The 144,179-nt window shown below is 38.3% G+C and overlaps 1 protein-coding gene across 1 annotated transcript; it reads right to left on the bottom strand.

Annotated features, from left to right (window-relative positions):
* Positions 1–47,659: 47,659 nt before the first annotated feature.
* MCHR2 (melanin concentrating hormone receptor 2) lies at positions 47,660–119,941 on the bottom strand. The gene is made up of 6 exons (XM_030929340.1): positions 119,869–119,941; positions 83,077–83,284; positions 68,580–68,789; positions 63,779–63,973; positions 55,202–55,321; positions 47,660–48,119 (listed from the first exon to the last, which is right to left on the bottom strand). Exons 2-6 carry the CDS (start codon positions 83,256–83,258, stop codon positions 47,804–47,806), a joined length of 1,023 nt encoding a protein of 340 aa, XP_030785200.1. The 5' UTR covers positions 83,259–83,284; positions 119,869–119,941; the 3' UTR covers positions 47,660–47,803.
* Between the last annotated feature and the right edge of the window lie 24,238 nt (positions 119,942–144,179).

Raw genomic sequence — 144,179 nt, 5'->3', positions numbered from 1 at the left:
TTTTTGATGTGCTGCTGAATCCGGTTTGCCAGTATTTTATTGAGAATTTTTGCATCAATGTTCATCAGGGATATTGGTCTAAAATTCTCTTTTTTTGTTGTGTCTCTGCCAGGCTTTGGTATCAGGATGATGTTGGCCTCATAAAATGAGTTAGGGAGGATTCCCTCTTTTTCTATTGATTGGAATAGTTTCAGAAGGAATGGTACCAGCTGCTCCTTGTACCTCTGGTAGAATTCAGCTGAGAATCCATCTGGTCCTGGACTTTTTTTTGGTGTGTAGGCTATTAATTGTTGCCTCAATTTCAGAGCCTACTATTGGTCTATTCAGGGATTCAACTTCTTCCTGGTTTAGTCTTGGGAGAGTGTAAGTGTCCAGGAAATTATCCATTTCTTCTAGATTTTCTAGTTGATTTGCGTAGAGGTGTTTATAGTATTCTCTGATGGTAGTTTGTATTTCTGTGGGGTTGGTGGTGATATCCCCTTTATCATTTTTTATTGCGTCTATTTGATTCCTCTCTCTTTTCTTCTTTATTAGTCTTGCTAGCAGTCTGTCAATTTTGTTGATCTTTTCAAAAAACCAACTCCTGGATTCATTGATTTTTTGGAGGGATTTTTGTGTCTCTATCTCCTTCAGTTCTGCTCTGATCTTAGTTATTTCTTGCCTTCTGCTAGCTTTTGAATGTGTTTGCTCTTGCCTCTCTAGTTCTTTTAAAACACTGCTTTAAATGTGTCCCAGAGATTCTGGTAATGTTGTATCTTTGTTCTCATTGGTTTCAAAGAACATCTTTATTTCTGCCTTCATTTCATTATGTACCCAGTAGTCATTCAGGAGCAGGTTGTTCAGTTTCCATGTAGTTGAGCAGTTTTGATTGAGTTTCTTAGTCCTGAGTTCTAGTTTGATTGCACTGTGGTCTGAGAGACAGTTTGTTATAATTTCTGTTCTTGTACATTTGCTGAGGAGTGCTTTACTTCCAATTATGTGGTCAATTTTGGAATAAGTGCGATGTGGTGCTGAGAAGAATGTATATTCTGTTGATTTAGGGTGGAGAGTTCTATAGATGTCTATTAGGTCCACTTGGTGCAGAGATGAGTTCAATTCCTGGATATCCTTGTTAACTTTCTGTCTCGTTGATCTGTCTAATGTTGACAGTGGAGTGTTGAAGTCTCCCATTATTATTGTATGGGAGTCTAAGTCCCTTTGTAAGTCTCTAAGGACTTGCTTGATGAATCTGGGTGCTCCTGTATTGGGTGCATATATATTTAGGATAGTTAGCTCTTCCTGTTGAATTGATCCCTTTACCATTATGTAATGGCCTTCTTTGTCTCTTTTGATCTTTGATGGTTTAAAGTCTGTTTTATCAGAGACTAGGATTGCAACCCCTGCTTTTTTTTGTTCTCCATTTGCTTGGTAGATCTTCCTCCATCCCTTTATTTTGAGCCTATGTATGTCTCTGCATGTGAGATGGGTCTCCTGAATACAGCAGACTGATGGGTCTTGACTCTTTATCCAGTTTGCCAGTCTGTGTCTTTTAATTGGAGCATTTAGTCCATTTACATTTAAGGTTAATATTGTTATGTGTGAACTTGATCCTGCCATTATGATATTAACTGGTTATTTTGCTTGTTAGTTGGTGCAGTTTCTTCCTAGCCTCGATGGTCTTTACATTTTGGCATGTTTTTGCAATGGCTGGTACCAGTTGTTCCTTTCCATGTTTAGGGCTTCCTTCAGGGTCTCTTGTAAGGCAGGCCTGGTGGTGAGAAAATCTCTAAGCATTTGCTTATCTGTAAAGGATTTTATTTCTCCTTCACTTATGAAACTTAGTTTGGCTGGATATGAAATTCTGGGTTGAAAATTCTTTTCTTTAAGAACGTTGAATATTGGTCCCCACTGTCTTCTGGCTTGTAGAGTTTCTGCCGAGAGATCTGCTGTTAGTCTGATGGGCTTCCCTTTGTGGGTAACCCGACCTTTCTCTCTGGCTGCCCTTAAGATTTTTTCCTTCATTTCAACTTTGGTGAATCTGGCAATTATGTGTCTTGGAGTTGCTCTTCTCGAGGAGTATCTTTGTGGTGTTCTCTGTATTTCCTCAATTTGAATGTTGGCCTGCCCTACTAGGTTGGGGAAGTTCTCCTGGATGATATCCTGAAGAGTGTTTTCCAAGTTGGTTCCATTTTCCCCCTCACTTTCAGGCACCCCAATCAGACGTAGATTTGGTCTTTTTACATAATCCCATACCTCTTGTAGGCTTTGTTCATTTCTTTTTCTTCTTTTTTCTTTTGGTTTCTCTTCTCGCTTCATTTCATTCATTTGATCCTCAATCGCTGATACTCTTTCTTCCAGTTGATCGAGTCGGTTACTGAAGCTTGTGCATTTGTCACGTATTTCTCGTGTCATGGTTTTCATCTCTGTCATTTCGTTTATGACCTTTTCTGCATTAATTAGCCTAGCTGTCAATTCTTCCACTCTTTTTTCAAGATTTTTAGTTTCTTTGCGCTGGGTACGTAATTCCTCCTTTAGCTCTGAGAAGTTTGATGGACTGAAGCCTTCTTCTCTCATCTCGTCAAAGTCATTCTCTGACCAGCTTCGATCCGTTGCTGGTGATGGGCTGCGCTCCTTTGCAGGGGAAGATGCGCTCTTATTTTTTGAATTTCCAGCTTTTCTGCCCTGCTTTTTCCCCATCTTTGTGGTTTTATCTGTCTCTGTTCTTTGATGATGGTGACGTACTGATGGGGATTTGGTATAGGTGTTCTTCCTGTTTGATAGTTTTCCTTCTGACAGTCAGGACCCTCAGCTATAGGTCTGTTGGAGATTGCTTGAGGTCCACTCCAGACCCTGTTTGCCTGGGTATCAGCAGCAGAGGTTGCAGAAGATAGAATATTGCTGAACAGCGAGTGTACCTGTCTGATTCTTAATTTGGAAGCTTCCTCTCAGGGGTGTACTCCACCCTGTGAGGTGTGGGGTGTCAGACTGCCCCTAGTGGGGGATGTCTCCCAGTTAGGCTACTCAGTGGTCAGTGACCCACTTGAGCAGGCAGTCTGTCCCTTCTCAGATCTCTACCTCCCTGTTGGGAGACCCACTGCTCTCTTCAAAGCTGTCAGACAGAGTTGTTCGCATCTGCTCAGGCCTCTGCTATTTCCCCTGTTGTTTTTTAGCTGAGCCCTGCCCCCAGAGGTGGAGTCTACAGAGACAGGCAGGTTTTCTTGAGCTGCTGTGAGCTCCACCCAGTTCGAGCTTCCCAGCGGCTTTGTTTACCTACTTAAGCCTCAGCAATGGCGGGCGCCCCTCCCCCAGCCTCGCTGCTGCCTTGTGGTTAGATCGCTGCAGACTGCTGTGTTAACAATGAGGGAGGCTCCGTGGGCGTGGGACCCTCCCGGCCAGGTGAGGGATATATTCTTCTGGTGTGCCCGTTGCTTAAAGTGCGGTATTGGGGTGGGAGTTACCCGATTTTCCATGTGTTGTGTGTCTCAGTTCCCCTGGCTAGGAAAAGGGATTCCCTTCCCCCTTGCGCTTCTCAGGTGAGGCGATGCCTCGCCCTGCTTCAGCTCTTGCTGGTCAGGCTGCAGCAGCTGACCAGCACCGATTGTCCAGCACTCCCTAGTGAGATGTCCCCAGTACCTCAGTTGAAAATGCAGAAATCACCGGTCTTCTGTGTTGCTCGCGCTGGGAGTTGGAGACTGGAGCTGTTCCTATTCGGCCATCTTGCTCTGCCCCTCCTACTTTTTGTCTAACGTCATTGGTGGCATGTCAATGTCATAGAAGCCAAAGTTTTACCATGTGTTACTATTAGAGCAGGGTTTATCTTAAAAAAATAGGGAGACTTTTTAGGGATATTGGGTCTTTGACAGGTGCAGAAGTTATCTGGATTAAAAATAGAAATGCTTCTTTTATGAAGACATGGATTGACATCAAATATTCCATAAATGAATCACTTTACCTTTCTAGTTAAAAATTTACAGCAATGAAAGCTCACATTCCTGTTGTACAGCTTAGTACAAAACTAGAAAATACATGCTTTAATGTAACTTTGGAGCATCAACCTCTATTTACTAAATCTTATGCACTTTGATTAAAAAATCTATTTGTAGACAGAACCATCACATAGAAAGAAAATCGAAGCATTCTCTAACTGACCTAGCAACAGTTCAGTAATGATGACTGCCTGGAAAATTCTGTAGAGGACTGTCAACTGAGAACGTTCATCTGTCAGCAGCTGGGGAAAAAGCCCTTCAATCCAAAAGCAGAGTCGGGGCCACTATAGCATGGTGGACGGCAAGATGGAGGGTGGTTGGCCAGTGTGCTTGGGGGTGGGTGGTGGTGGCGGCTGATGATGGAGGGGTGCACTCAGCCACTGAGTCTTCTCAATGCTAACTTAAGGGGAAGAAGAGTAGGTTCGGTTTGGAAGGACATAGATCCAAGCGTACAACCTCAAAATAGCCACCTTCATTTACACTCACCTTCTCATGACTGTTATTATCACATATTTTTCAATGCTGGGCCAGGATGGGGACTGACTTATGTCTACATCATTTGATCTTTCATTTACTTTCTAGTTCTCTCTTTCAGCTGGCTCCTTTGTTGTGGCTTCTTTTTCCTCTTTCCTACAAAGGATTCCCAAGTGGTCTTTTCTCTGGTGATTCTTCTTTTTCTGCATTCCCCACTTTTTTTGGGGAAAGTATGATTTAGCCTGAAGGATCAGGACTGGGAGGGGTGACTGGAACCCAGAAGGAGAGAGGGGTGTGCATGGAGGCCTTCTGCAAGGGCTGTGGCCAGCGTGAGACAATCTCACAGGAAGGGAACCTGGGGACTAAACAGTGATCTCACTGTACCTCCCTGCCTCCAATCACCTGCTGGTAGAACCCAAAGGGAAGTCCAAGGGTACCATGATCCATATTTGTTCAGATCAGACTTCTGGAGTGGATAGCAGAGCGGAAAAGGGTGGAGAGTAGATCTAAAGAGGCAAACAAGGTATTTGGCAAAACTCCCATATCTGTAGTTCTATCCTTAACTTCTTTCCTGGGCTAGAAATCTAAGGTATCCAAAATATCTTCCATGGAAACTAACCCTGTTTACCATCATTTTGTTTCTGTTGATGGAGTCTTAATTTCCACAATTCCTGAGGTTCATAACCCCAAAGCCTGCTTTGAGGTCAACTCGTCACTTCCACTAACAGTGAAGTTGAGGGAACAAGATGTACTACTTTACCTGCTTTTATATCTTCCGCAGCAACAAGTAATGTTTGCAGATAGTGAGCGTCTAAGATATATTTGTGGAATTTTCTTGACTTCACTTGCTCAGGGCTTATTGCTAAGTAGAATAACTTTAACCTTGGAGATGTTTATTTTTCACTTGATTGTTGAAAGGTTGCAAAACTGGGCAGCTGCAGCCAAAGGTAATAGCCTTGAAAAAACATCAGAGGGTAGGACAGACAGTGCCTGCTCAATCAGGATGGAAAGGGGAGAAGTCAGAGGGAGCTTGCCTGATGTACTCACTAAGTGGTTGTTGAGTGAAGGTTTCTGTCGGCCAGTTATACAGGAGGGAGACTATTTGTTCTTTTACAATGATTGCTTATGCATTTGCTTTAGTTTTATTAATTATTTTAAGTATCTTTAACACCAGAGATATCTCACACTAGTTGCCCTAGGGCAGTTAAAAAGCATTTTTTAAATTGATAAAAATTATATACATTTATGCTGTACAACTTGATGTTTTGATATACACTATATACACTGTGGGATAGCTAAACCAAGCTAATTAACGTATGCATTACCTCACTGCTATAGTTTAGATGTTTGACCCCTGCAAATTGCATGTTGAAATGTGATCCCCAGCATTGGAGGTGGGGCCTAATGTGAGGTGTTTGGGTAATGGGGGCAGATCCCTTGTGAATATCTTGGTGCCATCCTTGTAATAATGAGTGAGCTCTCCCTCTATGAGCTCCTGTGAGAGCTGGTTGTTAAATGGGGCCTGGCATCTCCCCACCCTTCCTGTTTTTTGTCTCACCATGTGATCTCTGCAAACACTGGCTCCTTTTCACCTTTCGCTGCGAGTGGCAACCTGAAGCCCTCACCAGAAGCAGAGGCTGACACCATGCTTTCATGTTCAGTCTGCACAACTGTAATTCAAAAACCTTTTCTTTATAAATTACCCAGCCTCAGGTATTCGTTTGTAGCAGCACGAATGGATTAAGACACTCACATACTTATCAATTTTTTTTGTGATTAAGAACACTTAAAATACTTTTAGCAATTTTCAAGTATACAATATATTGTTATTAGCTGTAGTCACAATGGTATATAATAGATCTCTTGAACTTACTTCTCTTTTCAAACTAAAATTTTGTGTCTTGGACTAACATCTCCCTAATCCCCCACCCTCCTGTTGAGCCTCTGGCAACTACTATTTTACTTTCTGTTTCTATGAGTTTGACTTTTTAGGATTCCACATATAAGTGAGATTATGTAGTATTTGTCCTTCTGTGCCTGGCATATTTCACTGAACATAATATCCCTCAGGTTCATCCATGTTGTTACAAATGATAGGAGTTCTTTCTTTTTTAAGGCTAAATAGAATTCCATTATATATTTATATATATATAATATCTATTTTTCTATTTATTTATTTATTTATTGAGACGAGGTCCCACTCTGTCACCCAGGCTGGAGTGCAGTGGCAAGATCTTGGCTCACTGCAACCTCCACCTCCCGGGTTCAAGCGATTCTCTTGCCTCAGCCTCCAGAGTAGCTGGGGGTACAGATGTGCACTGCCATGCCCAGCTAATTTTTGTATTTTTAGTAGAGATGGGGTTTCGCCATGTTAGCCAGGCTGGTGTCAAACTCCTGGCCTCAAGCGATCTGCTTGCTTTGGCCCCCCAAAGATTACAGGCATGAGACACCGTGCTCGGCCTGTGTGATTATTATTAACCTTAAAATTGTTGACACCGAACCTAATGGATTTGGGGAATATATTGGGCTGTGTTATCAAAGCAAAGTTATAACAATCTGTTTCTGAATCAGCGTGAACTTGACAGAAGGGGTAGGTGGGGTAGGGGAACCATCACTATTGTTGATTCTCAACCTTGGCTACACATGATAATCACTCAAGGAGCTTTGAAAAATAGTGACGCCTGGGTCTACTCCTAGGGATGTTGAATTAGCTAGTCCTGAGATAGAACCCGATATTAGTGAATAAATACAGGTCCATTGTGTCTACATCCCTACCCAGGAGACTAGCTGCTGAAGGGACAGAGAAGCCTTTTGTTTAACACTTGGGATTTTTCCTTCCTTCTGTTTTGTCTTAGGACAGTAAAAATGCAACAGTCGATTTCTCTTAAGGCAATTACACAAGAAATTTATGATAATATGCCAAAGTTGAAGTCAAGGTGACTGCTTGGCTTATCATAGATATGATTGTGAACATGATGGCTCACAACTAAATGTGTTATAAAAATGAGTAACATCAGTAGGAAATGGCGTGTGAAGGACTGACTTATAATACAGATGTCCTGGATAAGGTATAGTCACTGCCTTCCATTGTTTATCATCAAGGTGGAAAGTGCGAAATCCAAAGCTCACAGATAGAAGCAGACAGTGTACGATAGTATATAAATCACTGTAAAGATGCAGAGTAAAGATAATACCCTATGCATAAAACTAATGATTCACAATCATTATACATGCATAGTCAATTCTTATCCTAGATAGATTTTTATGAAAACAAATATTTAATTCTTCAAACTGCCACCAGATCTCAGAAGGAAAAGCCACATTCACCCTTGGACACAGGCGAGACCCTTAGGGTGCCTGACACCTTGGGACTACATTGCCGCCCACATGAACAATTCAAAATAAAATATATTTTAAAATATGATGCAAAATTTATATACATGCTGAAATCAAAATAACTTCTTTCTAGGTTTTCTGAGCATAAAACTCTAGATAAAATTCATGGTTTTATTTTATTTTATTTTATTTTATTTTATTTTATTTTATTTTATTTTAGAGATAGGGTCTTGCTCTGTCACCCAGGCTGGAGTGCAGAGGCATGTCACGGCTCACTGCATCCTTGACCTCCTGGGCTCAAGCAATCCTCTCACCTCAGCCTCTCATGTAGTTAAGATTACAGGCATGTGCCACCATGCTCAGCTAATTTTTAATTTTTTTTTTTTTTTTATTTTTTTGTAGAAATGGAGTTTTGCTGTGTTTCCCAGGCTGGTCTTGAACTCCTGGGCTCAAGCAATCCACCTGCCTTGCCTCCCAAAGTGCTGGGATTACAGGTGTGAGCAGCTCTTCCAGCCATGATTTTACTTTATTAGTGGCCCTTCTTTGTTGATGTGCTGCACAGTTTGGAACTAATCTGCCTACAGCGTAGCCTACACTGGGCCCACTTTCATGGTCCCCAAGGAGGATGGCATATCATTTCTAACTACTATGCCTGAGTTCCTGGAGAGCTGGGATTGTGTCTTGTTCATTTTTGAACGTCCCACAGTGCCTATTAACAATATTTATTGATTGAATTATGTACACAGCACCATTGAGTCTGAGAGTCTGAGTAATTTGCTTCTGAGTTTCAACTAAAACTCTCCATCTTTCAACATACAAAAAGTGCCTTCCAGTAAATTTTTTGGAACCAGTTTTATTGTCACCATGTTTTATTGTTTTGCAGTGCTGATATTCTAGGGATGAGGCCTCAGTCTTAATGATACAACTGTGATTCATTGTTTACTACAGATTAGTTTCTTTTAGTAAATGATGGGTGAATGTTGATTGATGGGGAGAGGGGAGGAAGTGGGGTGCACCAGAGGAGAATATATTCATCAAGATAAATAAACATCAATTTGTGCAGCCTCTCAAAACATGCTTTCTGAAAAGGACCTTTCTGGCATTGCTCCTCTATTTGCTTTCTGCTTCTGTATTTTAATTTACTGAAAATTCTGCTAGCCCAAACCTGCTTCCACCCACTGGAAAAACATTGCCTTTATAATGAAGAAAATTTATTGCCAACCGTGCCCTTGGAATTTCATGCATGCTGTTCATTTTGATGCCTGGCATTAAAATTAGCTTTTAGCTTTTATTTGAATTTGTACTATTGTACATATGTAATTTTCTTTAAAAAAATTACAATTTTGTTTTCCGAGAAAGCGACTGGTAGAAGAAAAGCTGCTTTGCAAATATTTGGTAGAATCCAGCCTTTGTAAATAACTTGCCTGAGAAAAATGCATGTTATTAGTCCTGCTTTCTCATATGTTTAAATAATATTTGCATCCTATACTTATCTGTGTCCCTGCAACCTACAGTTGAAGAGCAGTAGTTCCCAAACGCCAGACTGTAACAGTGTTTTCACTGACTCTCAATCAAATTTGGCAAATAAAGACAACGTTGATTTTTTTTATAAGGCTATTTTTCAGTTTAAAGAAAAAGTACACGTCATTCTGTGATTTTTGTTAGATATCCTTTCTTTCTTTATTTTGTTTATTTGGTTTGCTTTGTAGGGACAGGATCTTGTTCTGTTGCCCAGTCTGGAGTGCAGTGGCATGATCATGGTTGACTACAGTCTTGAATTCCTGGTTTAAACAATACCCTTGCCTCAGCCTTACAAGTAGCTGGACTACAGGCTGGTGCCACCAGGCCTGGCTATTTAAAAAAAAAATTTTTTTTATAGAGGCAGAGTGCCACTATGTTGACCAGGCTAGTCTTGAACTCCTGGTCCCAGGTAATCCTCCTGTGTCGGCCTCCCAAAGTGCTCCCCAAAGTGGAATTATAGGTGTGAGCCACTGCTTCCAGTCTGAGTGCCCTTTCTTTCATAATATGATAGAAATAGGACAATGGTAGCTAGTTTTAAAAATGTTCTTGACAAAGTAAAAACATTGGGAAATGCTTCATTGTTTGTTTTATAAGCTACAGAAACTACTGTTATAAGAATGGCAAAGACTATTCCTGATTCAAAATCAGCAGTTACAAAAACAAAAACAAAAACTGATTATCCTCCAAAAGAAGTGTTTTGACCAACCAAATTCGGGGTAACTCGGTCCTTTCTACAGACTGGAAATACTTTCCAAAGACTAAGAATTAGATTCTTGTAAGCTAGAGGCAACAGATAACATCTTTTGGACATAAGCCGTTGCCTAGGCTGATGGTAACCTCAGACCTAGCTGGGAACACACTCATGATTAACTGATGCTAGGGCAACAGAAAAATGGGCTCATATGTGCAATACAAGATCCCCTTCTGGGGAAAGATAAGAACTTTCTAGGGGAAAACCCAAGTTATTGGTGATGGAGTAATATCCTACAAGTCAAACCGCAACTTTATAAGCTGAGTCCAGTTTCACATTGGCCCAGGATCTGGGCTGGATAAAGTCCTTCCATATGACACTTCTGTGGGTGGCCCACTGGCCTCAGCAGTAAACAGAGTATCCATGGAGGGCAGTCTCCTGCATCTGATCACTTTCCACTCAATAGAATTCCTCCTGGGAGATGGTAGGTGGGAGGGTGAGTAGGAGAAGTGTGGAAACATTTTGATCAATAAGAAATTTCTCAAGCTTTTAACACTGCTTTTTGAAGAGGACTCTATTAGCATTGTTCACCTATTCATTTTCTTTGTTTAATTTCATGACTAAATCTTAGCAAAAAGCCTGCTCCTACACAAAGGACAGGCATCTTTCCAAGCCCATGCCAAGATGGTCACTGTCATCAGGCATTCACTGTGAAGGAGTCTGCCAGTTATCACCTGGTTGGTGCTATGCTGGGATGGGATGGGCAGGGAACAGGAGGATATTTGTGGTTTCTTGTGGTTCCTTCCATACCTTTTCAAATGTCCTCTCTTGTGGACCTACTGATGAAGTATCAGTTGTTCTACTGGCCTATGGTTGTCTAGGAAGATTTATATTATATTATATTATATTATATTATATTATATTAATATAATATAATTTCACTTCCTTTCTGGCATTTTCTAATTACTCTTTTATGATACAAATGGATATATTGATATACCATACATTTCTCTCTGTCTTCAGCTTTCTCATTTGCTTGTGCCAATCCCTTGTGAAATAAAATCCATCTGACTATGTCAAGAGAACAAAATCACAGCCATGAAGGCCTAGTGCTACTTTTTGAATGGACCTGACTTGAACTTTTCCATGCTGATAGGAAAAATCTGCCCCGCTTCTGCCCCTCTGTCACAACAGTAAACGGAGAGTAGCCATTCGAACTCCTTTGCACTTGCTTCTCATCACCACAAGGAGCTTCCACTACAGTGACATCTCTTTCCAGCCTACTCCAGCTCCCTCACTTGCTCCTTATCTGATTCGTGAGTTTAGATGGAAGCAAAGGAAATTGCTCCATTCAAACTTCCCAAACTCCCTCTCAAAACTGCTGGTCTGTATAGCAGGTGTATTTGGGTCTGTCCTCAGTATATGGAAAGATTACTGGGTGAACTTTGCCCTTAAAGGGGTGCCCTCTGATTTCCAGTTCAACCTGTCATGGAGCAGGTAAGAATATTTCTGAAGTTGGTGTCAGGATGCCAATGGAGACCACTGATTTAAATCCATGTTCTCTAATCTGCTTTACCAAAAGTAAAGCTGACCTTTTGATCTCCATCTGTCTCTTGGTTCTTATTTCTCAATCAGTTCGAAACTTGACAATGGGGTGTTATTTAATTGAGCCCTTAAATTCCAATATATGACCCCCACAAGCAACTTAACTTGTGACAGGTGAATAAATCATAGTTATTCACATGGTTCAATTTTCATGTCATCCATTTTGGAAACCTCATTTAAAAACTTTTGGACATACAACCTTGCCTCTAACCAACCTACTGGGGCCCTGGGTGTGCTTTCTCCAACTGAGCTACTACATGACCTAGATTGGTATAAATTGTTGTTGACACTTTTAACCTGAAGGCTTAGAGCTGTCATTAGGGGACCTTGTTCCAGGGCCCAACTGATCCTGGCAAATGTACTCACAAAAGACCCTGGGTCTGTGGCTACAGGTGACCCAGCAGCTCTCTTCCTCTGTGAAATATTCAGAATGTATGACCTCCCACATGAAGTAATATTGTAATTCAGATGGCTACAGGAGTCTGTTTCTGTAGAGTGCTCTCCAATATCTCTGATTTAAAATGCACTTGACTTTTGCTTGCCATCATAACTTTAGCAGCCAAGCCAGAAGACCATAAATGTGAGTAGCTTTGTGAGACCACACAAAATTCTGCCTGTATCCCCAAATCCCATTTGATTGATGTAAGGATTGTTAATCTTTGCAATTTTTTCCCTTATCATCATTTTCCTATTTCTACCTACAGCCTCCTAGCAGAACTCCATACTAGTTCCAACTCCAGGCTATCCTTCACCAGGCAGTCTGTCTAATGACCTATCTTTAATGGACATGTTATATTAGAATGTGTTTGGAAATCTAATGTTGGCTTTAACAAACAGGAATTAGTGTCATATGATAGAAAGTTTGGAGGTAGTTGGCCGTGCCCATTGTCCACCTCTTTTTGCCCTGCTTTGTGCTCTGGGGAGTTGATCTCTAAGGAGTGTGTTACCTGTGCTCTCTAACTCCTGGACTTCGGATTGGGTTGGCCAGTAGATTGGGTTGGCCAACAATGGATTGGGTTGACCAGCTTTGGATTGGGTTGGCCAACAGCAGGGAGGACAGAGAAGTTGGGATATTTCTTTCCCTGGCTTCCTCTATGTTGAGCCCAGTTGGATTGTGGCTGGAATCTTTTACCTAAAACAGTTCCTATGGGGAAATCCCTTCTCTATTTTCTCCTGGTTCAGGTCTCTTGTATCAATACCTTCCTCTCCTTCTCTTCCACGCTTGAAGTTGTAATGACTCCTCACTATTGATGGTTCCTGAGGTTTCATTATTCCTTATTGGTTCTCCTCAGCTTGCCCACACTTTGTAAAGAGAGGCCCCTTATGAACCTCTGTTTAGTCACTCTTTGAGTGTTCCACCTGTTTCCTGCTGGTACTCTGATTGATGTGGCATCTGGTGGCATTGATTCAATAGAGCAAAGCTATTATATCTGTGACATTTCTGTGATTCTCTTGGCCTTTCCTTGGTGGTTGCAATATAGATGCTACTGTACCTGTTGGTGTTACAGGCAGAAAGAAGGGGATGGGGGTACCAGCTGACTCCTATTACATTTAGCAGAAAAACAAAGGTCTTTTCTTCAGCTCTACGGAATCCTAGTGTGAGGGGCCACACAGTGCTTTTAGGATTTCCAGGGTGATAAGAAAAAGGGGAATCAACATTTACTAAGCACCTGCTATGGATCAAGCAATGTATTAGGTGCTTTACACACCTCACTGCCTCCAGTTGAAACAGGTACAGAGAGGTAAAGGGACTACCTTAAGGTTATTCAGCTCGAAACTGGCAGGTAGGGAATTTCAACATTGCTGTTCTTTCAGCAGCATTCAAACATTTATTCAAATGAGATCTTACGTGGAATAAAAATTAAAAACGATGAAAGCTAAGCCCCTCTAGTTAAGTCAGGGAAGGTACCTGAAGATGTTGAAAAGAATGCCCTGCCCTTACCCCATCCCATGGAGTGGCCCTAAGACTCTTCTGCAGAAATCCAGGGTTTGTTGGAACAGAGTTTGAAAACCAACACTTTCTACTCTGCTAGAAGCACACACAGAGCTCCCCAATAAAAAACAATTTGAACAAAGCAAATATTGGAAAAATCTTATTGACTCATCCAGTCCTTGACTCCATACTTCTTTTCTTTCAAGTCTATCTTTACTTTTAATATGAATATTTATTTTTATTAATGCAATACACACACATTGTTTTAAAAAATCAAATAGTACTAAAATGCTTCTGGTAAAAAATATGCACCAAAAATCTGCTCCCTGAAGCAACCACTTTCTACAGTTTTAGCTTCATCTTGTGGCATTTATCTCCACATTTCTAAATATAATGTTTTTGTTGCTATTTCCTATTTCTTTTTTGATTATTGTCTACTGACTTTTTTTTTTTTTTTTTTTTTTTTTTTGAGATGGAGTTTCGCTCTGTCACCAGGCTGGAATGCAGTGGCACAATCTTGGCTCACTGCAACCTCCGCCTCCCGGGTTCAAGTGATTCTCCTGCCTCAGCCTCCAGAGCAGTTAGGACTATAGGCGCCTGCTACCACGTCTGGCTAACTTTTTGTATTTTCAGTAGAGATGGGGTTTCACCATTTTGGCCAGGATGATCTCGATCTCTTGACCTCGTGATCCACCTGCCTCGGCCTCCCAAAGTGCTGGGATTACAGGTGTGAGCCACCTCACCCAGCTGTACTGACTTTTTATTGTGGCAGATTAAGTGTTTAGTTCTTTCATAATCCCCCTTTTTCCTTCTCCACCTATTTAAGGTAATTACAATTTTTATCAAAATCAGCTTTTACTTTATTATATTGAGTCAAACAATTCAGTATAATTATATTACTTTTCTCATACAGCTTCTCCTCCCTACACTTCAAGTTTGTATTTGAATCATGTTTCCATTTCCTGAGTTTTCCTTATATGTATGTATTATTTCCTCTAAACGTTCCAGTTTACTTGTAGCTGTTTTTTTATTCATTGTGTTTGTTTCTTTTTAAAAAAACTTCTTCCTTTTTGCTTCTATGTAGGCATTTTATGATTCCATTTTTTCTTCTCTCAGCATATCAATTATATTTCTTTAAATTTTTTTTAGTGGCTGCCCTAGAGTTTGCAATATACATTTATAAGTAATCTAGATCCACTTTCAAATGACACTATACCACTTTGTGGGTGGTATATGCCCAATTCCTCCCTCTTATTCCTTATAGTATGGTTGGGATTTATTTCATTTATTCATATGCTATATCACCCAATACATTTTTATTATTATTACCTTGAACAAACAGTTATCTATAGATCAGGTAAAAATAGGAAAAATAGAGATTTTATTTTACTTTTTTTCCTTCTCTGACACCATTCCTTTCTTTATGTAGAGCCATATTTCTAAACTATGTCATTTCCTCCTCTCCAAAGAAGTTTGCTTTGGCATTTTCTTTTTTTTTTTTTTCCCAAGACAAATCTACTGGTAACAAATTGCCACAGTTGTATTTGCCTGAGAAAATCTGTTACTTCTTCACTTTTGAAGGATAATTTCACTGGATACAGAATTTAAGACTGGTGGCTTTTTTCTTTTAACACTTTAAATATTTTATTCTACTTACTTTTGGTTTTTGTGGTTTCTAATGAGGAGTACAATGTCGTTTTTATCCTTGTTCTTTCATAGATAATGTTTTTTTTTTTTCCCCCTTTGGCTTCTGTCAAGGTTTTGTTGACTTTGGTTTTCTGCAGTTTGAATACAATACCTAGGCATAGATTTTTTTCAGGCGTTGGAAATTTATTCTGCTTGGTGTTTTATAAGTTTTTGGAATTGTGGTTTGGTTTCTGTGATCAATTTTAGAAAATTCTCAGCTGTTATAACTTTGAATAATTCTTCAGCTCCTTTCTGCTTGTTTCTTTTTCTGGTATCCCATTATGCATAGGTTACACCTTTTGTAATAGTCCCAGGGTTCTTGAATATTATCTTTCATTTTTTTCATTCTTTTTTCTCTTTGAATTTCAGTGTAGAAAGTTTCTATTAACATAGCTTCAGGCTCACTAATTCTTTTCTTGGCTGTGTTCAGTCTCCTGATGAGCCCATCAAAGGCACTCTTAATTTTTGTTACAGTTTTTTTTTTATTTCTAGCGTTTCCTTTTGATCCTTTCTTAAAGGTTTCATCTCTCTGCTTATATTACCCATCTGTTCTTGCATATTGTCTATTTCTTCTATCAGAGACCATAGTATATTAATTTTAGTTATTTTAAATTCCTGGACTGGTAATTCTAAATCTCTGCCCTATATGAGTCTGGTTTTGATGTTGCGCTGTCTTTTCAGATCCTGTTTCTCCTTGCATTTTACTATGACTTGTAAATTTCTGTTGAAGATTAGACATGATACTAGGAGTTGAGGTAGATCGGCCTTTAGTGTGAGAGTTTATGTTTATCTGGCTAGGAGTTAGGCTGTGTTTATTCTTTGCTGTAGCTATGGATAATACAGGCTTCAGTTTCCTCTAGAGTCCTCTTTTGTCTTCGGGTTTTCCTAGATACTCCTTCTTAAGTAAAGTCTGAGCCTTGCAGTTCTTTCTGCCATAATCCACTGTTATTACATAAGAGCCTGACTGATGTGATGGTAAAATGTGGGGAGAAGGAAAAATATTCTATATTTCTATAATTAGGTCTCGGGTTTCAGTGGACCTGTCCCTCTGGGCTTTGATCTTCATAAGTGCTTGTCACATTTGCCTGTCCCCCTTAGAAGAGACAGAAAGGCTATATGGGATTTTTCTCTCCTCTTTCCATGACAAGCTAGTGTGGCTTCTTAGAGGTAATATTCATCTAAGTGTGGGCCCCCTCAAGAAAAAAACACCCCAAGAATTTTAAACTCTCATGCTAGCCCACATTCAACGCTTAGCAATTTTTTAATTTTACTTTTGAAGTGTTCAAATGATTACAGATTCCAGTAGCTTCTGATTCAGGTAAACTGATCTGTATTCTTTGTATTCACCTGTCTCTTCAGTTTTCAGGGTGGTAGTTTGCCAATTCTCTGACAGATATAAGAAAGATGGTTGATTTTCAGTCCATTCAGGTTTTTTTTCTTCTTGTGAGGACAAGAATGACGACTTCCATGTTTCTTATATGTTGACATGAACATGGACGGCTCGGTATATCTGTAAAATAGTGCTACCTTGCAGTACTATTTTCCGTGTGTTCAGATATATCACGTAATCTACCAATTATGATTTTTTTTTTTTTTTCTGGAGACCTCCCTCCTGGAATTTCATAGTCTCTGGACTGGAATGATTGCTCTCAGGCCTACTGCAAAATTGTAGTTCAGGGACTGCCTTCACTACCATTGTGAGAATTTTATTTGCCTGTCTTGAGCATAGGATTTTCTACTTTCTGGCTCTACTCTCTCATTTTAGGTGGAGCAAATTCTTCAGAATCTCCTTGGAAAGGGGCTCATAGGAAATACTCTTTTTTTTTGGTCATTAACTATTGTAAATATGTTTTTTATTTTATTCTTCTGTCATACTGGATTCGCGATTAGGTACAGAATTATAGATTTGAAAAAATTTTTTCTTAGCATTTTCAAGACATTGCAGTATATTAATAAATAATTTTGCAAATTCTAATGCTAACATGATCCATGTTGCTTTTTATTATTTGCCCATTTGGAATCTACTAAAGTTTTTCTTCATTTCTGGTGATGTGAAAATTCAAGATGATGTACTTTGGTGTAGATTTCTTAAAAATTATTTTACTGGGCACTTTGAGGTCCTTTCAGTCTGGAAATTCACATGCTTCAGTACTGAGAAATGTATTGTGTACATGCTTGAACATTTTCTTCTCTTTTTCTTGAAACTGTTATTTGTCAGATATTGAAACTTGTGAATTGATCCTCTGACACTTATTTTTCTTTCCTTTTTTTATTTTTTAAGATTATTTTTTGGAGATTTCTTTGACTTAATTGTTCAACCCTGCTTTTAAATTTTAGCTTGGGTATTAAATTCTAGCTTGGATACTGCTATTTTAATTTCTAAGAATTCTTTCTTATTTGCTGATGTGTTTTTATTTTAATAGACTATTCTTCTTAAGTGATGCAATATTTTCACTTTTACCTGAGGATATTATTTGTAATTTTTATTTTTCTTCTTTTTTCTGTATCATCATTATTTCTTTTTATTGTTTTCTTTTTTCCCATTTATTCATGTTAGTCTCTGTTTTCCATGTTGGAAGACCTTCTCAGACATCTTGTACCCTGGCTCTAAATAGCTAAAGTGAATCTCACGTGCATGGGTTGAGTTTATTAAATAGCATTCATCAAAGGATAATTATGGGATAATTGTTTTTTAGGAGAAAACAGTAAATGTCAGAGTTTGTAATCATATCTCTGAGGTTGTATGACAGAGATTGTAAATGCTTACCCAATACTCATGTGCTTATCTAAATTTTCCATCCTCTTTTAGTTAGAGTGAGGTCATATGACTTGATTCTGGCCAATGAGATGTGGGTCAATTTGTGCACATCTTGCACAATCCTCAAGCTCCGTCTTTTCCTCCTGTAACGTTATCAGATTCTACATGTTCTAGATGTTTAGCTATGCTATAGAGAAACACAATCTGACCTGTTTCAGACTGATGAGAGTAAGAAATACACTTTTTAAAGGATTCATGAGTTGTTACATCAAGGCCTATTCTTTCTTATCAATACAGGCCAGTTTCTCCAGAAAATAACCTTCTAGTTCTCTGCTTGGGGAGAACATGTCAGATTGTCAGCGTTTGACAGCAAGAGTGGGGAGGAATAGATGAAGATCTTCTCTTGGCCACGAAGGTGGTGAAGCAAATTTAGGGGTGTGTAATTACTCATCATAAAAACTTTCATCATTTTGTTTTTCAGTCTTGTGCCTTGCCCCTGCATTACCAATTCCTACCTGGCCTTTCCTATGTCTTGCTGGGTTTGCTTCCCTTTGTCCTCTTTCTCTGTAGACACTTAGGTTTCAAGCTTTTTTGCATCAGTTACCACTTTTCTGTCTGTTTTTCATTTTTTCTGTTTTAAAAAATATTGCTCACTTGCTATTCTTCTCTCTTTTAACTCTTTGTCCTTGTGTATGTACACACTTAAAAAAATTCCTTCACTGAATTTTAATGGGGCTTCAGAAGAAAGAGGGCATAAAATGTGTGGTCAATTAGCCATGTTTATCTGGATGTCTTCCCTTTACTTCAATACTTAGGTTACCATTTTGGGGTTCGGGTGGAACTTCTTGCTCCAGATGTCATATTTCTGCCGTTCTCTTAAGTGGCTTCTTAAGGGCACAGCTGTCATTAACCCTCCTGGTCCAGATCTTGGACAAATCCTGATGCCCAAATATTCATTCCTTTAACCAAGCACATGTGTCTGTGTGGGAGGCTGTCCTCCAAGGGTGATGGCTTAGCCAATGATCCCTTTATCACTTAATATCTGCCTATTGGTCCAACTACCTACTCAAATTGCCTCCTCCTTCCCCCTCCAACTCTCCTGGCATATGTTATACCTAAATCTGACCAGATTTTACTCTCCAAAACTTTCATGCCTGTGCTATTCCCTCTGCCCCATTTTGTTTACCTGGTGAGCTTTTACTCAGCCATCAAGACTTAACCAAGAGATACAACTTCTTTTTAGTCTTTGTGGATAGCTTTCCTGCTCTTACCCTCAGGCAGAGGTAAAATTTATCTTCTGCGTCCCAAATCATCTTTCATTTATCTTCAATATATAGCACTTACTTTGTTTTACTTTATAAACTGCTCTGTTTCAACTTTGAGGGCAGTGACTTATTTGTCTTTGGGTCCTAGTGCTTGAAACTGTCTTTGCCAGAGAATAAGCACCTGACATATGTTTGTCGAAAGTACTGAGGACATGTTTCCTCCATTCTCTTGCTACTTGTGGGTAGATGTAAGTCTGAAACACCCACAACTCAGGGCTCTTTACGCTTTTCTTGGGGAGTTCTGGGAAGGGAGAAATTATGACCTTCAGCAGAAGCCATTTATTTTCAGCTGACACCTTGCCCCTAATAACTAAAATCTTTCATGCTGTATGTAAGCCTATTTCCTCTGATTCAGCAAATTCTCTCTAAATATATCTAGATTTAGACTGGGTGCAGTGGCTCATGCCTGTAATTTCAACATTTTGGGAAACTGAGATGGGTGGATCACCTGAGGTCAGGAGTTTGAGACCAGCCTGGCCAATATAATGAAACTCTGTTCCTACTAAAAATAAAAAATTAGCCAGCCTGTGGTGATGCACACCTGTAATCCCAGTTACAGCAGGAGGCTGAGGTGGGAGAATAGCTTGAACCCAGGGGACAGAGCTTGCAGTGAGCCGAGATGGTTCCACTGCACTCCAACCTGACCCACAAAGGGAGACCATGTCTATATATATATATAATTGTTCAATCCCAGTAAGTTCCTCCTAGATCACGCTTTCCTTCTTTTTTTTTTTTTTTTTGCCATCTTTTCTAGATCCTATAAAATAGCATTGTTAAAGTGAAGAAAAATACAAGTAAGTGAACCTGATTCTCTAGCTCTTTTAGGGAAATAGCCGTGTGTAACACTTGGTCAATCCTCCAAGCTTTATGCTGGGTAAAAGGATTACCCAGTCTTTCCACTAGAGTAGAGAGTAATGAATGGCACTTTTTCCCCAGAGTAAATGCTCCAGTTGAGTGCACAGTGGACATTGTCTTAGCAGGATGCTAACAGCTTCAGTATACCTGCTATGTTATTGCTTTGCTTTCAGAGAGTGATGCCTAATAGATCAAACCACAGGGTCTTAATCTTGTAGATCGAAAACTCAGTTTGCTCCAGCCCTGAGTCATGGTGAAATTGGAGTTCCACGCCTGTTGGCCTACCATTCATGTATCCCAAAGGCTCATATAGTCTGTCAGAGAATACTTTAGTGAGGGCCACCATGTTAAGCAACAACAATGACAACAACAACAACAACAACAACAACAACAACAACACTACAACTGCCCAGAAAACAAAGGACATGAAGGAAAAAAAGAAGAGCAAAAACTGTGCAAACAAACCTTTCTGAATGCTGGGTGGATTTCAAAAAAAGAGAAGATTTTACTTTTTTATGTTTATTTTTAGGGAATTAAAATTATATCCAAAAGGGAAAGCATGAAATGTAGGTAGTTACTAAAATAAAGCTCAAAAACTGAGATGCATTCAGATGACAGTCATATGACTTAAAAGGGGCAAGGTCTCAAAGAATAGCACTTGCAAGGAGTGGGTTCTGGGGAGACGGGTGTGTTTGTTTCTCACCTAGATGGATTCAAACTTTGAAAAACACCTACCAGCATTGGGGAGTTTGGAGTTTCCTAATTAAGATGATACTATCAAATCAGGCATGCGATCATAAGCATTACCTGGAGTGTGGTTACAAGCAAGAATCCCAGGGCTTTCCTATGAACTTCTAAACAAGAATCTTCAGTGAAAGGTCCTGGGAATTGAGCTATGTAATATTTATTTATCTATTAGCTAGATGACACTTATGATTAGGAACTTTTGGGACACATCTAAATAAAATGTATGGTCTCGTGCTTTCCAACCAAGTGCAGAGCTATCTGACTGGGGAAGGGTGGAGGCCAAACAACGGGCTCCCTTGGGATGAGTGTCAAGAGATGGTAGTGAGGGCAGAGAGAACATCCTGAGTGAGGAGATGGGGATGCCATGAATGGCTTCAATGCAACTGAGGAAAGTGATTAGGGCTATGTTGAGGTCTTGCGTGTAAGACAGTGGATTTACTAAGATTTCCACAATCACAGGGATTGATTTGAAGTGTTTGGAACTTGATGAGTGGAACTGTCTTTAAAGTGCATTTTGTTCCTACAGGACACATAAGCTTGAAATGGGAAAATAGAGCTTCTGCTGTTAGGCCTACTGCTTTTTGAGTGCCTCAGTTGTCAAGGTATATTTGACATTTTTCTGGATCAAAAGATTCCAGAAATTGCCTACTTTTTATTTTTTCATTTTAAAGGTGATTGGCAATAGATTACTTGATCTGCCAACTTTTGAAGACAAAATAAAATTCCATCATGAAAAATTGATGGTTTTCTCTGTGCCTTATTGAAATGTCATATAGGTGTTAAGACAAAGATTAAAAATGCCCCTACTACAACTTGGCATATTAAAGGTAGAATAATTGTCAGGCTGTAGTTACATGTCACTATGCTGCAGGAAAATAAAATAAGCTCATGATAAATGGAAAGAAGAATCAAACAAATATAGTATGGCAAATAAATACATTGAAGATCTCTTTTCAAATAGATTAAATAGGCATAGTACATAAACACAGATATTGGCCAACCAAGCTTGAAAATTTACTATTTACGTATGCTGTTTAGTGGTTTAGGGTAATACTCACTTATTTTCTCATAATATCTTTAGGCCTGAGCATGGCATAACTGGATTTTTTGCTTACAAGACTGAAACCAAGATATCAACTAGGGGGCATTCTCATCTGAAGCCTGGGTCCTCTTCCAAACACAATCAGTTTGTTGGCAGAATTTGGCTCCTTGTGGTTGTAAAATTGAAGTCCTCAGCTGTAGAGGCTGTCCCTCTCAATAGGCAGTTCATGGGATTAGATATTTGCTCCTTGAAGGCCAGCAAGAGAGCATTGTATTGTTTGAAGCATCTAATTCAGGAAAGGCCTGCATGTCCCTCTTTTTAAAAAATACATTTTACTGTATATACTTGAGGTATAAAACATGATGTTATAGGAGACATATAGACAGTTAAAAGGTCACTATAGTGAAGCAAGTTAACATATCCGTTATCTTACATAGTTACCAATTTTTTGTTTCTGTAGCAAGAGAAGCTAAAATCTACTCATTTAGCATGAATTTCATATACAGTTCAATTTTATTACCTATAGTCCTCATGTTGTACAGTAGATCTCTAGACTTGTTCATCCTACGTATCTGCTAGTTGTATCCTCTGACCTACATCTCTGTGTTTGCTTGCCCCTCCTTTTCCCACCAATATTCCACTCCCCTGCCCCGCTAACCACTGTTTGTTCTCTGTCTCTGTATATTTGAATTTTTTAAAGGTTCATGTGAAAGTGAGGTCATGCAATATATATATATGTGTGTATATATATATATATATATGTGTGTATATATATATATATATATATATATATATTTTCCTATGGGCCTGGACTCCCAGAGCTCAAGTCAGGTCCACTTGAAACTTGGTCCAATTGAGCTCTAAAGGGTACTGGCCCATAGGAAAATAAAGAGGTTGTGAAAACATAAAATTATAAGCCCCATATATTTTACCTCAGCCTTGTCTAGAAAACATATTAGGGCAGAAACTACTAGCTTTAATGACTGTAAATGAAGAAAGTTGGACAAATGGTGACTGTTGACACAAGTGCTTTGGGAGAACAAGCACGCAGCTAGCCATCACTTACTGTTAGATGAGAACAACGTTAGTGAATACTTGGATAACTGTTACTACAAAGTTTAATTGATATTTATTTGTATCCCATCACTATAAAGTTATCCCATCACTATAAAGTTTGCTAATTAGAGCAAAGAGCTTTGCTATAGCAGTGAAAGATTCTTTTTTGTTTAATAGTTCTCCAAATTGTTGACATAACCTCTAGACTAGAATGTTTGCTATAAGAAACTACATTTACTAGAACACTGTTACATAAAATTATGTTCACTTAAGGTTGTAAGCTACATTTGGTTTTACTTATCAACTTTGGTATGTGTTAATTTACTATGGCATTACTAGCTTTGGTAAACTTTTTTTTTTTTTTGAGACGGAGTCTCGTTCTGTCGCCCGTGCTGGAGTGCAGTGGCCGGATCTCAGCTCATTGCAAGCTCCGCCTCCCGGGTTTACACCATTCTCCTGCCTCAGCCTCCCGAGTAGCTGGGACTACAGGCGCCCGCTGCCTCGCCCGGCTAGTTTTTTGTATTTTTTAGTAGAGACGGGGTTTCAGCGTGTTAGCCAGGATGGTCTCGATCTCCTGACCTCGTGATCCGCCCGTCTCGGCCTCCCAAAATGCTGGGATTACAGGCTTGAGCCACTGCGCCCGGCCAGCTTGGTAAACTTAATCTGTATAAAAGCTCTGTGAAAATTTTCTTAAAAATACGCAGATAGCTGAAGGCATATTTCCTCATTGAAAATGATTCGCAAGTAAAACACAAAAGTGTCTTGCACACTGATTTTAGGCCACAACTCAGAATTTGTTGTCAAGGTGAAATAGATTTTAAAGACCTAAGAAGGGTGAATGATAAGAGTGCGTGATTAGGGGCGGAGCAAGATGGCCGAATAGGAACAGCTCCAGTCTCCAACTCCCAGCGCGAGCGACACAGAAGACCGGTGATTTCTGCATTTTCAACTGAGGTACTGGGGTCATCTCACTAGGGAGTACCGGACAATCGGTGCTGGTCAGCTGCTGCAGCCTGACCAGCGAGAGCTGAAGCAGGGCGAGGCATCGCCTCACCTGGAAGCGCAAGGGGGAAGGGGATCCGTTTTCCTAGCCAGGGGAACTGAGACACACAACACCTGGAAAATTGGGTAACTCCCACCCCAATACTGCACTGTAAGCATACAGGCACACCAGGAGAATATATCCCACACCTGGCCGGGAGGGTCCCACGCCCACGAAGCCTCCCTCACTGCTAACACAGCAGTCTGCCGCGATCTATCCGCAAGGCAGCAGCGAGGCTGGGGGAGGGGCGCCCGCCATTGCTGAGGCTTAAGTAGGTAAACAAAGCCGCTGGGAAGCTCGAACTGGGTGGAGCTCACAGCAGCTCAAGGAAGCCTGCCTGTCTCTGTAGTCTCCACCTCTGGGGACAGCGCACAGCTGAAGACCAACAGGGGAAGTAGCGGGAGCCTGTGCAGACGCGAACGACTCTGTCTGACAGCTTTGGGGAGAGCCGCGGATCTCCCAACGCGGAGGTTGAGATCTGAGAACGGACAGACTGCCTGCTCAGGTGTGTCCCTGACCCCTGAGTAGCCTAGCTGGGAGAAATCCCCCACTAGGGGCAGTCTGACACCCCACACCTCACAGGGTGGAGTACACCCCTGAGAGGAAACTTCCAAAGGAAGAATCAGACAGGTACACTCGCTGTTCAGCAATATTCTATCTTCGGCAACCTCTGCTGCTGATACCCAGGCAAACAGGGTCTGGAGTGGACCTCAAGCAATCTCCAACAGACCAACAGACAGTCCTTCTGACTGTCAGAAGGAAAACTATCAAACAGGAAGGACACCTATACCAAAACCCCATCAGTACGTCACCACCATCAAAGACCGGAGACAGATAAAACCACAAAGATGGGGAAGAAGCAGGGCAGAAAAGCTGGAAATTCAAAAAATGAGAGCGCATCTCCCCCTGCAAAGGAGCGCAGCCCATCGCCAGCAACGGATCAAAGCTGGTCAGAGAATGACTTGGACAAGAGGAGAGAAGAAGGCTTCAGTCCATCAAACTTCTCAGAGCTAAAGGAGGAATTACGTACCCAGCGCAAAGAAACTAAAAATCTTGAAAAAAGAGTGGAAGAATTGACAGCTAGACTCATTAATGCAGAGAAGATCATAAACGAAATGACAGAGATGAAAACCATGACACGAGAAATACGTGACAAATGCACAAGCTTCAGTAACCGACTCGATCAACTGGAAGAAAGAGTATCAGCGATTGAAGATCAAATGAATGAAATGAAGCGAGAAGAGAAACCAAAAGAAAAAAGAAGAAAAAGAAATGAGCAAAGCCTGCAAGAAGTATGGGATTACGTAAAAAGACCAAATCTACGTCTGATTGGGGTGCCTGAAAGTGAGGGGGAAAATGGAACCAAGTTGGAAAACACTCTTCAGGATATCATCCAGGAGAACTTCCCCAACCTAGTAGGGCAGGCCAACATTCAAATTCAGGAAATACAGAGAACGCCACAAAGATACTCCTCGAGAAGAGCAACTCCAAGACACATAATTGCCAGATTCACCAAAGTTGAAATGAAGGAAAAAATCTTAAGGGCAGCCAGAGAGAAAGGTCGGGTTACCCACAAAGGGAAGCCCATCAGACTAACAGCAGATCTCTCGGCAGAAACTCTACAAGCCAGAAGAGAGTGGGGGCCAATATTCAACGTTCTTAAAGAAAAGAATTTTCAACCCAGAATTTCATATCCAGCCAAACTAAGTTTCATAAGTGAAGGAGAAATAAAATCCTTTACAGATAAGCAAATGCTTAGAGATTTTCTCACCACCAGGCCTGCCTTACAAGAGACCCTGAAGGAAGCCCTAAACATGGAAAGGAACAACCGGTACCAGCCATCGCAAAAACATGCCAAAATGTAAAGACCATCGAGGCTAGGAAGAAACTGCATCAACTAACGAGCAAAATAACCAGTTAATATCATAATGGCAGGATCAAGTTCACACATAACAATATTAACCTTAAATGTAAATGGACTAAATGCTCCAATTAAAAGACACAGACTGGCAAACTGGATAAAGAGTCAAGACCCATCAGTCTGCTGTATTCAGGAGACCCATCTCACATGCAGAGACATACATAGGCTCAAAATAAAGGGATGGAGGAAGATCTACCAAGCAAATGGAGAACAAAAAAAAGCAGGGGTTGCAATCCTAGTCTCTGATAAAACAGACTTTAAACCATCAAAGATCAAAAGAGACAAAGAAGGCCATTACATAATGGTAAAGGGATCAATTCAACAGGAAGAGCTAACTCTCCTAAATATATATGCACCCAATACAGGAGCACCCAGATTCATAAAGCAAGTCCTTAGAGACTTACAAAGAGACTTAAACTCCCATACAATAATAATGGGAGACTTCAACACTCCGCTGTCAACATTAGACAGATCAACGAGACAGAAAGTTAACAAGGATATCCAGGAATTGAACTCATCTCTGCACCAAGCGGACCTAATAGACATCTATAGAACTCTCCACCCCAAATCAACAGAATATACATTCTTCTCAGCACCACATCGCACTTATTCCAAAATTGACCACATAATTGGAAGTAAAGCACTCCTCAGCAAATGTACAAGAACAGAAATTATAACAAACTGTCTCTCAGACCACAGTGCAATCAAACTAGAACTCAGGACTAAGAAACTCAATCAAAACCGCTCAACTACATGGAAACTGAACAACCTGCTCCTGAATGACTACTGGGTACATAACGAAATGAAAGCGGAAATAAAGATGTTCTTTGAAACCAATGAGAACAAAGATACAACATACCAGAATCTCTGGGACACATTTAAAGCAGTGTGTAGAGGGAAATTTATAGCACTAAATGCCCACAAGAGAAAGCAGGAAAGATCTAAAATTGACACTCTAACATCACAATTAAAAGAACTAGAGAGGCAAGAGCAATCACATTCAAAAGCTAGCAGAAGGCAAGAAATAACTAAGATCAGAGCAGAACTGAAGGAGATAGAGACACAAAAAACCCTCCAAAAAATCAATGAATCCAGGAGTTGGTTTTTTGAAAAGATCAACAAAATTGACAGACCGTTAGCAAGACTAATAAAGAAGAAAAGAGAGAGGAATCAAATAGATGCAATAAAAATGATAAAGGGGATATCACCACTGACCTCACAGAAATTCAAACTACCATCAGAGAATACTATAAACGCCTCTACGCAAATCAACTAGAAAATCTAGAAGAAATGGATAATTTCCTGGACACTTACACTCTCCCAAGGCTAAACCAGGAAGAAGTTGAATCCCTGAATAGAGCAATAGCAGGCTCTGAAATTGAGGCAACAATTAATAGCCTACCCACCAAAAAAAGTCCAGGACCAGATGGATTCACAGCTGAATTCTACCAGAGGTACAAGGAGGAGCTGGTACCATTCCTTCTGAAACCATTCCAATCAATAGAAAAAGAGGGAATCCTCCCTAACTCATTTTATGAGGCCAACATCATCCTGATACCAAAGCCTGGCAGAGACACAACAAAAAAAGAGAATTTTAGACCAATATCCCTGATGAACATCGATGCAAAAATTCTCAATAAAATACTGGCAAACCGGATTCAGCAGCACATCAAAAAGCTTATCCATCATGATCAAGTGGGCTTCATCCCTGGGATGCAAGGCTGGTTCAATATTCACAAATCAATAAACGTAATCCAGCATATAAACAGAACCAAAGACAAGAATCACATGATTGTCTCAATAGATGCAGAAAAGGCTTTTGACAAAATTCAACAGCCCTTCATGCTAAAAACGCTCAATAAATTCGGTATTGATGGAACGTACCTCAAAATAATAAGAGCTATTTATGACAAACCCACAGCTAATATCATACTGAATGGGCAAAAACTGGAAAAATTCCCTTTGAAAATTGGCACAAGACAGGGATGCCCTCTCTCACCACTCCTATTCAACATAGTGTTGGAAGTTCTGGCTAGGGCAATCAGGCAAGAGAAAGAAATCAAGGGTATCCAGTTAGGAAAAGAAGTCAAATTGTCCCTGTTTGCAGATGACATGATTGTATATTTAGAAAACCCCATCGTCTCAGCCCAAAATCTCCTTAAGCTGATAAGCAACTTCAGCAAAGTCTCAGGATACAAAATTAATGTGCAAAAATCACAAGCATTCTTATACACCAGCAACAGACAAGCAGAGAGCCAAATCAGGAATGAAATTCCATTCACAATTGCTTCAAAGAGAATAAAATACCTAGGAATCCAGCTTACAAGGGATGTAAAGGACCTCTTCAAGGAGAACTACAAACCACTGCTCAGTGAAATCAAAGAGGACACAAACAAATGGAAAAACATACCATGCTCATGGATAGGAAGAATCAATATCGTCAAAATGGCCATACTCCCCAAGGTTATTTATAGATTCAATGCCATCCCCATCAAGCTACCAATGAGTTTCTTCACAGAATTGGAAAAAACTGCTTTAAAGTTCATATGGAACCAAAAAAGAGCCCGCATTGCCAAGACAATCCTAAGTCAAAAGGACAAAGCTGGAGGCGTCACGCTACCTGACTTCAAACTATACTACAAGGCTACAGTAACCAAAACAGCATGGTACTGGTACCAAAACAGAGATATAGACCAATGGAACAGAACCGAGTCCTCAGAAATAATACCGCACATCTACAGCCATCTGATCTTTGACAAACCTGAGAGAAACAAGAAATGGGGAAAGGATTCCCTATTTAATAAATGGTGCTGGGAAAATTGGCTAGCCATAAGTAGAAAGCTGAAACTGGATCCTTTCCTTACCCCTTATACGAAGATTAATTCAAGATGGATTAGAGACTTAAATGTTAGACCTAATACCATAAAAACCCTAGAAGAAAATCTAGGTAGTACCATTCAGGACATAGGCATGGGCAAGGACTTCATGTCTAAAACACCAAAAGCAACAGCAGCAAAAGCAAAAATTGACAAATGGGATCTAATTAAACTAAAGAGCTTTTGCACAGCAAAAGAAACTACCATCAGAGTGAACAGGCAACCTACAGAATGGGAGAAAATTTTTGCAACCTACACATCTGACAAAGTGCTAATATCCAGAATCTACAAAGAACTCAAACAAATATACGAGAAAAAAACAAACAACCCCATCAAAAAGTGGGGAAAGGATATGAACAGACATTTCTCAAAAGAAGATATTCATACAGCCAATAGACACATGAAAAAATGCTCATCATCACTGACCATCAGAGAAATGCAAATCAAAACCACAATGAGATACCATCTCACACCAGTTAGAATGGCAATCATTAAGAAGTCAGGAAACAACAGGTGTTGGAGAGGATGTGGAGAAATAGGAACACTTTTACACTGTTGGTGGGATTGTAAACTAGTTCAACCATTATGGAAAACAGTATGGCAATTCCTCAAGGATCTAGAACTAGATGTACCATATGACCCAGCCATCCCACTACTGGGTATATACCCAAAGGATTATAAATTATTCTACTACAAAGACACATGTACACGTATGTTTATTGCGGCACTATTCACAATAGCAAAGACTTGGAATCAACCCAAATGTCCATCTGTGACAGACTGGATTGAGAAAATGTGGCACATATACACCATGGAATACTATGCAGCCATAAAAAAGGATGAGTTTGCGTCCTTTGTAGGGACATGGATGCAGCTGGAAACCATCATTCTTAGCAAACTATCACAAGAACAGAAAACCAAACACCGCATGTTCTCACTCATAGGTGGGAACTGAACAATGAGATCACTTGGACTCGGGAAGGGGAACATCACGCACTGGGGCCTATCATGGGGAGGGGGGAGGGGGGAGGAGGGAGGGATTGCATTGGGGAGTTATACATGATATAAATGATGACTTGATGGGTGCTGACGAGTTGATGGGTGCAGCACACCAACATGGCACAAGTATACATATGTAACAAACCTGCACGTTATGCACATGTACCCTAGAACTTAAAGTATAATAAAAAAAAAAAAAAAGAAAAATAAAAAAGTAAGTAAATATGTAAAAAAAAAAAAAAAAAAAAAAAAAGAGTGTGTGATTATCTGACAGTCGCAGGACATGCTCTGAGACAGCTTCTTGCATGTGGTGACTCCTGTGCCCAGGACCCCCACTCATGTGCCTGAGGCAGAATGAACTGACTATTCAGTTCTTGTCCTCACTGCCTAACTCATTGCTATGGGACTTCAGATAAATCTTTTAATATCTTGAAAGGATATCTCAGGTCTGGTGAAGTTCTAAAACACCATTCTTTGATCTCTATTTTCATGGGACCAATAGAATATATTTGCGGGATAGCTGGGGTTTGAGATTAGCCACTGCCATGAAACAGTGGAACTAACTGGCACTTCCAGAGCATGAGATCACGATTCTGTTACTGATTACTTTCAAATATGTTTGACAGTTCAAAGAAAGGCAGTAATTGCTTCTCAAGACACTTAGCATAGTATCTGATTTCTCAGGCAGCAATGCTATTAGTTGCTAGTTATTTTAAACCAAGATGGACAAAAATATGTTTTTGGAAAATATTGCCATTTTATCAAACTTAAAATTTTTTTTGGCATTATATTTACCAAACCAAAACTTTCATGCCAAACTCCAAACACATTTAGACTTGGTTTCAATAGTTTCAGGGTCTACATATGTCTCAGAGATAATTTAATACCATATTTCATTTAATGTTCACTTGCACGTTCTGCCTTTGCTACACTTCCAAGTTAGCGTTCTGAATTGATTCAGCAGAATTAATCTTCAAACACTCTTGCTTCCTTCTGCCAGCTGGTCCCTTTGTAAGTTCTTTAGAGGATATTGGACTGGTAAAAATAAAGGTCTTACTTTGTTAAGTGGTTATCCTATCATAAGAAGATAAAAATAGACACTAGTCGATTTTCAGACCAATCAATTGAATCCCCTTGGGTATCAGTGGGCAATATGAGCCATTTAATAGCTATTGGAGAGTTATAAAACTAAGAAATAATTTGTTTGGGTAAAGTTTATCCCCTTGTAAAAGTGATTGTTTCTTATTATAGTATTTAAGAGGCTGGTTATGTAATCAGGGAAATATTTTTAGATGTGTTTGTAAAGCTGAAGTTTTGCTCTGCTGGCAAAAGAATCCACCCAAGTCGTCATGAGCAGAAGATGCTCAGCAATAAGCATTCAGTGTAGGCACTCTTCTTTTCTCTTTTTGTCAGAACTACCATGATACATCATGTGAAACAAATGCTTAAGATCTAATTGTGTTCGAAGTGGCCCCTTTGAAGTGACTCAAGTTACCTCCTTTTTAGAGGGAAAAAGCTCAGCATTAAGAATAATTCATTAACTTGCCTCCAACAAGTTTTTCTAATCATAGCAATACACATATAATAAAATAGGGATACTTTTGTATTCAGATGTCAAACCTTTCTTGGAGAAAAGGTTGGAAAACAGTGTAATGAGGGCGGGGGAAAGGAAAGTATCTCTGATACTATAAATCTCATAGGAATCTATAATTTTAAACTAAACATTTAGCTCATAAATTAATAAAATATAAGGAACAAAATGGGAGAAGATGAGCAGTGACAATAAGTACTTTCTGTATTTGTCAGGGTCCAATATGGAAATAGAAACCACTTCAGGTATCTCAAGCAGAGAGGAATTAATGCAGGGAACCGGCTGAACACTTGTTGGAAGGATGGAGGAACAACTCAGAAAAGAGCATGTTACTCAGCGATGAGCAGTCACCTCTGCTACTGCCACTGCAGCCACTGCTGTTGGACTCATGCTGCTGAACTCCTGCTTCTGCTGCTGCCAGAGGAAAGAGAAGGTGAGGTATTTTAGCTGATTTGCCAAAGACTCTAGGTGAGATACATGCAGAGAGGGTTGGAAGAGTAATCTCAAGAGGGACTGGAGGACAACGGCTCTGTATTTGCTGCAGACTAGGATTATGGAAGGAGGTACAGTCAGTTCTGAGACATTTTTACAGAAAATTGTTGAATTAAGGATGTTGTAGCCCACCTCAAGAGTTTGGGAAATTAATTCATTTTGAAAATATAATCAGAATATATTCCATTTCACCAGCATAGGGTGGTTGTATTTCCTTTAGATACAAAATGCAAGCCCCCTCACATGTCTGAAGTCTACTGTTTTCTTTAAGTCTCTCTTATCGCATAATGCAAAGCTTAATTTTCTGGTCTATGAATTAGTCTTTGTTTTTCATCTGCTACAACTGTTTAGGAGAGAAGAAAAGCACAACACATCCTAGAGACTGACCTTGGTGACCCTGATCTGTACTCTCTGCTTGTTTTTTTCTGCCTCCAGTATCTTTTTCTATGAAAATATCTCCTTCCTGTGCTATTCCATTCTCTTTTATATCCAACATATTGGTACGGAAGGCTGGGGTGGACACTACATATCCCTGATCACACTAGGGTGGATCTGGACCAAATACATTGACAACAGAAAAAAATGCTAGTAATTTGAATACTAGCTTTCTTGTTTTTTGAAGGTGGTTGAGAAGCGACTCTATGTAGAAGGAAGGAATCAGCCATTTAAATTGGGTTGACTAATCAGTTAAATCAAATAACTACTTATTTTTCTCTTCACCACATTAACCAAGTGTTTGACAGAACAGAGTGGTTAATTAATTAAAACAGACATTTCAGCACTTAACTTTATCCTACACATTTGTTACTTAAAAAGTATTTTTAAATTGTAACCAGTGAATTACTGAAAATCGGTTTGCAAACTATTGCTTTGAAGAGCTTAATATTTGTCTAGAGAGTCACCTAAGACCTAGAAACTGGCTCGAAACGCAAATCATTAGCACCCACATTTTCCTTATGTTCTTCATTTATCTATCAGCTTTTATCAACTCTTTAAAGTTCAATCGTATCTTTTACCAGCATTTGGTCCTGCCTGTGTCTTCCTCCGGCTCCTACCCAGCTCCAAAGTTCTGTTGGGTGATTGCAGTGCCTATCTATCAATTTCTAGATCTGTTCGGCATCACTTTGGTGGTGAGGGAATGAGACTTTTGGTCAACCATTATAGAAAATAGGAGCTATCACGTTCTCATGTGCCTAATTAAGAGGCCTTTCCTTGGTGCAGTCTCTGGGGTTGACTGTGGCCTTGAGGGTCTATTGCAATTGAGGAAATCTTAGAAAAGAGCCAAATATGTTTAATTCTATCCCCTAAGCATACCTTCATGCCATCAAATGCTCATAGCACTTTTTTTCTCCCACTAAGTCTCTTAAGAATTTTGAGTATCTACACGTACTGAAGGAAAATTTCAACTGTATTTGGACCAAGACGCAAAATGCAGTTTGTTGTACTTTCATCTCACAGTCATTCCATGAAGTTTGTAATTTACCATGTGGCTCCAAAACCAAATGCACAGCACTGATTCATTGGGATTTATTGGTGAGACAGTGTGATATAAGCAAAGAGGATAGTCAGGAAAAGGGGGTATGCAGCGCTTGGCAAAAGCTATTTACTAAAGGTGAATAGGCACATGATAGGGTCAATAGTGGGCTTGGCTAATATCAGAGGTTCAATTAGGCAAGTAAGCCATGGTGATCAAGAAGCTTGGATTCCCAGATGTGGTTCAGACAAGCATTTGGCACCTTATGTCTAAGCCAAAGAGGTAGGAGGCAAAAGGAGTATGGTGATGGGAAATAAGTGTATATGCTTGGTGTGTGTGAGAGTTTTACATAAATAATTCATAATGCAGATAGTGTATTCCCAGATGACTGAGACTTAGGAGTAGAGAGAAGAAAGTTGAAAAGGCATGCTACATGGAGGGTGTTTTATGCTTTTTGAGTCTGTGCTTTGACCTGGTCTAAGTTGTTTTCATCAGAAATAAATCACTACTGACATTTCATTTTTAGTCACAACTCTAAAATCTTATTCTACGTTCTTGAAAAATCCTTGGTTTGGCAAATAAAAATTGGCAGCTACTATCTGTAGAAATCCATTCTCTTGAGGTAAAGTTGACAGAATCATTTAATACAAGCCCAATTCTCCCACACAGGAGAGTTGTGAAGATTAATGAAGCCATTTAAAAAAATTCTTTGACAGCATATTGTAGAAAAGCCTTTTAAGAAAAATATTATTATATCTAGATTTTGGTGATAGGGACGTAATCTTTTCCTACGTAAATTAGAATCTGGCTGTCTATTCATCTCTCTATCTCTCTAATCTCTCTTCCCCAGAGGGATGTCTTTCACATGTATTTGATTTTTAACCTGGAGTAAGAAATATATTTTATATCACATACTGGTGTGTGCATGTATGCACACCACACCTGGGAACGTATATTGTATACACAGCTCTGTTCTGTTCTATTGATTAAGGGGGGAAAAGGAGGTAAAACAACTGGTTGAGCCACTAAATTGGTTTCATGGCTTTCTGGTTGCAACTTGTAGCTTAAAAAAACACTACTAGTACATATCCTAAGTAAGCAGATAAGCATTTAGAAATATCTACGCCAAAACCCTGTGTGGAAATTATTCAAAGCAGGAACTCAAAGCACAGGAATCAGGTAATTGTTTAACTAGGCTGGAGCTGTTTTCTTCAGGGACCTGGCGGGGGCGGTAAAAGCCTACAACAAGCTGCTTCTGAGTTCGCCCCAATTGAGCACTGACTCCCCCATGAGGTTTCTGATTGATTTTTTTTCTGTTTATTGCTGTGAGCAATACAGAAATTAATAGGCTAATTCCCATACCTGGTCCATTGGTATCTTTTGACAAATAATAACATTATTATTTAAATGAGTGTTTAAAGAGACTAAAGTTATTTTATATGAGTTTTTGCAGTTACATGCATATTTGTGCTAGATGATAACTACACACTTAGTTCTAGTCCTTCTTCCATTGTTCTACAGAAATCTAGATGACAGCCTATTTTCTGTCACCATCCAGCATTGGGAATCCCCAGAGGCTATTCAGACATTTGTTTGTGTTGGCATTGGGACATTTCCTCAAGTCAAAATGGAGAATATTTCTGCCTATTTGCTTTCACTTTTTCAAAATGACTGGCCAGTTTTGTTGAAATAGCCTGACCTTATACCTTAATAATCACCTACACGGAAACTAACTACAGTCCCTGTTTCCTCAACTTAGGAGTTCTAAAAATCAGTTTAGGTCAGGCGTGGTGGCTCACGCCTATAGTCCCAGCACTTTGGGAGGCTGAGGTCGGCGGATCACTTGAGACCAGGAGTTCAAGACTAGTACGGCTAACATGCCAACCCCCGTCTCTACTAAAAATACAAAAGTTAGCCGGGTGTGGTGGCACACGCCTGTAGTCCCAGCTACTCAGGAGGCTGAGGCATGAGAATCACTTGAATCTGGGAGGTGGAGGTTGTAGTGAGCTGAGATCATGCCACTGCACTTTGGCCTGGGTGACAAACTGAGACCCTGTTTCAAAAAATAAAATAAACTAAAATCAGTATAGCTCATACTGCACGATATGATTTTTATAACTTAAATTCTGGTTTCATTTTTAAAGAGCACTCAGTATTCAAAATCTCACACTGTTTCATAAACCTTTCAGCACAAATCTGTACAGGGCAGTGACATGCTGTTTTGATTATGTCTCAGCTCATTTATTTAAAAGGCCTGAAAGGTTGTTTCAGCAGATTTCCTGCAGGTGTGTCTGATTACCTGTGCTCCACTGATTCAGTAAGATAAATGGAAAATTTAGATCTTCATGAAATAGGGGCTTAAGGGAGAAATTCTGCAATGAATTGTCTTAAGAAGGAAAGGGTTCCCCATCTCTAGATGTATTTAATCATAGACTTGCTGACTACTTGTTTGAGACACTTTGGGAAGGACAGTAATGTAGAATATCATAGCTTGTAAGGTCTCAGCCAATTGAGAAATTCTATGAGTTTAAATTATGTGAAAAGGTTGTCATATTTAGCTTTCAGATCTATTGAATTTTCAGTGACAGGCACATGGACTGGCACCCAATATTCTAAGTTATCATTTGCAAAGTCTGGGTTCAGTATGGTAGCAACTTCAGAAAAGCTTGTGCTGAATTTGCTCTTCAGCTTAAAAACTTCAGTCATTATTCTTTAGCTGTTTTCTTCTTCCTTTTCCTAGGGTGTCAAGCTCTACGTTTGCAGAAAAATTATTGACGTTTAAATATTAGGGAATCCAGATAACATCAGGCATGAACATTCTTTGAAGAATCTCTAATGGTTCTTAATCATTTTGGAATCACGGATGCTTTTGGACCCTGCCCAGAACAGTGCACACTGAATTTTACAGGCTTAGAGGATTCACCCCAGATTAAGAATCCTTGTAACGAGCAATATAAACGATTCCCGAAAGTATCAAAGACCCCAAACCATAAAATTACTAGAATAAAATATTGAGGAAATGCTTTAGGACACTGGTCTGGGCAAATACTCTTTAAAATAAGAACTCAAAAGCACAGGCAACCTAAGCAAAAATAGAAAAATGGAATTTTATCAAACTAAAAAGCTGCTGTGCAGCAAAGGAAACAATCAACAAAGTGAAGAGACAACCCGCAGAATGGGGGAGAAAATATGTGCAAACTACTTGTATATATATATATACACACACACACACACACACACACCCCTACTATGTACACACAAAAATAAACAAAATAAAATAAAAGTCTAGCAAAAAAAATATTTACAAACTATTCACTTGACAAGAGATTAATAATCAGAATATATAAGGAGTTCAAATAACTCAAAAAAAGATCTGATTAAAAAATGGACAAAAGATCTGAATAGATATTTCTTGAAACAAGATAAACAAATGGCCAAAAGGCGTATTTAAAAAACCCCACCATCACAAATCACCAGAGAAATGCAAACCAAAAGTACAGTGAGATATCATCTTGTCCCATCTCATCCCAGTTAAAATGGCTTTAATAAAAGAGACAGGCAATAATGAATGCTGGAAAAGATGTAGAGAAAGGTGAAACCTCATACATTGTAGTGAGAATATAAATTGGTACAGCCACTATGGAGAACAGTATGTAGGTTCCTTAAAAAACTAAAAATAGAACTACCATATGATCCAGCAATTCACTATTGCGTATATATCCAAAAGAAAGGAAATTAATGTATCAAAGAGATACCTGCACTCCCAAGTTTATTGCAGCACTATTCACAATAACCAAAATGTGGAGTCAACCCAAGTGCCCATCAATGGATGAATGGGTAAAGAAAATATGGCATTTATACACAATGGAATAGTTTTTAGCCATAATAAATGAAATCCTGTCATGTGCTGCAACATGGATAAAACTAGAGGTCATGTTAAGTGAAATAAGCCAACCAGAGAAACAGAAATATAGTATGTCCTCCCTTATATATGATGTAATGAAATGTTATTATTATCTCTGGTTTCTGAATTAGGGATGATTTTTCTTTCTTTTCTTTTTTTGAGTTGTCTTTTTACAAAATTGACACATAGCAACTGTACATGCAAATGGGGTACATAGTGATGTTTTGGTACATATAATAGTGATCATCAGGGTAACTGGCATATCCGTTATCTTAAACACCTATCATTTCTTTGTGTTGGAAAGATTCAACACACTCCTTCTAGCTGTTGGAAACTATGTAATATACTATTGTTAACTATAGTCATCTTACAGTGATGTAGAACACTAGAACTTGTTTCTGCCATCTAGATGTAGTTTTGTATCTTTTAACAAATATCTCCCTATCTCTCCCTTCCCCATGCCCTGTCCAACTTCCAGTATCCTCTGTTCTACTTTTTGCTTTTCTGAGATCAATTTCTTTTAGTTTCCACACATGCGTGAGAACATGCAGTGTTTAATTTTCTGTTGCTGGATTATTTCACCTAACATAATGTCCTCCAGTTTCATCCTTGTTGCTGAAAATGACAGTATTTCACTCTTTTTTATGGCTGAATAGTATTCCATTGCATATATATGCCACATTTTCTTTATCTATTCTTCTTCTGCTGGACATGTAGGTTGATTGCACATGTTGGCTATTAAGCATAGTGCTGCAATAAACGTAAGAGTGCAGATGTCTCTTTGATATACTGATTTATTTACCTGCGGCCCAGTAGTGGGATTGCTGGATCATATGTAGTTCTATTTTTAGTTTTTGTGGAACCTGCAAACTGTTCTCCACAGTGACTCTATTACTTGTTTTCCAAATTCTCTATAGTGAGCATATTCTTATACGTTTTATAAAAAATGATGCTGTTAAGTATACATATGTAACAAACCTGCACGTTATGCGCATGTACCCTAGAACTTAAAGTATAATAAAAAAATAAATTAAAAAAAATGATGCTGTTATATTATAATAATTATATGGAAGAAAGATAGAAAGCATTCATGTAGAGAAGACACCCGGTATTATAGAACCAGCTGTCTTTAGAATCTGTAGTTATTTAGCTTGATAACATTTGCAGGAATTTGGTTCATTGAAAAAGAAGACAGAACTGAGCATTTTCCACTTGATACCTAATCTAATTTTGTAATTTTGAAAAGGTTATTCTTTGAACTTTCAAACATTCTTAAAATGTGCTAGGCATTTTTGAAGTTCAGAAATTGGTTTACAGAGGTGCAGGCTTTAAGTTAAGCGCTTGTATCATTTATTAAATACCTTTTTCATAGATTCACAGTAAGGCATTTGAAGCCATATTAAATATTTTTATCTCATTTATTTATTTTTTTCATATGAAATCTTAAGGAATGCAAATTGGTCGCCTTTTGGAAAATCCTAAACTCAAATAAAGGCAAAATGTCTGCAAGGATTTTAATGCATGAGTGATATGTCAGTGCTTTATCACTACATTTAGAATAAAGAAATAAAAAGAGGAGGTTTAAAGAAATTTGTAAGGTACCTGAATGATAAATGTGCTTTCTCAGTTTATTTGACACATCTTTCTATTTGTTAACATCTAGATAGATATCTTTCCACATCCATGTGTAACTATGAACATGCATATAAATATGAATATAAATATATGCAGAACACATGCACGCAAACACTCCTCAATATTCCTGAGAGTATTCTTTGTCTCTCTTCCTTTCTCATTAATTCATTCCTTTATTTATTTCATTAACTGTTTCCTGAATACTTATTATGTAACAGATACTGAGGTACCACAGATACTAAGATGAGTCAGATGCATTCTGGATTTGAGAAGCTTACAATGTAATGGATAAGATAATTATGCAAGTAATATCACTGATTATACTACAATATAGGGAGTTACAAAGTATGAAAGTACTAGCAAGAGGATGGCTAACCTGGCTCGCTTTGGGGGTAGGAATGGAAGGAAATAATATTTAAATTTGGTGTAATGAGTAAGGTTTGTTAGGTGAAGGGGAAAAAGCCCCCTAGATTTGTGAATGTATACACCACGTGTATGACTGACCAATCTACAGGGTGAGTAGAGGTGAATGGTCACTGTGGCTCAACTGTGAAAGGCTTTGTACATCAGACTACATTGAAGCATCAATTCCATTGACCTGGAGCATGACTGTGATCAAGTCCCAAAGTGTGCTTTGTCTCAAGGCCAAGGATCATCTTGTTGTTCTTCTGTTCCAATTATCACAGAGTGCTCCTTGTAGATATATAATCAGTACCCCACTGTGCAGAAGGCAACCCTTCATTCTTGCTGAAGAAGTGCTTTAAGTAAGTCCATTTTTCTCTTCAGGTGTACCTTTTTCAGAATCAAATGGCAAACAGTACTCACAGTGCTTTCAGGAGACCTTCTCATTTGCAATGATCTGGGAATCCCAAACTCTTTTAAAAAGCAGCAAATACCTACTCAGACTGGCAACTGGGTCAAAATGTTAATTACTCTCCAACAGCTACATTTTTTTTTCTCTCTTCATTTGCTCTTTCACCTCTTCAGAGACTGTAATCGAGTTTGAATTTTCCTTACTGCTGAGACTACTGTGGTGTTAAAAATAAGTTAGCCCTTTGCCTGTCTCCTGGGCACTTATGATGTCAGACGTCGTTGGTTTCTCTCCTTTTTCAAGTTAATTACATTCAGTGTGAGTTTGAATTTCCAAATCCATCTGTTTTCCCCATCTCTGTAGGCAGTTTATTTATATCTACCCTTTTAAATAGAAAAGGAATAGAACAACAGCTTCCTCATACTTTAAGCATTTTCTGTTCGATGCTATAGCTATTTCTTTTAGAATAAAATTGCTGGAAGTGAATTTGTTTCACAGCTGCTAAGTACTGACGAAAAACTGCCCAGTGCAGCTTGAGTTTCTCTTTGTTGTCCTCTCCTATAGGTACCTATTACAATGTATAGACTTGTGTGTTAGCACTTTTAATGCTAACTGGACTATAAACTCCGTAAGGGCAGGAAAATGTTTTTTCGCCAAGCTGTATCTGAAACATATTTTATATTCATGCTATAGATATTTATGGAGCAGCTAGCATATTCAAATGGAATAAATGAATGAGTGAACGAATCAAGATTCATAATAACTGCATGCTTTAGAGGCTCACGATTTTTTTAATCACAGGGACTATTTTACTAATTTTTATTTACATGGATGCTACTTTGGTAACCTGTACTATAATACAAATCACCCCAAAACTTATGGGTTACAAAGCAAGAACAATTTATTATTTCTTACTGTCTTGTGGATTGATGGATGACTCATTTGTTGGTTACATCTGAGTCACTCTCATGGCTGTGAATGCTGGAGAGTCAGCGGGTCCAGAGGGTATCACCCACATGTCTGACAGTTGGTGCTGGCTACCATCTCGGGTACCTTGGTTCTCCTTCATGTGGCCTCTCAACCTCCAGTAGGCTAGACTGGCTTCATTATGTAGTGTTTCAAGCAGGTTCAAGAGGGCAAAAGTAGAAGGTTCAAGGTCCTTGAGGCCTACCTAGACTTTGGAATTTACGTGGTATCACTACTGCCATATTCTATTGGTAAAAGGAAGTTTCAAGGCAGTCTAGATTGAAAATAGACTACTTCCCAATGGGAGAAATTGCAAAATACTGTGGCTGTTTTTTCAGTTAAGTATTTTTAAGTGATAATGTTGATAATCATGGTAATGAAGATGATGAGGGTAATGACACAGACACTAAACGTATTGAGTATTTGCACTATCTAAGTAGTGTTTAAAGTACCTTAAGCATCCATGTCTCATAACAACAGTTTGAAATAGGTGATGTTATCATCTTCAATTTGCAGATAAGGAACTGAGAGTTAGAGTAGTTATTGAACTTGCTCAAGGTCTTGCAGGCACTAAGTAGCAACTTAGGGATGCAAACCTAGGTCTACTGACTTTATAACCCATGGTTTTTCTCTTTTCTCCCACTTCTCCATATTCTTTATGCAATAACTAATCCCTGGTGTCTGTATTATACTTTTCCATGTCAACATCAATCTTGATTTTAAGGTATGATACAAAACTCTAAAGGGTTAATAATGAGATTATACAACTAGAAAAATTATTGTGTGACTGGGTTGCTAATAAGCAATATGGTTGAATGAGCACGTAGATATGTACACACTGTTAATTTTTACTGGTAGCCTGGTGTTGATAATTGCCAAAAAAGTGTGTTACATTCTTTTTCTTTTTAAGATTGATCTAGAAACAGATGGGCGGAAACTCCATTTAATGAATACAGACTGTAGCTGGTCCTTCTCCTGGGTTCTTATGTTAATCAGTAGCTTTCCCATTGGCTAGAAATCTCAAAATCATTTCGTCATCTTCTCTCTTCCTCATTCCACATAACCAAATTTATTTTTGAAGGTTTCTCCTATGTCTTTCCTCCCTTGCATTTCTATTGGACACAACTTTTCTCAGCTTAAAGTGTGTTCTATGGAACAGCAGCATCAGCATCACTTGGGAGCTTGTTAAAAATGCATAATCTCAGATTGCACCAAATCAGAATCTGCATTTTAACAATATCTCCAAGTGACATGCATCCACTGCGAAGGTTGAGAAGCATAGTGGATAAGAGCATCAGCCTGGGGTTGCTAGCTGAGTAACCATAGGTCAGTTACTTAACCTTTCCAAGCCCTGGATTCTTCATGTATAAGATGTGGACAATATGGTATGTAGCTTTGATGGCTATGCGAGGATTATATGAGATTATACACAATGCCTGGTACACTGTATGCACTCAACAAATGGTAGGTAAATGTACACACCTTTATTGTCATTGTGCTGGTTGAGACATTTCCTGGACCATTGTGATAACTTACTACGATTTTCAGCCTCAGGCTCTTCCCATTCTTTGCATCACACACTCTAGTGCTAGCTATTTCTAAGACCACAGATTTGATTGTGATCCTGCCCTCCTCAAAAAGTTTCAAGGCATCTCACTATATTTATAAACCAACTTCTTGGCATGGAATCCACAGCCCCCTACTTTCCGAGTACAGCCTGAGAAAGAAAGATATGGTGAAAACTAGGGAAGGCCTAAGAGTCAGGAGCTTCAAAATGTTGCTCTTGTTTTGGCAACAAAAAGTTTAGTAATTTTGACTTATTACTTTACCCTCTTTGGGCTCCAGTTTCCAAATCTATAAATTAAGTAGTTTAGTTAACAGTTTTTTTAAAAAAATATTTTCTTGTGTGCAGGATGTGCAGGTTTGTTACATAGGTAAATGTGTGCCGTGGTGGTTTGCTGCACAGATCAACCCATCACCTAGGTATTAAGCCCAGCATCCATTAGCTATTCTTCCTGATGCCCTCACTCCCCTCAACCCGCTGACAGGTCTCAGTATGTTTTGTTCTTCCCAATGTGTCCATTGTGTTCTCATTGTTCAGCTCCCACTTATAAGTGAGAACATGCAGTGTTTGGTTTTCTGTTCCTGCATTAGTTTGCTGAGGATAACAGTTTCTAGCTCCATCCATGTTCCTGCAAAGGACAGGATCTCATTATTTTTCATGGCTGCATAGTATTCCATGGTGTATATGTACCACATTTTCTTTATCTAGTCTATCATTGATGGGCATTTGGGTTGATTCCATGTCTCTGCTATTGTGAACAGTGCTGCAATGGACATACGCATGCATGTATCTTTGTAATAGAATGATTTATATTCCTTTGGGTATATACCCAGTAACAGGATTGCTGGGTCAAATGGTATTTCTGCTTCTAGGTCTTTGAGGTATCACCACACTGTCTTCCACAATGGTTGAACTAATTTACATTCCCACCAACAGTGTAAAAGTATTCTTTTTTCTCTGCAACCTCACTAGCATCTGTTGTTTCTTGACTTTTTAATAATTGCCATTCTGACTGGCATGAGATGGTATCTCATTGTGGTTTTGATTTGTATTTCTTTAATGATCAGTTGAACTTTTTTTCATATGTTTGGCTTGCCTGAATGTCTTCTTTTGAGAAGTGTCCATTCATGTCCTTTGCAAGGGTCTTACATCTAGTAATTGACGAGGGTGGAACTTAAACCAAGTCTACTGACACTAGGAATTCCAAAGCCCAGTCAACACAACATTGAAAATTGAGGAGAGGAAACTCATTCCTTATTTCTTATTCCTGGAAATAATTTTGTCAATTGCTTGGGAATAGACTTACATAAGATATTTTAGATAGCTGTTATTAAAAAGTGTCTAGTATATTTGCCTGGAATGTTTTTCAGAGAAATAGCAAATGTATTCAGTTTTATAAATTAGGAAGAACAACATATTTAGTAAGCTACAGGTACCACCTGTAGTCTCAGTAAAAACCATACAGTGTTTTAGAAATGCTTTTTTCCCCCGCTTTTGATTAAAGGGCTACTTTATACTTTCAAATAGGTTTCTGATAGAAGATAATACCCTTGAAGTAGCATCCCAGAATTACACTCCCAGTGATGGTGTGATGGGTCAGAGGTAGCTATTTATCCTCATGAAGCTCAAAGCTCTATTTTCATAATGCAGTGTTAAGTTTTTCTGTTGTTAAGGTAACAAGTTCTTGTGGTTTTGCTGCTATTGCAATACATTTAATTCAAAATTATTCCCATTTTCTCAATTCTTACATGAAAAAGGTAAACATTTTTTTGTGAGATATTTAATCAATTTTGACCCTTTGATATGATTCACTTTTGTCTTTAAATTCTGACATTAGTAGCAATGAAATCACTTAATGAAGAATCCTTTCATAAACTGATGAGATGAGTACATTTAGTCTTAGAAGAAAATGTCAACATAGTTTTTTTCCTTAATTCTGTGATGTGTGTTCCATGTGTGTTTCTGAGGGTATATCTATTAATGTGAATGTTGTGTTTTTACTCCCCAAAGCAGTCATTAAGTTAATGGTATATTTTATGAATTGTATTTTAGAATCAAGAAACCACTGTAGATTGTTCTCTGGGACACCTAAGTGGGTACAGTTGATCTACAGGAATCATAGGAGACACTGGATTTTCAGTTCTTGAGATGAGGTAATGTCTTAGGCATTAAAAAAATTTATTCTCAGTGGAGCTCAGCACAGTGCCTTGGAGATAGAGTATTCTGTAAATATGTGTTAAATGATGAATTTACAAACACAAGAAATCAAGATACCAATTAAGTGTAGTCTTTTGAGTGGACTATAGCTACATCTAAACTAATTGCTAAAATGGCAAATGGAAAAATCTGATGCTACCCCTGCTAGGGTGATGTCATAAAGGAATTGTAACTGTACAGAGTGTAGCGCTGTTCCTAACTTTAGGTGAGATAGGAGGCGTTTTGTAGAATGAACTAAATTATTGGTGTAGAGAGCTATCAACAAAAAACTGGGGGAAGTAAAAGAAAATCTTGTTCATTTCTCTATTTCGCTTTGGGCTGATACCACAGAGCTCTGTGAAGAGAATGGATAATTAATGTCTGCCATTCTGACAAGTAATCCAAGTAAATTCTGAGTCAGGTATTTCTTTAAAATTTGACAACTTTTAGAGCATAATTATACAATCTTCATTTACTCAGTAAACTGTTAAGTATTTGTAGCTGTTATCAACTGTATCAGTGTTCCACAGGGACTATGGTTTGGTAGAAAGGACTCAGGGCTGGTTTGTAGCTGCTTTTTAGGTGTAGGTCTCTAGACACACAATGAACTGTGTTAAAAATAATTTGGTTTAATTGTGGCTCATTTTTCTCATCTTTAACACTTGATAGTCTCTAAAGTATCTTTCAGATTCAAGGTTCCATGAGCCTGTGACATTATAACCCACAAAAGCAGTAATTTCTGGGACATAATACAAGAGTCTAGGTTTCTGACAATTTGGTATGATAATGAGTACCTTCAAACTACTGGCCATATTTAAGACACATTTTACTAATTCTGAAACATTTGGTCTTTGTTCAGGAGAAACTATATCCATTAAGAGAATATAAAATCCCTTATAGAAAATCTTAAAAGGAGAAGCTACAAGCCAGAGGTAAATTAATATACAAGCAATTCTTACTCATTCATTTTTATTAATTGATGATCAAAGTTTAAATGAGGCACCTACAATTGAATAAGAGTAGAATAAGGATACAATTATTATTTGACTGAGTGACAAATACCCAAGTATCACTATTAACTTCATTTGAAAGTAAACCTGTATACATATCATGGCAAAACATATAAAACACATGAAGAGTCTCTATCAAACCACCTCTGTAAATCTGCATATAAATATGCTTATGCATAGAAAGGCTATATAAAGGGACAAAAATAAATTTATTAGTCACCCTTTTTGTTTTCTACTTTGATTAAACTAAAGCTCCTTATGACTCTTAGTAAATATAATTTAAAATAATTCACTGACCAATTGTTTGAGGACTATTGGGAATGCTACTAGGAAAAGGTCTGTGGTTTAAAACTGAGTCTTTAAAATCATAATATTTTTCTGTATTAAAAAAGACGATAAAAGTAAACAACTGCTCTTCAATGATCACATAATAAGATATTTCTGACCCATTGTGCTGGGTCTTCAGAAGTCAGTATTATTCACTGAGTCTGAACTGTTGCACCTTGGAAAAGTGAGAATGAAGACCCCTGAAATTGTGGCCATGACACAGCTTCTTATTGACGTTTTACAGGAGCATCCAGCTGCGTATGTAGGTCTCTAGACCTCAGCTATGGAAATAAAATGTTTCAGATGCTGCCTGTCTCAGTGTGTATTTCTCATGTTGTTTACGAAGCCATTCATCCAGATACGCATTTAGATACTATCCAGTTCTGAAATTGTGCCTAAAAATTCTAGAGTAAAATAAATAGGGTTAAATATCACGTCTGGGTTGATTCAAATACAAGTTTATCCAAACACAATTGAGATATAAAAATGGAGATCAGATATAAAAATGGTGAAGTCTTTTTCTATAAAAGGCTGATTGAAAATTGGTTTCAGATGTTTATGGAGTAAACCAATTTAATGTATTTAGATGAAGAAGGTGGATTTACAGACTTTATCCACAAACAAAATAACAATATTTGTCTTAGTGTAGAACCCAGGCATTAAATGCATTGTTTGCTCTCTTAACTATATGTAAGTCTACAGAGGAAAATATAGATATAATGAATACCTATGAAAATTTAAGGGCTAATTACTTTTGGTACCTTAGAACAAACATGTATACTGTAACCTAAAGGGAATGTTTCTTGTTTTTTTTTTTTTTTTTTTTTTTTTTTTTTTTTTTTTTTTTTGAGATGAAGTCTCACTCTGTTGCCCAAGCTGGAGTGCAGTGGCGTGATCTTGGCTCACTGTAACCTCCACCTCCTGGGTTCAAGCGATTCTCCTGCCTCAGCCTCCTGAGTAGCTGGAACTACAGGCACGCACCACCATGCTCGGTTAATTTTTTTGTATTTTTAGTAGATACAGGATCTCACTATGTTGGCCAGACTGGTCTTGAACTCCTGACCTTGTGATCCACCCGTCTCCACCTCCCGAAGTGCTAGGATTACAGGCGTGAGCCACTGTGCCCGACCAGGAACGTTTCTTAATGAGGCTTAAAGTCCAGAAGTAAAGTATTATTATTAAAGTGCAGATACCAGTTTCTACAGTTTGCAGGTGTGAGAACAAAGGTAATCCAAAAGGACGCTTAAAACATCAACTCGTTTCTATCAGACTTTAGTTCTCCTCTTGCAGAGCTACAGGAGAAAGCAAAAGAAACTCCAAGTTACTGAGTTCTCCAGTATAATAAGTAAAGGTTGTCAAGGTGGTGCAGTAGAAAAGAAACAGGCAGAGCTGAACATTAGCCTGGCTCTTAGATAGCTGTTGTAGCATTAGGCCTATCATTTCTCCTTTCTGAGCCTTAGTAAACAAAGGTAATAATACTTATTTCACAGGTTTGTTACATGTAATCTTACACATTGCATGTGTGCAATAAATGGTAACTGTTATTCTGAAAGGTAGGGCTTAGTTGTTGAAGGTATTAGATTGGACCATATAAAACTGACATTTTTGTAGATAAAAAATAGCCAAATTTCAGACTTCACTGTGAGGTGATACCCTCCTAGGAACCTTGAGGAAACTGTTACAGTGAGGCCACAGTGTGGAGGGCAAGGTCAGGTTCCTTGGTGAGTTTTGAGTCAATGGTCATGGACGGCCATTTTCATTAGTGACTAGTTTATAACATGCTGAAATAATATACGCCATCATGAAGCTTGGGTATCTTAGACTATCCCATTGCCTACCCACAATATAGATCAACATTTTGCATGGTTACACTTCTGTTCCATGCTGCTAAGAGTCACAAGTACACAAGAAGAATGGGCATAAACATTTCGGTACACCTGCCCTGTCTAATAATACCAGTTAGATAATCATGTCTAGACTCATGGTGATCCATGTACTTTCCTAAAAGTGTGATTTCAGAGTGTTTCCCATATTTTTGATTTCCTTGTCAGTCACTCTCCTTTGGATTTGAGGCAGACGTTTCTGGAAATTTCCACTCAGCAGGATGTAGAGAAAAGGGTTAATGCTGCTGCTGGCATAGCTGAGACAGATGGAGAGGTAATAACCCACATAGAAGGCCAGTGTGGGCTGTTCCATCTGTAAGTTCACCAGTTGTATCACATGATAAGGGGCAGCACTTAGGATAAAGACTGCCACCAGCACCAGCACCATCTTTGTCAACTTCATCACTCTCTGTTTTGGTACGCTGGGATTGCAACTGCAAAGGAAACATTCGGATAGACAGGGTATAAACAACCATAGAAATCATGGGGCAATGTGTTCCTAGAATCTTTTGGACAGTTCATAATGGCTTTGCAGTGAAATATGAACCTCATTATTATATTTCTACTTACTCAGTGCATTGTGATACATTCTTTTTTATTTTTGTTGAAAAACTTCCAAAGTTTCCAAAGCTGGAACAATTTTTTGTTGTTATTTTTTTTTTCTATTTTTTGTGGGTACATAGTAGGTGTATATATTTATGGGGTAAATGAGATGTTTTGATACAGGCATGCAATGTGTAATAATCACATCATGGAGAATCGGGTATCCATATCTTCAAGAATTTATACTTTGTATTACAAACAATCCAATTACACTGTTTTAGTCATTTTTAAATGTGCAATTATTATTGACTATAGTCACCTTGTTGTGCTATTAAATGCTAGGCCTTATTCATTCTTTTGAACTATTTTTAAATACTCATTAACCTTCCTCACCTCACCCTCAGGCCCCTACTATCCTTCCAAGCCTCTGGTAACCATCTTTCTACGCTCTATGTCCATGAGTACAATTGTTTTTATTTTTAGATCCCATAAATGTGTGAGAACATGTGATGCTTGTCTTTCTGTGCCTGGTTTATTTCACTTAACATAATGATTTTCAGTTCCATCCATGTTCTTGCAAATGACAGTATCTCTTTCTTTTTTATGGCTGAATACCACTCCATTGTGTATATATACCACATTATCTTTATCTATTGATCTGTTGATGGACACTTAGGTTGATTCTAAATCTTGGTAATTTATATAGCCAAGCTTTTCAACTTGATGTGATCCCATTTGTCCATTTTTGCTTTGGTTGCCTGTGCCTGTGGAGTAAGAAATTTTTGCCCAGACCAATGTCCTGGAGATTTTCTCCAACATTTTCTGATAGTAGTTTCGTAGTTTGAGGTCTTAGATTTAAGTCTTTAATCCATTTTGATTTTTGTGTATAATGAGAAATAGGGCTGTAGTTTCATTCTTCTGCATATGGATATCCAAATTTACCAACACCATTTATTGAAGAGGCTTTTTCCCAGTGTATATTCTTAGAACCTTTGTTAAAAATGAGTTCATCGTAGGTGTGTGAATTTGTTTCTGGGTTTTCTATTCTGTTTCACTGGTCCATGTCTCTGTTATTATGTCAGTACCAGGCCGTTTTGCTTACCATAGCTTTGTAGTATTATTCGAAGTAAGGTAATGTGATTCCTCTAGTTTTATTCCTTTTGCTTAGGATATATTTGGCTATTCTGGGTCTTTTGTGGTTCCATATAAATTTTAAGATTGTTTTTCCTATTTCTGTGAAGAACATTATTGGTATTTTGATAGAGATTGCTTTGAATCTGTAGATTGCTTTGGGTAGTATGAACATTTCAACAGTACTGATCTTCCAAACACTGAATGTGGAATATCTTTCCATTTTTTGGTGTCCTCTTCAATTTCTTTCACCAATGTTTTATAGTTTTCATTACAGAGATCTTTCACTTCTTTGTTAAGTTTTTAGGTACCTAATTTTATTTGTGGCTATTATAAATGGGATTACTTTTTTATTTCTTTTTCAGATTGTTGACTATTGGCATAAGGAAATGCTACTGATTTTTGTATGTTGATTTTGTATCCTGAAACTCTACTGAATTTGTTTATCAGTTCTAATCGTTTTTTTTGCGTGTGTGTGTGTGTGTGTGTGTGGAGTCTTTAGAGTGTTCCAAATATAAAATCATGTCATCTGTAAACAAGGATAATTTGGTTTACTCCTTTCCAATTTGGATGTCCTTTATTTCTTTCTCTTGTCTGATTGCTCTAGCTAGGACCTCAGTACTATGTTGAATAACAGTGGTAAAAGTCAGCATCTTTGTCATATTCCAAATCTTAGAGGAAAGTCTTTCAGTTTTTTCCTCATTTAGTATGATACTAGCTGGGGGTCTGTCATATATGGCTTTTATTATGTTGAGGTATGTTCCTTCTATACCTAGTTTTTTGAAAGTTTTTGTCATAAAGAGATGTTGAATTTTATCACATGCTTTTTCAGCATTTGATATTTCAATTTGATATATTGAATTTAAATGATCATATGATTTTTATCCTTCATTCCGTTGATATGATGTATTACATTGATTGATTTACGTATGTTGAATCATCCTGGCACCCCTGGGATAAATCCCACTTGGTCATGATGAATGAGATTTCTAATATGTTGTTGAATTTGGTTTGCTAATATTTTGTTGTGAATTTTTGCATGAATATTTATTAGAGAGATTTGTCTGTAGTTTCCTTTTTTGTTGTGTCTGTCTGATTTTGGTATCACAGTGATACTGGTGTTGTAGAATGAGTTTGGAATTATTCCATACTTTTCCATATTTCAGAATAATTTGAGTAGAATTTATATTAGTTCTTTAAATGTTTGGTAGGATTCAGTGAAGCCATTGGGTCCTGGGTTTTTGTTTCTTGGGAGACTTTTCATTATGGCTTTGATCTCATTACTTGTTAGTGATCTGTTCAGATTTTGGATTTCTTCCTGGTTCAATCTTGTTAGGTTATATATGTATAGGAATTTGTCCATTTCTTCTAGATTTTCCAATTTAATGGCATATAGTTGCTCATGGTAGCCTCTAATTACCTTTTGAATTTCTGCAGTATCAGTTGTAATGTCTACTTTTCCATTTCTGAATTTATTTATTTAGACTTTCTCTCTTTTTTCTCAGTTAGTCCGACTATAAGGTTTGTCAATTTTGTTTAACTTTCAAAAAAACCAGATTTTTGTTTCATTGATCTCTTGTATTGTTTTCTTCATTTTAATTTCATTCATTTTTGCTGTGATCTTTATTCTTTCTTTTTTTTTTTTTTTTTGTTTGAGACGGAGTCTTGCTCTGACACCCAGGCTGGAGTGCAGTGGCTGGATCTCAGCTCACTGTAAGCTCCACCTCCCGGGTTTACACCATTCTCCTGCCTCAGCCTCCCGAGTAGCTGGGACTACAGGCGCCCTCCTCGTCGCCCGGCTAGTTTTTTGTATTTTTAAGTAGAGACAGGGTTTCACCGTATTAGCCAGGATGGTCTCGATCTCCTGACCTCGTGATCCGCCCTTCTCGGCCTCCCAAAGTGCTGGGATTACAGGCTTGAGCCACCGCGCCCGGCCCCTATTCTTTCTTTTCTTCTACTAATTTTGGGTTGGTTTGCTTTTCCTTTTCTAGTTCTTCAAGGTACATTATTAGACTGTTTGACATTTTTCATCTTTTTTGATGTAGGCACTTAGAGCTATAAAATTCCCATTTAGTACTGCTTTTGCTGTATCCCATAGGTTTTGGTATGTCATGTGTCCATTATCATTTGTTTCAAGAAATTTTTCAACTTTCTTAATTTCTTCATTTACCCACTGGTCATTCAGGAGCATATTTTGTAATTTCCATGTGTTTGTATAGTTTCCAAAATTCCTCTTGTTATTGATTTACAGTTTTATTCCATTGTGGTCAGAGAAGATGTCTGGAATTATTTCAATTATTCGAATTTTTAAAGACTTGTTTTGTGACCTAACATATGTTTTATCCTTGAGAATGATCCATGTGCTAAGGAAAATAATGTATATTCTGCTGTCGTTGGATGAGATGTTCTGTGAATATATATTAGATCCATTTGGTCTACATTAAGTCCAATGGTTGTCGATTTTCTGGCTGGAAGATTTGTTCAATGCTGAAAGTAGGTTATTGAAGTCTCCAGCTACTATTATATTGGGGCCTATCTCTCTCTTTAATTCTAATAATATTCGCTTTATATATCTGGATGCTCCAGTGTTGGGTGCATATATATTTTAAATTGTTATATCCTCTTGCTAAATTGACCCCTTTTTATCATTATATGGTGATCTTGTCTCTTGTTATAGTTTTTGAATTGAAATCTATTTTGTCTGATATGACTACTCCTGCTTTTTTTGGTTTCCATTGGTATGGTATATCTTTTCCATTCCTTTTTTTTTCAGTCTATGTCTGTCTTTATAGTTGAAGTGTGTTTCTTGAAGGCAATAGATCAACAGGTCTTGTTTTTTCACTCAGTCCGACAGTCTTTGTCTTTTGATTAAAGAGTTTAGTCCATTTACATTCAATGTTGTTATTGATAAGTAAGGACTTATTTCTGCCATTTTAAAATTTGTTTTCTGGTTGTTTTGTGGTGTTCTCTTCCTTTTTTCTTTCCTTCCTGTCTTCCTTTAGTGAAGGTGATTTTCTCGGGTAATACAATTTAGTTTCTTGCTTTTTGTTTTTTGTTTATCCACTGTATGTTTTCTGAGTTGAGGTTGCCATAAGTTTTACAAATACTATCTTATAAGCCATTATTTTAACCTGATAACAACTTAACACTGCATAAACAAGCAAAAAGAAAATTAGTAAAATCTCTACACGTTAACTTTGTCCCCCCAATTTTTAACTTTTTATTGTTTAAATTTATATCTTATTGTATTATCTGTCTTAAAAAGTTGTTGTAGTTATTATTTTTGATTGGTTCATTGTTTAGTCTTTCAACTTATGGCAAGAGTGGTTTACATATCACAGTTACATTGTTATAATATTCTATGTTTTTCTTGGTACTTACTATTACCAGTGAGTTTTATACCTTCAAGTGATTACTTGTTGCTCATAATGTCCTTTTCTTTCTGATTGGAGTACTCTCTTTAGAATTTATTGTAAAGTAGATCTAGTGTTGATGAAATTCCTCAGCTTTAGTTCGTCTGGGAAAGTCTTTATTTCTCCTTCATGTTTGAAGGGTATTTTTGCTGGATATGCTACTCTAGGGTATACGTTTTTTTTTCCTTCAGTGTTTAAATACGTTATGCCACTCCCTCCTGGCATGTAAGGTCCAAAGTTGAAACATTTTGAAAGACCAAATAAATAACAAAGTATTAAATTATGACTCAGTGTATGAAATAACTATATCAGTCTATAGTAATACAAATAATATTGAATAAAATGAGGAGAGAAGAGCCAGACCTTCTTTACAGAATAACTCCAAATAATATAGGGATTCTTATACAGATACTCACCTTTCGGAAGATGGAGCTTAATTCCCATCTTCCTGCCTCCCCCTTGAAGGTAGGCTATGTTTAGTGACTCATTTCCAAAGAATAGAATAGCGAAAGGGATAAACAGTTTCATGGTGGAGAAACTTAGCAAACAGCACCTTAACCAGGTAATCAAGGCTAGTATCAACAGTGATGTAATGTAGCTATCATGTGACCCCTGATATGCTGTGATGAGAAGATTTGATTTTTTAAAATAAAAACATCTAAGTACAGTCTAATAATGATACAATATCAGACAAACCCAGATTGGGAACATTCTACAGGAGACCTGGCCAGTGCTCCAGACTACGAAGGTCATGTAAAATAAGGAAAGAGTGAGAAATTCACAAATCAGAGGATACTGGGAAGATGTGATAACTAAATGCAATGTACTATTCTGGATTGAATCTGGAACAGATTTAGGCCTTTAATGGAAAAACCAGTGAAGTCCAATAAAGAATGGAATTTAGTTAACAGTAATGTACAGAAATTTTCTTTGTTTTGACAAATGTCCTAGGTAATGTAAGATGTTAACTATGGGAAAACTGAGTGAGGGGTAGTTGGGAAACCTCTATACTATCTCTGTACTATCTGTACTATATTTCTACTATCAACTTTTCTAGAAATGAAAATTATTTTAAAATAAAACATATTTTAAAATTCACACATTTAATCATGTTATGTCATATTTAGGCATTTAATGGAAATTTCCCTGGGACATGAGAGTAACAGATGAACAAAACTTGTAAATAATTTTAAAAGCATGGGAGCTAAAAATCATTTGATTCCCCTGCAGTTTATCAGAGTAAGCACTATCATTCCTCCAATTTCTTGCATTTTGACGTGTATGAGATTTGTTTCATAAGATCCTCTTTAGCATTTCTGAGAAAAAGGTCAGGAGCAAAATGATCTGATTTGGAGAACTGTTTTAAAAAGACTCAAGCATTCTCTCCAGCTGTTGGTATCTTTAATATTCCATATGATTTCATTTTAACCTTCTCACCAACTCAGCTCCCTGGGATACATTTATAAGCTATGTTTTTTACTGTGACTGTGGCTACTTCCTTTTTCTTCCCAAATGGACCATACTTTACAAGTGTAAGACTTTCAAAGAATTCCAAGTAACTAGGTGGTAAAAAAATGTTGTGAGCCAACAGACTACTTACAAACCTTTGGTTCAAGGGTTTGCCACAATTTTTGAGGAATGGTGGTTAAATTGTTCACATTTTTTTAACAAAAAATTTGTAAAATTTGTAAATTTGTAGTGTGCAGGGAAACCCAGCAAACTTGCCTTTCCAAAAGAAACACAAAAATATATTTACAATATAATGTTTAATAAATGTAAGTGTGTTTTTACCCAACAGGTTATATAATTACTGACTTATTCATTTGAACAAGTAGATTGTGGAATACACAACTGCAAGGTGAAAATAATTTAGATTTATTTATGCAGTTTTAGAGGCAAGTATCTTCACAGGTCCTTCTCAAGTTTACTGACTTTAGGTTAAGTCTTTGGTTTTATTTGCTCCTAAATAATCTTTTAATATTAATAAAACCCATCTTTTAAAATTCAAATATTAATGGGACTTTTCTCCTCTAAATTAAAAAAATTGAAACACAAAAATTAAAAGGTTGCACATAACATTTAAGATATTTACATATGCATGCAACTCTGCAAAATGTGCAATGAAAACAGTTAAATAACTGTTAATAACAAAAATAAAATTATTCTTTAAATAGAATCTGGAGTTTCGTATGCATTTTAATGAAACCATTACATCAGTGATTTTTAACATTTGTCACTGAAAGATTCTTAAGCAGTTCATTTAGTACATGTCTTATTTTCCAAAAGTTCTTTCTATAGACATATATCAATGTCGACATGTCTAAGTGTGGTATGTTTCAAGTCACTGTTGCCTAAGTTTCTATTGTAGATGTCTTAGGCTATCTAAATTGTTCTTTTAACAACTAAAGCAAAATACGGCAAACACTTACCATCTGGCATCCTTATTCTGTTGATACATCTCCCAAGTATAGCATAAAATTAAAATATAGCACACCAAAATCAAGGGTAGAGGGAAAAAAAAAGTTGTTATCGTCAAATAAAGTGTATACCTGTAAAATGAGAGAGGGGGGGAGAGAAGAGACAGAACAACTCTATTACATTAATTGGATTAGGAATTGGCTTTTGCAGTTTCTGAGGCATGATTCTTTCATTTTTCAGGGTCCAGGATAAAAGTCCTTGTGGATTTTTGGTTGCTTTATTGTAGAGAAGCCCTGATCTTCATTGTTCACCAATAACAATGCTTGTCTTCTCTCTAGCCAAACCCAGCTGTACTGAGTGCAGTATAGGTGAGGCTACCTATTACCAATCTTCAGTGTTTAACAATGACAGGCAACAGTATGTAACGCTTATTATATAGTAGGCACTGTTGTAAGCATTTTTTATATCTTTACCCACTGAATCAGTGAAACCCCATGAGTATGATGCCATTAGTGCCCTTACATTGTAGAAGAAGAAACTGAGGCACAGAGGGGTTAAGTGGCCTGCCCAAGATTACCCAAGCAGTAACTGAAAGAGGTAAAATTTGAACCCAGGATAGCCAATGCTGGTGGGAGAAGTAATTAATAAACAATCTTCTCTATGTTTCTTTTAAACAATTTTCGCTGATGCATAATAGATGTACATCGTTTCAGCGTATATGTGATAGTTTAATACATTCATATAATTTGTAAAAATCAAATCAGAGTACTCAGGATTTATTTATCATCTTAACTATTTGATTTTTAAAAAATGCTAGAAACATTAAAATTATTCTCTTCTAGCTATTTTGAAATGTACAATAGGATATTTTAAACTATAGTCATCCTACTGATTCATCAAACACTAGGTCTTAATTCTTCTAGTAAAGTGTATCTTTGTATCCACTTAATCAACTTCTCTTCTTTACCCACTTCCTCTACCTTTCCTGGCCTCTGGTAACCACCAATCTACTGTCTTTATGAGATTCACTTTTTTAGCTCTCACATATAAGTGAGAACATGTGATATTTGTCTTTCTGTACTTGGCTCGTTTCACTTAACATAATAGCCTTCAGTTCTATTCATGCTGCTAAAAATGACAGGATTTCATTGTTTTTTATGGATGAATGCTATTCTATTGTGTATATATACCACATTTTCTTTATCCATTCACCTATTGATAGGCATTTAGATTAATTACATATTTTGGTTATTATGAACAGTATAGCAATAAACATGGTAGTACAGATATATCTTTGATATATTAATATAGTTTCTTTTGGATATAAACTCAGACCTGGAATTGTTGGATCACATGGTAGTTCTACTTTTAGTTTTTCAAGGAGTCTTTATAGTGGCTGTAATAATATATATTCCCACCAACAATGTACGAATGTTTCCCTTTTTTCACATCCTTGTCAGAATCCATTATTGCCTGCCTTTTTGGTAAAAGCCACTTTAACTGGGGTGAGATGATATCTCCTTGTGGTTTTGATTTGCATTTCTCTGATGATTAGTGATAGCACTTTTTGTTTACCCATTGGCCTTATTTTGAGAAATATCTGTTCGGATTTGTGCCCATTTTTTACATTGGATTATTTGTTTTTTTTTTGTTATTGAGTTGTTTGAGCTCCTTATATATTCTGGTTATTAATCGCTTGTCAGATGGATGATTTGTAAATATTTTCTTCCATTCTATGGGTTGCCTCTTCACTTTGTTGTTTTCTTTGCTGTGCAGAAGCTTTTTAGTTTGAGGTAATCTTATTTGCCCACTTTTGCTTAGGTTACTTGTGCTTTTGAGGTCTTACACAAAAAGTCTTTGCCCAGATCAATGTCCTGGAGCATTTCCTATGTTTTCTTCTTGTAGTTTTCATAGGTTCAAGCCTTAGATTTAAGTATTTAATTCATTTGGAGTTGATTTTTGTGTATGGTGAGAGGTAGGGGTCTATTTTCATTCTTCTGCATATAGTGTTCCAGTTTTCCCAGCACCATTTATTGAAGAGACTGTCCTTTCTCCATTGAAAGTTCTTGGCTCTTTTGTTGAAGATGACTTGGCTATAAATGTGTGGATTTGTATCTGGGTACTCCACTCTGTTCCATTGGTCAATGTGTCTTTTTATGCCAGTACCAGGCTGCTTTGGTTACTATAGCTTTTTAGTAAATTTTGAAGTCAGGTAGCATGATGCCTCTAGCTTTGTTCTTTTACCTCAAGATTGCTTTAGCTATTCAGGGTCTTTTGTGGTTCCACATAAATTTTAGAATTTTTTTTTCTGTTTCTGTGAAAACTGTTAATGGTATTTTGAGAGAGATTGCATTGAATTTGTACATTGCTTTGGCTAGTAGTGTCATTTTAACAATATTAAGTTTTCCAATTAATGAGCATGGAATATCCTTTTTTTGTGTCCTATTTCTTTCATCAGGTATCTATGTATGTGTCTATTTTTTTTAAATCAGAGTTTCATAGCTTTCCTTGTATAGATATATTACTTCTTTTGTTGAATTGAATACTAGGTATTTTATATTCTTGGTAGCTATTTTGAAGGCAATTGCATTTTTGATTTCTTTGTCAGATTGTTCATTACTGCATATATAAATACTATTGATTTTTATACATTCATTTTGTATCCTGCAACTTTACTGAATTCATTTATCAGCTTTGATAGTTTTTTGGTGGAGTCTTTAGGTTTTTCTAAATATCATGCCATCTGTGAACAAGGCTATTTGACTTTTTCCTTTCCAATTTGAATGCCCTTCATTTCTTTCTCTTGCCTAATTGCTCTGGCTAGGATTTCTGATATTATGTTGAATAAAAGTGGTGAAGGTGGGTATCCTTGTCTTGTTCCAGATCTTAGAGAAAAGGCCTTCAATTCTTCCCCATTCAGTGCAAAATTAGCTGTAGGCATGTCATGTATGCCTTTTGTTATTTTGAGGTATATTCCTTTTATAACCTGTTTGATGAGGGTTTTATCATAAAGGGATGCTGAATTTTATTGAATGATTTTTTGGCATTTGTTGACATAGTCATATGGTTTTTGGTCTTGGTGCTGTAAATGTGATGTATCAACTTTATTGATTTGCGTATGTTGAACCATCCTCACATTCCTTGGATGAGTCCTACTTGCTCATGATATATGATCGTTTTAAAGTGTCATTGCATTCTGTTTGCTAATATTTTATTGAGGATTTTTGCATCTATGTTCATCAGTAATATTGGTCTGTAGTTTTCTTTTTGTGTGTGTCTCTGGTTGGTTTTGGTATCAGAGTAATGCTGGCTTTGTAGAATGAGTTTGGAAGTATTCCTTCCTCTTCATTTTTTTTGAAGTTTGAAGAGAATTGATATTAATTATTTAAATGTTTGGTAGAATTCAGCAGTGAAGCCATCAGGTCTTGGACTTTCCTTTGGTGAAAGACTCTTGTTCAGCATCAGTCTCCTTATTCGCTGTTGGTTTGTTGAGGTTGTTTATTTCTTCATAGTTCAATCTTGGCAGGCTGTATGGGTCCAGGAATTTATTTATTTCCTCTATATTTCCCAGTTTGTTGGCATTTAGTGATGCATTACAGTTTCTAATGACTCTTTGTATTTCTGAAGTTTCAGTTGTTAGGTTTCCATTTTTGTTCCTGATTTTGTTTATTTGGATCTTCTCTCTGTTTTTCTCAGTCTAGCTAAAGGTTTGTTGGTTTTGCATATCTTTTTGAAAAGCCAACTTTTCATTTTGTTGATTGTCTGTAGTTTTTTAAGTCTCAATTGTATTTATTTCTGCTCTACTCTTCATTACCTCTTTCCTGCTACTAATTTTGGGTTTGGTTTGTTCTTGCCTTTCTAATTCTTTGAGGTACATTCGTGGGTTGTTTATTTTTAAAGTCTTTCTACTTTTTTGATATTGGCATTTATCGCTATAAAATTTCTTGTTAGTACTGCTTCTGCTATATCCCATAGATTTTGGTATGCTGTATTTCAACTTTCATTTGTTTCAAAAATGTTTAAATTTCCTTCTTGATATCTTCATTGACTGATAATTCAGGAGCATGTTGTTTAATTTACATATATACGTGTAGTTTCCAAGGTTCCTCTTGTTATTGAGTTCTAGTTTTAGTTCACTGTGGTCAAAGACACTTGCTATAACTTCTACTTTTTTGAATTTGATCAGGTGTGTCTTGTGGCCTGATAGGATTATTCTGGGGAATGTTCTATATGCTGTTGAAAAGAATTTGCATTCTGCAACAATTGGGTGAAATGTTCTGTAAATGTCAGGCCTATTAGGTCTAGTGTGTAGTTTAACTCTGCCATTTCTTTGTTGATTTTCTGTCTGGATGATCTGTCAATTACAGAGAATGGTGTGTTAAAGTCTCTTACTATTATTGCATTGCAGCCCCTCTCTCCCTTCAGATCTATTAGTGTTTGCTCTATATATTTGGGAGCCCTAGTGTTGGGTGCAGAGATACTTAAAATTGTTATATCCTTTTGCTGAATTGACCCCTTTATCATTATATAGTGACCTTCTTTGTCTTCTTTTACAGTCATTGATTTGTAGTGTATTTTATCTAAATATAGCTACTCTTGCTATTTTTGATCTCCAGTTGTATGGAATGTCTTTTCCCATCCCTTCACTCTCAGGCTATGTGTGTCTTTAGAGGTGAAGTGGGTTTCTTGTAGGCTGCATATAGTTGAGTCTTGTTTCTTTATCAAGCCACTCACTGAATTTTAATTGGAAAATCGAGACTATTTACATTCAGTATTATTATTGATAAGTAAAGACTTACTACTGCCATCTTGTTGCTTGTTTTCTGGTTCTGCAACTTTTCTCTCACTTTCTTCTTTTCTTACCATCTTCCTTTGTGGAAAAGTGATTTTCTTTGGTGGAATGTCTTAGTTCATTACTTTTTATTTTTAAAATCTGTTATGGATTTTTGCAACGTGGTTACAATGATGTTGACAAAAAACATATATATTACAAGTTATTCCAAAGAGATGATTATTTATCTTACATCACAAAGAAAATAATAGAAACAAAGAAGCAAGTGGAAAAAACTACACTTTAACTCCATTCCCCTACATTTTAACTTTTAGTTGTTTCATTTTACATATTTTCATATTATCTGCCTCTTAACAGGTTGCTACAGCTGTTATCATTTTTGATAGATTTGTCTTTGGGCTTCATGCTATAATTATGAGTGAATTATATACCATAATTACAGTATTAGAGCATTCTGGGCTTGTTAATGTATTTAATTTTATCCAGGGGTTTCATACCTTCAAATGTTTTCTTTTTGCATATTAGTGTTTTTTTTTTTTTTTTTTTTTTTTTTTTTTCCTTCCAACAGAAGAACTCCCTTTAGCATTTCTTGTAAGACAGATCTGACGGTGGTAAATTCCTTCAGCTTCTGCCTGTCTGGGAAACACTTTATGTCTTCTTCACAGTCAAAGGATAGATGCAGTATATTGGATGGCAGGTTTTTTGTTTTTGTTTTTGTCTTTTTTCTTTAGCAGTTTGAAAATGTCATTTTACTCCCTCTTGGCCTGTATGGTTTCTAGTAAGAAGTCCATTTCCAGATGAATTAGAGCTCCTTTACATGTTATTTGCTTCTTTTCTTTTACTGATTTTAGAGTTCTATCTTTGTCTTTGACTTTTGAAAGTTTACTATCTGCCTTGGGATAGAGTCTTATTTGGGTTGATTTTGTTTGGTGTTCTCTGATCTTCCTGTATCTGGATATTTACATCTTTCTCAATTTTTGGGAAATTTTCTGTTATTTCTTTGAATAAGCTTTCTACTTCTTGCTCTTGCTCAACTCCCTCTTGAACACTGATAAGTCTTAGATTTGGTCTTTTGAAGTAATTTTTTCTGTATCTTGTATACAGTCTTCATTTCTTTTCATTCCTTTTTTTTCTGACTGTGTATTTTCAAATAGCCTGTCTTTGAGCTCACTAATTCTTTCCTTTGCTTGACCCATTCTGCTGTTGAGAATTTTTAGTAACTTTTTCAGTTCAGCGAACGTATTTTTCAATTCCAAGATTTCTTTTTTAATTTTTAAATTATTTCAATCTCTTTGTTAAATTTCTCTGATATATTTCTGAATTGCTTTTCTGTGTTATCTTGGAGATCACTGGGTTTCCTAAAAACTACTATTTTGAATTATTGGCCAGAGAGCTCACATATTGCTGTCTCATTAGGGTCAGTTACTGGTTCCCTGCTTTGTCCATTTGGGGAGATTATGGTTTGCTGTTTGCTGTTGCTTATTGTAGATGTACATCTATGTCTTTGCATTGAGGATTTGCTATTTATTCCAGTCTTCTCTGTCTGATTTGTTTTGGTTTTTATTGCATGTATTTTCTTAGAGAGTCTTTATCACTAGGTTGTTGTCTCCTTTCGGCTCTAAGTTGTGCCTTAAGCCCAGGTTTGCTTTCGCTCTAGTAACCCATCGGTCACTGGCTGTCCTGAATGGGGGAGGTCCCAAAGGAGATATCCCAGAGGTGTGGGAAGCCTGGCTAGGGGTTTGTCCAGGGGACCTGCTGAATGTACCTCCTGCAGTGTAGTGGTATTGAATAGCCACTCTGATTTAGTGTCTCCTTTGGCTGAGCTACAGAGTAACTGTCCCACCTCCCTACTTTGTCTCTGCCTGTTCTCAGGGATATTTCTCCCTTCCAGCCCTTGTGATATTTCCCATAGGTTAAGGCAGAGACAGGTATTTTGTCAGGGAACCCAAGGTGGTGGGAAAGCTGGTTGTCTACCTTGATCGTGTTTTTTTCAGTGTAGAAACTGTGAGTTGGGGGGAAATTTTTCATGTGTTTGGTGTCAAGCAGAATGGGGAAGAGGGGTGTCATGGATGTGGAAATCTGATTCTATTACAGTCGGCTTGGAGGCTTTTTCATATTTTTTTTCACTTCTCTGAAGCCTGAGGAACCGTCTCATCCTCATATTTGAGTTCTGGAGTTCTGGGATATTGCTAATGCTAACCTTGGTGCTATATATTTGTTTTTGATTTTCTGAGGGCTCAGGGGGGCATTCAGTCAGCTTGCTTCTATGCTGCCATTTTGGAACTGGAAGTCCAGTCCTATCTATGTTGCACTGTTATGTTCTAAATGTTTGTGTTCCCTCAAAATTCCTATGTTGAAAACCTAACCCCCGATATAATGGTATGAGGAAGTGGGGTCTCGGGAAGTAATTAAGTCATGAGAGTGGAGCCTTCACGAATGGGAATAGTGTCCTTATAAGAAGAGACACAAGAGAGCTTACTTCCTGTCTCTCTCTTTTGCCACATAAGGATAGAATGAAAAGTTGGCAGACTGCAACCCGGAAGAGGGCTGTCATCAGAACTTGATCATGCTGGCACTTTCATTTTGGATTTCCAGCTTCTAGAACTGTGAAAAATAAATTTCTATTGTTTACAAGCCACCTAGTCTATAGTACTTTTTTATACTAAACTGAACAAAACATGCAAGTATATGAATTTTTTTTTTACTAGATTAGTGGATTTGCAGGTCCTTTACTGACATCCTTCTTTGGCTGTGTCCACATAATGCAGAAACGACTCATCTATTTGACAAGTTATGGAGTCGGAGAAAGGGATCTGCCGGACTGACTTGAGATAGCATATGTAAAAATATCTAACACAGTTATTGGCCACTGGTAGTTGCTCAAAGAATTTAATCATGAACTCCAAGTCTATGTTCCAATTTCAAATTGAAGACTTTTAATTTCTTTATAAATTAAAATGCATAAAATGGCTACAGTAGTTGCATTAGTTTCCTAGGACTGTTGTAAGAAATTAGCACAAACTGGATAGCTTAAAACAATAGAAATTTATTCTCTCACAGCTCTGAAATCTAGGCATCTGAAATCAAGGTGCTGGCAAGTTTGGTTCTTTAGAAACTCTGAAGGTGAATCTGCTCTATGCCCCCTCCTACCCTCTCTGCTGGTTTCTGGCAGTCCTTGGTGTTCCTTAGCATACAGATACATCACTCCAATCTCTGCCTCTGTTTTCACATGTCTCTTTTCTGTGTGTCTCTGTATTTCTTAAAATCTGCTTCTCCTTATCAGGACAATAGTCATTGGGCCCACCTTAATCCAGCATTACCTTAACTTAGCTTGATTACATCTGAAAAAACCCTATTTCCAAATAAGGTCACATTCACAGGTATGGCGGGGGGAGCTGGTGTAGGATTTGAACATATCTTTATAGGGGACACAATTCAAGCAAACTGCAATTGCATACTGATGAGGTTTGAGTTTGAGTGACTCTGGAAATTCCTTACCTCCCTTGATTGCTGCATTCCCACTGCATCTGGCTGCTATGAATCTTAAAAATCCTATTTAAATATATTTGTGTCCACTGAGGTTACATGATTGAATTCAAAATCTTTTTCTAAAGGTTACCCTCTCCTTAAAAATCAAACTATCACCTTGATTGCATGTGTGAAGAAACCTAAGTGGAGATACTGGTGAGAAGAGGATCCACAAGGATACTCTTTGAGGCTGCTCACATGTTGACAAGGAGAATGAAGTACTTCACAACTTAATTCAACTCATTTTTCTTAAGTTTTAACAACTTACCAGAGTACATCGTCAGGGGATGTCAAATCAAAAGCACAACTCTCGACACCGTCTTTAAATTTGATGACCTTCGAGTAGATCCAGACAGGCAATGCCAGGATAAAGGAAGCTGCCCAAAGGCCCAAATTGATCCGGATGGTCTTGTACCTTGTTCTCCAACTTGTCAGTCGAAATGGTTGGACAAGGGCAAAGTACCTGCCAAAGCAGTCAAGAAGAGTTTTGGAACAATCAATAAAAACACTGAGCTCCAAGGATGAACGGTTCATGACGAGAGTAAATTATTAGCATTATTGTCCTCTCTGAAGCACACCTCTATCAGGGCAAAAGAAAGTTATATTTTTTAAGAGCTGCCTGGTATCTGTAGAGAAAACAATTCTTGACCCTGCAAGTCTGAATAAACCACTCACTGAAATAGCTGTTCCTTCTATGAACACACTGATAATGGCAAAATGCTGCAGTGCAAACTCTTTACAAAGGTGCTTTTCCTGTAAACGAGACTCTGGAAAACTTTGTCTCTTAATACGGATTTCCTCCAGCAGGAAATGACCCTTTTCCCAGCAAGATTTACTGACACAGAGGCAGGAAGGAGGAAAATGTGGGGCTAAGAGAATCCCTCAGCAGAAAGGGATTCAGGAACATAGAACAAACATTTTGCCCGGATGGCTTTATACTAAAGTCACCACCCTCATGGAGTTTCAGCTCACAGAAGTCACAGTGAGGATGAACAAGTGTGACTAGTATAGACAACGCAAATTCCTTAAGGAACTTAGGCTAGGAGCCAGAGGGAAGAAATGGGCTAATTTCATGGGGAAGCATTTTTCTTTTCTTTTTTTTTTTTTTTTTTTTTTTGAGACGGAGTCTCGCTCTGTCGCCCGGACTGGAGTGCAGTGGCCGGATCTCAGCTCACTGCAAGCTCCGCCTCCCGGGTTTACGCCATTCTCCTGCCTCAGCCTCCCGAGTAGCTGGGACTACAGGCGCCGCCACCTCGCCCAGCTAGCTTTTTGTATTTTTTTAGTAGAGACGGGGTTTCACCGTGTTAGCCAGGATGGTCTCGATCTCCTGACCTCGTGATCCGCCCGTCTCGGCCTCCCAAAGTGCTGGGATTACAGGCTTGAGCCACCGTGCCCGGCCAGCATTTTTCTTTATTTTTTTCCTTTTCATTTTACAGCCAGGAAAAAAGGGGGTAATCATTAATCAAAGTTGAAATTCTGACATATCTAATATATTTAGTCCTCCAGCAAATCCAAGAATTTTTCAGAGCAAAATGAAAGCTGAAGCATGAAAAACAAGAGCTCAGATTCAGAAGGAAGGCCTATTTGAAAAAGCACAGCTTTGCTGGGGGCTGGGCGGTGGTGGAGGATAGTATCAGCAGAAATTAAACAAATGTAAAAATGGTTTTTATGGTCACTTAAATTTCTCTAAATTTTTGTAAAGCTACTTAATGAAGACTCACAAAAATAAAAAATTTCCTGTTCTCTTGCCCTTTCAATTTTGCACCAGAAGTAGGACATTTGTATTCAGTTAAGGGGCCTTTGGTTGCAGAGAGTGGTTTCTGGCCAGGGCTCCTCAGCTACCCATCCTCTGCACGCTGCACATGCATTCCCTGTGGCTAAGGAGAGAAGGGCCTCTTTTCTCCCTGCTGGGGAAGTGGATGCCATAGTGACTGCATAGCAGCCCAGCCATCATTTTTACTGGAATTATAGGATGATGAAGTCATGGGATCAAGCAATTAAGGAATCTTCTCTGATAGCATCTCTCCCCAGCTGAAAACCTTTCAATGGTTTTCTATAAATTTTCAGAATTCCTCCCATGTTCCACAGGTCTTTTTTCCCACCTGGTTCTGCCTGCTGCTCAAGCTGGAGCCTGTGCCAGTCTCTCCCTTGACTTCCTCAAGCTCTTCCTCTTTCAAGGTCAGGCATATGCTGTGCTACCTGCCTGGCAGGATCTGCTTCTGATTCTTCCTGCCTTCCTTCAAGACCCTATTTAATTGTCTCCCTCTTAGGGAAGACTTGTTTGACCACCCATTCTATACAAGGGACCATGACTGTAAAAGAAGATTATAGGGAGACTCTATTTTTCCCTCCTAGTGTGTTATCACTATGTGGAAATACACATTTACTTGTGGGACTCTTCACTTAATGTCTGTCTATGCCACTAGAATGAAAGCCCCATGAGGGCAGGAGCCTTGACTATTAGTTTAAGGGCACTGTATCCCCTGTGTCCAACAATCTCTGGCATATGGTTCATGCTCAATAAATACTTTTTGAATAAATGAATGAATAAATTGCAAATTTTGGCTCCTACTTACTGACTCCTGATGTTTTAGAGAATTTATTTATAAAAGTAGCCACTAATGAAAGTGTAGGTAGCTTTCATTTGAAAGCAAACATTTTTAACATTTTGGATGTTTATATATTGTTTTTGTATGGCTATGGAGGTAGGAGCCAACTACTAGATATTCTACACACTTGCAGTTATCACTAATTAGGGAAAGCAAAATGAGTTATTGGAAACACTTGAAATGTATGATCCATTAAATTGGCAATTAAAATGATTTAAATATGTAAACGCTAAGGCATACTGATGGCACTGACATTTAGTTATGATCTTACAAAGCAAGCATCATTTCTCTTTTACAAAATTGCAGATTTTGTTACACTTTTATGAATTTAGTAGAGTTAGAATTACAAGAAATGTGAGGAAGGTAATGGTTCAGTTTTATAGCCTCTTCATTTGTTTCTTACCACCTGATTTTCCAGAGCGAGGGAAAGGAAAGGGCAGAATGTCTTAAATGTGAAATGAAATTTTAGCATACTATGTCCATTAGATTAAAACAAAACAAAAGACTACGAGTAAGATACACACGCATGCATGTGTGTACACATATACATACAGAGAAAAATCTGTCAATATTAAAAAACATACACAGTTTGTCTGTTCCAAGGCAGAAAATGCCCATTCACTTCATTTACAGTAAAAGATTTACGGGAATATACCCCTCTTTTTTTTTTTTTTTTTTCTCCAAAAAAAAAGGCAATATTCTCCTGCATCCAAGCCACAGTGTATAAAGAAGCTCGTATTATCCCCAAGAATGGGATTACTATTGGTATGGTCTATACTTTAGGTTGCTTTTCCAGAGTGAGCCTGGCCTGTTCAAGGCCCTCTTCCTGGTATTGGAACCCTGACATGTTTATGGGGCTTTTCTCATGACACAGTCACAGTGGCTGGCATCAGCTGAGCTAACTAGACCTATGCAGTATATTGATTTAAAAATGTGTGAATTATAAGTTGAAAAGGAAACTTTATATTTTGAAAATTCTCTTGCAAAAAAATAAAAGTATATTTAAAATTTTATCATTATTATACATTTTTGTCAGAGTGAATGATTTCTATGAACCTTGTCATTCTTTTTTTGTTCATTTAAAGAATGGCTCATCACTTCCCCACCCAAGAGTCCCATTTGGAAGGGTGAAAGAGGCAGGGTTCAGGAAGATTTCTGGATGGACCCAGGGAAATTTAACATACCCTTCAAGACATTCATTCATTCATTCATCAATATTTTTTTAGCACCTGAGTGCCAGGCAGTGTTACACACACATTTATGATATATTGATGGACAAAGACCTTGCCTTTGGGGAATTTACATTTGAGGTGCAAGGGAACTAGACAATAAATCTCTCTCTCACACACACACACACACACACACACACACACACACACACACACACACACACACGTGATTTATGAAATATATTTGAATCAAAGGAAAAAGACAGTAGATCAGAGAAAGGAGGATTAAATGTGTTGGGCTGGGGTTGGGTTGGGAAGAAGGCAGATGGAGATTTTAAGTGGGTTGTTCTGAAAGACAGAGTATCACTGTTGGAAGTACTATGGTTGTCTTTAGGCCCCGTTTCTGTTTGAGGTGAACTGTTAGGACCTAGTGTGGACATTCTGGCATCTGGATAATGCAGGGCACATCCTAGCTTGCATGCTTCCTAGACAGGCCAGAGATTGAAGCAGTTACAACTACCTGCCATCTCTAGAGTCAGATGATTTGGGTCTGAACTGGATTCTGCCACTTATTGGCTCAATAAGTACTCACTATCACCATTGTCTCCTCAAATAACATTAGCTTACATGGATGGGTGAAAGGGGCTATGGCACATTCCAGGACATAGTGGAATACATTTCTAATAATATAAAATGACAGCATTTGTATTAACCAATCACAATAATGTTTGTGAAAGATGATCTTCTTGGCACTGGGAAATTGCTTCATGGTCATATAAGAACCTCTATTTACTCCACTGATTCCTTAGAGCTATGAGGCAATAGCAAGTGCATGAGACAGTGGACATATCAGAAATAGCCTTGGACAGAGACTAAGGAAACCTACTTTAATTCTTGGCTCTGCTGCTAATTCTTTATGTGCTTCTAGTAGATCTCCTCACCTCTTTGGGCCTCAGCTTCCTTACTGTGAAATTGATGGGGGGAATTCATTCTGGTTTCTAATATTTCATGGTTTTGTGATTTTTTTTTTCATGCAGTGAATTGCAAATAAAACTGAGTTGAAAAGAATGATTAGAAAAAAGGAGATTTTTGTGTTTTATGTTTTCCATTAAAAATAGACCTCCTTGAAAGTTGAACAAAATATTCTAAAGTAATCAATCCTACAATGAAACAAGCAAAGAAAGAAAAGCTTTGCTGTTATAAACCAAAACTGATGTTGGAATTGGAATGAGCTTGGGGAAGCACAGGCACCTCTGAATTATATTAAGATATTTCAAAGTCCTTCACTTACCTGTCCACACTCATTACAGTCATGATGGCACTACAGGCAAATTGGTTACAAGTATCCAGGGATGTGATGATGGTGCAGAGAGGCCCCCCAAACACCCACTCTCCCCCTCGGGCCCACTGGTGAATAAGAAAAGGCATTCCAACGATGTGGACCAAATCAGCCACAGCCAGGTTGCAGATATAGATGTCAGGGACTGTTTTTTTCCTGGACCTGAAAGAGATAGAGGAAACTGAGGATTGACATTGAATGTATACAGACTATTCAATAATGCTACCTGATACAAATTTTTAATTGCCATAATGCATTTTAAATGTTAAAGGAAAACCTACACAAACGCATAGAGGAAATGCCTAGTCTTGTGTATATTTAAGCATTTTGAACTATTTATTTGATAACTTACTGTGGTGGTTTAAAAATATGTCCACAAAGTCTTTGATATTCCTTTCAATAGGTGTAGCCTAATTCCCTCTCTCTCTCTTTTTTTTTTTTAAATTCCCTCTCTTTGAGTGTTGACCTTATTAACTTGCTTCTAACAATGAGAATATGGCAGAAGTCACAGTGTGTGACTTTGAAATTGGGTCACAAAGCTATTGTAGACTTTTCTCTTTGCTCTCTATTGGATTGCTCTCCCTGGTGGAAGCCTGCTGCCATCTTGTGAGGATACTCAAGCAACACTATGGAGAGGTCCATGTGGAGAGGAGCTGAAGCTCCAGTCAACAACCAGTCAGCACCAGCTTTCCAGGTATGGGAATGAGCTACCTTGGAAGTAGATCCTCCAGCTGCAGCCAAGCCTTCAGATGACTGTAACCCTGGAAGACAGCTTGATGGCAACTTTATGACAGATCATGAGCCATAACCAACCAGCTAAGCTGCTCCTGAATCCATGACCACTGGACGCACATGAGACAGTAAACGTTTATTGTTTCAAATTCAATCCGGTATGTTTGGGGTAATTTTTCATGCAGCAACAAGTTATACCAACTTTAAATACACTCAGACAAAAGATTTAGTCTTTACTCATTCCTAGTATTTAAAACAGCTGAGGACTGAAAATAAATGATTTCTGTTGTCTAATGCTTTTTTTTTTTTTTTTCCTGTTGCAGCTTAGGCCATTGTTAAGATTTCAACAATGACTTAGAAATATTCCAGTAAAATCTAACAAATAGCCAAGACTGTTAATAAAGACCTGAGATCCAGGCAGAGAGAGTCATTTGAAAAGAGGGAGCTGGTAGATGGCACTGAGAATGATGTCATGTCTCCTGTGGGGAGCTGGGGTTGGGAGAAGTGAATTCAATGCTATCTAGAAGTGGCCTTCTCATCAGCAGGTGAAATACATTTCTGAAAGCAGAAATTTAAAATTCAATTGGTTCCTATTTCAAGGAGCTGGCACATTCAATAATAAACAGGTATCATCTTTATCTGGGAGATGCTGTTCATTAATTCAACAAACATTTTGTTGAGCACCAATTACATGGCAGGCAAAGTATTGTGCTCTAAGGCTGTAAAGCTAAATCATGTATAAACCCTGTCATCAAGGAGCTTATAGTCTAGACATGCATAAATGATCACATTACAATTTGATGAGAGAAAACTAGAGACAAGTACAAGGACAAGAAGCACAAAGAAGGGGCCCTCTCCTTTTTCTTGGGCACAGTCAAGACAAGTTTCTTGGCAGATGTGGACAAGTAAGAATTTAAAGAGCATATAAGAACCAGTCCTAAGATTATGCCACAATTGCTAGTTTTCTACTATTTCAGGGCTAGTGCTCTGCTGTTTGGAAGCTCATGTGTGTCTTTATTATTCACTGGCTACAACTTCTATAGCCTGTGAACTTCATTTCTCAGCTGTCAGATTCTCATGTGAAACATCAGATTGGGTGAGGCCGTCTCTTCTCCAGGCCTTGGCAGCACCCACTATGTGGGGCAGTTACTGCCATGAAGTCCTCATTCAGCAACCATACTGTATGCATTGTTGCTGCCACTAAAAAAACAGGTTGGTTCCTTGCCCTCAGGAACTTAGTGCCTCACACCAGAATGACCAAGAGGGAGAGGAGACATGAAGAAAAGATCATGTCAAACAAAAGACCAGCCAGCTGACTGTCCTTGGTCTCTCATCCCCTGTCCTCTCTAGGCCATTAGAGTGGGAAATGGAGAAGGGACAGGGAAGAGGGACAGGTATTAGCAGTCAGATAGAAAGAGCTCCAAACTAAAAAAAAAAAAAGACAAAAAAAATCATAAATCTTAGTCTATAAATAGATGTTATTTGCATGTGAATTGGGATATAAACCATAAGCAGTTGCTTAGGTCTCAATTGCAGCAATTAGATCCATGGCCCTTGTTTTTCTCTAGAGGGATACCCATCATTTACTGATAATGAATTATGGTAATTATATTGTGGGGACAGTGCAGGCCATTAACTGGCAATTAAAAAGAATTAAATAAAAGTGTGTCTCGATGATATTCTATATAGTACAAAGAGAATTCTGAATTTATCAATTTATGAATTGATAAATTTATCTGGACATAAGTTACTAGGGCATTATAAATAACACATTATATTTATTATTGTCTTCTTTACTGAAAGCAACAGCATCGAAATTAAAAACAAATAGAAATTGTAAAATTTCTAACTATATAAATTATATCCCATTTTAGGTCTAATTTATCTTCAGATTTCCTGATGTCAGACTTCATGAGATTTATGTTTCTTACGATGTAAACATTTAAAATAAAATACAAAGACTTGTGATAATTTTGGCTAACATGTGTTCCATATGGTTAAAGTGGTCATATCTAATGCTTATTAATTTGAGGAATGACAAAATAAATTATGGTATTCTACACTACCACACTCAGTAGGATATGGCTGTTATAAGTCATAGTTTGAAAGAATATTTAATCAGATTGGAAAAAAAGAAAGAATACTCGTGTATAGCATGACTCTAAATTTATTTAAACATTTGTTAAAAAATTTGCAGGAACAATATGTCAAGTAATCATAGTGATCATCTATTTGGTAGTAGTATGACTGATTTTTTTACTTTACTGTTTGCATTTTCTGACAATTTTTCAAAATTTCTATTAAAACCATGCTTACCTTTTGCAATCAGAAATAACAACACATGATATGGATTCAGTAAAACTAACAAAACACAACACTACACATGTAGGCTGCTGTGCTTGTCATTTGCTAGCCTGTCCTCAGGCCCCTTTGCCAACTGGCTTCTGATTAGGTTTGGCCAATCGGAAGCACTGGTGGGAACTGGAGAGTAAGGAGGAGAGGAGAAGCCAGAATGTAGCCCTCACTCCATGATCCAAGATACCAGTGGGGCTCCAGCTCCCACCAGGCAGCCCAGACTGTGGAGGGCTGTAAAACCTCTTTCTCCCTTTCTCCCTCCAGCTTGGGGCAGGGAGAGGAAGGTGGTGTTGGGGTGAGGGATGGGGTAGGGTGTAGAACTGGCTTCCTGCTCTTGTTAATCTCTGGGTTGCCTCACCATCCTGTCTGGCATTTAACTCTAGTTGAATTAAATTGCTATCATGAGCCAATGCCAATGGATTAGTAGTCATTTCCTGAAGCACTTTGCTGAGAAGAATTCTGAGTCCTCACACAGGACAGATCTATACAAGACAGATGCCACACAGGACAGACCTGTGTGATTAGAGATGACTGCTAAGGGTGAGAGAGTTTACAGTAGAGTCACATATTTGCCAACCCTTCCCGAGATAGATAGAGTGATATAGTGGAAAGATAACCTAATTGGGAATTTTATTTTCATTTCTATGCCCTCACTCATTGTGCCATTAGGCAAGCCACTCAACTTCTTTAGATTCCCAAGCCGGCTTAGCATATTGGCCAACTAGACCACAGATCTGAACAAATGTGGTTGCATGGTACTCTGGCATCTAAAACATATCTGTGCAGCCAAGGGTATGGGTCAATTCCAACAAAAGTCTGTGTATGGCTGACACTTGGAATGGTAGAGGGCTGGGTCAGAGGGAGCTGTTAGTTATTATTTAATCTGGGTTGGGAAAAAAGAGACCTGTGTTCTAAAACGTTTCCCATCCCTGCCAGCAACTGGAATTCTGCCATTAGACAGTATTCCTCTAGGTTAATACATTGTCCATCTTGTAACCTCTGTTTCATGATTTCATGACTTAGTATTAATTAGTTGACCTGACAGGGAGATGAAGGCAGGAAGCGACAAAATGGGAACTCTTTATTTTTAGAGGATAGGGCACCTTTTATAGAGACTCTGCCCACTTGAAGGGAATCTATCGGTAAACAGAAGGAAGATGTGTTCAGAAGGTGGATGTGGGGGTCTGATTAAAAAAAAAGTCAGTCCCTTTATTGAAGTACAGGTGATTCCCAGGGCCTGCTGTGCCTGTGGAGAATAGTTGAGTAATGGGGTTGAGTTCATTAATTGGTCTCCTGGGAACGCAAGAGGAAAATATTATAATTGGCTCAATTTTCTGCCTACCTTTTCAGGCTTCTTTTGACCTGCTACAAATTTAATGTACAACAGATTAGTGATGATCTGGTCTCATTATTTTAAAGTCACCCTCCTAATACACAAGTTGCTTCTTGTTTTAAAAAAAGGCACATAGAACATCTTATTCTTGAAGCTCCATCTTCCTTAAACATATTTATTTTATATATGTTTCTAGTCTTCATTTGGCAAAGTCAGAAATTGGTTCATTGCTTGCTTATGACTCTTAGTTCTATTGATGAACACTGGTTTTGATACAATTACTACCATAAAAGGAAAAGTCATTAAATCTTGTTTAAATGTTATTTATTTCTCCTTATTGTTACTGTAGTCTTAATATTTTATTTAATTCACCTGTCTGTTCAGAAAGTAACAAAAGATCATGGCAAAGCAGGATGAAAACATTAATACAAATTGCCTTAAAATATTTAGAGAGCAATTTGCAAAAAGTTGATACATTCCTAGCCAACTAACTAACTAACTAAATAAATAAATGTAAGTTGCTTTCAAATGACTTTTGAAAGATTAATAAATTTTTGGTGAGCAATTTGCAAGGAAAAGTGTTAAAATCTTAGCAAAAAAATTAAAACTGTTGTTTTAATTAAAAGTTGTTCCTGATACTTTTTGAAAGATTAAAGTATTTATTTTAAAAGTTCCATTAGCATTTCTTTATCTAATGTATATTCTCACTTTATGCATAAAATGATAATATGAAGAAATGATAGATTTTTCACAATAATGCAAACAAATTGGTCCATATAATGGCTCAAGTGTTTTTTTCCCTGGTTAAATGACGGTTGACTTTATGTTGAAAATCTGTTTCCATAAATCATAGCTCAGAATTTACTTTTAGAAGAGTTCACATTACATGTTTCCTTTTTTTTCAACTTTGTCTCTGCATAAGTAGATGGGATTAAGCTGTTATCTATTGGTGTAAATTGAGGGGTCCAAGAAATTTCTCTGGTTCCAAACATCTCTTCAACAGCTTGTCACAAGGCCTGGAATCCCACACTGCAAAGGTTTTGCACGTAAAAGCCACCTGTGAAAATGCAAACATTTCAGAAGGGCTAAGACCTAATAAGAACTTGGTTTTTCAATGGTGGTACCAAGGCTTTTTGGTGTAGGACACACTATATGTATCTGTAGAAGAGCAGGGCAGAAATACTGGAGGCCATGAGGGAGAGATGGAAGGAGGACTGGGCAGGTCCAACAGGCAAACAGGGGGGAGCTAGAAATATTCTCAAGTAGAGAACTATTAACTCTCTACTCAGCACTACTGCCTCTTTGAGGCTCCCTAAGAATATTTGATTACTTCCATTTTCTTTCCTGGAACTCATCTGAGCCATCTTTTTTCCCGCAGTTGATTGTTTTTATTGTCTTTCTTGTATTATTTTTCAAATTATTCCATGAGTTTAAATCTCATCTTCTCCACTAGAATATGAACTTTTTAAACAGACGCTGCTTTTTTTTTTTTTTTTTTTTTTTTTTGGTATTTTCATAAACCCTAGGGCAATGCAGGGCATGCAATAGGTATTTACTAACATATATTGAATTGACATTCTTCTAGTACTTAAAGAAAAGTTTAAAATGCTTGATATTCACAAATGGCTTTACAGGACACAATAAGGAATGCCTGAATTTATTAAGAGTAGAATCCCTATGTACTAAATAAATCTTCAGCTGTGACTGGTATAAAAAATACCATTGATCCTCTACTTCTAACTGCAGAGATAGCGAAAATGAAAGTTTGAGAGAGGGCTGGCTGATGAGACGCCACCCGGGGAAGTGACAAGTTATGAGTCTTCTCAGGGGTGATGAGCACCATCTGCATGACCATCCTGAGGGCTCCTCTTGCTCTCAATTAAGCCTGTGAGGATTCTTTTATCTTTATGGCTGTCTCTATAATTTTGATGACCTCTTTGGTTTCACTAGCTGTGGAGGAAATAGCCTAGAATTTGTAATAAGATCTGAGTTCAATTGCCAGGATTGCTACTTACTAGCTCTGTCATGCTGGACCAGTTATTTACTCATCTGAGCCTCTTTTCTTAAATATATAGTACTGTATATATGATAGTACTGCTATATATATAGTACTATATAATGTACTATATATAATGTACTATATATAGTGTATATATATACTATATATATGTACTATATAATGCTATATAGTACTGGTATAATAATAGTACTGCTGTGCTTTTTAGTGTAGTATGTTCCACAAAAGTTTTTTGTGGTTATGTGTTAATATGATGCTGAAAACAACTATTAGGTAGTACAGGTTGGGCATTCTTAACTTGGAAATCCAAAATCTGAAATGCTCTAAAATCTGAAAGTTTTGAGGAATAACATGGCCCTACAAGTGGAACATTCCACACCTGACCTCATGTGATGGATTGCAGTCAAAATGCTGCTGCACAACACACAGCATTTCCAAGGGAAAAATGACCCTCCCAGCCCCCTTCAGCTGCTGTTGTTTCGCAGCTGGTGCAGGTGTTCTGGTGATATTACTGGGCTGCTTAGTTGCCCTGAACACATTATTTTTCTTTTTTTTTTTTTTTTTTTTTTATTTTATTTTTTTATTTTATTTTACTTTTTTTATCAATTCATCATTTATATCATGTATAACTCCCCAATGCAATCCCTCCCTCCTCCCCCCTCCCCCCTCCCCATGATAGGCCCCAGTGCGTGACGTTCCCCTTCCCGAGTCCAAGTGATCTCATTGTTCAGTTCCCACCTATGAGTGAGAACATGCGGTGTTTGGTTTTCTGTTCTTGTGATAGTTTGCTAAGAATGATTGTTTCCAGCTGCATCCATGTCCCTACAAAGGACGCAAACTCATCCTTTTTTATGGCTGCATAGTATTCCATGGTGTATATGTGCCACATTTTCTTAATCCAGTCTGTCACAGATGGACATTTGGGTTGATTCCAAGTCTTTGCTATTGTGAATAGTGCCGCAATAAACATACGTGTGCATGTGTCTTTGTAGTAGAATAATTTATAATCCTTTGGGTATATACCCAGTAGTGGGATGGCTGGGTCATATGGTACATCTAGTTCTAGATCCTTGAGGAATTGCCATACTGTTTTCCATAATGGTTGAACTAGTTTACAATCCCACCAACAGTGTAAAAGTGTTCCTATTTCTCCACATCCTCTCCAACACCTGTTGTTTCCTGACTTCTTAATGATTGCCATTCTAACTGGTGTGAGATGGTATCTCATTGTGGTTTTGATTTGCATTTCTCTGATGGCGAGTGACGATGAGCATTTTTTCATGTGTCTGTTGGCTGTATGAATATCTTCTTTTGAGAAATGTCTGTTCATATCCTTTCCCCACTTTTTGATGGGGTTGTTTGTTTTTTTCTCGTATATTTGTTTGAGTTCTTTGTAGATTCTGGATATTAGCCCTTTGTCAGATGAGTAGGTTGCAAAAATTTTCTCCCATTCTGTAGGTTGCCTGTTCACTCTGATGGTAGTTTCTTTTGCTGTGCAAAAGCTCTTTAGTTTAATTAGATCCCATTTGTCAATTTTTGCTTTTGCTGCCGTTGCTTTTGGCGTTTTAGACATGAAGTCCTTGCCCATGCCTATGTCCTGAATGGTACTACCTAGATTTTCTTCTAGGGTTTTTATGGTATTAGGTCTAACATTTAAGTCTCTAATCCATCTTGAATTAATCTTCGTATAAGGGGTAAGGAAAGGATCCAGTTTCAGCTTTCTACTTATGGCTAGCCAATTTTCCCAGCACCATTTATTGAATAGGGAATCCTTTCCCCATTTCTTGTTTCTCTCAGGTTTGTCAAAGATCAGATGGCTGTAGATGTGCGGTATTATTTCTGAGGACTCTGTTCTGTTCCATTGGTCTATAGCTCTGTTTTGGTACCAGTACCATGCTGTTTTGGTTACTGTAGCCTTGTAGTATAGTTTGAAGTCAGGTAGCGTGACGCCTCCAGCTTTGTCCTTTTGACTTAGGATTGTCTTGGCAATGCGGGCTCTTTTTTGGTTCCATATGAACTTTAAAGCAGTTTTTTCCAATTCTGTGAAGAAACTCATTGGTAGCTTGATGGGGATGGCATTGAATCTATAAATAACCTTGGGCAGTGTGGCCATTTTCACGATATTGATTCTTCCTATGCATGAGCATGGTATGTTCTTCCATTTGTTTGTGTCCTCTTTTATTTCACTGAGCAGTGGTTTGTAGTTCTCCTTGAAGAGGTCCTTTACATCCCTTGTAAGCTGGATTCCTAGGTATTTGATTCTCTTTGAAGCAATTGTGAATGGAAGTTCATTCCTGATTTGGCTCTCTGCTTGTCTGTTACTGGTGTATAAGAATGCTTGTGATTTTTGCACATTAATTTTGTATCCTGAGACTTTGCTGAAGTTGCTTATCAGCTTCAGGAGATTTTGGGCTGAGACGATGGGGTTTTCTAAATATACAATCATGTCATCTGCAAACAGGGACAATTTGACTTCTTCTTTTGCTAACTGGATACCCTTGATTTCTTTCTCTTGCCTGATTGCCCTAGCCAGAACTTCCAACACTATGTTGAATAGAAGTGGTGAGAGAGGGCATCCCTGTCTTGTGCCAGTTTTCAAAGGGAATTTTTCCAGTTTTTGCCCATTCAGTATGATATTAGCTGTGGGTTTGTCATAAATGGCTCTTATTATTTTGAGATACGTTCCATCAATACCGAATTTATTGAGCGTTTTTAGCATGAAGGGCTGTTGAATTTTGTCAAAAGCCTTTTCTGCATCTATTGAGACAATCATGTGGTTCTTGTCTTTGGTTCTGTTTATATGCTGGATTACGTTTATTGATTTGCGAATGTTGAACCAGCCTTGCATCCCAGGGATGAAGCCCACTTGATCATGGTGGATAAGCTTTTTGATGTGCTGCTGAATCCGGTTTGCCAGTATTTTATTGAGAATTTTTGCATCAATGTTCATCAGGGATATTGGTCTAAAATTCTCTTTTTTTGTTGTGTCTCTGCCAGGCTTTGGTATCAGGATGATGTTGGCCTCATAAAATGAGTTAGGGAGGATTCCCTCTTTTTCTATTGATTGGAATAGTTTCAGAAGGAATGGTACCAGCTCCTCCTTGTACCTCTGGTAGAATTCAGCTGTGAATCCATCTGGTCCTGGACTTTTTTTGGTGGGTAGGCTATTAATTATTGCCTCAATTTCAGAGCCTGCTATTGGTCTATTCAGGGATTCAACTTCTTCCTGGTTTAGCCTTGGGAGAGTGTAAGTGTCCAGGAAATTATCCATTTCTTCTAGATTTTCTAGTTGATTTGCGTAGAGGCGTTTATAGTATTCTCTGATGGTAGTTTGTATTTCTGTGGGGTCAGTGGTGATATCCCCTTTATCATTTTTTATTGCATCTATTTGATTCCTCTCTCTTTTCTTCTTTATTAGCCTTGCTAGCGGTCTGTCAATTTTGTTGATCTTTTCAAAAAACCAACTCCTGGATTCATTGATTTTTTGGAGGGTTTTTTGTGTCTCTATCTCCTTCAGTTCGGCTCTGATCTTAGTTATTTCTTGCCTCCTGCTAGCTTTTGAATGTGTTTGCTCTTGCCTCTCTAGTTCTTTTAATTGTGATGTTAGAGTGTCAATTTTAGATCTTTCCTGCTTTCTCTTGTGGGCATTTAGTGCTATAAATTTCCCTCTACACACTGCTTTAAATGTGTCCCAGAGATTCTGGTATGTTGTATCTTTGTTCTCATTGGTTTCAAAGAACATCTTTATTTCCGCTTTCATTTCGTTATGTACCCAGTAGTCATTCAGGAGCAGGTTGTTCAGTTTCCATGTAGTTGAGCGGTTTTGATTGAGTTTCTTAGTCCTGAGTTCTAGTTTGATTGCACTGTGGTCTGAGAGACAGTTTGTTATAATTTCTGTTCTTTTACATTTGCTGAGGAGTGCTTTACTTCCAATTATGTGGTCAATTTTGGAATAAGTGCGATGTGGTGCTGAGAAGAATGTATATTCTGTTGATTTGGGGTGGAGAGTTCTATAGATGTCTATTAGGTCCGCTTGGTGCAGAGATGAGTTCAATTCCTGGATATCCTTGTTAACTTTCTGTCTCGTTGATCTGTCTAATGTTGACAGCGGCGTGTTGAAGTCTCCCATTATTATTGTATGGGAGTCTAAGTCTCTTTGTAAGTCCCTAAGGACTTGCTTTATGAATCTGGGTGCTCCTGTATTGGGTGCATATATATTTAGGAGAGTTAGCTCTTCCTGTTGAATTGATCCCTTTACCATTATGTAATGGCCTTCTTTGTCTCTCTTGATCTTTGATGGTTTAAAGTCTGTTTTATCAGAGACAAGGATTGCAACCCCTGCTTTTTTTTGTTCTCCATTTGCTTGGTAGATCTTCCTCCATCCCTTTATTTTGAGCCTATGTATGTCTCTGCATGTGAGATGGGTCTCCTGAATACAGCAGACTGATGGGTCTTGACTCTTTATCCAGTTTGCCAGTCTGTGTCTTTTGATTGGAGCATTTAGTCCATTAACATTTAAGGTTAATATTGTTATGTGTGAACTTGATCCTGCCATTAGATATTAACTGGTTATTTTGCTCGTTAGTTGATGCAGTTTCTTCCTAGCCTCGATGGTCTTTACATTTTGGCATGTTTTTGCGATGGCTGGTACCGGTTGTTCCTTTCCATGTTTAGGGCTTCCTTCAGGGTCTCTTGTAAGGCAGGCCTGGTGGTGACAAAATCTCTAAGCATTTGCTTATCTGTAAAGGATTTTATTTCTCCTTCACTTATGAAACTTAGTTTGGCTGGATATGAAATTCTGGGTTTAAAATTCTTTTCTTTAAGAATGTTGAATATTGGCCCCCACTCTCTTCTGGCTTGTAGAGTTTCTGCCGAGAGATCTGCTGTTAGTCTGATGGGCTTCCCTTTGTGGGTAACCCGACCTTTCTCTCTGGCTGCCCTTAAGATTTTTTCCTTCATTTCAACTTTGGTGAATCTGGCAATTATGTGTCTTGGAGTTGCTCTTCTGGAGGAGTATCTTTGTGGCGTTCTCTGTATTTCCTGAATTTGAATGTTGGCCTGCCCTACTAGGTTGGGGAAGTTCTCCTGGATGATTTCCTGAAGAGTGTTTTCCAACTTGGTTCCATTTTCCCCCTCACTTTCAGGCACCCCAATCAGGCGTAGATTTGGTCTTTTTACGTAATCCCATACTTCTTGCAGGCTTTGCTCATTTCTTTTTCTTCTTTTTTCTTTTGGTTTCTCTTCTCGCTTCATTTCATTCATTTGATCTTCAATCGCTGATACTCTTTCTTCCAGTTGATCGAGTCGGTTACTGAAGCTTGTGCATTTGTCACGTATTTCTCGTGTCATGGTTTTCATCTCTGTCATTTCGTTTATGATCTTCTCTGCATTAATTAGTCTAGCTGTCAATTCTTCCACTCTTTTTTCAAGATTTTTAGTTTCTTTGCGCTGGGTACGTAATTCCTCCTTTAGCTCTGATAAGTTTGATAGACTGAAGCCTTCTTCTCTCCTCTCGTCCAAGTCATTCTCTGACCAGCTTTGATCCGTTGCTGGCGATGGGCTGCGCTCCTTTGCAGGGGGATATGCGCTCTTATTTTTTGAATTTCCAGCTTTTCTGCCCTGCTTCTTCCCCATCTTTGTGGTTTTATCTGTCTCTGGTCTTTGATGGTGGTGACGTACTGATGCGGTTTTGGTATAGGTGTCCTTCCTGTTTGATAGTTTTCCTTCTGACAGTCAAAAGGACTGTCTGTTGGTCTGTTGGAGATTGCTTGAGGTCCACTCCAGACCCTGTTTGCCTGGGTATCAGCAGCAGAGGTTGCCGAAGATAGAATATTGCTGAACAGCGAGTGTACCTGTCTGATTCTTCCTTTGGAAGTTTCCTCTCAGGGGTGTACTCCACCCTGTGAGGTGTGGGGTGTCAGACTGCCCCTAGTGGGGGATTTCTCCCAGCTAGGCTACTCAGGGGTCAGGGACACACCTGAGCAGGCAGTCTGTCCGTTCTCAGATCTCAACCTCCGCGTTGGGAGATCCACGGCTCTCCCCAAAGCTGTCAGACAGAGTCGTTCGCGTCTGCACCGGCTCCTGCTACTTCCCCTGTTGGTCTTCAGCTGTGCGCTGTCCCCAGAGGTGGAGACTACAGAGACAGGCAGGCTTCCTTGAGCTGCTGTGAGCTCCACCCAGTTCGAGCTTCCCAGCGGCTTTGTTTACCTACTTAAGCCTCAGCAATGGCGGGCGCCCCTCCCCCAGCCTCGCTGCTGCCTTGCGGATAGATCGCGGCAGACTGCTGTGTTAGCAGTGAGGGAGGCTTCGTGGGCGTGGGACCCTCCCGGCCAGGTGTGGGATATATTCTGGTGTGCCTGTATGCTTACAGCGCAGTATTGGGGTGGGAGTTACCCGATTTTCCAGGTGTTGTGTGTCTCAGTTCCCCTGGCTAGGAAAACGGATCCCCTTCCCCCTTGCGCTTCCAGGTGAGGCGATGCCTCGCCCTGCTTCAGCTCTCGCTGGTCAGGCTGCAGCAGCTGACCAGCACCGATTGTCCGGCACTCCCTAGTGAGATGACCCCAGTACCTCAGTTGAAAATGCAGAAATCACCGGTCTTCTGTGTCGCTTGCGCTGGGAGTTGGAGACTGGAGCTGTTCCTATTCGGCCATCTTGCTCCGCCCTCTTTATACCTATATCTATTGTGAACACATTATTTTTCACTGTATTAGTGGTATTAATGGTCATATTTTTTACTGCTAAGTACTGTTGTGTGAATAAGTTTAAGAAAGTGATTGTTTATTGGTTGGATGTAAATCTCGAGTCAGGAATGATGGTGATGCCAGACAACCACAGATGTCCACATGGGTGGCTGAGAGAGTGATGACTTTACTATCTGGTGGTTTGGTTTACAAAAATTTGTCTCATGCATAAAATTATTTAAATTATTACATAAAGTTACTTTCAGGCTTTGTGTATAAGGTGTAAATGAGACATAATGAATTTTGTGTTTAGACTTGGTCCCTTCTCCAGGATATCTCATTATGCATATACAAACAGTGCAAAATCCAGAAAAATCTGAAATCTGAACCACTTCTGGTCCCAAGCATTTTGGATAAGGGATACTAAACCTACAGTCTAGAATATCTTTTATAACATATGAATATGCACAAACATTTTTAAAATGGCAATTTTAAGTATAATCAGAAACTAAGAAAAAAAAGTTAACATCCTATAGTTATTAAAACTAGCAAAACTTACATGTGAAAATCAAGATAGCAAATATACCAAGTAGTTATAGGGCTTGTGTGCACTAATTCTGAATCCATTTTGTCAAGTCCCTAGAAAACAAATAATCAGTTCTTATTCTCCAGGTAAAACTTTAGTCTCTACTTGAGAGGAGGGAATTACCTGAATTAGGTGAGATACGTGGTGCCCAGGCAAGAGGTACTGGGGGGCAGATATCTCTCAGTTTGGTCTATATAGGCTGGTCTACACAAAAGGGAACAGCCCACTACCTATTGACTCCCTGCATCTTCTGGTGATCAGATAAAGTTTCTCTTTTGCCCAAGTGAGTAAAAGAATCTCTTTCACCTGCCTAAACAGTTCAGCTTTTTAGGATAATTCTTATTGCTGGAAAATAAAATGTTGCATTGCAGTTTCAAATCTTACCTGGACCCTACCCTTAGAGATTGTGAGTTAGTGGGTCTGGGGTGAAACTGCGTATCAGGAGTTTTTAAAGCTCCCCAGGTGATTCTAATATGCAGCTAAGACTGAGAGTCATTGCCCTAAAAACTCACTGACCCAGCAGTAAGCATTGGCCTAGGTCTTAGCATGCTGAGATTTGCAACTGAGATGTTACCTAATGCATGATGAAATTATCTGTAGAATCTTCATCAATTATCTTAATTATCTTAAGCAAATATTTAAGAAATTGCATTTCATTAAGCAAAATGCTACAGGGGAAAGGATTCATTTAGGGACCTTTGACTGTAGTTTCCTAAAGTACGGAAGGAAAAAAAAGGAGCCCTTACCTTATTATAGTGAATACAATGAGGATGTTGCCAACCAGCCCTGTTGAACAGATAATCCCAATCATGGAAGGGAGGATGACTGTATCTACAACACTGGCAGTTTGATAAGCAAACTCTTTATTCCAGGATTTGTTTGAAAGTTCGGCAGAGGTGTTCCAACAAGATGAGTGAAATGGATTCATTGTTCATGGACTTCCAGGGATTAAAGCTGTGAAGTAATAGGAAGTGATTTATTTAGTGAACATTCTCTCAATATAACTTCCTTTACCTAATTCAAATAATATTTTTTGGAACCTATTTTTTTTTAAACTAAGATTCCATGGAACACAGGATTCCAGGTTGAGTATGATTTGTCCCTGTTCATAGTAATCTCACAGATTACCGTAAGAGATAGGTAAACAGCAAGCTATAGAACAACATGAGAAGCACCATGAAAATATTTGTATCTTACCACATCTTACTGTACTATATGCTTTGAGCATAGGTGATATTTACCTAGTATATACTGGTCCTGGTTGTTTACAGATCGCTGGTATTCTTATTGGCCTGTAGGTCTGTTCATATTGGCTAGTATTCTTGTAACACTTTTGTTGTTAAACATATCCTCTCTGTCTGCTATAAAATGCGTGGGGTCTACTGAACTCAGATTGTTTAGGAATGGAATGGATAAGACTTCCTGATGTGATTATTGGACTATCCTGAAGCATGAGGAAGAGTTAGCTGAGCAAAGTAGAGTTGTGGGAAGGGAAAAGTGTTGTAGCCAGCGGAGGCACCATGTGCAAAGAAGTATTCAAGGAGAAATGCTCACTGCCAAAAAATAAACAAGTAAATAAAGCCAAATAGGACTAGAAAATTATTTGCTTGATCATCTGTTTTGATAAAAGACATTTTAAAAATGCCATCTAAGTCTGGTGTTTGGTAATGATAAATTGGATTACTCAGATTAATCTTCCCACTGAAAATAAAATATGCTGGACAAAATGTGTGTGTGTGTGTATTTATATTTATGTGTGTCTGTGTGTGTGTATACAGCAACTTAAAAATATTCAAGGTCTGAAAAATCAGATGGCCTTCCCTGGCTGGGTTTTGAATGAGATCTTGAAAGGTAAGTGGAATACTGAAGCATCAATGCTATCTTGATTTAGAAGACATTTAGGGATGACATAGCATTTGAAGTCTGGTTCCATGTCTGCAAGAAGTCCAGAGAAAAATTAGGGTCCAGGGCCTACTAAGGCTGGGGAATCTTACAGGATATACCCTTCTCTGAGCTGGAGCCTCAGGGGCTTCATGATTAAGTGTATTATATTTAGTCAGATAAAGAAAGTTCCCTTCTATTCCCAGTTCATCAGTAGATTATTAGTTTAATATTAAAGATGGTTTTTCCATCAATTGAGAGAGTGATGTGATTTTTAAAAAATGCTCTTCATTTTCATTTGGTTCTTTTTCATGTCTGTCATGTTACTTTGTTAATTGAATCTCCCCTGAAGAAAACTTTAATCATGAAATGCTGAACATTTCCCTTTCAAAACATGAAAAAATGTCCACTATCATCACTTATCTTCAATATTGGACTTCTCTAGCACAATGGGGGAAGAAAAAAATAGGATGTATGAGACTTGGAGAGTAAGAAAGTCTCAGTGTTATTATTGTGCAGCTATAAGAGAATTTAGTAAGTTTGCTGGATATGAAAACAAGCCAAAAAATTGCATTTCCATATATTTTCTACAAACCATTAGAAAAAGGTTTAAAAGAGTTAACATTTAACTGTTAAAAATATATATATACCTAATGCTAAACCCAGCAAAAATATGTAAGAACTCTACTGTAAAAGTTATAACATTTAACTGATGTTAAAGAACATTTGTAAATGGAGAAAAATACCAAGTTAATGAGTTTGAAGACTCATTATTCTATAGATGTCAATTTCCCCCAGATTGACTTATAGATTCAATGCAATTCCAATAAAATTCCAAGTTTTATTGTCTGTGAAAGATGATAACATACTACTTCTGACATAAAAGACTAAGAATAGTAAACAAACTCTTGAAAAAAGAGAACCAGATAGAAGGACTTAATTTATTTGATACTAAGACAAATTATAAAGATACAGTAATCTACATAGTGTGATATTTGAATAGGGATAGACAAATAGATCAAGGGAACATTAAAGAGAACATTAAAGAAAGCCCCCACACATATACATTACACTTGATATATGAAAAGATGTCACTTTAGAGAAGTGAGGAAAGAATGGACTCTTTCATAAATGGTGCTGGGACAACTGCTTATCTAAATAGAAAAAAAAAACCAATCTCACCTATATAAATATATATTATACACACATATACATGAATTCATATATGCTTACTTACACTTATATGCGCATTGATTTAAAATCTATACATACATAAAAATAAACTCCATGTGGATTAAAAACAAATGTAAAAGGCTTTTAGAAGTGAATATAGAATATCTTTATGTCCTTGGAGTAAAAAATTTCATAAACAAGACACAGAAAACACAGATGTTTAATAAAAACCTGAAAAATTTGATTACAATGAAAAAAAATCTGTTCATTAAAAGACACCATTAGGACAGTAAAATAGGAAATCTCACACCCTCTTTCTCCCATGGCAACACTGATTCAACAGCCATACATGGAACAATTCCTTTTGTGAGAAACCCAGAAACCAGTTAAGAAACTTTTGCATCCTAGGCAAAGGGGAAGCCAGCTACATCAAAGCCAATCGAAGAACCTGTGGCACCCTCTTGCCATAGTATCTCTCTCTGGCACAGTGCCATGTGATCGCGGGGAAACTTCCAGCTCCTGGCTTCTCCCTGGGGAGAGAGAGGAAACTGGAGCATATGTCCATTTTTCTGACTTTCAAGGGGCTTCTTTGGGGACAGGCTTTTGTCTCATCTATCTCAGTGTATTGGCAGGAAATGGCATATTCTGGATAGCTGGGGGCTCCTCAGAAAAAAAGAGCTGGGCCATGTGCTGCTGCTCCAGAGGACCTGTGGTATAGCTGACAGAGGTCAATGCTGCTTGGCAGTCTCTTCCTTCAAGGAGAGAAGAGTGGAGCATATATGCAGTGTTCTGGCTTTTGGGGGGTTTCCAGAGGTACTGGTTTCTATGTAGTCCAAATTGGGGCACTGATGAGACCTCATGTACTCTGGACGCCTGGAAGGACACTGGGAACACAAAAAGAGTCAAGTGGCATGCTGCTATTTTGGAGAACCTGTGGTACAAAAGATAGATACCAATGGAGAAATTATGAGTTCCAGGAAAAAAGAAATTGGTAAATCTCTCTAATTAGGAACTTAGACACAGACATCCAGAGGAGACACGTCCACAGAAAATGTTTGCGATGTCCCCTGAATCTGTAGCTATGCTGCTTGGTGAAGATGTTTCCCTGTCTGGAGCCAGTCTACAAAGACTGGGAGAGGTAGCTATATTGTTAAAATGTATAGATACTAATGCAGAATTACAAGGAACACAAAGAAGCAGAGAAAATTGGCCCAATCAAATAAGCCAAGCAAATTTTCAGAAATTGATACTAAAGAAACAGTTAGATACTAATTACCTGACAAATAGTTGAAAATAACCACTATAAAGGTGATTGATAAACTCATCAAAACAATACAGGAACAAAATGAGAATTTCAGCAAAGGGATAGAAAATATAAAAAAGAACCAAACAGATTTTAGAGCTGAGAAATTCAACAATTGAAATAAGAAATTCACTATAAAGTTTCAACAGCAGATTTGATCAAGCAAGAGAGAGAATCAGAAAATTTGAAGACAAGTCATTTGAAATAAACTAGGCAGAGGAGCAAAAAGACACAATAATAATAATAATGAAGGGTAAAAATGGCCTAAAAGGTTACCGGACACCATTGAAAGGATCCATATACATGTTATGGAAATCTCAGAAAAAGAAGAGAAAGAAAGACACAGAAAGCTTATTTAAAGAAATAATGGTTGAAATTTTCCTAAATCTGGGAAGGGAAATGAACACCCAGATTCAAGAAGACCAGTCTACATCCAAAGGAGTCCACAAAGGCAAGAGAAAATTTCAAAAGCAGCAAGAGAAAAATGATTCACTGTGTACAAGAGACTTTCAATACATCTGTTAGTGGATTTCTCAGCAGAAACCTCGAAAGCCAGGAGAGAGTGGGATGATATAGTCAAAGTGCCAAAAGAAAAAACTGGCAACCAAGACTACTACGTCCAGCAAAAATATTCTTTGAAAATTAAAGAGAGATAAAGACTTTCTCAGAAAACAAAAGCTCTTCAAGGAGAACTACAAACCACTGCTCAACAAAATAAAAGAGGGCACAAACAAATGGAAGAACATTCCATGCTCAGAGATAGGAAGAATCAATATCGTGAAAATGGCCACACTGCCCAAGGTAATTTACAGATTCAATGCCATCCCCATCAAGCTACCAATGACTACCTTCACAGAATTGGAAAAAACTACTTTAGAGGTCATATGGAACCAAAAAAGAGCCCACATTGCCAAGAGAATTCTAAGCAAAAAGAACAAAGCTGGAGGCATCATGCTACCTGACTTCAAATTATACTACAAGGCTACAGTAACCAAAACATGGTACTGGTACCAAAACGGATATATAGACCAATGGAACAGAACAGAGGCCTCAGAAATAATGCCACACATCTACAACCATCTGATCTATGACAAACCCGACAAAAACAAGCAATGGGGAAAGGATTCTCTATTTAATAAATGGTGTTGGGAAAACTGGCCATATGCAGAAAACTGAAACTGGACCCCTTCCTTACACCTTATACAAAAATTAACTCAAGGTGGATTAAAGACTTAAACATAAGACTTAAAACCATAGAAACCCTGGAAGAAAACCTAGGCGATATCATTCAGGACATAGACATGGGCAAAAACTCCAAGACTAAAACACCAAAAGCAATGGCAACAAAAGCCAAAATTGACAAATAGGATCTAATTAAACTAAGGAGCTTCTACACAGCAAAAGAAACTATCATCAGAGTGAACAGGCAACCTACAGAATAGGAGAAAATTTTTGCAATCTACCCATCTGACAAAGGGCTAATATATAGAATCTACAAAGAACTTAAACAATTTTACAAGAAAAAACAAACAACTCCATCAAAAAGTGGGCAAAGGATATGAACATACACTTCTCAAAAGAAGAAAAAAAAGTGTTTTGGGACTGCTTTTTTTTCCAAAAAAGTGTTTTAGGAATGCTCTTACACTCTTTGTGAGAATGTAAATTAGTTCAACCATTGTGGAAGACAGTGTGGTGATTCTTCAAGGATCTAGAACTAGAAATATCATTTGACCCAGCGATCCCATTACTGGGTATACACCTAAAGGATTATAAATCATTCTATTATAAAGACACATGCACACGTATGTTTACTGCAGCACTATTCACAATAGCAAAGACTTGGAACTAACCCAAATGTCCATCAAGGATAGACCAGATTAGGAAGAAGCTGAATCCCTGAATAGACCAATAGCAGGTTCTGAAATTGAGGCAATAATTAATAGCCTACGAACCAAAAAAAGTCCAGGACCAGATGGATTCACAGTTGAATTCTACCAGAGGTACAAGGAGGAGCTGGTACCATTCCTTCTGAAACTATTACAACCAATAGAAAAAGAGGGAATCCTCCCTAACCCATTTTATGAGACCAACATCATCCTGATACCAAAACCAGACAGAGACACAACAAAAAAAGAGAATTTTAGACCAATATCCCTGACGAACATCGATGCAAAAATCCTCAATAAAATACTGGCAAACCGGATCCAGCAGCATATCAAAAAGCTGATCCACCATGATCAAGTGGGCTTCATCCCTGGGATGCAAGGCTGGTTCAACATACACAAATCAATATACGTAATCCAGCATATAAACAGAACCAAAGACAAAAACCACATGATTATCTCAATAGATGCAGAAAAGGCCTTTGACAAAATTCAACAGCCCTTCATGCTAAAAACGCTCAATAAATTCGGTATTGATGGAACGTACCTCAAAATAATAAGAGCTATTTATGACAAACCCACAGCCAATATCATACTGAATGGGCAAAATCTGGAAAAATTCCCTTTGAAAACTGGCACAAGACAGGGATGCCCTCTCTCACCACTCCTATTCAACATAGTGTTGGAAGTTCTGGCTGGGCAATCAGGCAAGAGAAAGAAATCAAGGGTATTCAGTTAGGAAAAGAAGAAGTCAAATTGTCCCTGTTTGCAGATGACATGATTGTATATTTAGAAAACCCAATCGTCTCAGCCCAAAATCTCCTTAAGCTGATAAGCAACTTCAGCAAAGTCTCAGGATACAAAATCAATGTGCAAAAATCACAAGCATTCTTATACACCAGTAACAGACAAACAGAGAGCCAAACCATGAATGAACTTCCATTCACAATTGCTTCAAAGAGAATAAAATACCTAGGAATCCAACTTACAAGGGATGCAAAGGACCTCTTCAAGGAGAACTACAAACCACTGCTCAGTGAAATCAAAGAGGACACTAACAAATGGAAGAACACACCATTCTCATGGATAGGAAGAATCAATATCGTGAAAATGGCCATACTGCCCAAGGTTATTTATAGATTCAATGCCATCCCCGCCAAGCTACCAATGAGTTTCTTCACAGAATTGGAAAAAACTGCTTTAAAGTTCATATGGAACCAAAAAAGAGCCCGCATTGCCAAGACAATCCTAAGTCAAAAGAACAAAGCTGGAGGCATCACACTACCTGACTTCAAACTATACTACAAGGCTACAGTAACCAAAACAGCATGGTACTGGTACCAAAACAGAGATATAGACCAATGGAACAGAACAGAGTCCTCAGAAATAATACCACACATCTACAGCCATCTGATCTTTGACAAACCTGAGAGAAACAAGAAATGGGGAAAGGACTCCCTATTTAATAAATGATGCTGGGAAAACTGGCTAGCCATAAGTAGAAAGCTGAAACTGGATCCTTTCCTTACTCCTTATACGAAAATTAATTCAAGATGGATTAGAGACTTAAATGTTAGACCTAATACCATAAAAACCCTAGAAGAAAACCTAGGTAGTACCATTCAGGACATAGGCATGGCAAGGACTTCATGTCTAAAACACCAAAAGCAACGGCAACAAAAGCCAAAATTGACAAATGGAATATGATTAAACTAAAGAGCTTCTGCACAGCAAAAGAAACTACCATCAGAGTGAACAGGCAACCTACAGAATGGGAGAAAATTTTTGCAATCTACTCATCTGACAAAGGGCTAATATCCAGAACCTACAAAGATTCAAACAAATTTACAAGAAAAAACAACCCCATCAAAAAGTGGGCAAAGGATATGAACAGACACTTCTCAAAAGAAGACATTCATACAGCCAACAGACACATGAAAAAATGCTCATCATCACTGGCCATCAGGGAAATGCAAATCAAAACCACAATGAGACACAATCTCATACCAGTTAGAATGGCAATCATTAAAAAGTGAGGAAACAACAGGTGCTGGAGAGGATGTGGAGAAATAGGAACACTTTTACACTGTTGGTGGGATTGTAAACTAGTTCAACCATTATGGAAAACAGTATGGCGAATCCTCAAGGATCTAGAACTAGAAGTACCATATGACCCAGCCATCCCATTACTGGGTATATACCCAAAGGATTACAAATCATGCTGCTATAAAGACACATGCACACCTATGTTTATTGCAGCACTATTCACAATAGCAAAGACTTGGAATCAACCCAAATGTCCATCAGTGATAGACTGGACTAAGAAAATGTGGCACATATACACCATGGAATACTATGCAGCCATAAAAAAGGATGAGTTTGAGTCCTTTGTAGGGACATGGATGCAGCTGGAAACCATCATTCTCAGCAAACTATCACAAGAACAGAAAACCAAACACCGCATGTTCTCACTCATAGGTGGGAACTGAACAATGAGATCACTTGGACTTGGGAAGGGGAACATCACACCCGGGGCCTATCACGGGGAGGGGGGAGAGGGCAGGGATTGCATTGGGAGTTATACCTGATGTAAATGATGAGTTGATGGGTGCTGACGAGTTGATGGGTGCTGACGAGTTGATGGGTGCAGCACACCAACATGGCGCAAGTATACATATGTAACAAACCTGCACGTTATGCACATGTACCCTAGAACTTAAAGTATAATAATTAAAGAAAAAAAGAAAGAAAATTACAAAAAAAAAAAAAAAAAAAAAGAAACATGGCACATATATACCATGGAATACTATGCAGCCATAAAAAAGGATAAGTTTATGTCCTTTGTGGGGACATGGATGAAGCTGGAAACCATCATTCTCAGCAAACCATCACAAGGACAGAAAACCAAACACTACATGTTCTCACTCATAGGTGGGAGTTGAACAGTGAGAACACATGGACACAGGGCTGGGGGCATCACACACCAGGGCCTGTTGGGGCCTGGGGGCTGGGGGAGGGATAGCATGAGGAGAAATACCTAATGTAAATGTCAAGTTGATGGGTACAGCAAACCAACATGGCATATGCATACCTATGTAACAAATCTGCACATTGTACACATGTACCCTAGAACTTAAAGTATAATAATAAAAAAATATGAAAATCATGTCAAGTATCTTTCCCAACCACAATGGAATGAAATCTATGACAGCAAAACTAGCATGAATTTATTTTTTCTTCTTCACAATTTCACAGAGAGATTTTTTCTCATGGTATATCATATCAAACTCAGCATATGATTTTAAAAATTTCTCTATTAAGTAAAAATCTTTTACCTTTTCACTTAAAGCACTTTATAACTCTGCTTTGGCATATCCAAATTGCCAGCATTACTAGTCTTGTGCTTTGGGTCTGTTGTTAAGTAAAATAAGGATTGCTTGAACACAAACACTGCTATACTGTGACAGTCAGTCTGATAACTGAGACAGCTACTAAGTGACTAGCAGGCACGTAGCATATGCAGCGAGGTTATGGTAGACAAAAGGGTTAATCATGTCTTGGGAGAAATGAAGTTAGATAGCATGAGATTTCACCGTGTTCCAGTAATGGTGCACAATTTCAAACTTACGTATTGTTTATTTTGGAAATTTCTATTTACTAGTTTGTAACTGTGGTTGACAACAGGTAACTAAAATCTTGAAAAGTGAAACCACAGATAAGGAAGGGCTAGTGCATGGTCAACTGATCTTCAACAAGGGTACCAAAGTATACAATAGGAAGAGGATAGGCTTTTCAACAAATGATGTTGAAAAATCTGGATATCTACATGCAAAGGAATGAAATTGGACCCTTATCTTTCACTACACACAAAAATTAACTCAAAATAGTTTAAAGACTTAAATATATGACCAGAAATGGTAAAATTCCTAGAAGAAAACATAGGGGAAATCTTCATGACATTGGTTTTGACAATAATTTCTTGGATGTGATATCAAAAACACAGGTAACAAAAGCAAAATTAGATAATGAGTCTACATTGAACTAAAAAGCTTCTGAACAGCAAAGGAAACAACAGAGTCTAAACACATCTGATAGACCGGGAGAAAAATTTGCAAACCACAATTCTGATAAATGGTTAAATCCAAAATATAGAAGGAACTCCTAGAACTTAATATTGACAGCAAATAAGCAAATAACTCGATTTAAAAAATGGACAAGTAACCTGAACAGACATTTATCCAAAGAAGACATAGAAATGGCCAACAGATACAGGAAAAGATGCTCAATGTTACTAATCAGGGAAATGCAAATAAAAACCACAATGAGGTATCACCTCATCCCTGTTAGGATGACCATTATTAACAAACAATAAAAACATACAAATGACAATTTAAAAAAGTGACAAAACAAAAAACCCAGAAAATAAATATTGAGGATGTGGAAAAACTGGAACTCTTGTGTACTGTTGGTAGGAATGTAAAATAGCGTAGTCACTATGGAAAACAGTGTGGAGGTTCCTCAAGTCAACAGATAGAAACCACCTTAATGAACACTGATAGATGAATGTATAAACAAAGTTTACACATACAATGGAATATTATTCAGCCATAAAATTAAGGGAATTCTGTCATATGCCACAATATGAATGAACCTTGAGGGCATGATAATGAGTGAAGTAAGTCAGTCACAGAAGGAAAGATACTATAGGATTTCACTTGCATGAAGTATCTAAATTAATCAAACTTATTGAAGCCAAAAGTAGAATGGTGGTTGCCAGGGGCTGGAGGATGAGGAAATGGAGAATTGTTGAATAAGTATAAAGTTTCAATCATGCAAGGTGAAAACAGTTAAGGTCTTTGCTGTAAAATACTGTGTTTATAGTTCCTAATACTGTACTGTTCATTTATCAGTTTGTTTGGGAGTGGTTATCATGTTATAGTTTTCTTTTTAATCATAATAAGAAATGCATGTAGAGGACAAAAACGAATGTTTGAGAAAGGATGCATTGTTTAGTGGTTCATGTTCTAGGTGGAATATTCCATTCAATGTCCTATTGGTAAACTATGTTTGCAAAAAATAAAAAATAACATGGGAATTAAAAAAAAGATACCATTAAGAAAGCCAAAAGTCAAGTCTCAGAGTGAAGATATTTCTAAGACATATAACCAACAAAAGGCTCTTGATCAAAATATATAAACTATCTATATGAATCTATAAAAAAAGATAGAGAAGCCTACAGAAAAATGGCAAGTGACTTCAATAGGCATTTATAAAATAGGCATCCGGCTGGTGAATAAACATATTTAAAAGGCATTTAATTTCATTGAAGATAAGGAAAAGGCAAATTAAAAGCACAAGTGGATACTTTTGCTTAACTATCAGATTGGTAAGAATATTCATGTCTAACAGTTCTAAGTGTTGGAGCCACAGGAAACTCCCACCACTGGTGGCAGTATAAATGGATATATCACTCTGGAAAACAAGGAGGCATTATTGAAGTTGAGTAGCTACATATTGCTGCATGACCCAGAATCTTCCCCTTAGGTGGGATATACCTAAAGATACACAAGTTTATATGTACCAGGATATGTGCTCCAGAATGTTCACAGAAATATTCATTTAAAATGCTTTAAACTGAATGCATTAGTCTTATCACAATGCTATGAAGAAATGCCCCAAACTGGGTAATTTATAAAGGAAAGAGGTTTAGTTGACTCACAATTCTGCACTGCTGAGGAAGCCTCAGGAAACTTTCAGTCATAGCAGAAGGCAAAGGAGAAGCAGGCACCTTCTTCACAGGGTAGCAGGACCGAGTGAGAACAAGCAGGAGAAATGCCACATGCTTATAAAACCATCAGACCTCCTGAGACTCACTCACTATCACGAGAACAGCATGGGGAAAACTGCCCCCATGATTCAATTACTTCCACCCTTGTTCTGGCCGTTGGCACATGGGGATTATGGAGATTGCAACTCAAGATGAGATTTTGGGTGGGATACAGCCAAACTATATAACTTAAATTAACCAAATGCCCATTTACAATGGAATGGATTGTGATACATTCACACAATGAAATACTATATAGCACCGATGGGAACAGACTCTAGGTACACACAGTAACATGGATGGATCTAAAATCGTAAGGAAGGACAAAAAGCACAAATTCATATGTATGATTCCATTTTTATAGAATAAAAAACAAGGCAAAATAAATCTATATTACTAGGGATATATATAATGATGGTAAAAATATAAAGAAAAGCAAAGAAGTGATAACTGCAAATGTCAGATTGTTGGCCACCTCTGAAGAGAGAGTAAGTTATGACTGGTAAGTGGTTCAGAGGGACCCTGATGAGCCAAAAATGTTCTGGCTTTCTTGTCCTTGATAGCCAGTGTTTTCTGTATGGTTCTGCAGGTTATAATAACAGTAAAAGTATTGTTAAAAAACCAGTCTAACATCTGACCATACGGTTCCAAGGCAATAATCTAACTCTCTGTTCTCTCCTTTATTAATACTTAGTCTTAATTTTCTGCCACTGCTCTCTTTTACTTTCCAAATTGATGATTTCAAATTTTAAAAATCAGCTAATATGATGTTAACTTTGATTGTGGTTCTGTTAAACGAAAATTTAATGTCAAAGTGTTTATAAAAATGTAGCAAAACAGCTATTTTCAGGGAACACCAATAAATATGACTGACTGGCTGAATTCATTGAAGAAATTTGTATGGAGAAACATATTCAGTTAGTTACCTCATGTTGTTTTAAAAATAACTGATGTGGCTCTTTTAAAAAGCCAAAATGATTAATTTATTTTAATTTTCATTTCATTTTTAGATAATGAAATATTAGTGTTAAGAGAGATTTAGGATACACAGAAATCTAGTGTTTTGTAATTATAAAATGTAAGATAACTAGAGAAAGTTAACTTTTATGACACTTGCTTTTTAAGCACTTCTATAAGTTTAAAAAAGAAAATATAGATTATATATGCAAATGAATAGGTTTGGGAGCCATATGCATTTTTGAAAATGATGACTTAAGTTTAAGCCATAGGCAAACTTTTTCCAATGAATTATGGATAGCAATTTTTATGATCTCACAAATCATTTATGAATTTCAATATCTCTTCTCCAAATATAATCTACAGGAAGATATGACTTAGAAACACATGTGTTTCTAAGACTAATGGCTTCATGTCATAAGATTTGGGAGTATAATCTATTTGGCTACGTATTAATTTCTTTTAATGCTTAACCAAACAGAATTGCAGTCAGAAGACTTACTTGTTATTGACAACTCCCAGGTTAATGAAATCTCAGCCCAAAACTTTGTAGCCTCACCCTTCCACCTCTCTATACAACTTGCTTTATTTATTTTCCAGCTCTCAAGTCCTTTGAGGAAGATGGGAGCTTCAAAGAGTAGAAAAGAAAGAAATATGTTAAATAATACTGTGTGTGGAAAGGACTTTGAAAGTAAACTGTAACCTTTTTATCCTTAAATACCCGAAAAAGTAAGAGCTCATTTACCTTAGCTGTCACTGTTCTTCTTCAGTGTCAATTAAAACTTCATGTTTACCATCTCCTGTAAATGCTGGAGTTTGAAGTAAAGGCAAATTGGTGTATCAGTGGAAATTCGTCATAAGTAGAATTTTGTGAATCCTTGTCATATTTGTAAGAAATTCGTTGCTTTATTAACTTAATATAATTTAAAACTGGGAAACTCACCAAATCAAATAATAAATCCATGTCAAGAAAAATAACCTACTTGTCTTTCACCTTGTTTTGTGAACTGTGGCAGGTAGCAGGCCCTTCCCTCCAGGTGTATGGCTGCTAAACTTAAAGAGTGAATGCCCAACAATATTTGGTACTTCACAGGTTCAGCAAGTACCATATTCTTATCTTTGTGTTTTTAATAGACTGTTTCATTAGTTAAATATACAGAAACAAAATATTAATTCACTGACGGTTATTAAATATTAGCTGTTGAAAAAGTTTAAGAATTAGTATTTAAATTATGCTCATAATTTTAATTATTATTAATATTTAATCAAAAGGTTATTTTAAAGAATCTTTTGTATAAAGAATCTCTCAATTCTTCAGTATGATTTCATTATATCTAGGGACCATTTTCATCCAGGAAATCTCCCTAATTTTATAATGAAAGCCAATGCTAAATAAGATTAACTGCATAAAAACTCCTTTGCAAAAACCCCCTTGCACTGTCTCTTCATCTGTGCTCATGTGGTACCTTTGGGTTGAACCCAACCACCCTGAATATTAAAGAAAAAAGTACTTTTTTTCTTGATACTTTTCGAAGTATGAACCTTTTTCTCATTCCTTAAATTGCAAGTTTTGACACTTACTTGAAATATGACCCCAGAAAACAGGTCTTAATCAGTTGAGTCTTTTGGTAGCAAGATTGTTTTTCTTAAAGAAAAAAAAAAAAAAGAAATGTATGCTTGTGAGGTTGGTGTTGAAAGAAGACTGACAGTGTCAGTTTAATGTATTCTGATTCATATCGTTCATCTATATACACTGACATCTTCATACATACACAATTTATTCATGATGACTAGGACAAGCAAAAGGGGAAATACATTTAAAGAACATTAGGCTTTTTAAAGCAAAAAGCCAGTGTTAAGAAGTCTGAAAAGTGATAATAAAAAATATATGGCAAAGAGGAACATGATGCAGAGATTAAATCAAAAGAACTAACAGATGATGAGCTTATTTACATTGCAGTGATAATTTCATAGTTTTGGTTATTTTTTTAACATAAACCCTAAAATAATTATCTTCAACTTATTTCAGTAAACAGTCATGATGATGAGATTAAGTGAACTGGTAAGCCAGCTTTTGGCCGCTTGTTTTGTTACTATTTTCAAGTTAAATATCAGGGAAAGAAATCATCTGGGAAAAAATATCTACTGCTAATAACTGGGAAAACCACTGAAGACATTTGAATAGCCACAATGTACACAGCTACATTTACCTGTCAACAATCCCCCTCCATACACACCCATGGATCCAAGTTTTATACATTTGCTCTCTAAGTTATGTCCCCACTAACTGGAGGATCTCATTTTTCACCTGATCCACCCTTCTCCTTACATTCTATTCAGCTTCTATTTGTGAAATCTCTGTTTCAATGATCTGCAGGCATACTCTATTATGTCATTCATTCACTTAACACACATTATAGTGCCTATAGTAAAGAATTTGGTTTAGTCATCTCTCTTAGTCTCAGGTTGCCCATTGGTAAAAAAATAGTATCTCATAGTGGGGTTGTGATGATTAATGTGATAATCCAAAAAAAAGTATTGAGAATAATGTGTTCTAGTAAGTGTTCATGTAATATCAGTTATTACAATAATCATCATGATCATCATTATGCACTAGATTTTGTTTACTAGGGGTATGGAACCCTGGGATGGAGAGGAGGTGGTAACAACTGTAGGAATGAGTTGTGAACCAAGGCAGGGCTGAGGTTAAGGCTCTCAGGTTTTAGTCCTTAATCTACAGGGAATGGGTTTAGAAACATAGCACCAGCTTTTAGTTCAAAACACTTCAAACAGTAAAGAGAACCAGAGGAAAGTGGATCATTTCCATGATCCCATTTCTATATATTGATATTGTTTAGACAGCAGCTAGAGTGACTGGATTTAGATATGGGGAAATTAGGCTTGGTCACCTCTCATAGCTAGAAAGCAAACTAGGGGTCATTCCACCTCTCACTTCTCAGTTGCCCACATATCTCTAAGTGACAAGGAGAAGCTAGACAGAAAAGACTAATGGAGTTTATCTTAATGAGGAATACACCATGAGTTGGTGATCATGATGTAATATTACAGTCTTATTGGCTGGGAGTAGTAGTAAACATACTACTTCATTTCTGCCTCTTACTCACCTCCTTAGGATAAGTAGTGGCTAAACACTTAAATCAATATAGCTGAAACACCTGAACTTCATAATAATTCTTGACTGACAGAAAGGCATTTCACTTTTCAATTGCACACATTCATAGCATCCTTCATTTGAATTCTTTTACTAAGTGACCAGAGAGAAATTTCTGTTCATTGGAATGATGCAGGAATTGAATCTCACAGTTTGAGGGTGGGTATGCAGACAGTCAAGAGCAGGTGCAGGATTTGTGGATCTTTCAGCTTATACAACTAGGGGAAGGTCTTTAGGAAAAACACAAATTTACAAACACAAATTTAAGGGCAAGAAAGATATGACAGCACATTACAAATTTTAAAAAGTTAAAAATACCCCAAACATAAAATCCAGGAAAATAATATAATATTTTGATTAACTGCCTAACAAACCTCTATCTTTCTGCTACAAGTTTGGGTTGCATAATCTTTAGTTATTTCTTCAAATGACAATGATGATATAACATCCATTTCACAGTTCAGAATCTATAGCCTTAGGAAACTATGTGATTTTTGCATAAGTCTCAACCTTTTTATGTCTAAGCATTTTCAGCCTATATGAAAACCAGCCATAATCTGGTGGGCACCAATTATGTGCAGGTTTGGAGCATCTCCAGATGGCATTAGTGTCCTAGCAGATGAAGCCATGGATGGTGACTGATGGTGTGAAGGAGCAGGACTGCTGCAGGCTCTGGTTGTGTAGCCACAGTTGCGCCACAGCTCGTCTATTCAATCCACCATCTATATATGCCTTTTGGTCAAGCTACTCCAGGTGTGGCTGCTGCAAGTTAACTGCATCTGTCTACTTTCATGGAGCACCACCTGGAGCTTTTTTATAGCACTCTCCAGCTACCTCATCTTTACCAATGCACCCACCTGACCTCCAGGCATCTTCAAAACCCTGTTTCCTACTTCAGTTCACCTTCTGAGACCTGCTTTTGTACCGTCCCCATCCAACCCTGCATAGGGACTGCCTAAGGCTAAGGTAAGGCCTGTTGACTAGGAACCAGAGCCTACTGCTCAAATTCCAATTTTTCCTTTAAGAAATTGACGTCCTTTGCTGCCATTCTTGCCTCACACACTTGCTGGCCCCTTGCCACAGATATTTCTTTGTCAGCAACTCATACATTCCAGAGCATCCAAAGCTACCTTAGGTGTATGGAGGCCAGAATGCCAACGTTTACCTGACCTGTTGATTTTCTTTTGACTTCATTTTTATAACAAAGTTATATTTTAGTGAATTTGGTTTGGTGTAAGTAAACACTTAGCTTTTGATAAGCAACTGGGGTCTGAGATGCAGTCTGACATGTTATCCTACTCATTCATGAATCACTCTCAAAATGTGTGCATAAAAGTTAATTTTCTTCTGTTCAAGCAATATCTAACATTTTAATTAGCATGCTCAAAATCTCCTTTGACCTTAAACTGTATTAGCTGGAAGGGATGTTCTTTGAGGATTTGAAAAGAAGTTAGGGAGCTCAGACTCAAGTTTTATGCCTTCTAAGACCTATTAGATTCTTAGGAAAACTCCAGTTCATCATTTTGCTAGATAAGTTTTTACATTTAGTGGGAGAGAAATTTTGAAGAAAATTTACTCTGCTTAGGAAGAACAGAAGAAAATGTACCCTGCTCCTGAGACTGTTCACGGCAGTTGTGATACCATACAGAGTAGGGCTGCTTCATTACTTTCATGGGCTCTAGACACTGTTGTCTTTGTGAGTCCCTTCCTCTACAAAGAAAAAAAAAAAATATTTACCATTACATCGGTATAAAGGCAAATGTACTCCAGTTTGGAGTACATTTATTTTTTTCCCTTCTGAATTTAAAAGAAATGTAAACATTTCCATTGGCCCCTAGAGGTCCTATGGGTCCTGGGCATAATGGCTACGATACCTAGTGGATAAGTCCGTTCCTCTTATTCTTATCCTTTAAGAAAATGTAGCAAAGTTTTAAATTAAAAACTTGAAATGTCATGCTATTTCCTCAGCTTCAGAATTAAGAAGACTCATCTACTTAAAATCAAGGCTGACAGTCGTCTGGGGGCACGCCCAAGATGGCCAAATAGGAACAGCTCCAGCCTCCAGCTCCCAGCGCGAGCAACACAGAAGATAGGTGATTTCTGCATTTTCAACTGAGGTACCAGGTTCATCTCACTGGGGTGTGTCCGACAGTTGGTGCTGGTCCGCGGGTGCAGCCCGACCAGCCAGAGCTGAAGCAGGGCGAGACATCGCCTCACCTGGGAAGCGCAAGGGGGATGGGAATTCCTTTTCCTAGCCAAAGGAAAGTGAGACACACAACACCTGGAAAATCGAGTAACTCCCATCCTAATACTGCACTTTACTAAGGGTCTTACCAAATGGCACACCAGGAGATTATATCCCACACCTGGCCCAGAGGGTCCCATGCCCATGGAGCCTCCCTCATTGCTAGCACAGCAGTCTGAGCTCTAATTGCAAGGCTGCAGCGAGGCTGGGGGAGGGGCACCCACCATTGCTGAGGCTTAAGTACATAAACAGCTGCTGGGAAGCTCGAATTGGGTGGAGCCCAGCACAGCTCAAGGAGGCCAGCCTGCCTCTGTAGACTCCTCCTCTGGGGACAGGGCATAGCTAAAAAGAAGCAGCAGAAACCTCCACAGAGGTAAATGCCCCTATCTGACAGCTTTGAAGAAAACAGTGGATCTCCCAGCATGGAGGTTGAGATCTGAGAACAGACAGACTATCTGCTCAAGTGGGTCCCTGACCCCTGAGTAGCCTAACAGGGAGACATCTCCCACTAAGTGCAGACCAACACCTCACACCTCACATGGCAGGGTACATCCCTGAGACGAAGCTTCCAGAGCAAGAATCAGACAGCAACACTCGCTGCTCAGCAATATTCTATCTTCTACAGCCGCCGCTGCTGATACCCAGGCAAACAGGGTCTGGAGTGGACCTCAAGCAAACTCCAACAGACCTACAGCTGAGGATCCTGACTGTTAGAAGGAAAACTAACAAACAGAAAGGACACCCACACCAAAACCCCATCAGTACGTCACCATCATCAAAGATCAAAGGCAGATAAAACCACAAAGATGGGGAAAAAGCAGTGCAGAAAAGTTGGAAATTCAAAAAATCAGAGTGCATCTCCCCCTCCAAAGGAATGCAGCTCATCGCCAGAAATGGAACAAAGCTGGATGAATGACTTTGACGAGTTGAGAGAAGAAGGCTTCAGTCAAGTAACTTCTCAGAGCTAAAGCAGGAACTACATAACCAGTGCAAAGAAACTAAAAACCTTCAAAAAAGAATGGATGAATGGATAACTAGAATAATCAATGCAGAGAAGACCTTAAAAGAACTGATAGAGATGAAAACCATAACACAAGAACTACATGACAAATGCACAAGCTTCAGTAACCGACTCGATCATCTGAAAGAAAGAGTATCATCAATTGAAGATCAAACGAAAGAAATGAAGCGAGAAGAGAAGTGTAGAGAAAAAAGAGTAAAAAGAGATGAACAAAGCCTCCAAGAAATATGGGATTATGTGAAAAGACCAAATCTACATTTGATTGGTGTGCCTGAAAGTGACAGAGAAAATGGAACCAAGTTGGAAAACAATCTGCAGGATATCATCCAGGAGAACTTCCCCAACCTAGTAAGGCAGGTCAACATTCAAATTCAGGAAATACAGAGAGTGCCATAAAGATACTCCTCGGGAAGAGCAACTCCAAGGCACATAATTGTCAGATTCACCAAAGTTGAAATGAAGGAAAAAATGTTAAGGGCAGCCAGAGAGAAAGGTCGAGTTACACACAAAGGGAAGCCCATCAGACTAACAGTAGATCTCTCGGCAGAAACTCTCCAAGCCAGAAGTGAGTGGGGGCCAAGATTCAACATTCTTAAAGAATTTTCAACCCAGAATTTCATATCCAGTCAAAATAAGTTTCATAAGTGAAGAATAAATAAAATCCTTTACAGACAAGCAAATGCTTAGAGATTCTGTCATGACCAGGCCTCTCTACAAGAGATCCTGAAGGAAGCACTAAACATGGAAAGGAAAAACAGGTACCAGCCATTGCAAAAACATGTCAAAATGTAAAGTCCATCGATGCTAGGAAGAAACTGCATCAACTAGCGAGCAAAATAACCAGCTAATGTAATAATGACAGGATCAAGTTCACACATAACAATATTAACCTTAAATGTAAATGGAATAAATGGTCCAATTAAAAGACACAGACTGGCAAATTGGATAAAGAGTCAGGACCCATCAGTTTGCTGTATTCAGGAGACCCATCTCACATGCAGAAACACACATAGGCTCAAAATAAAGGGATGGAGGAAGATCTACCAAGCAAATGGAGAACAAAAAAAAGCAGGAGTTGCAATCCTAGTCTCTGACAAAACAGACTTTAAACCATCAAAGATCAAAAGAGACAAAGAAGGCCATTACATAATGGTAAAGGGATCAATTCAACAGGAAGAGCTAACTATCCTAAATATATATGCACCCAATACAGGAGCACCCAGATTCATCAAGCAAGTCCTTAGAGACTTACAAAGAGACTTAGACTCCCATACAATAATAATGGGAGACTTCAACACCCCACTGTCAACATTACACAGATCAACGAGACAGAAAGTTAACAAGGATATCCAGGAATTGAACTCAGCTCTGCACCAACGAGACCTAATAGACATCTACAGAACTCTCCACCCTAAATCAACAGAATATACATTCTTCTCAGCACCACATCGCACTTATTCCAAAATTGACCACATAGTTGGAAGTAAAGCACTCCTTAGCAAATGTAAAAGAACAGAAATTATAACAAACTGTCTCTCAGACCACAGTGCAATCAAACTAGAACTCAGGACTAAGAAACTCAATCAAAACCACTCAACTACATGGAAACTGAACAACCTGTTCCTGAATGCCTACTGGGTGCATAACAAAACGAAGGCAGAAATAAAGATGTTCTTTGAAACCAATGAGAACAAAGATACAACATACCAGAATCTCTGGGACACATTTAAAGCAGTGTGTAGAGGGAAATTTATAGCACTAAATGCCCACAAGAGAAAGCAGGAAAGATTTAAAATTGACACTCTAACATCACAATTAAAAGAAGTAGAGAAGCAAGAGCAAACAAATTCAAAAGCTAGCAGAAGGCAAGAAATAACTAAGATCAGAGCAGAACTGAAGGAGATAGAGACACAAAAATCCCTTCAAAAAATCAATGAATCCAGGAGCTGGTTTTTTGAGAAGATCAACAAAATTGATAGACTGCTAGCAAGACTAATAAAGAAGAAAAGAGAGAAGGATCAAATAGATGCAATAAAAAGTGAGCTGAGATCCGGCCACTGCACTCCAGCTTGGGCGACAGAGCGAGACTCCGTCTCAAAAAAAAAAAAAAAAAAAAAAAAAAAAAAAGATAAAGGGGATATCACCACAGAACCCACAGAAATACAAACTACCGTCAGAGAATACTATAAACACCTCTACGCAAATCAACTAGAAAATCTAGAAGAAATGGATAATTTCCTGGACACTTACACTCTCCCAAGACTAAACCAGGAAGAAGTTGAATCCCTGAATAGACCAATAGCAGGCTCTGAAATTGAGGCAATAATTAATAGCCTACCAACCAAAAAAAGTCCAGGACCAGATGGATTCACAGACGAATTCTACCAGAGGTACAAGGAGGAGCTGGTACCATTCCTTCTGAAACTATTCCAATCAATAGAAAAAGAGGGAATCCTCCCTAACCCATTTTATGAGACCAACATCACCCTTATACCAAAGCCTGACAGAGATACAACAAAAAAAGAGAATTTTAGACCAATATCCCTAATGAACATCGATGCAAAAATCCTCAATAAAATACTGGCAAACCGAATCCAGCAGCACATCAAAAAGCTTATCCACCATAATCAAGTGGGCTTCATTCCTGGGATGCAAGGCTGGTTCAACATACGCAAATCAATAAACGTAATCCAGCACATAAACAGAACCAAAGACAAAAACTACATGATTATCTCAAGAGATGCAGAAAAGGCCTTTGACAAAATTCAACAGCCCTTCATGCTAAAAACTCTCAATAAATTAGGTATTGATGGAACATATCTCAAAATAATAAGAGCTATTTATGACAAACCCACAGCTAATATCATACTGAATGGGCAAAAACTGCAAGCATTCCCTTTGAAAAGTGGCACAAGACAGGGATGCCCTCTCTGGCAGGGCCACAATCAGAGGCAAGGTAGGTTTCCACTTGATTAGCAGCATTTCAGCAGCTCCAGGGAGATGCCCCACCTCTTACTTATCTGACATTAATTTAACTGAGAATGTAGACTTTCATCTCCATAGTACAAATGGTGCTTATAATGTGAAAACCCCTGAGAATGATGAAGTATTGTATTCAATGCATGACATAGAATTAAGGACTGCCATCTGACTCTCCTCTGAAAGCAGGTTGCGTTAAGAGGACATTTCCTAGACTTGCCCATCTTATAGAGTCTGGAAGAGGCTATGGGAGGTCAAGACAGTTCTTTAGAAGAACAGCTCATCTGTTGGCCCTCCCTGAAAGAGGATGATAGCACATTGGGGGTGGCTACAAAAGGCTAGAACACCAAAAAAATGTACCCTGCTTCACAGTTTGTGCCGCAGTCAGTGTGAGATCGTTAGTGGGCTTTTAATTAGACAGTCCTGTTCTGATGTTGGTTGGAGTACAGGCAGGGGAAGAACTGGGGAAATGAAAAGGTGCCATGGCCAATACTAGGCAAAGGGAATAAGCAGGTCTTCTGGTATGGCGGTGCAGGTTGTGCACTGCTCAAAGGTGCCACATCCAAGTGGTGGGAGGTGGGACGGAGGGAGGTGGGTTGGATGGGGAATATCATTTGCTTCACAGACATCATAGGTTGGTGTATTTATTAAAACAGTTTTTCAGCTGATAGTGGTAGAGTGTCTTGTTTTAATAAAATCAGCACATTATGTCCATTTTCTGACATTATGGGAGTCCGGTGACTTGGGAACATAGAGAGTCTCTAATTGCAGAAAGGTCCATAGAAGCAGCACTGTACACCCAAGGAAAGAAACTGTCCCAGCCTGAAAGAATCCCTGTACTTCGCCCTCACTGAGGGCAGGAGTCATGTTTTATTCATCTTTTTTTCCCCTATCACCTAAGATAGCAGCACAGTATGCATATTCCACTGAACTTCCCTACAACCACAGTAGCCACTAGCCACATGTGGCTATTGAGCACTTGCAGTGTGGCTTGTCTGAATTGAGATGTGCAGTAAGTGTAAAATATGCACTTGATTTTGAAGACTAAGTATAAAAAATGTAAAATAAATCCTTAATAATTACTTTATATTGATTACACATGGAAATAAAATTTTTAATAGAATAGGTTAAATTAAATGTATTATTAAAATTAATTTCACCTGTTTCTTTTTACTTTTAAATGTGGCTACTAAAAAATTTAAGATTACATATGTGATTTGTATTTGTGCCTCCTACTTGTCTTGGGCAAAGCTGCCTGGGAAAGCTGACTATAGAGAATATCCTTGACAGCAGTTCATACAGTGATTATTTACATTGCTGCTAATTTAATATCCTTTAATTAATCTAATTCTGATTTACCTTATATCCCTTTTAAGAATTCCATGAGGAGGGATCTATTAATAAGTTTAAAGAAGAAAATTTTTGAAAAATGTATGCTCCTTTGCAGAGACAGTTAAATTAAGAAGAAAAAAAATTTTTCAATGACTTCACACTTTGCTCAACTGATCTACAAGCCTTTATTTGGTGTAGAGAGTTGTTTGTTGTTGAAATTTGCTAGCATTAAAGTAATCTTATATGAACTTGGTGACACATTCTTGTTAAAGATCTTTGTTTAATTTGATCATTTCAGCTTACAAGATGATTTTTCTGTTTTGTAGTTTTTCTATAAATTAATGAGAAAGTAAACATTCTAAAAGCACACTAGCACACTTTACTCGACCCGCTATGGGTCCTTGTTAAACATTAATTCTCAGGTACATATATAAATGTTCCCAGCATCACAGTCTCACCTATGAGGATGAGTGAGATGTTTCAAAAGAAGGCAATGTGCTCCGCTGAATCTGGACTAAGCTCACTTTAAGGAAAAATCATCTTACTTGGGACCATCTGGTTGCCAAGTCAGGGCAGGCTGAGACTGAAGTTGTTTCTGCTAATGTCCTGGTTGGATCCAGTTCTGAGAGCCTGGGGGAAGCTTTCGGAGGTCAAGATAATTCTATAGACCTATGGTTCATCCATTGGGCTTTTGAGAGGCAGGGAAGAGCTGCCCACATAGTCAATGGGATGGACTTGAAAAACTTCAATGTGAAAGCATGTGTGTGTGTGTGTGCGCGCGCGAGCTCATGCATGCAAGTGTGCGAGAGTGAGTGAAAGAGAGGAGAGTGACAGAGACAGAGAAAAAAAATTTTCAAGATATAACCTTTCCAAGGACCAGATACTACCATCGACATAAAATACTCTCTATATTGGGATCTTCACTGCTGAATCAAATCATGGATGACTTAAAACTGGGAGTGAGGTATTTAATAGCAATGAGAAAGTGGAATAATTTTTTATTCTGCCAATATTCAGTGCTTCACTGACAGGTACTGATTACATGAAACTAGCTCCAAAAACATCAAAGAAAAGATATATCCATTCAGACACTGCAATCCCAGAAGGATTGCATGAAAATATTAGCATTCATTTCTGCTGCAGGTTTTATGATAAAAAGTTATTACATATTTGAGTAGATGTCAAAGCAGGGTTGCAAATTTAACAAAGGAAAAATCCTTAGATAATCTTCATATCTTTCAAATAGGTCAAATGCTTATAAAATAAGAGACATTTTACTTTGACAATCAGAAATCAACCACAGTAAAAATAAGCACCTAGAGGTTTTTCTAGCTGTCAATCCTTTTGCATATTTATTAATTATTATTATTGTTACTATTTTTACTTTAAAAGTACAGATTGTCCCACGCTGTGGCCCAAACATTAACTCAGCAATCCTATGTCTATCATGTAACATTCTAGATTGAAGGCAAAAAACAAAGATGTCTTATTAGAGTTGAGATAAAACTGACTGGTACTTTTCTGATAAACACTTCCCTGTGGGGTAAGAGTTTCAAGCACAAAGAAGAGGGTGGCCATAAGAAAAAACATGTTTCACTACTGGACAGTGGCTTGTGACTAGAGCTGTTTTCCTGAAAACTGGAGTCTGGCCTCTGGGAAAATCTTCCTTCTCTGTGGGGATCTGGCAAGTAGTATGTGTGGTTAAACATGGAGATGTTGGGGATGAATCCAGGTTCTACCCTACAAGGATTGAGAACAGTGTCAAATTCATTAACGTATTTTGTAACCTCAGTTTCCTATCTGTTTAATGGGAATAATATAACTCATTGCATAAGGCTGTTGCGAGGAAATGAGATGTAAGGCACCTGGCACACGGCAACTAGGAAATGTGTTGGTTATCACTGCTGTTACTATTCATTTCATAGCTGTGCTTTCAAGTTCTCTCTGCATGAAAGTCTCTTTCCTTCCTTGTTGATGTGGAAAGCTCTTCTTTTCAGAAATGGCTCACCTCTAAGAAACAGTTGGTGATTAGTTCCAGCTCTGTGAGTCTCCCCTTTCTGTATACTCTCAGGTTTTATACATACCTCATAATTATTAGTTGTGTGTTTACATGCACTTCCCCAAAACTGCTAGCTACTGTAAACACATGCTGTAAGCTCAACACAATGTTTGTCGACTGAGGCGATGGTTTTTCTCTCCAACCCTTTATCCTTCCCGACAACTTCCCATGTATCTTGTATCTAATTCCATATTCTAGATTCTGATTTCACATCTCCCTAAATCCATTCAGATGGAATTTCAGGTTTTCCTCCTCACAGCTTCACTGCTTCCTTCATTAATTCTCACTGCAGTTATGGCAGCCTTGTCACCCACTTTGACAAAATTCCTTTTCAGTCTTTCGTGGTCCATTTCAAAATCTGCCTCCTAAATTAAGCCTCAGTTTAATGACTCACATCAACCCACCTTCCCCAACCCTACTCAGGATGGCTGTTCAGAAATCTAACATTGATGTATAAAACACTTTTAACTGGGGCTGGGCACAGTGACTCATGCCTATAATCCCAGTCCTTTGGGAAGCTGAGGCAGCCAGATCACTTGAGGTCAGGAGTTCGAGACCAGCCTGGGCAATATGGCAAAACCCTGTCTCTCCAAAAAAAAAAAAAAAAAAAAATTAGCCAGGTGTCGTGGTGCCCATCTGTAGTCTCAGCTACTCAGAAGGCTGAGACAGGAGGATTGCTTGAGCCCGGGAGGTGGAGGTTGCAGCGAGCTGAGATTGCACCACTGCACTCCAGCCTCAGCAACAGAGTGAGAACTACTCTCCAGGAAAAAAAAAAAAAAAAAAAAAAACACCTAATTTTAATTGGGGTGCTATTACAGGTGCCATGATTTGGATGATGAACTCTTGATGGGGAAGTGGCTTTTTCCATTTCTCCCTAAACCTCTAATGCAATCTGATCAAATTGAGCACTCAAACATTAGACATTAAGGAAAGAAGTTACTTATTAGATGCTGAGACAAATGGAAAGTGACACTAGATGCTCCCTTTCTCTCTTTTGGACTCAAGACAGAGCACTGTCTTGGTGAGACTGGTCTTTCTTAAGGTATATGTGGCTGGTGCCAGCCATGATGTTTTTGGTTTTTTTGTTTTGTTTTGTCTTATTATTATTAGAGACAGGGTCTTGCTCTGCTGCCCTGGCTGGAGTGCAGTGGTGCGATCATGGCTTACTGAAGCTTCAACTTCCCAGGCTCAAGTAATACTCTCACCTCAGACTCCTGAGGAGCTGGGACTGCAGGAGTGCACCACCATGCCCAGCTAATTTTTTTTTTTTTTTTGGTATTTTTATAGAGACAGGGTTTTACCATGTTGTCCAGGTTGGTCTCAAACTCCTGGGCTCAAGTGAACCTCTATCCTTGGCCTCCCAAGGTGCTGGGATTACAGGTGCGAGTCACTGTGCCCTGTCCCTGCCATGGGGTTAGGAACAACTCTTGGAAAAGAACTGTTTTCACTCCTGAGTCCTCATACTTAGATGTTTGTCTATAGAGGATGTCACAAGTAGAATTAGGTCTCAAAAAGCCATCTGAGCTAGCAGAATATGCATGTCAATTATCTTTCCTTTACTAGGCCCTATATATACTATTTCATTAAATGGACCTGCCCACTACTCTGAACTTTCTGAAGCAAGCTTGATCCTAATTGTTCCCCCCAAAAGAATTGAAATCATCACATTCAAGCTTTTGCCTCACCACTCTAATAAAACCATTGTTTTCAAGGTTACTCAATCTTACTGTTGGCTAAATCCAGGTAATTCTTCTTTGTCCTTATTTTAGTTGGTTTCCTGGCAACATCCAACATCATTGCAAATTTCCTCCTCGAAATGCTCTCTTCTCTTGACTTCCTTGACATGATGCTCATCTGTTATTTAAAAAGTGTGCCTACGTTTGCATTTATCTGATATACCTTTGGCTATATTTTTATTTTTCAACCTTTCTGAACTGCTTTATTTAAGGGATGTTTCTTATCTACAGCATAGGGTTGGATATTCCATTATAAACCAATTTGAACTTCTTTTTCCAATAATAGAGATAGAATTTAACTCCTTTGCATCTATCATAATAACAGATATGTTTGTTTTTAGCTCTGGAAGGAAGGATTGGACTCTTTACAAGGGGCTTCTGATTCGGTATCCTTTAGCTGGCAGGTGAGTCATTTGGGATGTCTTTGCTAGTTTCAAAAAACTCTATACCAATGGCTTAAACATAAAGGGTATTCATTATCTTGCCACAATAAAGACGTCCAGAAGTATTTCATATTTTGTCTTGTTATACACACATGCATGCACATACACATGTATACATATACATATATATACACACTTATACATGAAAGAGAAACATTTATTTCTCTATATTTTTCATGGTGTCTTTTTGTTTTTTAACAATGTTTAGGAAAATGTATATTTTTGTTTTATAGGTTACCTTTGTTTAATTTTACATGCTACTTTTAGACTTTAATTCTTTAGATATTATCTTTTAGTTCTTTCATATGTGACTCACCACATACACAGAATTTTGAAAACCCTGTGATCATCTCAATAGATGCTGAAAGAGCATTTAGTAAAATCTAGCATTGCTTCATGATAAAAACCCTCAAAAAACTAGACTTAGAAGGAACTTACCTCAAAATAATAAAAGTTACATATGGCAAACCCATAGCTAACATCATAGTGAATGTGGAAAGTTTAAAAGCATTCCCCCTTGGAACTGGGACAATACAAGGATGCCCACTTTCACCACTACTATTCAAACATAGTACTGAAAGTCCTAGCTGCGGCAAGCGGTCAAGAGAAAGAAAGAAAAGTCATCCAATCAGAAAAAAAAAAATAAGTTGAATTATTTCTGTTTGTTGATGATATGATCTTATGCCTAGAAAACCCTAAGGACTCCTTGAAGAGACTCCTAGATTTGATAAATGACTTCAGTAAAGTTCAGAATACATAATCAATGTGCAAAAATTAGTAGCATTTCTATACCAATAATGATTAAGCTGGAAACCAAATCAAGAACTCAATCCCATTTACAATAGCTACCAAAATAAAATAAAATACCTAGGAATAGATTTCACCAAGGAGTTAAAAGATCTCTACAAAAATAACTACAAAACACTGATGAAAGAAATTAGAGATAACATAAACAAATGGAAAAGCATCCTGTGCTCATGAATTGGAAGAACCAGTATCATTAAAATAACCAAACTGCCCAAAGCAACCTACAGATTAAATGAAATTCCTGTCAAATTACCAGTATCATTCTTCAGAGAATTAGAGAAAGCAATGCTAACATTCATACGAAACCAAAAAAGAGTCTGAATAGCCAAAGCAATACTAAACAAAAAAGAATAAATCTAGAGGTATCACATTACCTGACTTCAAATTATACTGTGGCTATAGTAACCAAAACAGCATGATATGGGCATAAAAACAGACACACAGATCAATGGAACAGGACAGAGAACCCAGAAGTAAAACCACATACCTCTACAACCAATAATCTTTGACAAAGCTGACAAAAACATACACTAGGGAAGTATACTCTATTAAACAAGTGGTACTGGGAAAACTGAATAGTCATATGCAGAAGAATGGAATTGGACCCATATCTCTCAGCATATACAAAAGTTAAGGCAAAATTGGTTAGACTTAAGTGTAAGACCTGAAACTACAAAAATCCTAGAAGAAAACCTAGGCAAAACTATCCTAGACTATCCTAGGCAAAGAATTTATGACTAAGTCCTCAAAAATAAATGCAACAAAAACAATAGGCAAATGGGATTTAATCAAACTAAAAAGCTTTTGCACATCAAAAGAAATAATCAACAGAGTAAACAAACAACCTACAGAATAGGAGAAAATATGCGCAAACACTGCATCTGGCAAAGGGCTAATATTCAGAATCTACAAGGAACTGAAACAAATCAACAGGAAAAAAAAACAAAAAAAAAACAAAAATAACCCTATTAAAAAGGAAGCAATGGACATGAACAGACATTTTTCAAAGGAAGACATACAAATCACCAAAAAACATATGAAAAAATGCTCAATATCACTAATAATCAGAAAAATACAAATTAAAACCATAATGAGATACCATCTTACACCAGCCAGAATGAATATTGTTAAAAAGTAAAAAACCAACAGATATTGGGAAGGATGCAGAGAAAAGAAATACTTATACATTGTTAGTAGAAATGTAAATTAGTACAACTTTGCAGAAAACAGTATGAAGATTTCTCAAGGATTTAAAAAAAGAACTACCCTTTGATATAGCAATCCCACCACTGGGTATCTACCCCTCGCCCCAAAAGAAATCAAGTATCAAAAAGACACCTACACTTGCATGTTTATCTAATGCTATTTACATTAGCAAAGTCATGCAGTCAACCTAAGTGTCCATCAACTGATGGGCAGATAAAGAAAATGTGGTATATATGTATACTACGGAATCCTACTCAGTCATAAAAGATAATGAAATAATGTCTTTTATGGCAACATAGACGGAACTGGAATCCATTATTCTAATTGAAATGACTTGAAACAGAAAGTCAAAAACCACATAGTCTCACTTATAAGTGGGAGCTAAACAATGGGTATACCTGGACATACAGAGAAGAATAATAGACATGGAGATTCTAATAGGTGGGAAGGTGGGAGATAGGTGAGGGATGAAATAATTCCTATTGGGTACAATATATCCGATTTGGGTGATGGATACATTAATAGCCCCAGACTTCACCACTATGAAATATATCCATGTAACATAACTGCACGTGGACCCCTAAATACATAAAAATAAGAAAAGGAAATGATAACATTGGCATATTTCCCCTTCCTTGCTTTTTTCCTCTGGCCCTCCACTGCTCAATTTTGATCAACATAATATATTTTTAGTTTTAGCTTTGTTCATCTTATACTGTATTGTGTTGCATTGTATTGTATTGTATTGTATTGTATTGTATTGTATTGTATTGTATTGTATTGTATTGTATTGTACTGTACTGTATTGTATTGTATTGATTTATTTTTTGAGAGGGAGTCTTGCTTTGTTGCCCAGGCTGGAGTGCAGTGGTGTGATCTCAGCTCACCACAACCTCCACCTCCCGAGATCAAGCAGTTCTCCTACCTCAGCCTCCTGAGTAGCTGGGATTACAGGCACATGCCACTGCACCCGGCTAATCCTTATACTTTAAATACTTGTTTTGTCAGTATATCCTTTGACTCAGATATATTACACAAGGCCATAAGTGAATTTACTCTACTTTCCACCTTCTTTCCCTCTTCCTCTTCCAGTTTTGGATAGGTATGTAATTAAAATTTTTCACAGCATATAGTATGCCATCCAAATCCCCACCCTTGCTTTAGGATTAGTTCTACAATTAAATACATTCCATGCTCGCCACCATTCTTTTTACTTTGGGTTAAGGAATTTGTCAGAAACTATACAAAATTAGGTAACAGAGTCAGGATTTAAACCAAAGTTTGACACAACATTCCATGCTTTTTCCGCTACATTATGCTTCTTCCAAAAGTCTACATACACACACATACACATATACGCTTAAACTACACTGAAAGCAAAAGAGATCAAGACAGTACACAGAAAAAGTAAGCAAAATATAAGAAATTAAGTATTAAAAGGAAGCAATAAAAATGGAAATAAATGGATAAACACATAAAAGAGACTGAAGTCACTTCATTAGCACCCCAAAATAAACACTGTTTTAAAATTTTTCATGTGGGCACAAAAGGTTGTTTTTTTAATTGATAAGATTGGCAGGCCAATATTGAAAGAAAAGAAAAGGAAACAAGAGACCAATAAGTCTATAGAGGGTTAATCATTTCTTCAAAAAGGCATTAAAACAGGAGGCTAAGTTAAAAATCATTAGGGATTATTTGCATCTCTGGAACTAAGGCAGCCATAGACTCCAGCAGAATATGTAACTCATTTGATGTCCCAAGGGATGGATTCATTGCAAGAGTTTTCTGATTTGGTTCTCTATGGCTAGTGTGTAAATCATTTGGGTTGTCTTCAACTGTCAGTTACAGAAGACCAGCCCTAAATAGCTTAAACATAACAGTGAAGTCCATAGGGCAGACTTTCACAGGCGAAGATAGGGTGGTACTTTCAAGATTGCTTATTTCAGTGGCCTAATGGTGACATCAGAGTCCAGGTCTTTTCATTCTTTTCCACTGCAGCTATCCTCAGCACACAAATCTTTTCCAAGGATGGTCCCCACAGGGATACCAGATGATTACAGCAGCTCATGCTCATGATCATGTAAGCACAATAAAAGCCAGAAAGGACCATCCCTTCTTTGTGGACATTTTAAAGAAAGTGCAATCCTTTCCCAGCAGCCTGTTTTGCACACTGGCCCACAAGTATCATGGCTGGAATTGTGTCACATGCTTTTTGCCACACCAATCATTACATTGGTAGGAGGACTGCAATTACCGTAATTGGTCTAAAGTAATCTCAATTCATCCTTCCCCATGGGGCTAGAAATGGACACAGACTTGCCTGAAGCTCAGAGCCACCCAAATTCAAGGCAATGAAAAATGAGATTATCAACCAACAACATTTGTCATAGGTAGAAATAGAACAGAAAGACCTTCCTTTTACCCTCTACCTCTCACTTTTGAACATTCTTAAATACTATGGAGGATGAGAAGACACATCAGTCCATATTCTTTACATGCATCTTCTAAGAGTTGATTGTTATTGGGCATATGTTGCTACCAGCAGGGGTATACCTTTTCCCATATAATGAATGGCACAATAGGTTTCTCTTCCAGAATGGCCATCAGGTAGTATTTATTTATGACTAATGTTAGCTTCTCAAGGCCTTTATGAGTCAATTAAGAGACCAGCCTGAATGTCTCCATGAGCTAAATGGATGTTTACCCACATGCATGTACATAGTCATATTCATGAAAACACCTATGACTCCTATGAGAAAAATAAATATTAAACACAGGTTAAAAACAAGCATTTCAAATGGCTGAAAGAGGGTCTAAGATCATATGAAAAACACCACAGGTTTAAAATTACTACCCACCAGGAGGATCACTTGAGCCCAGGAGTTTGAGGTTACAATGTGCTAAGACTGTGCAAGTGCACTCTAGCCTGGGCAATAGAGCATGACCCTGTATCAAATTAAAAAAAAAAAAAATATTGCCTCGATTTTCATGAAGGAAGACATAAAAACCAAGATAAAGAGGTAAAGTGCCAATTTTAAGCAAGATTTATAGAATGTTTGTAATGTGCCAGATACTGTATTAAGTACCTTATGTGCATTACCTCATTCAAAATTCACAGTCAGATCAAAGGCAAATACTAGCATTATCTTCATTTTGCCAAAGAAAATACTGAGACTAAGAGGGTAAGAATATTGCTCAGGTTCCTCTGTAAGTGAGTGGTAGGGCCAAAAATTAAACCCAGTTGTGTCAGGCTCTAAAATTATGTTTTGACCTTTGACCTCTACCCTGAGAAGACAATGGGAACAATGGTCCTCCTGAAACGTTTCCTCTCTCTTTAGGGTCCCAAACTGTTCCTTTAGAGCTACATAGACCTTGTTTAGTAAGTCATCACTGCTGCTTGAAAGAATCAAGAAATATTTTGAGAACATTACATATGTCTCTGATATAGAGGCTCTCTATAAAGAACAAACTGTACTCCCCTTCCACTTTTTGGAAATATAAAATATTTTAGGTAGAATTTATGGAATGAAATGCCTTAATAGTACAAAATTGTATAACATTTTTATTTAAAAAATGTTTTTATATGTGTTCTGTGAAATAATCTCCCTCAAAGACAGCAGCTTCTTTTAAATTTCTGAAGAATTTCAGTTGGAGAAAAAAATTCACCTAGATTTTTTAAGTAGTAATACATAATCTTTTTTTCATTTCTAAGATTAAAAGGCATTTTCAACCAAGTAAATTTGCAACTTCATTGGCTTTAAACAACAAAACAAAAACTAAATTCCATCTTACTGAAATTGAGCAGAGCATTGTAAATGAATTAGCTCAATTATTTAGAAGGTGTGGGATGTCAGGTATATTTAGAACAAGGTAGGACCCAGGTTATGAGACTTTAGTGTTCTGCAACCCTACATTAAAATTGGAGTAATGAGCTACTAAATGTATCAGACTTGAGTTCAGCACAGTAAAAACGTTGCCAATATTTTACATGCTTAATACAAATCCCAAAGATAAAACTTTTTCTCATAAAACGTGATTTCCATCTATGTCTCTCTGAATGTTAGAGTCATAGGATAAACACATTATTTACCCTGTATGTGTGTGTGTGTATTCATTTACCTCAATGATGATCTGATAATCATGCCAGAAGCTAGTATTCAAGAGAAACTTTATTAGTCCTGAGAGTATAGAAAGATTTAAAAATGTATGTTTATTAAGTAAAATGTACGGTGAACTTATTTGGAACTATATTTAATGAAATACACAATTGTTACTGAGCTGCATGGCAATTAGCTGTAAGTCATACAGAATTTACAAAAGACTGTCATTTCATCAGCATTAATTTTACACAATCAATCTAATTTTTAAAAACTTTTCTATAATCACAAACTTTTCCCTGGATAAAAGCCATTTACATAATTCCGTCTCCTCTTCTCTCTGTCTCTCTCTACATTTTTTTCCTTATCTTCCTGCCCTTCACCAAGATAGAGGAACCCCAGTAAGGGGCCCTGCCCAAGGCCTCAGCATCCACCTCTCCTCCTTCCCACCTTGATCAGGGCATCAGCTGCTTGGAAGCTCCAGGCCCCCGGTTCTTCAGACCTTGAAGCCACATCTAGCATGTCCTTAGATATGCATCTCCTGCTTTATTTGGAGGAGTCTTTATGACATTCCCAATAATGTTGGGATGGGACAGAAAGGAGAAACCCAGGCATGTGGTGAAAGGGTGGTAACCCCAGGGAGAGAAAGGGCATATGCCAATGGTTCTGGAATTGTAGCATCAAACAGTTTGGGGTCAGAGGAGTGAGAAGGTGCAGGCATGGAGATAAAGAGTGGGGAAAAGAGGGGAGCAGAGCAGCCTGTGGGGCCCAGGACCTCTGTAGGAGACCTTAGTGGTGAACACATGCTCTCCAGGCACAACTTCTGGCAGGTTTAGCCTCAGCTCATCCTCCTCAGGGAAGCTGGAAGACAGATGGAGCTGGAGGACAGAGCTGCTTGGGCTTTCCCTGACAGCCCTCACCAGCAAAGCATACTTGCCTTCCTAGAAGAATTTGACAAATTTGGGCCTAATCTTAGCTCTGTCGTTTTTAGCAGTGTGACTTTAGGTAGTCACCAACCTGTCTGAGCCTCAGTCTCCCCATAGGTGAGGTGGGAATAATACTCTCTACACAGTTATTGTGAGGATTTAATGAAATGAAGCATCCAAACATTGCCTAAAACAGAGCAGGTTCTTGACAAAAGTGTTTTTCTTTTCTTCAGCCCTGAGGCATGAAGAAGGTTCTTCTTCTCATTTCCAGCTTTGCTCTATTTTCCCCACTGGTATTTATTTCATTTCACTTTTTAGAATCAGAATGTTAAAAATAAATACATAAGGGATTGGAGGTGAGTAAATTGGAGACTGAATAAGTGATGGCTTGGGTTTCTTCCGGCTGAGTTGAAGGAAGAGGAGTCATGCTGGGTGAGGGGGTGTCGCTACGGAAGGCAGAGGCATCCCAGCATCTTCAGGGCACAGGGGCATTTTCCATCCCTTGTGGAGCGGGAGCTGTGACTGTCCCTTGCAGGGCATCTAGGACCTCTGACTAGACACTGTCCTGGACCATAGGTCTAATGGGCATCCAAAGGTCCTGTGAAGGAGGAGGCTCGCCCCCGCCCATCCACCTCTAGGACTTTAGTCCCCATGACGTGGGACTAAAGAGGGTTTCTGACAGCTGGGGAGTTTGGGGGTCTGGTAGGATAATTGCTGCCTCCTATGCATTTAGCCCACGACTTGGGTTAAATCTACAGGCTCGCCTCTCAAGATAGACACTGGACTTAGCAGTATACACAACAGATCTCCCCTCAAAATCTATTTCTAGTTTTTGAGGAGAGCCAGGCTGACACTAAAAATGAAACTGGTTCTCTCACAGCATCTTGGACCTGTAGGATTGTTCCTGGCTCCTCTTTAAAGTGCCTGGTGGCTTTTCCTTCCCTATTCAATCTCTGTCTAACTATCTACATTAATATTTCAGAAACATTCAGTGGCCTGTGCATTGGTGGTACTTTATTCCCCAGGCTTGAAAAACTTTTTTCTTGCAATTGGAATGCTTTGTGCAGTCTAATAGTCTGTGTTAGGCTAAGAGTCGAATAACATTGCCCTTGTAATTATTTTGTCACAGCCATAAGACAATAAGTGAGGGCATGTCTGCTCTGCAAAAGGCCAATTCAATTGTGACATTAAACGGATGTTGTGATCCAAATGAAACACATATAATGGGTTACCAACCAAATTCAGTCATTTCCAGCCAGTCAGTATTCCCCCCTCATCTCTACCCACTAAATTATACTAACAAACAGGTTATTATTTAAGTAGAAAAATGCAATATTAAGAAGTTAGAAAACAGACTGCCTCCGCGTTTGCGCTAAGTTCTATGAAATACCTGAGCATTTCTCAAATCCAGACGATTTTATGTTCACGCCTGATTCTTTAGTGATAGCTTCAGGGCCATTTTAATAAGAAGATTCCACGTCAAACAAAGATATTAGGCTTTGGGGCAAAGCCTCATTAAAAAAATACAAGAAAAACATTTCTAGAAAGAGTTTTTCAAAGGCTGTCAGAAACCCCAGCTGAGTTGCAAAGGGCCTAGGCTACCTCCTGCCCCCCTCCCCAGTTCTCTGACAGCTGGTAACTTCCCTAGGGCCATTGAGGAGTTCAGATGACCTGACCATGCAGAAGTCCTGTGACAGAGGAGTAATATTAACTAAGTTAACTAAGTGGGAAGGGGGGCTTCACAGAAGGCCGTCCGGAGGCGCGTACAGGGGACCTGGAGGAAGAACTGAACTTGTCTTTTCTAGTTCAAAAAAGCCTTCCCGAACTCTTAGCAAACAAGCCAGTGATCGCCTCCTCGCCTTCGCCACTTTAGTTCAGCCTCTTTAGTCCCCATGGAGTGCCAGGATGAACTAGCCCCGCGCGCTCCAGCGGTCTCGGTCCGGGCCGCTGCTTCCCGGAAAGCCACTCCCTCTTTCTTTTCCCACCTGTGTTTCCATTTTCTTTGCCGAGTATGAAACCAGCCGGCCACCCACCCGCCCCGCTCCGTGGCGGAGGTGCCTCCACAGAGCCAAACTTTGTACCTTCTGGGATGGAGAGGGATCCCCCAATAATCAGACATTACCGGCGAGCCAGCCCCGGGGAGGGACGACTGGTGGAGCTGGCGCCAGGCTGTTCCCGCCGCGCAGCCCATGGCCCTGGGGCGCGCCCACGCCCGAGCCCGGCCCCCCTCGCGGCGGCCCGCGGGACTTCACCTGGGTGCTCGCGTCCTCCCCGCGCGGCGGGCGGCCCGGGCGGCCTTCCTCTCTGCGGGACTGCAGGTCTATCGGATAAGCGCGCGTGGCCAAAAACAGCTCGCAGCGGGTCCCGGCTGCGGGAAGGTGGGGGAGGAGTGGGAGGGTCTCTGGGACCAGTCCGGAGCCAGCCCTACCTCTATTTCCAAAGCGGGAGTCAAGACACAGGAACAGCCAAACGCCCGAACCAGCGGGGCTACCTTTGTCACTTCATCCAATCCGAGCATCGGGTGCATCATGCTCTTTTCTAGGAGGGTAGGGTGCCTTCGCGAATAAAATCTGAAAGCATCTCTGCTCTCGCGGAGCTTGTTTTTTTCTTATTTCAAGTGCTTATCTTGACTTCGGTAGTCTCTAAAGTTCCTGTGAACATTTGTAGGTGTTTTCAGCTAAGCAGTAATAGAAACCCCACCTTCTTTTTATATGAACAAATGTTTATTGATGTACCAAAGGTTTAAAGGAAGGGAAGGGGGAAAGGAGAGAGGAAAGAAGAAACCTATAATATCACCAAGGAACTTGCTTTGTTTTCACGAACTTTTAATCCACCCAGTACAACTGCTATCATGATCTTGAGCTTCGTGCTTGCACCCTGATCAAATCTGCTGTCCTTAGTGGCTACTTAACAAAGAAGGTGACAAGGACGAAGCTGGAGTTGGATCACTTCCCACCCAAGGGAGCCTCATACGATTTTGGAGACAGGCAGCCAGCCCCGCATTCCGTCCCAGCTTTATCATTTACTGTTAGGCATATGACCTTGGGCAGTTTCTTTAATATTTCTAATCCTCAGTTGCTCATTTGGTACTACCAGAATTGTAAAACTTCCCTCCCAGGGATGCTAAGAGGCTTCACTGGCTTGACATATGCAAAAGCCCTCAAATCAGGCCTGGCATGTAGTTAGTACTCAGTATGTGGTCCTATGATAATTATAGTCATTATAGCACCTTTCAGAATCATTCCTTCATCTATAGTGTGAGCAGTCAGAGTGGCATGGCAAAATGTCCTGTATTTCACATTAAGTTAGGAAAATGAGAAAAACTTGAAAGGTTAGTGACATTGGTTAAAATTTCAAAATTCAACAGATCAGAATTTTTAAAGCAAGTGTAGAGTTAATGATTATACATTTCAGAACTGGAAGTCGCCTTAGAGTTAGTGTTTGTGCAAAAAGACATCATCTCTAAAATATCTCAGAAAAACCAAGGAGATATGAGTATGGGAGATTTCAAAGTGGGAGATTTCAAAACATCTCTTAGGAAAGAAAAACAAGAAGAAACACCTGACCCATTTATTAGTCTGATTATCTAAACCCCTTCTACAATACCCTTGTGAAAAAGCCTTTTCAAGTTCTCTGATAATATAAAAATTCAGTCCACTATGAGTTTATACACCTCATGTTTTTTCCAAGTTAAAATCTTGAAGTATATTTTCCTGTTCAACTTTTCTATCCCTGAGCAAATGTTAAGTCATTTCAAAAAAAACTCAGAGTGGCTTGTCTTGAAGTTCTCACTTGTAGGCAATCTATTTAAAAAAAAGACAGGGATATTGGCAATGCCAGTTTTTGCTACTTCAATTCTTTGTTCCAGTGATTGATAATGATGAGGATGATGATGTTGACAAATTCTATCTAATTGTGTACTCTCAATGAAGGATGAATAAATATCATTTTGTTGTTGTTGCCAAATTGAAAAGTGAAGAATACATTTTTTTTCCTAGCCCAATATATTGTATTGTGTTTTATAGGGCATTGGTGGCTAGAAAGCCTTTGCTAGAGATTGCTATTTAGGAAAACATTAGCGTATGAGGCTTAATTGCATCCTTGCTTACGTTTGACAATTTCCATTGATGTCAGTGGAGGATATGTGGCCTCATCGTACATTTTGGTGCCACTTTTTATGTATACTTTAAAAAGTATCATTACATTCTTTATTTTTATAATAATTGGAAGGTACACAAGATGGGTGTTATCCCATTTTACTAATAAAGAAACTGAGGTTAAAAGTTACAGTAAACCATAGACAGTGAAACAGAAGCTGAACCAGAAATAGAATCCCACCCAATTCTCACCCCAGACCTTGAGCTTTCTGATGAGATCACATTCTTTAGATAACGGTAGGAGAGCCAGAATGCCCAGTTAAAATCCCACCCCTGTAAAGTCCCTGCCTTTTTTTCTCAGCTGGAAACTGGGAAGTTTTTCAGACAAAGCACTTCAGTTTACTGGCAATTTATGTGTTGGGAGGTGGCTTTGTGGGCAGAGCTCCTGCTGACCTGGTTTTGTCCTACTATGGCTACAGACTTCTGACTATGCTTATCAGAAAAACTTTCATTTGGTTTAAGGATTTTTGGTGAGTCTCATTAATTATGGTTTTATATATATAAAAAAAAGAGATTGGTGCAATGACTGACCCCACATGCTGATGAGAATGAGGCTTTTTGTGTTCCACACGTATATATACCATGGACTGCAGAGTGCCCGCAGTGGGTTCTGATCTCTATTCCTTCTCATTAAGGGATTGTTCAGGAACATCTCTGTGCTGACTTGGCATGGCTTTCTTCTGAGGACCCAGGCTGTTCTTCAGCTCCTCACTGGCCTGGGCTGGGATATTACTTGTCTCTGCAGTCATCTGCTACCCAGCTTGGTCTTTGGCTCTGCACTTCCTCGAAGTACAGTCTCTGAGAACTTAGTCTTAATCATCCACTCCTATCAAAGGATCTGATTCCCTCCAAAATCTTTTACAGAATCCTGACTGAGGTTCTCTAGGAAAATGATCTCTCTCTAAACTGAACCCACTGTGTCCATATTGATTCTATGAACTGAATTTTCATTGAGTTTTGACAACAGAAGGGATTTTAAAGACTTATTAACATGAAGAATTTCTGCTAGGAATCTAGTAGTGCGTTCCATTTAGATTATAATGTTTTAAAATGTCTCTCAGGCTGCAGCATCTCAGGAAATTAGCCTGAATTAGGAAATTCTCAGGAAGTTAGTCAGATGTCATTTTGTGCCCACTAACATAAGCATTGCATAAAAAGCAGTGAGATATTGCAGTGATTCCGAAAGCGTGTCCTGTGGAGCACTAGTTCCATGAGATGATCCATAAACAAAGGGTTTTGTTGTGAGAGAATTGTTGGTCCTAGCTCTTTAACCCCTCCTTGGATCCACTCCTTGCAATGGCCTCATCACAGATGGAGCATATTTCATCACTCCTTGACTTTGGGCTTGGCTATGTGACTTCCTTTGTCTAGTTGAATAGGGATTACAGATACAGTATGACAATTTTAGCAGTAGGACTTAAGAAACTTACTGCATTTTCACTGCCTCTTTTGTACCTCTGGCATTGTCCAAGAAGAACGTGTCCTGGTTAGCCTGCTAAGCCAAGGAGGATAAGAGAAGCATAGAAAACACAAATTCCCAGGCCTGCTGCTTGAACCAGAAGTGTTCCAGTCAAACTTCAGCTCTGTAAGAATAAGTGATGATTGTTCTGAGACACTGAGTTTTGGTGTGGTTTACCATCTGGAATTATTGTGGCAGTAGATAACTAATAAAATAGTCAAAAGAATTTGGGCCACATATAACTCCCTCTTCTCAGAGTCATAACCCACATTAATATATTAAAGGCTCTGAGAAGGACTGCATTAATTCATTACTTCCCAAACTCATTTCATTTTTTACCTTTATATTATAATAATATCATATAAAATATACAGTTTGGATTAAAAAAAAAGGAAGAGCAGTTTGCCTAAGTCCTAAACTTGTTATTAAGAAACCTGGATGAACTCTTAGAACAATTGACAATGATTTTCAAGCCTTACCAATCAATCAGATTCAAAAAGTTTGCTTATTAGTAAATTCCCATTTACCTTCTCATGGCTGCTAAATTTCACATCAGTGACTTGTCTGGTACGGCTCTAAATTTCTAAATGACTAAAAATTAGTTTCCATTTCTAGTGCTAGCCAAATTTCAGAATGATTTTATAATCGGTATAAAGAACATTAATTTTTTAATAAATGACCAATGAATTATATTGATCAATTTTAATTAAATTCATTTTTTTCAAATAACAAACCTAATATTTGCTATTAAAGTTGCTTAGCAGCTATGTTGGTGTTAAAAATGAGACTGAATAACCTAAAATACTGGCTGATCTCTTTTTCTCTTAGTTATTGAGAAATGGGGAGCACTTTCAGGAGAACTCTTTTTTAAGCTTAGTCACAATGCCAAGGCTTGGAACTGCTTTCAAGCACAAAAGAAAACACAGGGGTTGCAGGAAATATATAGAAAACACCTCCTTTTTCATTTAATTTGGTAACTATGAATCATTCTTGATATCTGTTTATATTCCCTAAGGGGCCTTGGCCTGTGCTTTCATTTCAAATACATGTGCTTATGTTGAACAACTACCACTGGGAGTGATGTTTGTACAAGAATTTATTTCTTTCCAACTTCTTGAGGAATGGTCACAGCTTATCATGTAAGCTGTCTCAGTAAGCATAAAACATTATGACCTGGAATGTCTCAAAACAAAGTGAAAAATCAGTTGACCTTTTATGCTTTTTCCTTCTTCTAGGTGGACTTCTTTCTTCCCACTATATTTGCCCCTGACTGGCTGGTCTATGGTAAGGTGCTATCTATTAACTAAAGTGTTAGTAAAATTATTTCATTTTAAAAGTCTTTTATTTTAAAAGTGGTACTTTTAAAAGACATTTATTCCCAATAATAAAATGCTTGGAGTATTACTACAGATACTAGGGGTACAAAGATGATATCATCCCTGCCAATGAGGACCTTGCAATCTTGTGGTGAAAATAAACACATGAATAGATACAGTGCAAATGAAATGAAAGTATGATATCCATTCCTAAGATAGAATTAAGACATGTTAATTGAGTATTCTTAAAGGAAGTCATTTTTATGAGTTTGCTCATGTTGGGCAGCAGAATTTTGATGGGTTAGTGAGTTGAGGTATACAGCCTAGTTTTTATTCTTTTTTTTATTATTATTATACTTTAAGTTCTAGGGTACATGTGCATAACGTGCAGGTTTGTTACATATGTATACTTGTGCCATGTTGGTGTGCTGCACCCATCAACTCGTCAGCACCCATCAACTCGTCATTTACATCAGGTATAACTCCCAATGCAATCCCTCCCCCCTCCCCCCTCCCCGTGATAGGCCCCGGTGTGTGATGTTTCCCTTCCCGAGTCCAAGTGATCTCATTGTTCAGTTCCCACCTATGAGTGAGAACATGCGGTGTTTGGTTTTCTGTTCTTGCGAAACTTTGCTGAGAATGATGGTTTCCAGCTGCATCCATGTCCCTACAAAGGACTCAAACTCATCCTTTTTTATGGCTGCATGGTATTCCATGGTGTATATGTGCCACATTTTCTTAATCCAGTCTGTCATTGATGGACATTTGGGTTGATTCCAAGTCTTTGCTATTGTGAATAGTGCCGCAATAAACAGACGTGTGCATGTGTCTTTATAGCAGCATGATTTGTAATCCTTTGGGTATATACCCAGTAATGGGATGGCTGGGTCATATGGTACTTCTAGTTCTAGATCCTTGAGGAATCGCCATACTGTTTTCCATAATGGTTGAACTAGTTTATAATCCCACCAACAGTGAAAAAGTGTTCCTATTTCTCCACATCCTCTCCAGCACCTGTTGTTTCCTCACTTTTTAATGATTGCCATTCTAACTGATGTGAGATGGTATCTCATTTTGGTTTTGATTGGCCAGTGATGATGAGCATTTTTTCATGTGTCTGTTGGCTGTATGAATGTCTTCTTTTGAGAAATGTCTGTTCATACCCTTTGCCCACTTTTTGATGGGGTTGTTTGTATTTTTCTTGTAAATTTGTTTGAATCTTTGTAGGTTCTGGATATTAGCCCTTTGTCAGATGGGTAGATTGCAAAAATGTTCTCCCATTCTGTAGGTTGCCTGTTCAGTCTGATGGTAGTTTCTTTTGCTGTGCAGAAGCTCTTTAGTTTAATCATATCCCATTTGTCAATTTTGGCTTTTGTTGCCATTGCTTTTGGTGTTTTAGACATGAAGTCCTTGCCCATGCCTATGTCCTGAATGGTATTACCTAGGTTTTCTTCTAGGGTTTTTACTATATTTGCCCCTGACTGGCTGGTCTATGGTATTAGGTCTAACATTTAAGTCTCTAATCCATCTTGAATTAATTTTCATATAAGGAGTAAGGAAAGGATCCAGTTTCAGCTTTCTACTTATGGCTAGCCAATTTTCCCAGCACCATTTTGTTAAATAGGGAATCCTTTTCCCATTTCTTGTTTTTCTCAGGTTTATCAAAGATCAGAGGGCTGTAGATGTGTGGTATTATTTCTGAGGACTCTGTTCTGTTCCATTGGTCTATATCTCTGTTTTGGTACCAGTACCATGCTGTTTTGGTTACTGTAGCCTTGTAGTATAGTTTGAAGTCAGGTAGCGTGATGCCTCCAGCTTTGTTCTTTTGACTTAGGATTGTCTTGGCAATGCGGGCTCTTTTTGGTTCCATATGAACTTTAAAGCAGTTTTTTCCAATTCTGTGAAGAAACTCACTGTTAGCTTGATGGGTATGGCATTGAATCTATAAATTACCTTGGGCAGTATGGCCATTTTCACGATATTGATTCTTCCTATCCATGAGCATGGTATGTTCTTCCATTTGTTTGTGTCCTCTTTGATTTCACTGAGCAGTGGTTTGTAGTTCTCCTTGAAGAGGTCCTTGACATCCCTTGTAAGTTGGATTCCTAGGTATGTTATTCTCTTTGAAGCAATTGTGAATGGAAGTTCATTCCTGATTTGGCTCTCTGTTGCCAGAACTTCCAACACTATGTTGAATAGGAGTGGTGAGAGAGGGCATCCCTGTCTTGTGCCAGTTTTCAAAGGGAATTTTTCCAGTTTTTGCCCATTCAGTATGATATTGGCTGTGGGTTTGTCATAAATAGCTCTTATTATTTTGAGATACTTTCCATCAATACCGAATTTATTGACCGTTTTTAGCATGAAGGGCTGTTGAATTTTGTCAAAGGCCTTTTCTGCATCTATTGAGATAATCATGTGGTGTTTGTCTTTGGTTCTGTTTATATGCTGAATTACATTTATTGATTTGCATATGTTGAACCAGCCTTGCATCCCAGGGATGAAGCCCACTTGATTATGGTGGATAAGCTTTTTGATGTGCTGCTGAATCCGGTTTGCCAGTATTTTATTGAGGATTTTTGCATCGACGTTCATCAGGGATATTGGTCTAAAATTCTCTTTTTTTGTTGTGTCTCTGCCAGCCTTTGGTATCAGGATGATGTTGGCCTCATAAAATGAGTTCGAGAGGATTCCCTCTTTTTCTATTGATTGTAATAGTTTCAGAAGGAATGGTACCAGCTCCTCCTTGTACCTCTGGTAGAATTCAGCTGTGAATCCATCTGGTCCTGCACTTTTTTTGGTTGGTAGGCTATTAATTATTGCCTCAATTTCAGGGCCTGCTATTGGTCTATTTAGGGATTCAGCTTCTTCCTGGTTTAGTCTTAGGAGAGTGTAAGTGTCCAGGAAATTATTCATTTCTTCTAGATTTTCTAGTTTATTTGCGTAGAGGTGTTTATAGTATTCTCTGATGGTAGTTCGTATTTCTGCAGGGTCGGTGGTGATATCCCCTTTATCATTTTTTATTGCATCTATTTGATTCTTCTCTCTTTTCTTCTTTATTAGTCTTGCTAGCGGTCAATCAATTTTGTTGATCTTTTCAAAAAACCAACTCCTGGATTCATTGATTTTTTTGGAGAGTTTTTTGTGTCTGTATCTCCTTCAGTTCTGCTCTGATCTTAGTTATTTCTTGCCTTCTGCTAGCTTTTGAATGTGTTTGCTCTTGCTTCTGTAGTTCTTTTAATTGTGATGTTAGAGTGTCAATTTTAGATCTTTCCTGCTTTCTCTGTGGGCATTTAGTGCTATAAATTTCCCTCTACACACTGCTTTAAATGTGTCTCAGAGATTCTGGTATGTTGTATCTTGGTTCTCATTGGTTTCAAAGAACATCTTTATTTCTGCCTTCATTTCGTTATGTACCCAGTAGTCATTCATGAGCAGGTTATTCAGTTTCCATGTAGTTGAGTGGTTTTGATTGAGTTTCTTAGTCCTGAGTTCTAGTTTGATTGCACTGTGGTCTGAGAGACAGTTTGTTATAATTTCTGTTTTTGTACATTTGCTGAGGAGTGCTTTACTTCCAATTATGTGGTCTATTTTGGAATAAGTGTGATGTGGTGCTGAGAAGAATGTATATTCTGTTGATTTGGGGTGGAGAGTTCTGTAGATGTCTATTAGGTCTGGTTGGTGCAGAGCTGAGTTCAATTCCTGGATATCCTTGTTAACTTTCTGTCTCGTTGATCTGTGTAATGTTGACAGTGGGGTGTTGAAGTCTCCCATTATTATTGTATGGGAGTCTAAGTCCCTTTGTAAGTCTCTAAGGACTTGCTTGATGAATCTGGGTGCTCCTGTATTGGGTGCATATATATTTAGGATAGTTAGCTCTTCCTGTTGAATTGATCCCTTTATCATTATGTAATGGCCTTCTTTGTCTCCTTTGATCTTTGATGGTTTAAAGTCTGTTTTATCAGAGACTAGGATTGCAACCCCTGCTTTTTTTTTGTTCTCCATTTGCTTGGTAGATCTTCCTCCATCCCTTTATTTTGAGCCTATGTATGTCTCTGCATGTGAGATGGGTCTCCTGAATACAGCAGACTGATGGGTCTTGACTCTTTATCCAGTTTGCCAGTCTGTGTCTTTTAATTGGAGCATTTAGTCCATTTACATTTAAGGTTAATATTGTTATGTGTGAACTTGATCCTGTCATTATTACATTAGCTGGTTATTTTGCTCGTTAGTTGATGCAGTTTCTTCCTAGCCTCGATGGTCTTTACATTTTGACATGGTTTTGCAATGGCTGGTACCGGTTGTTCCTTTCCATGTTTAGTGCTTCCTTCAGGGTCTCTTGTAAGGCAGGCCTGGTGGTGACAAAATCTCTAAGCATTTACTTATCTGTAAAGGATTTTATTTCTCCTTCACTTATGAAACTTAGTTTGGCTGGATATGAAATTCTGGGTTGAAAATTCTTTTCTTTAAGAACGTTGAATATTGGTCCCCACTCTCTTCTGGCTTGTAGAGTTTCTGCCGAGAGATCTGCTGTTAGTCTGATGGGCTTCCCTTTGTGGGTAACCCGACCTTTCTCTCTGGCTGCCCTTAAGATTTTTTCCTTCATTTCAACTTTGGTGAATCTAGCAATTATGTGTCTTGGAGTTGCTCTTCTCGAGGAGTATCTTTGTGGCGTTCTCTGTATTTCCTGAATTTGAATGTTGTCCTGCCCTACTAGGTTGGGGAAGTTCTCCTGGATGATATCCTGAAGAGTGTTTTCCAACTTGGTTCCATTTTCCCCCTCACTTTCAGGCACCCCAATCAGACATAGATTTGGTCTTTTTACATAATCCCATACTTCTTGCAGGCTTTGTTCATTTCTTTTTCTTCTTTTTTCTTTTGGTTTCTCTTCTCGCTTCATTTCATTCATTTGATCCTCAATCGCTGATACTCTTTCTTCCAGTTGATGGAGTCGGTTACTGAAGCTTGTGCATTTGTCACGTATTTCTCGTGTCATGGTTTTCATCTCTGTCAGTTCGTTTATGGCCTTCTCTGCATTAATTATTCTGGTTATCAATTCTTCCACTCTTTTTACAAGATTTTTAGTTTCTTTGCGCTGGGTACATAATTCCTCCTTTAGCTCTGAGAAGTTTGATGGTCTGAAGCCTTCTTCTCTCATCTCGTCAAAGTCATTCTCCGTCCAGCTTTGATCCATTGCTGGCGATGAACTGCATTCCCTTGGAGGGGGAGATGTGCTCTTATTCTTTGAATTTCCAGCTTTTCTGCCCTGCTTTTTCCCTATCTTTGTGGTTTTATCTGCCTCTGGTCATTGATGATGGTGACGTACTGATGGGGTTTTGGTGGGGTGTCCTTCCTGTTTGTTAGTTTTCCTTCTAACAGTCAGGACCCTCAGCTGTAGGTCTGTTGGAGATTGCTTGAGGTCCACTCCAGACCCTGTTTGCCTGGGTGTCAGCAGCACAGTCTGCAGAAGATAGTATATTGCTGAACAGCGAGTGTACCTGTCTGATTCTTGCTTTGGAAGCTTCCTCTCAGGGGTGTACTCCACCGTGTGAGTTGTGGGGTGTCAGTCTGCCCCTAATGGGGGATGTCTCCCAGTTAGGCTACTCAGGGGTCAGGGACCCACTTGAGCAGGCAGTCTGTCCATTCTCAGATCTCAACCTCTGTGTTGGGAGACCCACTGTTTTCTTCAAAGCTGTCAGACAGAGTCGTTTGCATCTGCAGAGGTTTCTGCTGCTTTGTTGTTGCTGTTGTTGTTGTTTAGCTGTGCCCTGTCCCCAGAGGTGGAGTCTACAGAGACTGGCAGGCCTCCTTGAGCTGCTGTGAGCTCCACCCAGTTCTATCTTCCCAGGGCTTTGTTTACCTACTTAAGCCTCAGCAATGGCTGGCGCCCCTCCCCCAGCCTCACTGCTGCCTTGCAGTTAGATCGCAGACTGCTGTGCTAGCAATGAGGAAGGCTCCGTGGGCGTGGGGCCCTCTCGGCCAGGTGTGGGATATAATCTCCTGGTGTGCCCGTTTGCTTAAAGCGCAGTATTGGGGTGGGAGTTACCCGATTTTCCAGGTGTTGTGTGCCTCAGTTCCCCTGGCTAGGAAAAGGGATTCCCTTACCCCTTGCCCTTCCCAGGTAAGGCAATGCCTCGCCCTGCTTCAGCTCTGGCTGGTCGGGCTGCAACAGCTGACCAGCACCGATTGTCCAGCACTCCCTAGTGAGATGACCCCAGTACCTCAGTTGAAAATGCAGAAATCACCTGTCTTCTGTGTCACTTGCGTGGGAGCTGGAGACTGGAGCTGTTCCTATTCGGCCATCTTGCTCCCCCCCCCCCCCCCCCCAGTTTTTATTCTTTGAAAAAACATGAAGGGTGCTTTACCTTGGGTTCTAAGACAGACAATCACCAAGATTCACTGTGAACTACCATCTTTAATATTTGGAATGAGAACTACGTACTCTACTAAATAGTTGCCCTAAGGCTAGTTATAGATAATAAGCTATATGTAATACAAAAAGAGAAAGTGGATGTTAATATCCACCTCCATCCTTAGGAATTGTGAGAAACTTTGAGGAAACAAATTTCAATGAACTGTCTTTGGCTTAATCCACTCTGTATTTCTCCTGCTGCATCAGGTTCCGTAACCCTCTGCTATGTCTCCAGTGCTTTTTGGGCTAAGATAGAAATGCCAGGGCTGGTTTTCAGTCTCAATTAATTTGCACAAGTTTCACTTTGGCTTGAGAGTTTGTAGGGATAATTGCCTCCCCAAATGCTCTGGGAAATGCATGCTCTTATTATAAGGGTTACCATATAACCTTTATATGGTAGATATATGGTAGATGTCCCAGACATCTCAGTTTATCTGGGACAATCCCAATTAATGCCTATTCTTCTGATGTGACTATTAGTTGCATCTTATGCCAGTTTAATGGATTAATGGGGCAGCCACCTATTTGTCCTGCTCACCCTGTGGGAAAGGGATGGGAGTATTATAGTCTGCTCCCTTTGTCTTTGAGATAAGAGCTGAAAACAGAGCAGAAATGTGGGTGCTATGAAACTTCCTGTGTGCACATTAATATCTTTCTTGGGGGTAGTAGCTCGGAATTCTAAGGTTTTAACATTTCATGTCCCCATCAAATTAGCCTCATATCCTTCACCTCCCATACATTCATTCTTTGAGAGTGAAATGTTTAAATGCCTACATTTAATGTTTACATTTATGCTTTTTGAATAATTTTTGAATTATATGATTTATAAATAATTTATAAATGTCCTTCATTTTACTGTAATAGCTATTCAGAAAATGATCTAATTTACTCAATTTTAGTGTAGCACCACCATAAATTCAATGGGAAATTGAAAAGAACTCACTGGTCTGCTGTTTCTCAATGTTGGTGAATTTAATCTCTTTATTTCAAAGATACATTGTGTCCTTGTGTATTGAGTAAAAATAGCTCCACTATCTAATAACAAAGACGTACTGTGTTTGACAAATTCCAGATTATAAAACATGTTTATAGTGGAATTGATAAAATTCATAGTAGCAGCACTGTAGGGAAGACAGATCTATGTAATGGGTCTAGGTATGGATTGGAATCAAGTCTAAAGGCCCCTTGTGTAAGTTGTGTGCTTTGAGGGAAGTAATTTATTGTTTGTGAGCCTCAACTTCATTATGGATAAAATGAGGAAAGTAAAACTTGCCCCACCCACTTCATAAGGCAAACAAATGTGATGAGTGTAAAAATAACTTATCAAACGCAAAGTACTATGTGATCATAAGTGGTAGCAGACAGCGTTGTCCTTCAGGCTGTTTAGAGGTATTATACTCACAGAAGAAAATATATCCACTTGAAAGGTGGGATTTCTTAGTCTATCTCTCTTCCATTGGCAATTCCATTCCCCCTATACAGACTGAAGCTCAAACAAGTTCAAGCCAACAAGAATTTGTCAAGAATTGATCAGATACAGCAATGGGTTTGAAGTGGGCAGAAACTGCTAGTCAATGGGGCATTTCAAAGATGCTAGTCTTTGCAAACTCTGCACCACTGGTTCCGACTCTTGCCAGTGCCTGAACTTGATTTGGTTATAAAGATAAATAAGATATGATTCTGCTCTAGGGAGCCCACAATCCAATGAGAGAGATAGACATACAGAAGTTAATTTCAATATAATGTAATAAACAGTAAAATTTTTTAAAAAGTCACAGAAGAATGTGGAGACACTTAGTAAACCTGACTCTCATAAGGTAAGTTTAAAGAAAGATTTCAGGTGCCAATGATATTGTGTATGTCAGAAAGCCTTCTGTAATAATCATTATGGCACAGTTCTCAGGTGTAACAAAGGGTCACAGATTACACCTCCTAGCTCCTATAAAAATAACAAGCGCAGATTTTGTTGTAGAACAGACCAGTGCCTAATACCTCATTTGGTCAATTACTTGCTACATTTCTGAGCTTCAGCTTCTTTATCTGTGGTGCAGGGGTAATAATATCTACCTCAGTCTACTGGAATGTCAGCTCTACAAGGGCCTTTGGCCTCTTTTGTTTATTACTGTGTCTCCATCACTTAGAACATGGTAAGCACTATGGACGTTACCTTACATAGATGGTAAGTACTCAATAAATATTAATAGTTGTGGAATTTGTTTAGTAAATGAAGGTAGCTATTCATTTCCCAATCACCATTTTTTTTTCTTAATTTTAATCAAGAGCCACCAAAAAGTCAAGGAGATATTGGACAGGGTCCACTGGTTTACTCTTTGCTTCTCAATCCTGACCAATTTCACCTTTTTGTCTTTCAAATATGTATTTCAAAGGTACACAGTGTCCTCGTATATTTAGTAAAAATGGCACCATTACACAAGACAAAGGCAAAAGGCAATGGACAGGCCATGCTTATGGTGCTTCCCTGTGTATATTCACGTGGTCTGCCATGCTGCAATATCCTTCCCTGTTGAGAAATTTGCAAGGATCTGAAGACTCAAGTCTGTATATAGAAATGATATCATCAAATATGCATACTTTTTCTGTTTTTCAATGTTTGGAGTCTCTGTTTTTATAAGTGTTCAGTTATTCTGAAAACAACCTTTTCCCAAATTGTCAAAGAAAAAACCGTGACTATGCTAGAGTAGCTCATTCATCAAGCAACATCCTTTAAGTACTTTCTCATCTAAAGGATTGACAGATTGCACATTTCACTGGAAAGCTGTCCCACAAATATTCCCCTAGAGAGTTGGTAGCTCCGGAGCTTGAGAGTTGGATCTCAGAACGGCAAATACCTCATCGAGAACCGGCGCTAGTATCAAATGCAGTTCTCCCTACTGGCCACTTGGTGGCAGTGCCAGCTCAAGCCATTAGCGTGCACACAAGCATGTGATTCCTAACTTCTATTCAAATTTTAGGACCTACAAGGGGTTTCTGGTAAATCACATGGGCTAAGGTAAGCTTTGCTTACTGACAAAGAGGCTATATAAGAATTTTAAAATAAATTTCTTACCCTGATTTATGATATTAGGTTAGGCCCCCAGTTAGGTTACACCCAAAAAGGTGAATAATGGCAATTTCCTCAGTGTCTTTTAATAATCTCTACCTTGACATCACACATAGGTCAAACATAACCCAGGTCCTATCCCAGAACTGGTTATTATCCTGAACTTCTCCACCTCATAAATCTTAAACTCTGTTCTCTGACCACAAACATGTCTCTCTCCCTCTTTGCTGTTATCGCAAAGGTGTGGTTTCTCAGAGATCACAGTCTCTTGAGCCCTTCTCTTTCTTCCTGTTTTCCAGATTCAACAGCCAATCCTGCAACCCTTCTGTATTAGGGTTCTCCTGAGAAACAGAATGAATAGAATGTAGACGGTAGATATATAGATTAGATAGATTGGAGATAGATAGATATAGAGATAAAGACTTATAATAGAAATTGGCTTATATGATGACTGTGGAGACAGAAAAGTCCCACAGTCTGGCATCTGCAAGCTGGGAACCATGAGAACTGGTGGTGTAACTCCTGTTCTAATTCCTAAGGCCAGAGAACCAGGAGCTCCAATGTCTAGGGGTAGGAGAAGACAAATGCCCCAGCTCAAATAGGGAGAGTGAATTCACCATTAGTCCACCTATTTGCTCTATGCAAACCCTCAATGAATGGGATAATGTCCACCTGCATTGGTGAGGGCATGGGCTCATTGCTGCACCTCTTTTGCTGTAAAGTGAGTTTCTTGATCAGAAACAATGCTGTGTGGAAAATCATGATGGTGGATAAGGCATTCTGTAAATCCACAGATGACAGTTTTGGCAGAGAAGCATTGCATGCAAGAAAGGCAAGTTTGTATCCAAAGTAAGTTTCTATTTTAGTATGGACAAAACACTGCCCCTTCCATGATGGAAGTGGTTCAGTGTAATCAACTTGCCACCAGGTAGCTGGATAACAACCATGGGGAATGGTGTCATATTGGTGTTCAGTGTTGGTTTCTGCTGCTGGCAGATTGGGCACTCAACTGTGGCCATATCCAAGTTGACTTGGGTGAATAGAAGTCCATGTTGCTGAGCTCGTGCATAACCACCATCTCTGTCATCAGGACCACTTTGTTAATGAGCCCATTGGCCAATGACAAAAGTGGCAGGAAAGAAAGAGACTGACTGGTATCCACAGGACAGCTCCTTCTATCTACTTGATTATTAAAATTCTCCTCTGCAGAGGTTATCCTTTGGCAGGCATTCAAATGGGACACAAATACCTTCTTTTTTTTTTTTTTTTTCTCATTCAGAGATGTTTCCTCTCTGTGTGTTGGCCCATTCTTTCCCAGGCTCCTTTGACAACCCTTTAAATGTTGCTGGAATTCTTCCTTAGACTTCTTTTCTCTCTATACAACCCCATGTGACCTCTTTCATGGCTTCAATTATCAATTATATACTAAAGAATATACTCCCGAAACAATATATCTAGACAGCTTGTCTAAACCTGAACTCCTCATTCCTTCATGTCTTCTACCAAGTTTTTTATTTTATTTTATTTTTTTACTCACTCTGTTGCCCAGGCTGGAGTGCGGTGGCATGATCTCAGCTCACTGCAACCTCTGCCTCCTGGGTTCAAGCGATCCTCTTGCCTCAGCCTCCCGAGTAGCTGGGATTACAGGAGTGCACCACTACACCCTGCTAACTTTTGTATTTTTTTGTAAAGATGGGGTTTTGTCATGTTGGCCAGGCTGGTCTCGAATTCCTGGCCTCAAGTGATCTGCCCACCTCGGCCTCCCAAAGTGCTGAGATTACAGTCTTTTACCAAGTCTTCTCATCCTTTATTCTTCATCTCATTAATGGTTCTGTTAACCACCTAGTTATCAAATTGGAAACCTAGAAGTCATGCTTTACTCCTTCCTCTCTCTCACTTCACACATCTATGTAGGCACCAAATTCAGTTAAATGTAGTACCTTTACATCTACTGAGACAGCTCACTTCTCCATCTCCATAACCACTGCCTTAGCTCAGGCTGTCTTCATTTTCCCCCATAAATTACTGAATAAGTTGCTCATTCCTTCTCCCAACAAACCAATTCTCCAAACTCCTTCAAGAGGGAATTTCAAACAGGAAGATCTGATTTGCTTAAATTCATTTTTGGTTTTTCATATTATTCAGCATAAACTCCTAAGCATAAAGTTTTGGAAATGCATTCTGGAAAAGTGAAACAAATGAAAACTTTCTGAAGCTATTGGAAACTTAGATAAAATGTTTAACATTAAAGAGGAACTATCTGTTTTGTGGTAATGATGTGAATTTAAATTTTGGTGGAGCAAGGCTTTGTGATAAATGTAACATTTGTATTAATATAAACATCTGTGGAGAAGAAATAAATTTGAAGCTGTTTATCATGTACAGATAAACCATAATTGTATTCAAACAAACTATGATATCATATCTGTTAAAATACAGTCTGTAGTTGTCGCAGTTTAAAAATTTAACATATCTCACATGGTTAATGTCATAAAATATTTGCGATGAAGTTGATGTTGAATCATAAAACAAGCTTTGACGTGGCAAATTGCACTTTATCTCTTTTCTTCCCATCATCAATTGAATTTACAAGTGTTTTAGCCTTTGAAGAACTACTTTGCAAATAGATGTTAATGCTCTACAACAGCGTTCAACTTTTTGTAAATGAGCTTTTTAACCTTTTAGTATATTAAAAAGTCACCTGTAAATCTATCAATCATTAAACTGTTCTGTGAATGTAATGTCAAAAAGTCAGCTTTGGCAGCATTTACTGAGTTGAAATTATTATAAAGAAAGCCTGCACCCAGATCCCAGATGTTGCTTTTCTAAATATCATTCTCCAATAAAAGCAACCAGGGATCCTTAGAGAAATGGTTGATGTCAGCAACTCTCAGTTTCAGTTAGGATTGGAACAGGGAAAATATAAGATGAGCTTGAAGCATTTGTAGCCCCAGGAGGCAAGGAAGAACCCCTAAAAAAAGGATAAAGGCACGCCAAAGGGACAAAAGAGCCAACCTGAAAGAGCTCCCAGTGGCCACATTGGAATAATTTGAAAAACAAAATAACAATAATGTTGGATTATAACTGAAAGCATAGTATGATTATACATGAATCTGCACTGAATATATACATACAATTCCCCTGGAATGGAAGTATAATTCCCTCCTCCTTGAGTATGGACTGGGCTTCGTGATTTTCTTCTAAAAATAGAGCATGAAAAGGAAGAAAAAGAATAACTTTATTGTAGAGAAACCTGGCAAACACTACCTCAAGCAAGTGATCATGGTTAACATCACTAGTGCTATGGTATGCTGACATCATGTGATGAGAAAGGCATTTCACCTTTTTGATATTCTCCCAAACCGATAACTCCAGTGCATGATAGGAAAAACATCAAACAAAAACTGAAGAACATTTTATAACATATCTGACCAGTACTCTTCAAAACTATCAAGGTCATCAAAAACAAAAACAAAGACAGACTAAGATAAGACTAAGGAGATATGACGACTAAATGTAATGAGGTATCCTGGATGAGATCCTGGAACAGAAAAATGACATTAGGGAAAAACTAATGAAATTAGAATAAAGGGTGGAGTTTAGTTAATAGCAACGTACCAAAGTCGATTTCTTAGTTATGAGAAGTGTACCATGGTTAAAGCATGATGTTAACAAAAGGAGAAACAGGGTGAAGGATATACAGGAATTCTCTGCACTACTTTTAAAGTTTTTTTGTAACTCTAAAATTATTCTAAAAGAAAAAGTTGGTTTAAAAAAGAAAGCCTATAATATGGAAAATGTTAAATGTATTAATCCCAGAATTTTGGGAGGTCAAGGTGGAAGGATCACTTGAGCCCAGGAGTTGGAGACTGACCTGAGCAACAGAGGGAGATGCCATCTCTACCAAAAAATTTTAAAAATTACCCAGGTGTGGTGGTGCACACCTGTGGTCCCAGCTATTCAGGCAGCTAAGGTGGGAGGATCACTTGAGCCTGGGAGGTCAAGGCTGCAGCAAGCCTAGATCACATCACTGCATTCCAGGCTGGGTAACAGTGAGACCCTGTCTCAAAAACAAAAACCAAAGAACTTCTTACTTCTACAAAACCAAGGAGAAACTGAAGAAATTATGGGGAACTCAAACAGTCTGTATAGGAATCAATTTTGAGTATCTTGGCTTGTAGAAAGAATATTTTGATGGAGTGCCAATTTTTAATTGGATAATTTATATTGACATCTGGAATTGAAAGATATTGAGAACGCTTAGATTTTTGCAGGGCTTATATTTGGCAAAAAATTCAAAAGTATATAAATTCAGGCTATGTTTTTTTCACAAGTTCTTTTTTTCATACAAAATAATTTGTCAAAGAAATTTTACTCTGAAGGAAAGCAAAAAGCATTGCTTGTCACAGTATTGGGGTAAAACATTCATACATCTCAATTAGAAGAAATTAGAATTGAAACTATTCTTCGTAACTGGCTCTGAGTTTGCCAGGAACCTCAGTGCCTATGGAGAGAACATATTATCCAATAAAAAAAGTAGAGAAGTGTCAATTGCGGGTGTCAACAATTTCAAATGTATTAACCACCAAAATAACACTTTGCACATTACAATTTGATGAACAAATTAAAAATAATAAGATGCTTATTGAAAAAAATGCACTCTTCAAGAAAATACTAGTAACAGAGACAGATGCAGCTAAGCAACTGAATATGCACTATAGTCATTGTTTTGTTTATTTCATTTTTAAAGCATTCAGGTAGTCAATATAACAAAATAATTCTAAAAATTATTTAAGGTGCAAGAATGTATGTTATTTTCAATTTTAGAAGTAATTTTATTTTTTAAAAGTTTTTAATAGAACTACCAATGTAATACAATAGGACCAATATAGTAAAAACACAATTTGTTGCTCAATAAATATTTTAATTATGTGATTTTCATGATTGTGTTAGCATATTCTCTTTCACTCTCAAACACACTTTCACGTGGATAAATTCTGTGGTCACTTAACATATAGATATCCTTGAGCAGCCTGCAGACAGGCAACAGTTTCTTATTCATTGTTGTACCTTCATTATCTAGCATGGGAATATTTAATACAGGTTTATTGAAGAGATGAATAAATGAATGTACGTTTTGTCCTGCAGAGTGTTCAATGGTGCTGCTGCTAATGAAAGGTAAACAGTAGCAAAGCTTGACATGAGTGCTTTTCCTGTCAGCGGCATGTGGGCCTTTAACACCTGGGTGAACCCTAAACAGGTGCTGCATCATGGAAACCCAGGTGCAGAGCGGAGTGCCTCATCCATCTCTCACAGCTGCTCCCTCCTTTTGGGATTCCTATAGCCTCAATATTTTTCTTTTGAAGCTTTTAAAATCTAACAAAAAATTGAAAGAAGAATATAGGTAACACCCATGTTTCTTTCACTTCAGAAAATTAATAATTTTATACTGTCAAACATGCACTTAAATTTTCCTGATTGTCACCCAGATATTATTTTTAGCTGCTTTAAACCTGTATCCAATGAAGTTTTCAGGCATTGCATTTGTCTGTGTCTCTTTTATCTCTTTTAATCCAGAACAGTCCTTGCCTTGTATTGTTCATTTTTCACATCCCTGGCTTTTTCAACAAGTCTTGCAGACTGGCCTTTTGTCTACTCTTTAGTTTTCAAAATGTTATAAAGTGAATTAAGAACATGTGGCCAAGTTCCCTTTTACTAGACAAGGATGATTTAGGGAGATGGGCTTTTAGGCAAAAATGCTAGTCAGAGAATGAGGAGGGATTTCATTTAACATACAAGACTTAGGGGCTCCTTTCCATATAGTCAAGGAAAAAATTCAGCCATTTCACTGAAGAAGTAATCATTTAGAATTCATTGATAATTACTCCTTCTCAAAAATATTAGGTAAAATTTCCATCAAGCAATTTCTGACGCACAATAACTACATTTGAAAAGAAATATTTTACACATTTAAGGCATGATTTTAATTTAGGTTTTCCACATACGTTATATGTGAGTACATTTAAAGTTAAATGACCTGCTACCACATGTTAATTATCATTTGTGCTAATAAACAACAAAATAGGGTGATAAAGAGGTATTTTAAATTTTATTCCATTTTTCTATACACTCTTGCTAGGAAATTAACTCTGCATTTTTTGGGGGGGCAGGGAATAAAGCAGGCATAGGCACCAATGCAAATTGATTCTCCTTTCATTAAAACAGACTGATTTGTTGCATTGAATCAAGGAATAGCAGTTACTAGGTGCTGAGAATAGATAAAGAAAAGATAGCAAATATGGCTCCTGCTTTGGAAGATGTTTTCTAATAGTATAAATAAGAGAAACATGCTGATACATGTTCTTTCACTTTCCACTTTTTGGTATATATTAAATATTATATATATATGTTATACACACACATATATATATGATACTATTATAAATGATTCATTATCAATGGCCTTAAGTCTTCTTTCAGAATTTGTACAGAAAATGGTAGGCACTCAATAAATGCCTTTTGCACAAATAAACTCAAATTTGTTCCATGCATATTGCTATTTTCAAATTGATGTCACACATGGTCTGAGTGAATTTCATCTGCATTGAAATGTGGAGGAAGCTCTTGACAGATGACAGTGTGGGGCCCTGCAGGGTGAGAAGAAAAGCCGTGCCAGCCTGAGGGAGAATACTGTGACCTTAAGGCTGCCCTTGAAAGACAGCGGGAGTGTGCGGCTCACACAGCACCCCCAGCACATCCGCGCTGGGCTAGTGGGTCCCAGGATGTACACAGGAGTAGAAAACAATAACTGCATTAGCATTCAGAGCCATCCACACCAAATCGCTGCCTCCTCCAATGTCATCTGCAGATGGGAAATCTGGGGATTTTTAGATGGTTTTTATGATAATTATAATGCCACTTACATGTGCATCCTTCTCTAAAACACTGCTCATGAAGTAACTACCCAACCTATTATGCTGTTGTTAGAGGAGAAAAAAAATTAAAATTACTCAATTTATTTGTTTATGTGGAAGTCTTACTGTAGCATATATTTTCATACATTTAGATAAAATGTATCCCTCTGGCACCAAACAGTGTGTTGAATCAGTCCCTTCACCTCTATGAGATTTAGTTTCCTCATAAGTAGAGAATGAGTAAAAATATTCACTATGTTTATCCCTCAGAGTTGCTGAAAAATCAAATGAGAAAATGAATGTGTATGAAAGTTAAAAAAAATGTGTTATTACTACTATTACCTGTCTCTTCAGCTCATATGTTTGTATGTGACTCACATCCATGGATGGAGAAAGGATGAAAGTTTATTCACTAGGGTCAGAACATCTCCCAAGAGTGGCCTGGAACACTTTGAAGTCAGGAAAGAGGGCTGCTCTATTGGCTACTTAAAGGAGTTTTCTCACTCTCTCTACATCCACCAAAGCCCAGTTCAGTATTTTCCAGTCCAACTTAGTGGTGTGTATCCCCACCCAGAAAACATTATGAGGTGGTGGAAAGACTTCAAAAAGAAATAAAACAGCAGGGCTGGAATTTTGACTCCACCTTTGTGTTAGTCCGTTCTCATGCTGTTATAAAGACATACCTGAGACTGGGTAATTTATAAGGAAAAGGAGTTTAATTGGCTCACAGTTTCACCAGCTGTATAGGAGGCATGGCCGGGGAGGCCCCAGGAAACACAATCATGGCAGAAAGCGAAGAGGAAGGAAGCACATTCTACATGGCTTGAGCAGGAAGAAGAAAGAGAGTGAAGCGGGAGGTGTTACACACTTTCAAACAATCAGATCTCTTGAGAACTCACTGGCTATCATGAGAACAGCAACAAGGAAATCTACCCTCATGATCCAATCACCTCCCATCAGGTCACTCCCCTAACATTGGAGACTACAATTCAATACGAGATTTGGGTGAGGGCACAGAGCCAAACCATATCAATATTTAATTTGGTGTGTGGTACACAATACTGAATCTTTTCAAGTCTTATTTTTCTTATTTGTGTAACAACCTTAGTATTGTTAGTCAGTTGTGTAACACAGAATGTGTGAAGCAACACACAGGGGGCTTTTAGAAAATAGTTTACTTTGCTCAAAATGGACAGCCCACACACCTTGAATTTCCTGGTTTTTGGAAAGGAGATAACATTTATAGAGGCAGTATTCAAATTAATGAGACAATGTATGAAAACTCCAGCAAGGAGCTTGGCATGTGGAATGTAATTAATTTATTCAGGCTTCAGTCTTGTAATGGTAACATAGTGAGATGGGGCTGAAGGAGGAAAATCAAAGGAGTCTGTGGCTCAGACAGAGACCTAGGTCATGAGGAAAATAACCTGTGCTGTGTGTAATAGGGCTGAATTGAGGCTGCTTGATCAATAATATCTGAGTAAAACCCACATTCTATTTTTCCTTTGTTTTAAAGATGCAAGTGCCAATTGTTAAGTTTTTCATGCCTGACTTGTCTGTTTACACTGCTGCCTAGAAGGGATTTAGGCTGGCAAGTGCAGAAGCTTGTTCTCTGGTGTCAGTAGACTGGAACCTAGGCTTGCCATTCATTGCTCCCCTGATCTTTATTTGGTCTGAAAGAGGAACTGGAGTAGATGTGGGAGAGATACAGTGTTTTCTAACCTGTTTTACCATACTTAAAAATGTAGCATAAACTCCCAAGTCCCAATCTAGCCATAAGTCTTCTTGTCTCTGCCTTCAAAATATATTGTCTATTCACTTCTTCTACCTCCACTGCCACAATCCCAGGTGAAGTCATTACTTTTTTAAAAAATTTTTTGATACAGAGTCTTGCTCTGTTGCCTAAGCTAGAGTGCAATGGTGTGATCTCTGCTCGCTGCAACCTCTAGCTCCCAGGTTCAAGCAATTTTCCTGCCTCAGCTTCCCAAGTAGCTGGGATTACAGGTGCCTGCCACCATGCCTAGCTAATTTTTTGTGTGTTTAGTAGAGATGGGTTTTTGCTATGTTGGCCAGGCTGGTCTTGAACTCCTGACCTCAGGTGATCCACCTGCCTCGGCCTCCCAAAGTGCTGGGAATATAGGTATGAGCCACTGTGCCTGGCCCACTCTTATCTTGTAAATGGACAACTGTGTCAAAAGTATTCTATCTGATTCTGCCTTTTTTTTTTTTTTTTGCCATTTCTCCCTGTAGTAGACATGGTGATTGTGTTGACAGCCTCCAGTCAACTCTCTGTATTGTGGCAGCTGTGTGGTTTGTGTGGGATTGACCCCACTACCATCTCTAGGGAATACCTTGATGACTTAAAGCCTATCAGGAAAATCCATGTGCTGTTGTTGTAGCACTTGGTTCAGATAGCCCAGGACTAACCCAAGCAGCTCCTGATATTTATCTGGCCAAAGGATTGGTTCAAGGTGGTTCAATTGTGCAAATCTTAGGGCATTTGTCAAATGGACAGAGGGAGCCGTCTTGTTCTCTCCTTCTCGATGTGAAGGAGAAAGCATGATGTGGTATGCAGACTGGTTGCCATTTTGCCCAGATAGCCTGAGAAAGAAGCCACCAAGTAGGAGGCAAAGCCATTGGAATCTCAGAGAAGTGGAGTAAAATCCCCAACTAAACCATGCCTAAAGCCCTTTCTTCCTTTGAACTTTCAGTAACATGGACTAATAAATCCCTTCTAAGTCATTTTTAAATTCTTACAACGGTTCCTAATGACTTTATGCTATAGACAGAGTGATATTTTCAATACATAAATCAGACTATGTTACATCTTTGCTTAAAATTTTCTGCTAAGAATTTAGGATAAATTATAACTTCTTAATTAAATTGGACATGAAGCTATATAATGAGATATTAACTTCTCTGACCTCTGTGGCTGCCACCTACCCTTTCTCTGACTACACTACAGATACCCCTGAATTCTTTCTATGCCTCAAATTCACCAGGTTTACTCTAATCTCAGATTTACACTTGCTGTTTTCTCTGCCTAGAATGCTCTTCCTTCAGATCTTAAATTGCTGATATCCTCTTCTCATTCAGGTCTCAACTCAAATGTTGCTCCCTCAAATAACTTTTCCCTAACTACTCAATTTCATTTTTCTTCTGATCAATGCCACTCTCTATACTACTAATCTGTTTAGTTTTGTTCATACCATTTGGTATCTAAAAGAATCTTATTTCCTTTTATTTTGGTGTCTCCCCACTAAAATAGAAGCTTCTGGTGGGAGAAGACCTTATCTTTCTTCTTCATCCTGTATCTTATTGTCTAGGACAGTTCTTGGAACCATAGTAAATGGTAAATAAATATTTGTTGAATTAATGAAAGTCACTAATGAAATATAAGATGATGTATTTTTAATACTCTATTATATGAATGTCCTACTTATTTTTTATTAACTTTGATAAGTCCTTATATTGAATTCAATTTTC

The sequence above is a fragment of the Rhinopithecus roxellana genome, chromosome 4, assembly GCF_007565055.1.
Source record: "Rhinopithecus roxellana isolate Shanxi Qingling chromosome 4, ASM756505v1, whole genome shotgun sequence".
NCBI lineage: Eukaryota > Metazoa > Chordata > Mammalia > Primates > Cercopithecidae > Rhinopithecus > Rhinopithecus roxellana.
This window is presented reverse-complemented; position numbering and strand designations above follow the sequence as displayed.

Excerpts from the sequence above, each read along its gene's own strand:
- MCHR2 (XM_030929340.1), bottom strand. The coding sequence starts at position 83,258 with ATGAATCCATTTCACTCATCTTGTTGGAACACCTCTGCCGAACTTTCA. Across the intron at positions 68,790-83,076 it reads ATTGTATTCACTATAATAAG|GTCCAGGAAAAAAACAGTCC; the intron begins GTAAGGGCTCCT and ends TATCTCTTTCAG. Across the intron at positions 48,120-55,201 it reads CAGAATAAGGATGCCAGATG|TTGCAATCCCAGCGTACCAA; the intron begins GTAAGTGTTTGC and ends TTTCCTTTGCAG.